The following is a 144179-nucleotide window of genomic DNA, read 5'->3' as shown; positions in this document are numbered from 1 at the left end:
CATTGAGTCGCTGCTTTCCTGTGGATGTAGCCCACATTGGGTGAACCACTTATATCGTGTGCTCTCTCTCTCTCTCTAATCTCTCATGTGTGAAAATTTGTCTCTTTTCTTTAAGTAAACTACTCATTCATCTACTTAGCTACGTCATATTTTCTAACAACAACTGGTATCAGAGCAAGGTTTGCTAGTAGCTAAAGTATCTCAAGGAAAGGGAAGCTCAAGTTCAAGAAGTTCAACAACAAAAACTAACAACATTGGAAGATGCAGATTGAAGACTATCTCTACCAGAAGGACCTCTATTTTCCACTAGGCTGTCTTGCAAAGAAGCCTGCAATGATGGCAGATGAAGCATGGATTGTCCTTGACCAAAAGAAATTGGAAAAAATTCGGTTAAGCTTGGCTTCAACGGTGGAATTCTATGTTTCGAAAATGAAGACCAGGTGGACTTGATAAAGCCACTTAACGGTCTCTACGAGAAACCATCAACATCCAATAAGGTATTTCTCATGAAGCAATTGTTCAATCTAAAGATGGCAAAGAATGGTTCATTTGCAAAACACCTAAATGACTTTAATACCAACATAAGTCGATTTTGACCGATGAAAATAAATTTCAATGACGAAGTGTGAACTCTTCTTAAACTATCGTATCTACCGGATAGTTGGGACATCCTTGTGATGGCTGTAAGTAATTCTATCTCTGGCACAAATACTCTTAAGTTCTATGATGCTGTGGATGTTCTCCGAAGAGAGGAAATGCAAAGGAGAAGCACATGAGAATCATCAAGTGCTACATTGTCAGTGGAAACAAGAGGAAGGCATAAGGAGAGTTTCAAAAACTAAAAGGGTCGTCATCGCTCAAGGTGGAGCAAGTCACGTACAAAGTCAGTTCTTGAATGTTGGAACTAGGGCAAGAAGAACCACATCAAGAAGGGTTGTTAGTCCAAGAAGAAGAAGGAATCGGAGTTTCAAGAAAACAAGCTAACATCGGAGGCCAATGTGGCAAGTAAAGTAGAGCAAGATGCTCTAACTCTCTCATTATACAATGTGTCTAATTCTTGGATAATAGATTCTGGGGATTCATTCCATGCGACACCACACAAACAACAGTTACAAGATTACATCAAAGGTAATTTTAGATATGTATACTTGGGAGATGATGAAGCTTGTGAAATTGTCGCCAAAGGTACAGTTCATGTCGAAATTGCTAACAGAAATGAATGGAAGCTTAAAGATGCTAGGCATGTTCCTTCTCTTCGCAAGAATTTGATCTCTACAAGACAGTTGGACGATGAAGGTCACAACATTGCATTTTGAAACAAACGGTGGAAGATCTCAAAGGGATCTTTAGTGGTTTCCAAAGGAGACAAGGTTAGTACACTTTACTTGTGTATTGTCAGCTCGCAATCTTCAGCTTGTGCAACAACTACATAAGTCGATAGTGCAGTGTGGCACTGTCGGCTTACGCATATGAGTGCCAAAAGAATGCAAATTCTTCAAACAAAGAAGCTTCTACGAGGTTTGAAAGAAGTGGACGTCTTAGACTTCTGTCAAGATTGTGTTTATGAGAAACAAAAGAGAGTAAAATTTCAAAAATCAGGAAATGAAAGAAAAAATAAAAAACTTGAGTTGGTTCATATTCTAATGTTTGGGGTTCACCTAGTGGTTCATTGTACTATGTAACATTCATAAATGATGCAACTAGGACAACATGGGTTTATGTAATGAAGAATAAATCCGATGTGTTTTTCATATTTCAAAGGTGGAAAGCCTTTGTGGAGAATGAAACAGATACTAAGATTAAATGCCTCAGATCCGACAATGGAGGCGGATATTGCAACCAAGCTTTTGTGCTAGCAATGGTATTTGGAGGCAAAAGACAACCCCAAGGATACCTCAACAAAATGGGATTTTGGAAAGGATGAACAAGACAATCATGGAGCGAGCACGAAGCATGCGGCTACATGCAAGCCTACCGCTTAAGCTTTAGGCGAAAGGAGTAAGTACGTATGTGTACTTAATCAACCGGTCACCCTCGACGGCATTGGATGGGGGAGTTCCAGAAGAGGCGTGTACAGGTAGATCGATGAACTGTTCATTTCTTAAAGTATTTGGGTGCAAGGCTTTCATGCACATAGGTAGAAGCCTAATGTCGAAGCTAGATACAAAGTCCAAAAAGTGTTTCTTCATCGGCTATGGAGAAGGTGACTTTGGGTATCCCCTATGGAATCTTGAAGATAGTAAAATCTTTAGGAGTAGGGATGTAATTTTTAACGAAAAAAATATGTACAAAGATTACTTGGAAAGAAAACAAACAAAAGAAACAGGTGATGAGTACATGGAGCTTGAGGATGGTGAAGACTCAAGGAGTGCAAACGGTGACAACATACAACAACATCAACAACAAGAGCAAGTAGACCTTCATAAAGGTTTATTTCTTCCTTCAACGATCTCTTGATCTCAGTTTTTGGAGAGCCGGAATCATACAATGTAGCTATGCAACACGAATTCAAAGAAGAATGGATAAAGACCGTGCAAGTGCACATGGACCCATTACATCACAACCAAACATGGGAGTTGATTGAGTTGCCTAAAGGTAAGTGGGCACTTGAAAACAAATGGGTGTACAAGCTGAAGGAAAAACAAGGTGGGAAGAAATGGTACAAGTTTAGGCTTGTGGTAAAAGGGTTTTCTCAAAAGTAAAGTATTGACTTCAATGAAATATTTTCTCCTATTGTAAAAATAAACTCAATTAAACTTGTCTTAAGCCTTGTGGTTGCTCATGATTTAAATCTTGAGTAAATAGATGTAAATACGATATTCCCTTATGATGACTTAGAGGAGGAAATTTACATGCTTCAACCAAAGGGGTATGAAGTAGAAGGTAAGGAGAAAACGGTTTGCAGATTAAAGAAAAGCTTGTATGGTTTAAAGCAAGCATAACGATAGTGGTACTTGAAGTTCAATCAATGGATGTTGAATCATGAATTCACAAGATGCAACTCAGATCACTGTGTCTATACAAAGAATTTGAGAGATGGGAAGTTCATCATCCTAATGTTGCATGTTGATGACATGTTGATTACAAGTGCTAACATGCAGGACATCAAAAACCTAAAAGAGGAGTTATCTAAATCTTTTCCAATGAAAGATTTAGGTGTTTCACAGAGGATATCCAGGGATATGACGAAGAAGACAATAAAGCAATCTCAAGAGGATTACACCAAGAAGGTACTAGAAAGGCTTGTAATGCAAAATGCAAAAACGTTTTTGACACCTTTGGCTAGTCACTTTAAACTAACCAAGGATATATTGACGGGAGCAAAGCGAACCCCTAACCCCAACGGCCTCTAAAACGCCGGGGGTCGAATGGCGTGCCTTGAGCCTGTCATGGTAAAGCGAACAGGGGGCACCACCTAGCTTAAAGTGGCTAGGACACTAACCACGATGATACGAACACCGTGACCTTACACACGGAGAGAGAGAGAGAGAGAGAGAGAGAGAGAGAGAGAGAGATTTGCAAATGATGAAAACCCTCGGGGGGTGTGAGGGAGAATTATTTCTGCAGTATTTACAAATGGCATGCCGTGGTGGTAGAGAGGTAGGGAGAGGAGGTGGTGAAAACTACTTGGTGCGTTCTCTAAGACGACTCAATGATTGTGAATCTCACTACCAAGAGCGTGTATACGTGTGTGCATCGACCATTGGAGTCGAGAGATGGACGTGACTCCCTTCGCATGGTGCAATTCCCAAGGCAAACCCAACACACAAGCCTCCTCCCCGTGATGGTGATAGTGTCAACTCTTCCCACTACACTCTACCAGGTGCCCACTTTTCATGGACTGCCCCCCTGCCAATTTATAGGTGTTGGTTTTTTGGATTATGGTAATCCCAGTGTGATTAGGGTAAGCTTAATCGGGGAGACAAAGCAAGTGGTGGGCCCGATGTGGTTGACCCTTGCTTTGTTTTCGAAGATTATTAAAAGATGAGAATCTCTAGGTGGGCCTTTGTGACCATCACCTATAGAGAGGATATTTGCAAAAACAATAGGAATTTTACAATGGCTCGGGTGAAAACTGAAGAAATGATGAAAATAACCTATAAATTATTGGAATGGCGTCGTGGTTGCGTGTTGCCGGTGAATGGTGTGTTACCGGTGCGTCGGTGTCGAGAGTACTTCTTTTCGGGGTCGGGCCGGGGCATGCCTTCAGCGCATTTCCTCTTTTTGTTGTTGGCGGCGCGTGCTTTGGGTCCTTCTTCTTTTTTTGTTGTCGTCGTAGTCACGTGTCCTTCGTTTCCTTTGTATTCGTGGTGCGTATACGTGTGTGTGGGTACGTATGTGCATGTGGACAGATGTGTATATATATATGTATATGGGTGTGTGCGTGAGTGCATGTGTGTGTATTTGTATGTGTGGGCAAGCGTGCGGTGGGAACGGGGGCTTATGTACATAATATATATATATATATATATATATATATGTTTTTATGTTTTATTTTATTTTTTCTCTGTGTTCGGCGGCCAACGGCGGCAGCTGCGCATGCTTAGGGTGGGGGGGATGGTGTGTGTGTGTGTGTGTGTGTGTGTGTGTGTGTGTGTGTGTGTGTGTGTGTGTGTGGTGTTGAGAGAGAGAGAGAGAGAGAGAGAGAGAGAGGAAAAAACGTGCTGCACCTATACAGGCCGAGAGGGAGAGAGAGAGAGAGCGAGATGGTGGGTGGCTGCTATGCCAAAACAGAGCGTGAGAGAGTGAGAGGGGATTGGGGTGTGTGTGTGAGTGTGAGGATGAGGAAGAGGGTGAGGATGAGGATGTGAGTGTGTGGTGTGGGAGAGCATGGGCTCCATGGCTCCGTGCGTTGCGCCTTCGGGCTGAAACGGACGAGAGAGAGAGAGAGAGAGAGAGAGAGAGAGAGAGAGAGAGAGAGAGAGAGAGAGAGAGAGAGAGAGAGAGAGAGAGAGAGAGAGAGAGAGAGAGAGAGAGGATGAGGTGGCGCTAGAGGAGGGGGAATCCATAGGGGGGTGCCCATAGGGGGGTGGGGGGGGGGGGGGGGGGGGGGGGGGGGGGGGGGGGGGGGGGGGGGGGGGCGGAAGAGAGTGTGGGAGGGGGGGGGTTGACTTATCCTCCGTCTTGCATGCTGTCTCAAGGATGAGAGGAGGGGGGAAGAAGTCAATGGTGTGGGGGAGGATAGAGGGTGGGGATGAGGGTGAGTGAGGGGGGGTGGGGGAAAGAGTGTGAGAGGGAGAGGGTGAGTGTAAGAATACGGGAGGACGGGGGGGTTCCCATGCGGCTCGACACAGAGGGAGCACGAGAGGAAAAATGAGAGAGGGGTCGGGGTGAGTGCTCGAGGCTTGCGCCTGGCCGGGGGTGGCCAGTAGGGGGGGAAAGGTTTGGGAGAGAGAGAGAGGATGTTAGAAAGAGGTATGTAGGGAAAATGAGAGAGAGAGGGGGGGGGAGCGTCATTTCATCCGATGCCCGCTGGGGGGGGAATAACCTACGGGTGAAGAGAGAAGGGGTATCTGAAACCGAGGGCGGTCGGCTAGGCTGGGGTTAGGCTGGGGTCTAGACAAGCGGGGGCCTGAGGGTGATAAGGCTGGCCAATCGAAGAAGGGGGGGGGGGGGGGGGGTTGCCATGCCCGTAGAGGTGTCATGGGGTTTACCAGGTGGTGCCGAGCCTTCCTACAGTGTCGCCAAAGCTCCGACATAGGAAAAATAAGCTTTTTTCTTTGATTTTCAAAATCGGCCATCATTAGCCCTCTCCCTTTGGCTAGAGGCATTCATGATTCTAGCCCGTCTTCTGCTTCTTCAGCTATGGAGTTAGAGGGTTCTCCCTCTTCTGGAATATCTAGCATGAATTCTGGATCAAACCTAAGAAAATACCTTTTCAGTCTCCATCCATTGACCCTAGTCTTGTGAATTCTCCCATCTGCTTTCATCAGCTTATAGCTGCCGTTGTCATAGCATTTCTTGATGATGAATGGCCCTTCCCATCTGGGTTGAAATTTCTTATCCTTCCTAGTGTCAAATCTGTTGTCGTATCTTAGTACTAACATACCTTTTTCCAGTCCCTTTTCTTTAAGCCCTGGCTAGCCAAAACTCGTAAGCTGGCTATCTGTACCTCAATGGGTAGAATTGCCTCCTTCCCATAAACTAGATGGAAAGAGGTGAAGCCTAGTTATGTTCGGAACATTGTTCTGTAGGCCCAAAGAGCTTCCATGAGATGTTTATCCCAGTCCCCTGTGTGATTGTTCACCTGCTTTGTGATGATTTTGCAAATCATTCCATTTACCTTCTCTACCAGACCATTGCATTGTGGATAGTATGGTGTGGAATTCCGGCGTGTGATGCCTAACTTCTTCATCAGTTCTCCCACCAAATCACCTCTGAACCCTAGTCCTCTATCTGATATTATCTCAAGAGGAGTACCAAAACGGCAAACGATATGCTAAAAAATGAACTTTGCTACCTCTTGGGCTGTAATGCGGGTGGTGGCTATTGCTTCTGCCCATCGAGTCATATAGTCTATACCCACTATGATGTACAGTTTACCTGATTGGGCCCTTGGTAAAGGACCAATTGCATCTATTCCCCATTTCTCAAATGGACCATATGAGATGATGGGAGTTTGTGGTTTGTAGGTTAATGTTCGATCACTGGCCACTTGACAAGCCTTACATGTTTTACACCAATGGTGTACATCTCTGTTCAAACTAGGTCCTACCGGTCATATCTAGAGCAAAATGACTGCCGCAGACGCCATCATGGCAACTTTAAATTACCTCTGTGATCTCACTGGAGGTTGGCACCCGCCTGAGAATTTGATCTTTGCCCTTACAATACAAGTGGTCATATACAAGGCGGTACCTAGTAGCCTTCCTTACCAGCCACTGTTTTTGGCCTTTGGTGTATCCTACTGGACATTCTCCTGTATCTAGAAAGCTGATGACATCAGGCATAGCATCACTACCTTGAAAGAGGGGTAGCTTTATTTTGACCGCCCCTACCGGAACGTCTTGTATTATTTCTTTGGCTAGAGCATCTGCCTCCTGATTTTGTGCTCTGGGAACATGAAATAGCCTCACTGCTTGAAACTTCTTTAGAAGGTCCTTAACTTAGCAAAGTTGACCAAGTAAAACCTGATTCTTACAATCCTAGGTGCCATTTATCTGCCTTATCAAAAGCAAAGCATCGCCAAACACAGTTAGGCGCTGAATTCCTTGTAAAATATTTTGTTCCAACCCAAGAATTAGGGCTACATATTCTGCTTCCTTGTTGGAGTGGGTGTTAGAAGTTGGACACACCCCACGGCAACTAACTACTCGGCGGATTATTATTTTTGTAATTATTCATTCATTGAGGAAAACCTGATTTTTCACCTTGTAAATATTGGGACTTACAGAAGTTTCCAGATTGTATCCCAGTTTTGATAGCTAGATTGAGTAGATGGTTGATTTTGGAGCTTTAGGGTTTGAGAATTGTAAGGTATATATACCACTTTTTGACCTTAATGAAAAAACCCTTTTATCATTTTTAAAACAAGTTTTGAAGTCTGTGAGTGAGTGTATTGTGTACGAGAGAGAGTGTGAGCTTCATCCTGACGCTACGTGTGCTCCGGTGGTCGGAATCGAATGCGGAAAAGTGCAGTGTGTTGCCCCCGACGAGAGCTACACGCCGATACCTACATTGCGCACGTACGATCTGATTTTGCGAGCTCCTTCTACGAGCTTCATCGGGTGTTTAGGTGAGCATACGTTGTCCGATTTTGCATTGCAGCATATCTACGCATTCACATTAAGTAGAACTACACATTAGGCACTTTAGATTTTGGAAACGAAGACCTGCAAATTTTGGCCAGACATCCTACGTGATTTTGCACCGTGTGTTTTGGGTTGGGATTTTGGTTCATAGACCTTAGGGAGAGCGACCTATTGGTATTAGTAGGGTCTCATTCAAGTTCTATGGTGTTTCGAGATTGTTTGATGGGTGTTCGGCTCTAGAAAGCATTGTAGGAAGTTTCCTCTTATGCACTCTTGAAGGCTGTGACTTAGACAATTGGTAGAGACCTCTGTAGGAATTAGTTAGGAGTCGGTCGAGTGTAGGTTGACACCTTATGCTTGCTTCCACGCGCCTACGGGTCGAGCTTCGTCCTTAGCTGACATTATATGTTAGGTGAGTTCTCGCTGTGCTGACGTCCGTCGCGGCGTAACCGTCCAACATTGGCGCCGCTGCTGGGGACGAAAACCTTAGGTAGGTGACCGAGACTAATCCTTGAGGATTGGGATTTTTGGCTTGCCAAGAATCTTGTTTTACATTTAGATAGGATCAGAGGGTGGAGGACTCTCTAGGTCTTAGAGGGAGTCTAGGAAGCGTGTGGCTGGCCTAGATCCTTCGACTTAGGTAGATTAGGTAGACCAAGATAGTTTTAGGTAGTAGTCGAGTTCTTGAGTAGGAGTTGGAGTGGTAGAAACGGTGAGAGGAGAGCTTGAGAGTCCGGAGAGGCCAAAAAGCAACCAAAAACACCATTATCACCATTTCACATGATAAGTAGAAGTAGAGTAAGTAGGACATCATGATTCAGGATCTAGAGCATTTCATGCATGTACACTTGCTTGGTAAAGTCATCACAAGTTTGTAAAAGACGCACAAGTGTGTTTGGAAGCCTAATTGAAGTCCAAAAGTTACTGTGAGTGTTTCTGATAGATCTACAAAGTATCAAGAGCATTCTTGTCAGAAAAAAAATTAATTTTAAGCCAGGAGACATCCTACGCGTAGGATGTCGACAGGCTAATCTAGGAGGAATTTTGGGATTTTGAGTTGACCGGTGTGTTCAGAAGGTAGGGTTTACCCTAATTTCAACTGGAAAGTGGAAAGTTGACCATATCTTGAGAGGATAAGGCCAGATAGACTGAATTTGCCAAACATCCTACCCAAATAGGACCAAAACACAGCAACCATCGCACCCAAGGAAATAGCAGAGCCCAAAAGTGCAGGATCAGGAGGATCTGTACTGGCAGACAAGATAAATGAGCAGTTGGATGCATTGCTAAAAGCTTATGAAGCTAGTCTTAAAAGGAACCAAACCCAGGAACAAAGATGGATGACTTTTCCATATGCAGAAATAGAAAAATAGAGGTTGGATATGTGTAAAAAGATGATCGAGACAGCTCAATCATTAATGGAAGACCCGCTGGGTAAACCTGCAAATTGGCATGAGGCACCAGCTCCCACCCCTATCCAACCAACTTTAGAAAAACATGTAAAAACAAAGGAAAAACTCACTAATGCCTATGAGTCCAGAGGAGAGCCTATCATAGTGCCAAATACCACAGATGGGACAAGTGACGGGTCCCAACCTAAAATATTGGCAGAAATGGGTAAGGGCTGTAACGGTCTAGACAATCTGTGGAAGCAAATCCGTGAGGCCAACGAGGCTAATAGGATGAGTAACCACATGAATAGCACGAGAAAAGAAAAGAATGTGATCTTACCTCCTATTGAAGAATTTGAAGCAAGGTCACAAATGAACTTTGAGATACATTCACAAGGGGGAGACCAAGGATCAATTAGTTCGGGGCACAGCCAACCAGGCTCGCTGAAAACTTTACCCTCTTACCTAGGAGAGTATGAAGCTAAGTCGAAAGTGAGAGCAATCCCATCGCAAAGACTTTCTTCTAACAAAGTGATGGGTTCACAAGGATTGATTGTGTTGTTGTCCACTCCGGTGGCATGCACAATCACATTGGCAGAACTCCTAAGGTTATGACCAAACATGTGGACCACAGTCGGTAAATGCCTAGAAAAATTTGGAGTGAAAGACCCCACCTTGAAGCTACAGGAAGGGATCAGAGAGTTGGACAGGCCTCAACTAAACACTAGGCCAGTACCATTGAACAAGGTTGGAGAGTACTGCGAAGGAGAAGATGGAAACACCATGCTAAAAGTAGAATTCCAAGGAATAGTTTCCAAAGCTATTCTTGACAGTGGAGCGGGAGTTGCTATCGCCACCAAGGAAATCTAGAAAAGTGGGGAAAACCAGCCTTGAGGGCTACCAGAATGAAACTGAAATTGGCAGATGGGTTCATGGAGAAGCCTCTAGGACTTTTAGAAAAAGTGATTGTCACTTTGTGTGGAATCGAGTATGAGCATACATTTGCAATAGTCGATTTTGACAAAAAGAAGAATTATGAGATCATCTTAGGACGACCATTCATGCGACAATTGAAGATGGTCCAAGATTAGGGTTATGACCACATATACCTCAGACATGGTGAGACAACAACTAAAATACACCTGAAAGACCATAGTTACAAATATGTGAACCAAACACCTGTGGAAGAGTTTGATTCAGCTACAGTAGAAGGATCAAAACTCCGAGCATGGTTAGGGCAACCAAAAGAGCTATGGATGTGCGGAGCTTCACATTGTGGAAGCTTAAGAAGAGAGGAATGCGTCTTAGAAAGAGCAATAGAGGACAAAGAGTATATTCCGGAACCTTTCCCTGAAGATGCCTTGGAACCTCTAGAATGGGAACACATACTAGCAACATTGGATGTCTGTACCATTTCAGACAGTCCAACAACAAAATTTTGCGATAAGAATGGCTATGATGTGCTACCCTACTACATGCTAAGCATTATACCAGGAGATAAGACGGTAGAACCACCAGACCAAGAAGAGTTTTACAACTCCTCTGAACATTTGGAAGTAAATGATGATGCAGATAATGAGTGTTCAGACACCTCGAGTGTGGAAATGAAACCGAGAATATCAAGTTTTATGATTTTGCTAATCAACACCCTAGACGCTAGGAACGCTATAGGAGGAAACGAGCAGGAAACAAAGCAAGAGAGAACCTGATGCCCAGGATAAAAGGTAAAACTCACTATTTGATGCTTGTGAAAGCAGAGGATTGTGTAAAAGATCGCATATCAGGAAGATTCTCAAAAGATCAAAAAGAAAGAACGCGAGAGGAAATAAAACAGGTACGAAAAGCTAAAACCGAAACAAAATCACAAAAATCTCAAAAATTAAAAAAAAGAAACATTAACAAAAGACCAAGAGTGGACCAAATTGGAGCGTAAACAGAAATACCAAGAACTGAAACGCTCTTTACGTGAGATATGGACTACTGAAGAAGATAGTGTTGATAAAGGAGAGTCAGAAAAGGGAAACATGAATGTACCATCACACTATCGAAAATTTACTATCCAGGATAGAAAAATCATCATGACACCACCAGTCAAGGAAAGAACAAACCAAGATTCTTACGATGGGCCAGAAAATTCAAAAAAGATAGACCTTGCAGAACCAGGTGAAAAGCCTTAGCCGGTCTATATAGCTAACCATTTAGAGCCTGAAGAGGAAGAACGGCTAACACAACTTCTCAAGAAGTATAAAGATGTATTTGCTTGGTCCTATAAAGACCTCAAAGGAGTTGATCCATCGATATGCCAACATACAATTCCTTTGAAATCGGATGCAAAACCTAGCAAACAACGTCCTTATACATATAATGACACATTTGCTAAACGAATCAAAGAGGAGATTGATAAACTGATGAAAGCTGAATTCATCTATGAAATCGAACATACAGATTGGGTGTCACCCATTGTGGTAGTTCCCAAAAAGAATGGAAAACTGCGAGTGTGTGTAAACCTCAAAAAGGTAAATACAGCCACCATAATGGATAATTATCCCTTGCCAATCACAGAACATGTACTTGAGCGGGTGACCGGGAAACGGGCTTATTCCTTTCTGGATGGGTTTTCACGATACAACCAACTAGCAATAGCAAGGGAGGATCAACACAAAATAGCATTTGCCACAGAATGGGGAATTTATGCATATCGAGTTATGCCGTTTGGCTTAACTAATGCCCCAGCCACTTTCCAAAGGTTAATGATGCACGCATTCAAGGAATACCTAAGAATATTCTTAGAAATTTACGTGGATGATCTTTGTGTACACTCTTTTCTACGAGAGGAGCATATTGACCATTTGCAAAAGGTCTTTGAAAAATGCAGGACATATCGAATCTGTCTTAACCCGAAAAAGTGTGTATTCATGGTTAAGCAAGGCCGCATCTTAGGACACATTGTCTCAAGAAATGGCATAACCACTGACCTAGACAAAGTCAAAGTCATTGTAGACCTAGCCATGCCTACCAATGCGAAACAAGTGCAATCCTTCATGGGACACTGCGGATATTATCAAAGATTCATATACATGTATGCGGTTATCGCACAACCTCTGTATCGGTTGCTAGTCAATTTTGATTGGACCGAGGAGTGTGAAACTTCATTCCAAAAGCTGAAGAAAAACCTTATATCAGCACCTGTATTGAAGGCACCAGATTGGGAAAAGATATTTCATGTTCACATTGATGCTTCAGCATATGCCATTGGAAGTATTCTGGCAACCTGGAGACGGAACAATGGATTTTCCGGTTTGCTATGCGAGCTGACAAACAAATTTGTATTCTTCACAGATCATCAAGCTCTTTTGTATCTGGTAAATAAACCTTGCAATACAGGGCAAATTGTACGCTGGTTTATTATATTACTAGAATTTGACTTCACAGTGGTGGTCAAGAAGGGCAAAACACATTTACGAGCAGATCATCTTTCAAGGATACACAACGGGGAAGCTCCTGAAGGAGTAGATGATGACATACTAGATGCTTATCTTTTCAATATTGAAATGGTACCCAAATGGTCTCAGGAAATTGTTAGCATTTTTTCCTTTGGAAGTGGGTTTGATACTACGGAATACAGATCCAAACAACAAACAATTTGACAAACAAAAAACTTCCAGTTGATAGCAGAACGGCTGTATCATTTTGGATCGGACCTCATCCTACGATTATGTATAAATCCGGAAGAATTCGAGTGCTACCTTGAAGAGGCACATGTCCAGGATTGTGCATTTCATTGTTCAACAGTGAAAACACACCAGATACTGAAACAGTTAGGGGTTTATTGGCCAACTATGTATGCGGACACACATTCGTATGTTACCAATTGTACTATATATAGTGTCAAACGACCAGTGGATCACGCAACTTTGTTTCAGGTAAACATAGCACCTGCATGGAGTCAATATATCATTGACTTCTTAACCGCCAGGACATTCCCTGAGAACATCACAAGAGCACGGAAGAAAGCTATAGAGTTGGAAGCTCGTGACTTCCAGTTAATTGGGAACCAACTCTATAAGCAAGGAAAGGACAATCAACTTAGAATCTGTGCAAGTGAAAGCGAATACCTGCTGATTCTAGAACATGCACAGAGCGGAATAAGTGGAGGCCATTTTTCGGACGATAAGACGACAAAAATTGTCTTAACCGCAGGAATTTGGTGGCCTACATTGCACATGGATGCTGAAGAGTTTGTAAAGCGTTGTGACGCCTATCAGCGCACCAAGGTGCCCAGATTGGGATCACCAGCTACACTCAACACTATGGGCATACAGGGTAGCTTACAAAACATCAATAGGAACAACACCATACAACATGGTGTTTGGCCTAAATGCTATACTACCCATAGAGTTTTTGATTCCAACTCTACGAGTAGCAAAAAGTTTAGAATGGACAGGGCATGAGCTCTCTTCATAAATTGATGATCTTGAAAAGCTAGATGAACTCCGATTACGAGCTGTAGCTTCAATCTATGCAAAAAAGAGAAGACAAAAAGAATTTTTTGATAAACGTGTGCGCACTAAAGAGTTCAAAACAGGTGATTACGTACTTGTTTATACTTTGAAGCAACATGCCAAGAAACTTAAAAAGCGAGGGATGGGACCATTTGTGATTAGTGATCTATCACAAAGTGGAGCTGTCAAGCTTGCTACATTACCAGGTGAAGAAATGCCAAACTGGATTAGTGGATGTCGACTAAAGAGATATCATCTACCACTCACACAGGAGATGCTCCAACAAATTCATCAAGGAAAACAAAGAATGAAGGAAAAACAACGAGTACGAGAAGAAGCTCAAGCAGAAGCTTAAGCAAAAGAACGCATTGCAAAAACAAGACTTCTGCGACAACAACAACAAAGTGGACCACCATTGCGAATCAATGCCATTCGACTGACGAAGTTGGATGAAAACACAGTGGAGCCACTAATTGCGGTCAAAGAGGGTAGCAATCAAGTTGAATCGACAGCATTGCTTGATACGGGAGCTCAAGTAAATTTGATCTCTTACGGATTATACAAACAGCTCAAATTCACAAGTCAACTTCATCCTACTCCTCAAGTGCTGGAAAGTAGCACATCACACCCGTTGAAAACATTGGGATGGACTATATTGCCTGTATAGATACATCAATATATTTACCCACACAAATTCTATGTGGTGGCGGATGAAAGTACACAACACCCAATGATGTTTGGGCAACCTTGGCAAAAAGATTACAATGTACAGATAGATTGGAATGCAAAGGCAGTCAAAATTCAGCATGCACATGAACAACAAATGATAGCCTTTGCTCAACAATACTAGAATGATCAACTGTAAGCCAGGCAATCACTAAAAAAAAAACCAAAAGAAAAAATGCCATCAAAGAACAACATGATACCCGAGACCAACAATCAGGTAAAGGCCAAACATGCTAATTACAAACATACGAAGTCACCGGCCACAATGCAAAGATCTAGGTTACCAAAACTAGGGAAACAAGTATGGATGCGGAAGGATAGAAATGACATGGCAAACAAACAACAATGCAACGAAAGAATTCCAATGAAGCGGATGGTTCCACCAAAAACCAAGGGCATAAAACAGATATGGATCCCAAAGAAAATGCTTAACCATAACCCAAATTTCACTCGCATTTGGATACCAAAACAAAAGCAAAAGGAACTCCCTTCAGTACAAGCAACAATGGAAGGCAGACAGCTGCATTTGAAAAAGGAAAACCGACTTATGTGGATGCCAATCAACAAAAAACCAGGGGCAAACAAGGAAGTGCCAAAACATCTACAAAATCCGGCAGCAACAAAATACCAATGGAAAGCAAAGGCAATACGGCCCATAGCCATTCCCGCCCAGCCAATTCTCTCCTTAGAAACAGCTACGGCTCTATCAACAGTGTCGGTGAAGCAATTGCCTTTTGCAAAAAAGACAATTAAACAGAGAGCAGTAGATTTACAGTTGTTACTTGCAAAGAAAACAAGAAACTTCGACGGCGAATGCCAATAAGTATCTTGCTTATTCCCTTCTCTTGCACATCATTAATTTTTCCATGCATTGACTGAGTATGCATAAAATAGGGCCACATTAATCGGCCAGGCATTAGCACAACTTTTCAACCTATGCACGGCACATACTCCGATGTGATACCTTGTCGTCCGGGAGGACTCCGACTAGGAGGGGGGGAGGCATTCTCAAATGCGGAACCAATAACAGAAAGAGCAAAAAAGGGCATGATTTTCGACTATTTTAAGGGTTGTTGTTTGATTGCAAAATTTTATGGAGTAATCCAAGTACATATGCCCTTATACAGCATGTATCTATAGGTATATGGGGCCAAAAGCCAAATCAAGCCCTTAGGTGTGTGTATATAAGTAGAAATAGCCATTTTTCGGGCAAAATATTGGTAGAACGGAGAAATCCGGCCATAAAAATTGCATGAGAGTGTATATAATGTTTTGCGGTGATGTTTGTGATTTATTATGATTTTGGGGGATTTTTTGGGTTTGATTTGCTATTTTCCTTTTAATTTTGCTAATTTTCGACAGAAAAACTTCAAAATACAAAAAGCAGGTGAAAAACGGTCGTAATGAAAAACAAAAAAATATGGGGATGATCAGTGACTATAGGACAACCTATGGTACAGTGGGGGTGCAATTATGAAACTAGAGCGGAAAGCATGTTTTGGCCAAGTTTTGACCGAAATACCAAATTTCAGAGAAACAGAGCAAATGGAGTCCAAATCAAGAAATTTTTGAGCCTAAACTACATCTCGCAAGAAGATAGGAGCACATGTCAAATTTCATGAAAAGTGGTTCGGGGACCTCCATTATAAGAAATTTTCACCTCATTTTTAGCTCATTCTCACTATTGACTTTGTGGAGAGAGCTTCTGCCACCTAGAGCGGACCGACCTTCCAGCAGCTTCTACGACGCGCACGACTACCCGACAAGCTCCAGACATGAGAAGTAGATTCACCACCTTGAGCTTTTCGTGCATGTTTGTCGTTATGTCACGAAAACTAGCTTAAGGGTCACACACAAAGCGGGCGGTAGTGACCTACAAGTAGAGACGGTGGCCTAACGGCTAACCCGAAAGCAACAAGACTTCATCGGCAGCTTACCCTAGCCTAGGAGACCAGTCCTGGATGTCCAAAGGTAGTAGAAAACCAACAGGAAAAACCCTAATTCCCTGAAACCTACAAGAAGCCACCAAATGGGAAATCGGAGAAACGGCGACCAAATGCTACCAAAATTCATGGGTAGGAGCATCTCGACATGCTCGACAAGTCTATGTGACCCGCATGACCAAAAAGTGACCCGAGGCGGCACTAAACTTCAGACACGGCATTAGACACACAAAGCGTCAAATTGCTCTTGCGACCAAACCGCAAGTCCGTTTGCCACCAAACTTCACGAGCGGCCTTCCTAGACCATCAACAACCAAGTCCTATGAGGGTGGACAACCACAAATCATTGAAGGTATGTAAACGCAACCACGGGTGCTTCTAGAGCGTCAAATTGCCAAATGAAGCTCCGGTGAAGCCAAAATCGACAAAAACCATACAGCAAGGATCCCCAAGGGATCGGGAAGCTATGGAGACCAACATCAAGAAATTTCATCGCCAAAAAGCACTCCAAAAGTCAGAAAATGGCTCGGAGGCTCTGAAGTCCACACAGGGAGTTATTCTCTATCCATTTGACTTTTTTGTTGAAATTAGGCTCAAAAGGGACTCAGGGGGACCAAGGGCAAGCACTGGAAGCACCATCCATAACAACATCACCAAGAGACATCCTACGCATAGGATGTCTCAAGGGCACTTCTGGGCACAAACTCCAACATTTTTCATCATGCACATTTTCTAAATGACATTTATAAGCTATCCACCAAGTCTCATCACATTTGGACCAAAATTGACCTCATATGCATGAAAAAACGCAAAGTTAGGGCATAGAGGCAATAATGGGCCATAGACCTACCAAATTTTGTCCAAATCCCATGAAACTTGCACAACACATTCACCAACACATCAACCAATCTGTATGGTCAAAAGCAAAAAATGATGAAATAGACATCCTACGCGTAGGATGTCTATTTGACTTTTTTGACCTGCAGGGGATGTTTGATCATTCCAGATCCAATCACCTCATCATCAGGAGCTCATATATCAAGTTTGAAGCCATTCTAATCATTTTTGACCCCCAACACCTTCAAGATACACTTTTTGAGCCCAAAAACACCACACGGGCCCTTACAAGCGTCAATCCTTGTCCAAATCCAAATCCAAGAACATGGACATGTTCCATAGGGCAGGGACTACCCACAGAACAAATTTCATGTCATTTTGATGAAAAAGACATCCTACGCGCTGTCGAGAAATTTGCGGTCTTGCCAGGAAAGCACCGGGCTTATGGCTGTGAGAGTTTGTGAGAGAACTCAACAAAAACTATATGAAGGAGTTAAACCATAGATGCCATGAAGACTAGGGTTTAGAAAGAAGTGCAATCAAAGAAGACTCACTCTTTCTCTCTTGCACTCACACACACAAAGAAAGAACACAAAAGAGAATGTCAAAACAATACGAAGATGAAAACATCAAGGCTATGTTCATATCGTATCATGGGTAATATGAAAGGGTTAATAGATGAGTTAATGGCATTCAATCTTGGCTGACCAAATAGGCTACGAATTGTTCTTTGGAATTGTAGTTTTGTGCTTACCATAATATATATATTTTGTCTAGTGATTGGGATTAATTGTGTGTACAAATCCTCTTGGTTCATAGCAAGATAACTACGCTTACATCAAAAGAAAAATTATAGTCTATGAGAGGTAGTATGATGGGATCCGATGATAGAAGTATTTCATTGAGCCTTTCAGGGCCGAAGAGAAACACTATACGTTGTTGAAAGTGTATTTTACGGCTAATCTATACGTTAATTCTAATAGATCGTACAGAGTGAAAGCGATAGAAATGATCATCATGTGGGTTATTCATCTAGGATAGTATGTGAGAAATGTAGATATGAGAGAAGTGAAGAGATGAGAAGTTTCCCTCCCAAGCCCTATTCTTGCCCGTAGGCAATAAGGATACTGCGGGGAGAGATGTACCTGTAGCAAAGAGAACCTAGAGAGGATGAATTACTAAGAATGAGAGAGATAGGTTTGGTTAAGGAGATGAGATTAGATACATATATATATGTTGGATTAGAGATGAAAATGAAAACAACAAGAAATCAAGAAAACATCAATGTAGAACACATCTTACTTGAAACCCTTCGGCACCATTATTGATGGGAGAGAGAAGAAGAGGGGAGAATTCAACGTTGATTGATACGCCAAGTACAACACCTTCTTTGATTAGAGTTGATCTTCCAAGGATAGCGTACAAGAATGGCTAGTCTTCCTCTAGGAGAAAGTGTAGGCTTGGGCTTATGTTAATGGGGCTAAGTACAATTAGGCATTACTACTCACTCCCTCAAGAATTCCTCTCATCAATGGCTTGGATGCTTGAGTTCCTTTTCAAGGAAGAAGAGGTCCCCTTTTATAGATGAAGGGAACCCCCAAGGGTTTACACAAGAAGAGAGGAGTTAGTGTGAATAGGAATTGGAAAAGTTGGAAATGAGCTATCCCTGCATGATGTGGGCAGACTGGGGTCCAGTATTTTGATTATATCTCCTCAACCGTGGCTCCAAATAAAAAAGTAAAAATATGGGCAGAAACTTTAGCTCACCGAGCCACGATTTTCATTTTAAAATCATTTTCCAATTCGGATTGGAACCTTGTGTAAAAAATTCATCAAAATAGGGTCCATTTCTGGCAGCAAAAGTCTTCCTGTGGTCCCCTTAGCCTAGACTTTCATTTAATTCCAAAGGACACCTCATGCCATATGAAAGCATGACATTGCTCCTTGAAAAAGTTTTGTAATCATGCTTGCAATAATGCATTAAAATAAGTGTATCTTTGAAATCATGCCACCTAGTGTCCCACTAGGATTTGATTCCCTCCTAGTAGCTATTTAAAAAGAAATATAAGAAAAGTATAAAAAATACATAGAATATATATATATATATATTGGAGTTTACCTTAGATATAGGATCTAGCTAGGGTGTGAGATGATAATGAGATAGTAGAAATAAAGAATCAATGCTTTTTGCCCCAGGTTAAAGAGGCGGAGCTATTGAGCTTTTCCCATAGTATTTTCTGATGGTAAAGTAAGGATAGGTTACCCTTGAGAAAAATAATAGGATGAGATAGAGGGCTTATTATTATACTTAAATATGCATATGTACATTATAGGAAAGATAATTATGTATCTAAAAAGTTACAAGATAGATCTTGTAGCATGTGTTCCCACTATGTACGTGTCACAGCACGACAGCGCAGGATGTCTCCAGCATAAATTTAGCCTTCCGTGCAAAGAGTGACATCATGGGAGCCAATACCATGGTGCAATAAGCCCATATACCAATTTTCAACCCATTTGGACATCAATTGCTACCTATGATGGACTTTCTATCCAAATTGTGACCTAAAGCGTGAATCAGCCAAAAAATCCACTTTTTGATATCCAAATCCAAATCCAAGCATATAGCCATGTTCCATGAGCCATACACTACCAACATGTCAAGTATGAACCAATTGTGATGAAAAAGACATCCTACGCGTAGGATGTCTAAATGAAAATTTTTGGGCCAGATTTGCACTGTGAGCACATGCATAGCTTTACAAGTTCCTTTTAAGCTTTATTTTCAATTTTCAAGTCATTTGGATAAGTAAAACTCAGTTTCGCAGCTAATATGAAAAAAAACGCTAACTTCGGATTACTGAGTGCAATAGGATCTATGGCAGCCGCGAAGTCACCGGCAAAGAAGAAAAGAATGACCATCAAGGATTACCTGGAAGAAGTGGAACCCTTCGTCATTCCAGAAGGAACACTAAAGCCCACCAGCACATGGATACAAGAAGATCAGTAAGTGTCCAACGACCTAAAGATCTACCAAGGAGTGTTCAAAGACATTGAAGGCAATGTTATCAAGCTACCAATGCTGCCAAGAGAACTCAATGAGTTCGTACGAAGCGATGGCCGGATACTTGGAGAAGATTGATCTCCACAACTACTTTGAAGCAATACCGGCAGGGGTGGACATCAAGAGAGTCTCGGAGTTTGTGACAAGCATTAAAGAGGATGGAGTGGCCAAAGTAACAGATCTACAAGGCAGGCCAGAAACAGAGATAATAATCATTGAGCGGGTTGTAGCAGATGCACTAGACCTCTCCAACAAGGGGGATAGTGTAACAAAAAGAAGGGATGAGTTCAAGTTGTACAATGAGAAGAAGGGAAATTACACCTTTGAAGACATTGCCAACCCAAGAGTGGCAATCATGAGCCAGTTGTACAACCAGTACTTCTACATGTGCACGAAGAGGCCACAGAAGTACAGGATGCTGCCAGGTGCAATTGCCACGACATTCACTTGGGCAATGACGAAAGGCACCCCAAAGATAATCAACTATGCGGCATACATACATGACAACCTAGTAAATATGTGCAACAAGAAGCCAACCTATATAGTGCCAGGAGAACTAATCACCAAGGTGATTTATGGGGCACTACACGCAAAAGGAAGGTGGCCTGACCCCCCGTCTCAGAACGACTGGCTAAGGCTAAAAGAAGACAAGGAAGATGAGCCTCAAAGAGCACCAAGGGTGGCTACAAGACTAAAAAGACGGCTAGAGCCAGTTCAAGAGGAGGAGCCCGAGCAAAAGAAAGGAAAGAAGGAATTTGCCCAAGTGCCTGCCAAAGAAACAAGGTCACAGAAAGCGGCAAGACTAGAGAGGCTGATGGAAAGCTTCCGAGCAAAGAGAGCCCTCAAGGGTGATTTAAGTGAATTCTGGAAGCCTTCTCTAGAGTCTATGTCAGGATCGTCCCGAAGAGTGCAAAGGGACCGATTTGAGGACTATATCAAGAATTTTGAGATTCTTGATGCTGCATCAGAGAATATACCACACGTCCCTTTCACAGAGGAGGAAGTACAGCAAATACGGCAGAAACTGCTAGATGAGCAAGAGAGCCAAGAAAGAGAAAGAAAAACTAAAGAAGACAGGGATTTAAAGGGCAAGCCTGCATCTCTACCGGCCAACCCTAAACCCAGCCCACAGCCCACAGCCCTCACCACCTCCTAGCAGCCCTCCACCAGAAGATAAGGAGGCTGAGGACAAACAAGAAGAACAGCAAGCAGGTGAGCAAGAGCAGAGACAAGAGCCGGAGCCAAAAGAAGAGGCTAAGCCTCGAAGTGATAAAAAAGAATTAGAAGATTCTTGTTACGCATTTTTGGACCTGCTAGCTGCAGGATACAGGAAGGAAGAAGCCGCCACAGTCGCATTCGACTTGGCGAGGATAGGGCCTAAAGAACAGATGCAAGGCATCAGACTAGTGGAACTAAAGGAATATGCTACAGATACAGTGGACCTGCACCCGCCCTCCAACGATTGGGACGTGGTGATGACGAAGTTAACAGGGTTGAGAGTGAAATCCATGGCTTCAGAGAAAGAGATGACAGCTCTCAAGGCCACTGAAGTAAAGATTAAAATGGAAGTAGACGCTCTGCAAGGACAAAGCCAGAGGCAAAAGGAGAGAGAAGCTGAGCTACAGGCCAGCCTAGCAAGGGCACTACAAAGTTGCCAGGCAATGGAGGAAGCCAATCAAGCAGCCGCAAAAAGAATGCAAGCAGTTGAAGAAGAGTGTCAACAGCTCAACAATTCACTGCTAGATGCCGAGAAGGAAAGAGATAACCTGACACTACAGCTGGCAGAAGAATCTAAAGAAGTAGAAGCCATGAGAAACGCCAAGGAAAGGGCTGAGATAGATCAAGAAGCAAGCCAGGATGAGGTCCTTGAGCTCAAGGACCAACTCAAAGTAAAAGATCAGACCATCCAGAGGCTGCGAGCATCACCTGCCAGAGTCGAGCTACTAGCTCGACTCAAATCACGACTGAGAGTCAACTCTATGAAGAACAAATGCAAGAACTTCAGAAAGAGCTGACTCTAGAGAAAAAGCAGAGATTGATGATGGCAGAAGGATCTATTGTCATGCAAATGAGAATGGAAGAAGGCCAAAAAGCCCTACAAGAGGAAGTAGAAAGCATGAAGAGAAAGCTCGAGGAGGCGGAGAGAATAAACGTCGAACTAAATGACCTCCTCGTGAATATGGGCGAAGAAGCAGAAACTGAAAAGCAAAAACTCCTGAGGCAAATTGAGGAGTTAAAAGGACAGCAAGCAGGAGAGCGAGAGAGCACAGGGCCAGCGGCCAATGAGGGCATTGACTTAGAAAATGTGGCAGATCCAGTGGACACGCCTATGCAAGAGGAAATCCTAGAAGGATCCTCTCAAGAGCCGCAGGATCTAACACAGGAAGAGGAAGAAAAATTGCGAAAAGCAATAGAGGTGGAGCTCAGAGAGACCACAAAGGAAGCCTTGGAGTGGGAGCAGAGGGTCTTCAAGTCTATGACCATTCAGAAGATCGACACCAGAAACCTCCGACACGAGTGGCTTCAACCCTCTCTCCCATATCCATTGCTGAAATATGAAGCAGCTACTATCAAAAAGCGGATCAGAGAAGAGCCAACAGTACCACTGTCCAATGCAGATACCTCACAACCAGAAGGGGTCAGGCTCATTGTTGATTCTCAGCCAAAGTGGAGGAAGGCCTGGCTTACAAAGTACCCACAATACCTAATCCACTTGGTAGAGGCACCGAAAAATATCAGAGACAACCTCAGCTTTTGTCCTCTACAAAGGATCAAGACGTGGAAAGCCTAGGAAATATTACAAAGGAACCAACCCACTTGGCTGAACTACCCTAAGCTGTCAGGCTTGAAGGCAGGTGAGAGAATAAGTGTCCAATACATGGTGAAAACCCTAACGGGCACCATCAAGTTGTTCACTGGCTCACCTGACCTTACATGCATTATGATGAGGAAAATTTGCAGAACCCCCTTAGCAGTGTTCGAGACTTTCAAGCCAGGCCAGGTGACCGACAACATCTTTTTCTTCCAAGATACTTACAGATGCGCTTATGATCTGTCTGGTCAGCCTTCCAAGGAGGTGATACATGCGCTGTATCAAAGGATAATGTTTCTACCATCCTATCACCTCCATGCTTTTGAAGAAGCGTTCTACACAGGCTTCTTCACAATAAACACTGACATTTTTGGCCCTACAATGATGAACTTGCATGAAAGATACGAATCTCTACTAAAGATGCGAGAAACGATACGATGAAGAAGCAGATCAGCGGTCATGTCGGGGACGACATGAGCAAGGAGGGGGGGAGTGTTAGAAGCTGGACACACCCCATGGCAACTAACTACTCGACGGATTATTATTTTTGTAATTATTCATTCATTGAGGAAAACTTGATTTTTCACCTTGTAAATATTGGGACTTATAGAAGTTTCCAGATTGTATCCCAGTTTTGATAGTTAGATTGAGTAGATGGTTGATTTTGGAACTTTAGGGTTTGAGAATTGTAAGGTATATATACCACTTTTTGACCTTAATGAAAAAACCCTTTCGTCATTTTTAAAACAAGTTTTGAAGTCTGTGAGTGAGCGTACTGTGTACGAGAGAGAGTGTGAGCTTCATCCTGACTCTACGTGTGCTTCGATGGTCGGAATCGAGTGCGGAGAGGTGCAGCGTGTTGCCCCCGACGAGAGCTACGTGCCGATACCTACATTGCGCGCGTACGGTCCGGTTTTGCGAGCTCCTTCTACGAGCTTCATCGGGTGTTTGGGTGAGCATACGTTGTCTGATTTTGCATTGCAGCATATCTACACGTTCACATTGAGTAGAACTACACATTAGGCACTTTAGATTTCGGAAACGAAGACCTGCAGATTTCGGCCATACATCCTACGTGATTTTGCACCGGGTGTTTTGGGTTGGGATTTTGGTTCATAGACCTTAGGGAGAGCGACCTATTGGTATTAGTAGGGTCTCCTTCAAGTTCGATGGTGTTTTGAGATTGTTTGATGGGTGTTCGGCTCTAGAAAGCGTTGTAGGAAGTTTCCTCTTATGCACTCTTGAAGGCTGTGACTTAGACAATTGGTAGAGACCTCTATAGGAATTAGTTAGGAGTCGGTCGAGTGTAGGTTGACACCTTATGCTTACTTCCACGCGCCTGCAGGTCGAGCTTCTTCCTTAGCTGACATCATATGTTAGGCGAGTTCTCGCTGTGCTGACGTCCATCGTGGCATAACCGTCCAACAGTGGGAGTGTAATAACTGCCCGATGGAGAATACTCTCTCTTGCTGTTCATTGAAAATGACTATGCCTGCTACAGACTCATCCATTGTTCTCTTGTATGCTCCGTCAAAGAAAAGAGAGTGAGCTCTTTCTAGCCTAGGACTTTCTACCATTGGTGTTTCTTCCTTTGCTTTCGTATTGACCTTCAGCTTCTTCTCATAATGGCGATGAGTGAGAATTCCCGCTAAACTAGCCCGGGTGGAGTTTTCTACTTGCATGATGTAGTCAAACTCTTGTAATCTAATCAACCACTTTGAGATCCTAGATGAGACATCCATGTGTCGCATTACATATGGGAAAACCTCTTCCATTGTCAGGATTACAAAGGGTCTAGGCGGGAGATAGGAGCGGAACTTTGTGGTGGCAAACATTAGTGCCATAACCATGTGTTCTACTTCGGTAAATCCCTTTTTTGACGGGGTCATGACACGACTAGAGAAGTAAATAGGACGCATGAAAGAAGTTTTGGGGTCCTTTTGCATTAGCACGGCTCCGAGTGTATCACTTCCCATACTAGGGTTCACATAAAATGGCTCGTCCCATCTAGGAGGTGAAATAGTGGGAAGCTTAGCTAGGATGTGCTTTACCTCAGTAAACTGCTGCTCATTCTCTTCACTCCATGAGAAGACATCCCTCTGGGTGAGTTGTTGTAGGGGAAGGACCACTTGAGATAGCAGGTGAATGAACCTGCTTAAGTATCTTACTTTCTAAAGGAAAGAAACCAGTTGCTTGGCGGTGGTGGGTGACGATAAAGATACCAGTGCCTGAATCTTGCTAGGGTCAGCCTCGATCCCTTTTTCTGAAATTACATGACCAAGGAGAGTGACATTGCTTTCACCAATGTGGCACTTATCCACGTTGAGTTGGCCACCCAAGGTTTGTAGCCTGGTTAAGCCATCATAGACTTTGCTTAAATGAAGGGCTCGTGAGCTATAGATGAAAAAATCATCTATGAAAACCCGTATTGATGTTACAAAGTAGGGTTGGAAAACAAAATTCACATAGCGCTGAAATGTGGCTGGGGCATTAGTGAGGCCAAACGGCACACTCTGTAGGCAAAACATCCCCAAGGTGTGATGAAGGTTGTCTTCTTCTTATCTTCTTCTGCAATGCTAATCTGGAAGTATCCTGAGTAGCCATCGCACACTGTGTACCACTCGTGACCTGCCACTTCATTGAGTATTTCATCCTGGAATGGGAGGGGAAAGTGATCCCTCTTCATGGCTGCATTGAGAGGTTTATAATCCACACAGACTCTCCACTTACCATTTCTTTTTTGTGTGACTACTACTGGGGAGACCCATTCTGAGTCCTCGACAGGGTAGATGAAACCTGCTTGTAGCAAACTTTTCACTTCTTTAAGCAGTGTCTCTTGTTGGATTACTCCAAGTCTTCTTAGCTTTTGTAATGCGAGTTTACTGCCTTCCTTGAGCTTTATATTGTGTTGCACTACTATAATTCCTGTGATATCATCATAGCCATCAATGAACAAAGTAGTGAAGTTACCTAGCATGGAGACATACTCCTTCCTTTCTTCATTGATTAACTCATTTGAGAGAATTTTTTGTAACTAACTTGCATCCTCCAAGGACTACATTCCTGATGATCCCTCTTGGTTTGTCAAGGGTGTGTCACATTGTGTAAAATTGTTTGGGTCTTTAAGAATGACCCCCATCCCTTCGATGCTACTGTCACTTCTGTCGATGGTGGTCGTCTCTTCTCCTCAAGTAGACGAGTAGTCGCTGGTGGACTCATCTTCTGAAGCCTCCAAGATCATGTTGCGCTGCTTTCCAGACCTCATGTCGTAGAATATGGACTTCCCTTAGGCGTCCTTCATCTGAATCATCCAGGTGCTCCAGTCTTGTTTAGCTTCCATGGCCATAAGCCAAGGCCTCCCAAGAATGATGGGGTAGCCCTCCCCTTTGTGTGGCATGACGAAGATGCCTACCTCCACTTCTGTATTGAATGCTTTTACTCTGACCGCATTTACAATGCCCACGCATTTCACTCTTACATTGTTTGCCATCTTGGCTCGGCAGGTTGCCGGCCTACTTACCTCTAGACCTAGATGGTGCATCATCTTTTCACTCATGACGCATATTTGCGCGCCACCATCTATATATACATTTGAGATTCGTTGCCCCTTGATGTGAGCGTCCATGGTTGGTAGGATGTCGTCAAGATCCCTTCCAGAGATAGCCCTAGCTATCCTGGGCCTTGATTTCCTGGTACTTACCATTTTTGTCCATTGCCTTCTCATTCTAGGTGCAAGGTGGAGTAATTGGGGCCAAGTTATCTTCGGGCCCTGCATTAACACATCCTGAACTAAGTCATAGGGTTTTGCATACTCACCTAGTGAGAAGTCCACGATGTCTATCTTCCACCGCGATTTAGCTGCTTGCTTGCTAGATTCCGCCTTCCCTTTTATCTTCTTTTATCTTTGAGATGCTTCTTCGTGTCTCGCACGCTTCACTCCCATAGCATCCACTTCTTCTACCTTCGCTTTTTCTTTGTGCTTCTCTCGAACTGATTCTTCTACCTTTGCCTTCCCTTTAGCCTCCAAGCTAATAACACTCACCGCTTGGTTCACAGCAGGTGGTGGGGGTAGTGGCAAAATGAGAGGTAGGGGTGGTGGTTGTTGTTGTTGTACAGGTGGTCGAAGGATTTGGACTGGTGGGATTGGTCCTGGTTGCCTAGGTGGTGGTGGTCTTGCTCTTGGCGAAGAGATCTGATTCTGTCTCCCCCCTCTATTGAAATTCTACCTCCTCGGGTGTGGGTAGTAGTACATTCCATGGCCATCTTCCCCGCAGTTGTAACAGTTGTACTCTTGGTTCTGCCTTCGCTGTCCTCTTCTTTGTTCTGGATTCCTGCCAGGTGCATTCCCTTGCTGCACCAGATGCATAGATAAACTCTCTAGTTGGGTGGTGATGCGACTCAGCAGGTCTTGCTGCTCTTCTGATGCCTCCTGCGGTTGGACTCTATGATTGGTTGTTGCAGTCACTGAGGTTGGTCGGGCCGAGATTGTTTCCTCTGCCTCATTTACTCTTGATTGCATGCGCAGCTTCTTGTCTTTAAGGCGGGCTACTTCGACTGCCAACTCATATGTTGCAGGAAACCTTCCCTTCACCTTCTCTCTAAGCGGTGACCATAGACCAGCAATGAAACGGTCCTTCTTTAGGAAATTAGGTGCTCCTTTGTCTTCCTCCAGTGAGGCAACCCATCTCTCCCATAAGTCCACAAACTTGGACTCGTAGGTGGCATACTCCAGCAGACCTCCCTGCTTTAATTGTGTTAGTAGCTGCCATAGCTTCTCCGAGGTTGTGCCTCCACCAAACCTCTTTACAAAAGCAGCCCTTAACACATCCCATGCATGCTTGGTGGCCTGGGGAAATGCATAATACCAGGACTTGGCCTCTACTTTCATCAGTAGAGGAAAAATTATAAGTCGTAAAGCGTTGTCATCTTTGTTGGAGACGACACAAGCAATGTCAAAATCCAAAAAGTCGGTGGTGAGATCCTCTTCCTTCTTTCCACTGAACGTAGGGAAAGAAACACTTGCCATGGTAGTGACTCAGGAAATTACAAAACTCTTTTTTTTTTACATAACATTAACAGTATCGGCTCATAACGGCTTTTTACAGGGATTGGTGGATAGGTTAAAACAGGATACATATAGAAACATTAAAGGAATGATGGTAATATAATATGGGGAGAATGATAGGGTTTGGGGAATTGAGGATTTCTCCTATTACCACCCGCACCGAATAGGTGTACGATCTTCTGTTGGTAGAAGACTTTCCTATCTACATAGATATTCACATGCATATGTTGCAGGAATCTAAACGGGAATGTCGTCGGCCCGTTTTACATCATGCACAGAGGGTGGAATACTTAATTATACTCTTACCGTGCCATTGTTGATGAGTCGGCACATCCACAAGAGGTCGTCGCCTTTCATGGGCTCCACCTTTCCTTCGTTGCTTAGCACGTACGGGGTGATGACGACACGTCTGACCACTCCCAGTCTCTTAGCTAGTAGCAATTGTAGGTAATTTCTGTAGTCGGCGTGTTGCATGAATTCTACTCCATTCAGTTGCAACTCGTCCCCAGCCCACTGGGTTTCATCCGTGGTAGAGAGATTCTTCAAGATAAGTTGTACAGGGAGAGGAGGAAGATCCTCCACTCGCTTTCCAAAATAGCGAGAGCAGTAGTAGACGGAACCACTCTTCTCTAGGACATGGGAATCTTCTTACCACTTCTTCTTCCGGATTGTCAAAGTGGATTGGTAGCACTCGCATGCGTCGCGCAAATCGGTAGGCGACCTTCCGCCTTTTAGCTTCGGATGACTTCCTCTTTGGCAAACTAGGTACAACCCGGCTTTCTGATCCTGAAGCACTTGCTTGGCCAGATGCTTCTCCCTTCGGGGTCATGTGTTTCCAGACTGGCTTAACTCCTCCTTACCTTTGGCTCGAGTAGCCCCTTTAGGCCACTTTGGAGTTATAACTTTGACTGTAGTTTCTTTAGGGAAAAGAGGCCTCACCGTTTTCTTCCCTACCTTGATGTGAATGACTTCTTCGCGATGAATGTCAATGTAGATGACTTCAGCCCTTTCGCTGCCTTCGTTGCTAGCACTCATTCAGAGTGTGCCTTGGTTGACAACAGTGCTGGCACTTCACCAACCTCCCTCCTGATGCTCTCAACTTATGGTTAGAACGAGCAACACGAGATGGAGAATTTACCTCTTGAATGCTGACGACACTGCATCCTGGCAGTAACACCTCAATGAAGGCGGCTAGTGCCTCCTTCGTCCCCTCTTCTTCCGTCCTCCAGTTAGAAGATTCCTTCAGCCATTCGTCCATGATTCATAGTGGGCGTCACTTCCAGCATTGTAAACTGAAGGTCTTGAGTTCAATCCTCCGCGGGGGCACCGAATGACGGGAGCAAAGTGAACCCCGAACCCCAACGGCCTCTAAAACGCCGGGGGCCGAATGGCGCGCCTCCAGCCTGTCTCACGGTAAAGCGAACAGGGGGCACCACCTAGCTTAAAGCGACTAGGACGCTAACCACAATGATATGAACACCGCGAACTTACAGAGAGAGAGAGAGAGAGAGAGAGAGAGAGATTTGCAAATGATGAAAACCCTTGGGGGGGGTGTGAGGGAGAATTATTTCTACAGTATTTACAAATGGCATTCCGTGGAGGTAGAGAGGTAGAGAGAGGAGGTGGTGTAAACTACTTGGTGCGTTCTCTAAGATGACTCAATGATTGTGAATCTCGCTACCAAGAGCGTGTATATGTGTGTGCATCGACCATTGGAGTCGAGAGATGGACGTGACTCCCTTCGCATGGTGCAATTCCCAAGGCAGACCCAACACACAAGCCTCCTCCCTGTGATGGTGATAGTGTCAACTCTTCCCACTACACTCTACCAAGTGCTGACTTCTCATGGACTGCCCCCCCCCGATAGTGACCTCTCAGTGCCAATTTATAGGTGTTGGCTGCTTGGATTATGGTAATCCCAGTGTGATTAGGGTAAGCTTAATTGGGGAGACAAAGCAAGCGGTGGGCCCGGTGTGGTTGACCCTTTCTTTGTTTTGGGATGTTATTAAAAGATGAGAATCTCTAGATTGGGGAGAGGGTGAGGATGAGGGTGTGAGTGTGTGGTGTGGGAGAGCATGGGCTCCATGGCTCCGTGCACTGCGCCTTCGGGCTGAAACGGATGAGAGAGAGAGAGAAAGGATGAGGTAGCGCTAGAGGGAGGGGGAATCCATAGGGCGGGTGCCCACCGGGGGGGGTGGTTGTCTTATCCTCCGTCTTGCATGCTATCTCAAGGATGAGAGGAGGGGGAAGAAGTCAATGGTGTGGGGGGGATAGAGGGTGGGGATAGCGGGCCAAGGGGAGGGTGAGTGAGGGGGAGGGGTGGGGGGGAAGAGTGTGAGAGAGGGAGAGGGTGAGTGTAAGAAACGAGAGAGAGGGGGGGGGTTCCCATGCGGCTCGACACAGAGGGAGCACGAGAGGAAAAACGAGAGAGGGGTCGGGGTGAGTGCTCGAGGCTTGCGCATGGCCGCGGGTGGCCAGTAGGGGGGGAAAGGTTTGGGAGATAGAGAGAGAGGATATTAGAGAGAGGTATGTAGGGAAAATGAGAGAGAGAGGGGGGGGGCGTCATTTCATCCGATGCCCGTCGGGGGGGGGGAGGGAATAACCTACGGGTGAAGAGAGAAGGGGAATCTGAAACCGAGGGCAGCCGGCTAGGCTGGGGTATAAACAAGCGGGGGCCTAAGGGTGATAAGGCCGGCCAATTGAGGGGGGGGGGGGGGGGGGGGGGCATGCCCGTAGAGGTGTCGTGGGATTTACCTGGCGGTGCCGAGCCTTCCAACAGTGTTGCCAAAGCTCCGGCAAAGGAAAAATAAGCTTTTTTCTTTTTTTTTCTTTGATTTTCAAAATCGGCCATCAATGTGCTCAAAGACACAAGAGGAGATAGCCTATATGTCTAAAGTTCATATGCTATAGTGGTAGTTTCTCTTATGTATGCTATGGTATGGACAAGGCCAGACATTTCACATGCAGTGGGAGTTGTAAGTAGTTTCATGGGGACAACTCGAGTAAAGAGCACTGACAAGCTGTGAAGTGGATACTTAGGTATCTGAAAGAGACAACAACAAATGCTTTGTATTTTGGAGGAGCTTATATTTTTCTTCAAGGTTATGATGATGCAGATATGACAGGTGACAAAGATACTCGAAGGAGCACTACTAGCTATGTCTTCACAATTGGAGGCACAACAGTACGCTGGGCTTCAAAGCTACAGAAAGTGGTCTCACTTTCTACCACGGAAGCAGAGTATGTAGCAATGATAGAAGCAAGCAAAGAAATTCAATGGCTTCACAGATTCTTAAAAGAGATTGGATTCAAACAAGACAATTGTGTCTTGTCCAGTGATAGCCAAAGCGCTATCCATCTTGCAAAGAACTCAGCCTTTCATTCAAGCACAAACCACATTGAGATGAGATATCGCTTCATACGCACTCTTTTGAAAGAGAGACACCCAGAGATAGGAAAGGTGTATACAAGTGAAAATCTTGCAGACATGTTTACAAAGGTGGTCAATAAGAAAAGGTTGAGCTTTTGCTCATATTCAATCGGCATTCAAGGATAAGAAGCCAAGATAGAAAGCAATCACAAGTTTGGTTTGGAGATCAGTCCCAAGTGGGAGCTTGTTAAGTATGAAGCTTGATTTACCTCTTGTAATTTTTTGTATTAAAAAACCACATTTGTAAGGCTCCCATTATGAAGAGAAGCCATCATGCGTGAAGAAAAATCACTCGTTGGACTTCGAAATATCCTTTTCGTCGGAATATTATGGCCGACCGACAGCCGAAAAGTGATCAGAAAATGGCCGTCGTTTGGCCAGTTGGCCGGTGGTCGGTAGTCAATGGCCGATGGCTGGTGGTCGAAAGTCAATGGACGGTGGCCGGTGGCTGAATTCAATAACCGGTAGTCAATTTCAAAGGCGGACTTGTCTTCTCAAGGGCGGCCACACATGGGCGGACTGGAGGGTCCATTTGGACTTGTCTACACAAGGGTGGCTACACAGAGCTGTCTCCCATGAGAGAGGGCAACCCTTTTGGCCTACAAAAGGAGGCCATTTCTACACACATTTTGGAGTGTGAAGTTTATGCAACAAGGTGGGTGTGAGATGGTGAGAATGAAGCAAAGCGGGAGCTATATTAAGGGTATAATCCCTTTGTAAGCTACTTCTTGTTTGAAGTACTATATAAATCCATTGAGTGGCTGCTTTCCCATGGATGTAGCCCACATTGGGTGAACCACGTATATTGTGTGTGCTTTCTCTCTCTCTCTCTCTCTCTCTCTCTCTCTCTCTCTCTCTCTCTCTCTCTCTCTCTCTCTCTCTCTCTCTCTACTTTATAATCTCTCGTGTATGAAAATTTGTCTCTCTCCATTAAGTAAACTACTCATTCATCTACTTAGCTACGTCATATTTCTTAATAGTGAAGCCTCATATAGTCGAGGGGAAACTAGTGACAAAAGCGTCTGTCCTAGGAGCTTGTGTGCAATTGAAGTCTTTGTTGTCTCTTTTCTTTTTAGGAAATGACAAAGGGTATCTATCTCTAAAATACAAACTATATTCATCGATAATCTCTCTCACCACTTGAGAGAAATCTCCTTTTGGAATGATCGGCTCGGTGATCTTCTAGTAATTTCTGATATCTTGTAGAGTCACCGTTCTTGGCCTTAATCTTCATTTCTTTTCTATTGCTGGTGGCAGTGGAGGGGCTGGTTGCCGGGCCCATTGAGGGTCATTTTTATACTTTTTTCTTTGCTCCTCTTGGGCCTGCTGTTCTCTGGATGTAAGCTTGTCCTTCTTCTTCTTCTTCACACTTTTTTTTTCTCTTTGTGGAATCTTGAAATGCTTGAGCTCCCAACACCAGCTAATGATTCCAAAGGTAGGAAGATGTTATGGAATGACCTCTCACAATCACAAATAGAGGGGGATTCTGTTTGATGGGAGACTTTGACATGATTTGTTCTAAACAAGATATGCAAATCCCTTCGAGCATTCTTGTTGAGAGAGTGTAAGAAATAGATTTTCCTACAAGATAAATGCGCTCTAATTGATGCCTCGAAGATTGGCCCTTGTAAGGATGACATGGGATACACTTACCATAGTCTCCAATCCTCGCAATTTGCCTCTAGACTTGATAGACTATATTTCTCTCATAGTGGAGATTGGGTGCCTTCTTCATTGTATATGCAAGTCCTCGTGATTGAAAGTCTCTTAGATAATATTTTCCTTCTTTTGACCTTGGTATTTTCCTCAGAAGAATCACATCAGCCATAGGGTGCCAAGAAATTACTTATCATGTATCCAAATGTGTTTAAAAATGCTCACTTAGGGGCTCTCGTGTCCGGGCTGTGAAAGAACTGACCTAAGACATCATCAATGAAAGGACTGACTCATGGAAAATATTTAGTAAAAGAATCCAAATTTAAATCAAGAGAGTGGGTCCAATGCTCAAAAAGGCTAACAACCATGCAATCTCAGCATGCAGATCTAGAACACATTGAATGGCTGAAGTTCAAACAGACCTTGCACAAAAGGGAAATCGAGGGGACTAATCTCCTTAGTCTTGATCAAGCCAAGGAGAGCTGGATTAAGATTAAGGAGGCTGACAAAAACACCCTACTCAAAATGATCAAGTTAACAAAACAGCAGGCTGCCATCTCTTCCTTGAGCAATAACCAAGGAGTCCAAATTAAAAACCTTGATAAGATGGGCAAAGTGATGTTAGATCATCTTAGCCGAACCATTGGAATGGAATATTTCCCCTCTCCCATAATCAAAGACTCCAAGACGAAGATTTTTACGACCACCCCAACATAAGTGGACTCTGGTCGGGTGAGCTACTTGGAAAGGCCCTTTACCCTGGATGAATGTTGGGGACGACACTCAAAAATCTAGACAAAGCAAAATCACTAGGATGGGACAAGACCATGGCCGAGTTTTGTCAAGAGTTCTCAGAGCTTTTAGGTCTGTCTTTCTTGCATATGGTTAATAAAGACTTTACTAAAGGTACGCTTAAATCAAGGGTGAAGAAAGGAATAATTAAGATAGTCCTCAAGCAATAAGCTTGCTCTTAACTCAAACACTAGAGACCAATCACAATGATGATAGTGGTGCACAAGGTGCTCGCTAATCTCATTGCTAAAAGAATGACCCCTATGTTAGCTGATGTTATCTCTCCCTCTTTGACTCTATGAGATGATCTTGGTATTGTTTCTTCCATCTCTCCGTCTACTCTTTATCCATCAAAATAGTATTCAGGTTGATTTTGTCAAAGAAAAAATGTTAAGGCTAACATCCTTTGAATTTTCTTTGCTCCATATTTCTTGCACAACTCTTTTGGTATTAAGGCTTTCTTTCGCCTTCTTGTGTTATCTATCTTTATCCGGATTCTCTTGTTGGAGACCTAAATTTTCAGTTTTTGATTAGCATAATCATGTATTCCACTAGCAATTTTGAGCCATGGTCTACCAAGAATCATTCCATACTCTCCATGTACATCTAGGACTAAGAATCTGGTTTTGAATTTTCCTTCCCTACCTTGATTTGCATGTCCTCAATCAATCCTATGGCCTCGACTACCTTGTGATCATCCATTCTGACACTGAATGGTGTTAGTTTTAAATTGGTAATCTCGAGTTTCTGCCTCACGTGTTCAACTAAGATGTTGACACCAACTCCCCCATCCAGTATAGGCTCCTAATAACGGTTTCCACTGCTTCCTAAGCTTGTAGTCAGCATAAATGGTTGGAACCTCATCATCCCTTATGGTTGTCAGTTCCATTGCTCTCGCTTCAGCTTCTATCTTCCTCTTTTGTTTGATAAACTTTGTAGCTTTTGGTAATGTGCGTCTGATATCATCCAACTCTACTATCAACTTCTAGATTCTCTCACAGACCTTCACAGATATTTCATCTTGTTCATTACCAGAGCTACAATTTCAACTAGAAGATTTCTACTCTGATTGAATTTCTTCACAATTCCAGTGGGTTGATTTTCATGGTCTGGTAGTTGACTGACACGACCGATGATCCTTCATCAATTCAGTTCCTCTACCTTCGGTCAAGTCTTCTCTTACTTATTGTAATTCTTCAATCAGTCATGCTTGGGGAAAGGTAAGAGAACATGATGCTTTCATTCTCTTTGACCTTGGTTCTACTCACAATTTCATATCCACGGAGTTGGCCACCAAGCTAGGCATCCAAGGCTATGAGATGAGAGATGTCCTACTTGCCAATGGTGCTTTCAAGGGACAAGAAGCCTCAATCACTTCCTTAATTGGGAAATTGAGGCTCCATGTCCAAAGCTATGTGGACAAGGAGGATTTTTTCATCTCTCCTCTCAAGCATGAGGATGTAATCCTAGGAGCACCATGGTTTAATCGCATGGCTGCCAATGTTAAATTCCCTGAAAGACAAATCTACTTTAGGTACAAGGAAAAAGATATGTACATAGATGCTAAGGAGTTGGGTAGACCATACCCATTGTACATAAGCAAGCTTTTAATAGCTCTATTTCCGTGTACATGTTTTTTGTTAAAGACTCTCAAAATGAACCTAATATTTTAGCAAAATAAGATATAGGGAATCAAAAGAAATTAGAGCTTTCTAATCTCCAAAATGAATTCCAATATGTTTTTATTGAGGACATCCCTTGTGAGCTACCTCCCAAACGAGGGGACGACCATGCAGTTGAGTTTCTTCCAAGAAGCTCACCGCTTAATAAACTTCCTTATCGAGTTTCTCAAGCTCAACAAGAGGAGATTATGCAACAAGTGCATGAGTTGATCGAGAAAGGCATGGTTAGGCCTAGCTCATCTCCATATTGTTCGCCAATTTTATTAGTGCAAAAGAAAGATGGCACATATCGTATGTGTTTCAACTAGAGAGCACTAAATAGGATCACTATCAATAATACGTTTTCCGTTCCACGGGTAGAAGACCTATTTGATAAGCTACAGGGGTCGACCTTTTTCAGTAGGATTGACCTAAAAAGTGGCTATCATCAAATAAGGATAGTTGATCAAGACATTGTAAAGACCGTATTTCACACTACGTTTGGTCTTTACGAGAACATTGTCATCCCTTTTGGCTTGACCAATGCACCAGCCACATTCAACTGTCTGATTGAAAAGCTATGCAGGCCTCATCGAAGCTTTACTGGAGTGTTCTTTGATGATATAATCATCTAGTCTAATTCATTAGACGAACGCAAGCAACACCTCCATGTAATATTTCAAGTTTTACGAGAGAATAAACTTTATATAAATCAAAAGAAAAGTGATTTTTTCTTACAAAAGATCCAATATTAAGGTCACATTATCTCTCAAGATATATGGCATCCAAATGGATCCATCAAAGCTAGAGGCAATAAAAGGATGGCACACTCCAAGGAATCTGCATGAACTAAGAAGCTTTATAGGTATGTGTGCATACTATAGACGCTTGATTAAAAAATTCTCATAAATCGCAAGACCATTACATGACCTAGCAAAGAAAAAAATTAGGTATACATGTTCTACCAAGGAGAACAATGCTTTTGAAAAGCTTAAAGAGAAGCTTATCTCTCAACCTGTGCTTACACTACTGGATCTCTTTAAGCCATTTGAGGTCCAATGCGACGCCTATGGTGATTGCCTTGGAGCTGTTTTGCTCCAAGAAGGGCATGCCATAGCCTATGAAAGTCGAAAGCTCGACCCTATTGAGCAAGCTCTAGGTATATATGAGAAGCAACTCTTAGGAGTTCTACATGCTCTAGACTCATGGAAGCACTATTCATTGGGGACCCTTTTCATTCTGCAAATGAATCATCAAAGCCTTAAATACTTCATGACGTAGACCAAGATCTTCGACAAACAAATGAGGTGGGCAAATTTCCTTTCGCAATTCCATTTTCATATTGCTCACATTGCTGGCAAGCATAACCAAGTAGCCGATGCACTCTCAAGACGACGAGAATGAATGCGGTATCCATAGCAACTCACAATGATCTATCTTCTATTATAGACGAGTATGCTATCGATCCCGATTTTAAAGATGTGATTTCAGCCCTTGCACTAGGGAAGAAGGAAGATCTTTTACCTTACAAGATGGTTATCTTGTCTATGGCAAAAGGCGATGTGTTATTAACTCACTACGTGAGAAAGTAATATATTAATATCATGATCCTGCTTATGCGGGGCATAGAGGGATTCAATCTTCCCTAAAAGGAATAGAAAAATATCTCTATTGGCTTTCATGAAAGCAAACACACAAGAGTATGTTTCAAAATGTGTGGTATGCCAAAAGACAAAGTTTGATAGAGGGAAGCAACCTGGATTGCTTCAACCTTTGTCAATCCCTAATTCACCATTGGAGAGGATATCCATGGATTTTATCGTTGGATTGCCCAAGTCTATCCATGGGAATACAAGAATCTAGACGATAGTGGATAGGTATAGCGAACAAGCGCATTTCATACCTGTCAAAAAGACTATCAAGGCCCATCAAATGGCAACCCTCTTTATATCACAAATCTTCAAGTACCATATCTTGCCAATGTCCATAGTGTCGAATGGAGATTCTAGAATGACCAATAATTTTTGGAAGGCTCTTTTTGAGAATTTAGGTACAAGGCTAAACTTCTCTTCAGCCTATCACCCGCAAAAGGATACCCAAAGTGAAATAGCTAACCTAACAATTCTTGATCTACTAAAAGCTTTTGTCACAGAAGTAGATCAAAAGTCCCAATGGAAAAGGTACTTACCTTTGGTGGAGTATGCTTACAATAACATTGTACATAATTCCACGAGAAAAGCACCTTTTGAGGTGATAGAGGGAAGATCAAAAAGTCCCCTGCTACTCAAGGTACATGGGAAGATCTTCACTTCAAATGAATGTAGCCAACACCTGCAAGAATCTTTCCAAAAGATTAAAAATTCTATATCCATCTGTCAGCAAATGCAAAAGGTTGCTGCTAATAAGCACAGAAGAGCTCTAGCCTTGAAACAAAATGATTGGGTCTTGCTTAAGTTTTGCAAGGCTCGATTAAGGCACAAGACGGGCAAGAATCCTACGGGACACCAAAAGTACTATGCTAAGTTAGCAAAAAGGTGCTATGGTCCCTTTCAGACTCTTAGGCCGATCAATAACATGGCCTATCATCTCAAGTAGCCCAACCATGGGCTCAGACACAATGCTTTCCACGTGAGCCTACTAAAGCCTTACAAAGGAGAGCCACCTCAAGAAGCAACCATTAAAGATCCACCAGAGATCAAGGACCAAGAAGAGGTGTTGTAGCCCAAGTTCATTCTCCGACATGAAGACAAGGCATTGAGAGGCGGTAAGACTATCTGACGATATCTTATCAAGTTTAAAAATTATCCTATTGAAGATGCTAGATGGATGCAAGGAATACAATTAAAGGATAATCTAAACCTTTTTAATGCTTACAATGATTCCCTAGAGTAAGCAAATGTAAATAAGTATAAATGAACAAAGTTTTTGTCTTATAAATCTCTCTTTCTCTTTGTTGTGCACAAATGTTAATAAGTATGCATGCTTAGGATCATGTTTGTGGAGACGACGTCTCCCGAACACCAAGTAGAGCTTGTCACTCCACTATGGAAGATTGATACTGACTAATGTGTAGACATGCTTGCAGTAGCTAAGGCTCTCAAGCACCAAATTGACTAGTCATCCAATATGGAATGGTGTCGTAGGGTAAAATAGGGATCCTCTACTCACTAGCAAACGGACTAATGACTAGGCTTTATCTTCTCTATCTCATAGTTGAGGACGACTATGATTTCAAGAGAGAGGTAATGTCATAAAAACTAATATTTAATTCTTCCAAATGATTTTCTCATGTTAAAGTGATCATTTAATATGGGGAGGTACCAGGGGAGTAAAAGCTAGAATATTGGTAAGGCTACCAGACCGATCTCAGCAGGGATCCAAAGGAGTTAAAATAGGGATTCAAAGAGGGACAGTCTGCATAAGAGCAATGTGCATCAATGGAGCTTAAAAGACCTAAGGTTCGGCTCCATTAAGACTTCCATCGGCTAAAGTTCCAAAATATAATTAAAACGTCCAATGGCCAAAAGTGGGGAAAATTGGATGGTTATGGAAAGACTAAAAAGTCTTCCCACATCTCTAGGAAGGAGGAGGCCATCCCTAATGGTAGGGAAAGAGAGAGAAACACACACACACACACACACACACACACACACACTCCCAAGCTCTCCCTTTAGACAAAGGGAAGAATGGACACATTGGCAGGCTCCTAGGCCAGTTGCCCCCAATCTCTCCTCAAATCCTATTGGATGGCCATAGAGGTGGACCAATGAGAATTAGGCTAGAGTAAAATTAATCTAATCAATTTAAAAATGCTTGATAAAAGAATCAATAGAAATTAAGCTCCCTAGAAGACTATTGGACAATCTACGAAGGGGTCCAATGAGCATCAAGCAAACCAATGGCTTGCTTGATTCCTATTGGCCACAAGACAAAAGAAGAGAGAGCTGGCATTTTCTAATCTAACTCATTGGCTACAGACACACACACAACTCATGTGTGGAGCAAGAACTCCATCTCCTTCTCCAAGCATTGAGAAGTAGAGGCCTACACCAACAACTCTTGGCTATGGAATGCAAATCCAACGAAGAGCCAAGCTTCAATGGCATACTCATCTCCTCTACCATGCTAATTACTAAGCTAAGCTATGCTATAAGAGTGATTATGTGAGGAGAATACTTCTTTCTTGCAAGATACATCTTTTTCCTTTTCATCTTTCCTCATTTCCTGCTAGCTCTCACCATCTTTGAAGCTATGTGAGGTCTTGGGACTGAGGCTAGGCCCACTAGGTGTGTTTTTCAAGCATAATTTGGTGCATGAAGCTTCGATCTTCATTGCACCAACGAGTTTTGTCAAGGAACACAAAGATTGTATTGTACAAAAGTCTCCCTTGATGGGATAAGTTGTAATACAAAGCCTTTTTGGAGGGGGGACCGGATCCATGTAAATCCGGTCCTCAATTGTTGTCAATTGTTCTATTTCTCTCTCTTTTCAAGTATTCTCTATGCCAAACTAGCTAGGTGTATTTTCTATGTTGCTTTCTCCAACTAAGTACTCTCTCTATGCTCATTAGGAACTTGTTCTTAATGAAATGCTCACTATGTTATCATGTTTTGCTACACACAAGTTACTAATGCATTAAATGTTATAATTTTCCTTGCTTGATTTTTTCTATTTTGGATAGTATGTCCTCATCACCTCTATCATCTAAATACTCCAAGAAAAAATCTTTTAGCTTATGTAGGACCCAAGCTGGTAGGGTGTATATTGGTAGTCGTACCATTTTCTCGCTATCTCTTTCAATGTATGAGGAAAATATTTTCCCCATTCATCCTCATTTATGTCCTTGAATTCAACATACTATTCAAAATCCTTCTTCACAATGGAGATTGGGTGCCTTCTTCATTGCATATGCAAGTCCTCATGATTGAAAGTCTCTTAGATAATCTTTTCATTCTTTGAACCTTGGTATTTTCTTCAAAAGAATCGCATCAGCCGTAGGGTGCCAAGAAATTACATCATCAACTAAAAGACTGACTCATGCAAAAGAATTGGTAAAAGAATCCAAATTGCAAACAAGAGAGTGGGTCCAATGCTCAGAAAGGCTAACAACCATGCAATCTTAGTATGCATATCTAGATTTGAAGAGCTAGGCCATAAGAAAACGCAAGGCAAGACCTCGGACCAAGAACACATTGAATGGTTGAAGTTCAAACAGACCTTTCACAAAAGGGAAATCAAGGAGAATAATCTCCTTAGGCTTGATCAATCCAAGGAGAGGTGAATTAAGATTGAAGAGGCTGACAAAAACACCCTACGCAAAATGATCAAGTTAAGAAAACAACAGGCTACCATCTCTTCCTTGATCAATAACCAAGGAGTCCAGATCAAAAACCCTGATTAGATGGGCAAAGTGATTCCCTCTCCCATAATCAAAGAATCCAAGATGAAGAATTTTACGGCCACCTCAACATAAGTGGACTCTGACCGGGTGAGGTACTTGGAAAATCCCTTCACCCTGGATGAATGTTGGGGATGACACTCAAAAAGCTAGGCAAAGAAAAGTCGCTAGGATGGGATGGGACCATGGTCGAGTTTTGTCAATAGTTCTAGGAGCTTCTAGGTTCGTCTTTCTTGCATATGGTTAACAAAGCCTTTACTAAAGGTACGCTTGTATCAAGGGTGAAGAAAGGAATAATTAAGATAGTCCGCAAGCAATTAGCTTGTTCTTAACTCAAACACTGGAGACCAATCACAATGGTGCACAAGGTGCTAGCTAAACTCATTGCTAAAAGAATGACCCCCGTGTTAGCTGATGTTGTGTCTCCCCACCAAGATGGATTTATTAAAGGCAGATCAATTTATGACAACATCCTCGCCACCATGATAGGTATAGAATATGTTAAGTTCAAGAAACACGAACATGTACTAATACAACTAGACCTTGACAAGGCATACGATAGGATAACCTGGTCATTTGTGCAAGAAACAGTGCAGAATTGGGGGTTTGGTCCACAAATTTGCCAAGCAATAAGTACTCTTGGGTATGGGAGCATCTCAGGATTGCTATTCAATTTAATAATAGTTGGTTGCTTTGATGTCAAGAGATCCATTCAGCAAGGATGTCCCTTAGCTTTGCTTTGGTTTGCCACTTGCATCCACCCTCTTATTGCAATGTTGGAACAAGCGGCGGCAAGAGGAAAAATTCAAGGGATCCAAATCTAGAATGGAAAACAAATGCTTATCAAGATGTTTTCATATGACTCGCTACTCTTTCTCCAAGTGGATGGGAACAATGTTAGGTAAGCCTTGGTATTGTCCAGGTGTTTGCCATAGAATTAGGGTCTCAATGCAGTATAGAGAAATCAAGACTTATCTCTTTGATGGCAAATGATAATTTTGATTCTGCAGGTTGGACTCGAGAAGTTGTTAACAAAGATAACATCATTTTTGACACCTAGGGGTGCCCAGAATTATTCACAAGATTGCCTTTGATTGCGTTCAAGGAAAAAATAAAAATCAAATGAAGGGTTGGGAGTTCATCCTAAATCCCTTCCCCTATAAAGCTATGATAATAAATACCTTCTTCATCTCGTATATAGCCTTCCGGTCACCCTTCCTACAATTATCCTGAAAAAATGGAGTTCCTTCTTGAAACCAATCAAGGAGTTCTAGTCGAGAAATAAATTGACTGCTGACAGACCATGGCAATGGGGTAAATGGGTGGCTATCACTAAACCAAAATCACATGGTGGTCTTGGTATCCTTGACCATGTCACTCATGGCCTGGCTTTATGTGCTAAATTTTTCTACATCCTCGCCATAGATGAGAGCGGGGTTGTCATGGCAAAGGCAATGGTTATGGAAGCTTGCATGAAATCTAAAGGTGGTTTATGGTCCAACAAAACATAATTCTCCCCCCCCTCTGGTGTAAAGGCTCAATTAAGTTACGGCGAAGTTTATTGAAAAATGTTGTAAAGTCGTAGATGCACTCAAATGAAAAGAACAGATTAGGTAATGCAAAGGTACAGCTAGGCACTAGTCTCCATGGAGTCCCACTGGACTGGGCCTAAATAACCATTGGATTGAAATAGCCAGGAATCTTAACAACAAGGGCTTTGACACCTTGGAATCTCTTTGGAATTATCAAATAAGGGGATTGGCAATCCGTGGAGCATCTGCAGATATGCAACAATATCTTGCTCCAACCTCATTGGAAAACTACTAGAAAAGATCTCAAATGTAACATTTAATGGCCTAAGAACTTGTGTGTAGCGAACATTAGCATGAACATAGTGGGCATTTCATTAGAATAGATTCCTAATGAGAATTACAAGAGTGCTTGGGTGGAGAGAGCAACAAAAAGCATAAGACCTAGTTAGATAGCATGAAGAATACTTTCAAAAGAGAGAGAAATTAAGCTATTGACAACAGTTGAGGACCGGATTTACATGGAGCCGGTCCCCCCTCCAAAAGGCTTTGTATTATGGTTTCTCCCATCAAGAGAGACATTGTACAATACAATTCTTTGTGTTCCTTCAAGACTAGCTAGTGCAATGAAGATGAAAGCTTCATGCACTAAGCAAAACACTTATCAAACCCAACATCAATTCTCTCCGGTCTCAAATCCAAGAGCTCACACACCTTCGAAGATGGTGAGAGCTAGCGGGGTATGAGAGTAGATTGAGAGGAAGAAGGAGTATTCTTACGAGAAAGATGTACATCTCCTCACATAATCACTCATATTAGCATAGCTTAGCTTAGTAATTAGCATGGTAGAGGATATGAGCATGCATTGAAGCTTGGCTCTTGGTTGGATTTGCATCACAAAGCCAAGAGTTGTTGGTGTAGGCCTCCCTTCTCACAAGCTTGGGGTAGGTGGTAAGCTTTCCATTAAAGCTTGAGAAGGAGAGAGAGTCTTCTTTACTTCACACATGAGATTGTGTGACTGTGTGTGTGATAATGCCTTGCAAAAATCAGCCCCCTCTCTCTCTTGGTCGACCCCTCTTGCTATTTGCTCATGCTCCACTCTCATTGGACCTCCCTAGGGCTAGCCAATGATAATTAAGCAGTATAAGTGATAGCCTTCTGACATGTGTCCCCCTTTCCCCTTTTGTGAGAGCTTTATGTAATTAATAAATGCAACTAAACTCTCATTCGACCCCTTTGCCTCCTGGCCAATAGGAATCAGGCAAGCCATTGGGCTGCTGAATGCTCATTGGACCCCTTGGGAGACTGTCCAATAGTCTTCTAGAGAGCTTAATTCTCATTGGTTATTTTATTAAGTGTTTTTAAATTAATTAAACTAGATTTACTCTAGCCTAATTCTCATTGGTCCACCTCCAAGGCCATCCAATAGGAATTGGGTACCCCTTGTGGGCATCTAGGCTAGGGAGCTGACATGTGTCCCTCATTCCCTTTGTGTAAAGGGAGCTTGTGTGTGTGTGTGTGTGTGTGTGTGAGTTTCTCTCTCATCCCCTACTCCCAAGGCTCGCCCCTTCCTATGTAGGGATTGATAAAGACTTTTGGGACACACACAAAGCATCCAATTCCCCCCATGCTTGACCTTTGGACACAACCTTTGAATTTGGAACCTTAGCATTTTGGAAGTTTTAATGGGCTGAACCTTAGGGTCTTTCAAGCCCATTGTTGCACATGGATCTTTTGCGGATGGCCCCCCCTTTGGATCCCTATTTTCCCTCCTTTGGATCCCTACTATGGCCGGTCTGCTAGCTTAACCAATATTCTAGCTTTTTTCTCCCCTGGCACTTCCCCATATTAAATGATCAGTTCAACATGAGAAAATCATTTAGGAGAATTAGATATTGATTATTATGAAATCAAACCTTACCCTTTCTCCCTGCTTGATTGGAAATGTTGGAAATGGCCCGTCGTTTACTTCTGAAACAGAGCTCTAGCCTTTTTCTTAATCTCTGGCTTTAGATGCTTGTTAATCTTGACCATCATAGGATTCTCATCTGTGCCAAGATTCCATCCCTCTACTTCTTGATCATCTGGAAGCAACCAATTTGGGCATCTTCCCTTTCTCTTGGATATTGATTTTGCCTCTTTTTCTATACGAATTTGTGCTGCATATTTGTTGAATGTTTTGCCTAGTTCTACCAGTCCAGGATCCATCTCCATTCTTTTAGTAGGTTGACCTATACTTTTTGCATTTATTTGACGTGATTTAGTTGCTGGTTTGAAATGGAACTTGTCATGCTCAGACTGTTTGGCTATTTGTGTGTCCATCATTCCAAATGAACAGTTATCTTCCGAGTGTTCGACTCTATGCACTTATCTAGGTATTGTTTCTTCCATCTCTCAATATGCTCTTTATCCATCAAAACAATATTCAGGTTGATTTTTGTCAAAGGAAAAATGTTCCTAAAGGCTAACATCCTTTCAATTTTCTTTGTTCCATATTTCTTGTACAACTCTTTTGGTATTAAGGCTTTCTTTCAGCTTCTTGTGATATCTATCTTTATGCGGATTCATTCCATATGCTCCATGTACATCTAGGACTAAGAACCTGGTTTTGAATTATCTTTCCCTACCTTGATTTGCATCTTCTTAATCAATCCTATGGCCTAGACTACGATGTGATCAACCATTCTGACTGTGAATGGTGTTGGTTGCAAATTGGTAATCCCCAATTTCTGCCTCAGATGTTCACCTAGGATGTTGACACCAACTCCCCCATCCAGTATTACTCTTGATAACGGTTTTCACTGCTTTCTAAGCTTATAGTCAGCCTAAATGGATGGAACCTCATCATCCCTCATGGTTGCTAGTTCCATTGCTCTCGCTTCAACTTCTGTCTTCCTCTTTTGTTTGATGAACTTTGTAGCTTTTGGTAATGTGCGTCTGATATCATCCAACTCTAATGTCAAGTTTTGGATTTTCTCACATACCTTCACATATATTACATCGTGTTCCTTTACCAGAGCCACAATTTGAATGGGAGATTTCTACTCCGGTTGAATTTCCTCACACTTCCACTGGGTTGATTTTCATGGTCTGGTAGCTGACTGACATTGTGATGGACTCTTCGATTGATCCTTCATCAATACAGTTCCTCTAGCTTTGGTCAAGTCTTCTGCTACTTACCACAATTCTTCAACCAGACTCTAAACTGCAGCTACCATGGATTCATTCAATCTAGATAGTGCCTTCTTCCTTGGTTGTCATAAGTGTTGTTCCTGAGCCCCTGAAGATTGAGGCTATATTTTTTGAATCGTACAAGCATTTAAACACGGTGGCTATTCTAGCATCTTGTTTGCTAGATTCTCTGTAATCTTGATTTCCAATTCTCGTTGCTCTTGCCATTCATCCACTACTTTCTCTTTGCCTTTTGCCTTCCATACAGCTCTCTACTACTCCCACTTCTTGGTTTTAGTAGTTTGCTTCTTCTCACGTTCATCTAGAATTTCTTGAATTACAACCTCTTTACTACTAGTTGTAATAATTCTAGTTGCTAATCCTTCATTACTTAAACTCATGATTAAGAATTAAGAAACTTGAATTGTACTCAGAAACAAGACTCAGAATACTCTGTGTTGATTGATTAAATGCTTGAAAACTGAGTACAAAGGCTCCTCTATAGGAGATGAAGAGATACAAATGAAAAGACACGTCTCCTGGTGAAGAGACGTGACTTTAGACGTAAAGACACATCTTTTTGACAAAGAGGTGCAACCATTGGGCAAAGAGTCGCACCTGTAGAGTGAAGGGGTGTGACCAATCATCAAAGGAGTGTGGCTTTTGAAGAGGCATATCTTTTGGGCAAAGGGGTGCGACCATTTAACCGTAGGGGTTCTCCCTGGTATGGCACTTCGCGTATTTGCAACTAGGAGTAGATGTAATACTGCAACATAGTCAGAATCATGACCGTGGTCACCACCCTTACTAGCACTGGTTTATGTGCCTTCAGTTCAAGTCCCTTTGATTTGGAAGCTTTCGGGAACTCAAATGCAAAGTGACCATATTTCTCGCACGTATAACAATTTAAGCTTAGTTTTCCAAAGTCTCCTTTGTTTTGCCTTGGCTAGTATCCCCTTGGTATTTATCTCTGCCACCACCAGTACTCGTGATGGTCTCCTTCTCCTTGGGGCCACTTGCCCCCTCTGCTTTCTTTGCTTTAGTTGTAAGTGAAATCATTCATAAATATTTTCTCTTATTAAAATGATGAATTCTAATGCCACAATTATTTCATACATGTCTATAGGCCTTGCAATATGTACACTGTGAGCATTCATCTGATCTGTGGTCTCTCGACTTGCATTTTGAACACCAAATCTCTCGATTTGCATTTTGAACTCCAAATCTCCATCTTTTTGATTGAAAGTCTTGTCTTAGCTATTTCAACAATTTGTTTTGACATTTCTTCCAGCTTTATAATCCACGATCCCTTCTTCTTGTCTTTACCTTTTTTCTAAGTCACTCTCAGATGACCTGGAAGTAGTCCTGGACTTTGACCCTTCAATTGATGACTCACTGTCTCACCGGATTGTCTTTTTTGGTGTCCCTTCTCCTTTTTTGGCTTGCTGCTCTAATTTCAGTGCTTTTTGAACCACAACATTCAATTTCTTTGTGAGTGTTGGAACCTCTAGTTCCCTTAACGTCTTGATTCTGAAACCATTAAGGAACCAAGCTCACATCTTTTTCTCTGATGGAGTCTCTTGTAATTATCTGGTCAATTCCTTGATCTTTTTCACATAGCTTTTGATCGACAATTTTTCTTGCTTGATTTTGTCTAGTTCGGATAGTATGTCCTCACCACCTCTATTATCTAAATACTCCAAGTAAAAAGCTTTAATTAGCTTATAATAGGACCTCAGTTGGTATGTTGGATATTGGTAGTATCATTTTCTAGCTATCTCTTTCAGTGAATGAGGAAAATATTTTCCCCATTCATCCTTATCTATGTCCTTGAGTTCAACATACTATTCAAAAGCTTGAATGTGTACATTTGGGTCATTTTTCTTCCCCCCTTTGAAACTGGAAATGAAATTTTTAGGTCAGTATAATGTTCCTAGTGATTGGATTTGGTTTTGTGAGCTGGCATTCTAATGATTTGTATCAGCTTCCCGTTCATGTTTATCATCAGTCTTAGTCACTGTTTCTTCTTCAATCTTCTTTGTTGGTTTATGTCCTGTTAATTGATGACTTTGCTTGCTGCACTCACTTTCCTTAGTATGTTTCTTACTTCGCTGGGATCCATGAAATCTGGTTCGTCTCTCTGCTCTCTCTACGCGGCCATGTCTGCAATGGGTTGAATGTTGAGAATCCCTTGATTCATCAATTGTTCCTTGTCCTGGAGGAACATCTGTCTCATTCCCTAGCTCTTTCTTAGTATCAGAGTCTCGCTCTAATTTTTCCTAGATTGGGCTAACACGATTCAAATCATCCATGAATGTGGTAGCTGGGCATCTGCCATGTGCAACGGCATGGTTGATCTTTGATAGGTCTAACACCAACTAGGATATAGCTCATATAATCAAGAGCAACTTAGCTCAAGACAGTGTGATCGCCAAAATGGAATGAGCTGAACACTTATGCCAATTAGTTCAGGTTGGTTAGTTAAAGTTAGTTCAGATCAGATTACGACTTCAGATATGACAAGAGTGGAATGAAATACAAAGATTGGAACTGAAATATAGACTGAACTGGAAACTAAGTTCGAACACTAAAATTAGAGATTGGATTTGGGATATATTCAGATTAGTGCAAGCTAGCACGTACAACAATGTGAGCCAAGTTTGCTTTGAGATTGATTAGAGTTACAAAGATATAAGAGCACAAAGAGCTCCAAGATACAAAGCAGTGATAGTGTAAAAAGTCCTAGTGATCAGAGATAGATCCATAAAATTGAGTAGTGAGCCCTATTTACAGCCCTTGGATTGCCTGTGTACTGTACCAATTACGACAATAATTGTCCTTAATAATTACTAGCCCAACTGACTCAGCCGTAACAATGGCATTAGCGATTTCGCTTTGACAATTTATTTGAGGATGATAAGCTGATGAAAAATCAAGCTTAGTTTCCCAAGTTCTCGAACAATTCTTGCCAAAATAGACTAGTCATGCGAGGATCTCTATCATTGACAATAGTCTTTGGCAATCCATGTTGTTTAAAAATATTAGCTAAAAAGATTCTACCCATGTGATCAGCTTTGATCATTTTCTTAATTGGAAGGAAATGTGCTTGCTTACTGTATCTGTCTACTATAGTTGAGATTGCATCATTTCTATTCTTGGATCTAGGAAGATCCGCAATAAAATCCATGGGAATACTTTTCCATGGCGTGTTAGGCACAGGGAGTAACTGAAGCTTGCCATAAACTTTATGTTTGTCATATTTCAGTTCTTTGCATATTAAACACTCGCGTACATATTTTTCAATGTGCCTACGGAGTGTTGGCCAAAAGAAATATCATTCGAGGGCACTAGTGGTAGCAACAATCTTCGATGCCCGGCATAGGGAGAATTATGTGCTTCATCCATCACCTTCACAAATAACTTGTATTTGCGTAATTCTTCAAACACTAATGTGAGATGCTTGTAGTGTTCTTCTTCCGTCTCTCTGAAAAGATTAAGACGTCATCGAAGAAAAAATCGTGTAAATCTTCTATACGAAGGAAAGATTCTATCCATCATTTTGTGGAATGTGGTTGGTGCATTAGTGAGTCCAAAAGGCATCACTAAGAATTCATACAAACCGAAGATTGTTCTAAATGAAGTCTTATATGCACATCCTGAGGAGCTATGCGGATTTTTTGATCCCGCTCTTCAAGTCTATATGACTAAAGACACTTGCTCCTTGTAGCTTATCACGAATATCATCAATCCAAGGGATTGGGAATCGATTTTTGATTGTGATCTTGCTTAAAGCTCTATAGTCTATGCACATACAGAATGTGCCATCCTTTTAAGAAAGGTGAACAATATGGAGAAATGCTAGGCCTTATTAGACCCTTCTCCAAAAGTTCATTAACCTGCTTGAGGATCTCCTCTTGCTGCATCAAACTAACTCTACAAGGAGGCTGGTTTGGAGGAGAAATTCCTGGGATCAAATCAATTGTATGATCCTTGGGACGAGAAGGTGGGAGTTCATTGGGAAGTTCATATGCAAAACAATCTTCAAAATTTTCTAGTAACTTAATTCTCTTTTGCTCTAAAGAGGAAGAAATTTGTGAAAAAGATACATCTCTCTCTCTTGAAAGGATAAAGTACATTGAAACACACTCCCTAAATACTTTCTTGATTGCAATGTGATTGGTAATGGGAACGCCAATCACTTGCATCCTCAAGTACAATATATTGATTTCCTTTACGATCAAAGGATAAAAGTTTTTTGAACATAGTCAGGAAGGGGATGCATCTTGTAGTGCCAAGGCATTGCCAAGATGACATTACACCCTTCAAGTGAATCTAGTAAGAAAGACTCTTGATCTTTGTAGTTGTTGACCTTTAAATTCAGCTTCCCTATGATTGGAGTAGAACTGGAGTTTTTCCCTTTGAAAGCAGATGATGCTTGAATAGAAACTCCAAAACGGTTGGGCTATAAATTTAGGTCATCAGCTAGCGTTATAGAGATGAAATTGTCTGTATTTCTAGGACCGAAAAGAATAAGAGCCCGTTGGTTGTTGATGCTACCCCATGCTTTAAGAAGAGCTCTTTCTTTCCCATTCTTGGTTGTATTCCCTTGTTCATGTGGGGCTGCATTGAAAGAAGGTGGTTGTGGGGTTTTGGTAGGGCAATCATCCTTATATGTCCAATTTGTCCACACTTAAAGCACCTTCCTTCACTGATGTAGATTCTCAATTCATCTAGAGAGAGACATTTCCCTTTATTGGGCTGATTTGGATTTTCTTCTGCATCGGAGGCGGTTCTTTTCTTCATTTGATAAAAAGAAGTGGAAGTAGGTTGTTCATGGAGAGCCTTCTGCTTGGTATGATAGGTGCTTTGCTCCATCTTCCTGGGAGTACCCTTGTCATGTATACCATCAGCTATGCGAGCTAATTCCATAAGTATCTGCAAGCTACCTTGAGGGTAAAGCTTCATAGCCTTTTGCAAGGCTTCATACAATCCTGCTTCAAACTTTGCACATCTTCTCCAAATCTTCAATCTTCTTGAATGGAGTGACTTTCAAAAGAACGTCCCAAAACTTATCCATATAGCATGGAACAGTTTCGTTCTCTGACTGTTAGAGTCGATCCCATTCTTTCTTTACTTCTTCCTCGTAGTCTGGAGGAAGGAATTGTGCATAGAACTCCTTCTTGAAAGTAGTCCAATCATGGGGTTTGCATTTTTCTAGGATCAGAGTTAGCCACATTAACTGCTAGCGGTGCCTTTCAGGTACATATACTGACATGGCGAAGCTTGGACCTTTCCTTAAAGTTCCGTTATGCAAATGCAACTTCAAATTGGCGGATGAAAGCCAAAGCTTTGTTATTATCACGCCGTCCGTTTGTAGGTAACATATTTTACGTCTTTGTCCCCTGACTTGAATGGAACCCATGCTCCTCCTAGCCATGGCATCAAAACAGCACAACACAACTACAACTTAACAAATACATCCGCCACTGATAGAGGGAGCAACCCTGTGATCACCAAACAATATTTAGGAGAACTAGCATAGGCTTGGGGTTGCCATGAAGAGCTGGGCCCTAGTGTCACAACTTTCCCCTTGATCGCCAAGCCGAACCACCGATAACCTTTAAGCATCACCTTTTCTTCTTCTTTCTTTTTACCAGACTAACAGTGTTGGTCGAAGGTCCCACCACTTTAATCACATGGCTAGTAAGATCAAGCTTCTAGACCTGCGCTTCACCAACAGTAGTGTTCTTACGAGTTTGATTCTTCGTGTATGCAACAACAAGTGACTCCTGCTTACCCTGAGTTGAGACCGAGGGGTCTTCAAGCTTATCCTGCGCCTCTTTTGCAAGGTTCTCAGATTAACATAGAAAATATTTTACATACGCACCATAACTTCTCCTATGGAAGGCCAAATCTCGTGGCCTAGGCTGAAGGCCAAGAAGGCCTCTTGGAGCGTTCCCTTTGATGCATTGGGAATGGGGGACTTCCACCTAGGCTAACACTAGGCTTAGAAGTTAGGAGGTGTCAAATATTACGAGGCACAACTGACCGAGTTGAGACTTGGTCTTTTAGATGGGGTGGGCGGCCGTCCTTTTAATGACTGGGCGCTGCTAGTCATCACTTTGGCAACGAACCCATTTTAGCAATCGACTAAGCTAAAAATCCTTGAAGAGCTGGAGCTACGTGAGGGGCGGAGCGAGGGAGCTGCACATTTCCGGGTCGGCGTAGGTTTGCAGCAGGGTTTTACCCCTTCATCTTCTGAACATTGTGAGGTTTGCGTTGTGGAAGCTTGAGAGAGGTGGCTTGCAGGTGCTGCTCATGACTAACGTGTGCATCAGTGGTGCTGGTGCTGTACTGCAGGTGCGGAGGTACCCGATGGCAAGGCGGAAGATCAAGATCAAGCGGATCGAGAATGCAACGACGCGGCAGGTGACGTTCTCGAAGAGGAGGGGCGGGCTGCTGAAGAAGGCACACGATCTTTCGGTGCTGTGCGATGCGGAGGTGGGTGTCATCATCTTCTCCAGCAAGGGCAAGCTCTTCCAGTTCGCCAACCCCAGGTCAGCCTTCTCGCTAACCTTTGCTTTCCTAGTCCCTCTTCTGTGTTTAATGTGAAGAAGCTGGAGTCTGTATGAGCATAATTGAAGAAGGCCCTTCGCCTCTTCTCACGGCCTCCATTCAACTACTGTGTTTAATGTGAGGAAGGGCGCCCTAACCACTTCTCACCGCCTGTTTCGGAAACTTGAAACGCCCTCAAATTGCAGGATGGGTATGCTCAGTGCATAAATCAATTAATGGCCGTCTATTTGGCATTTTTCATGTTGTGCCCTGGGAAGGTACCGCTCTCTACAGACTTTTTTTGAAGTTGGAAGGGCCTTCCAATTTTGGAAAGCCCTAGAACAAGGCTGGGCGGGAGGGGGTGCGTAAGGTCATTGCTCCAACATCAAGTTAGTTCTTCACATCACTAACATGAGATAGGAATGAAGCCAAGATCTGAAGACATCTTACGACCAGCTCACTTTTATTGAGTCATGAAAGGCATCAAACGGCAAAATTTCTTTTTTGCAAAGCTTTTGACATATGGATATAACAAACCATGTTCATTGACTAGGTACTATCTATAGAAGGAAAGTACTTGAATACTGAAAATGATGTGCTCTCGATCAACTTTTATATTTTACTAGTCACTATTGTTCGCATAACCGAATGTTTTGACAAAAGAAACTTTTTATACTTGTATACAAGTATGTTTGGGATGAAGTTACACTAAATCAAACATTGGGTTCCTATTCATTGTTTACAAAGTAGTCACATACATGTTTGGAAAACTCTCATGGTATGACACTTCTCATGATTATATTTGTCACATTTTTAAAGCTCACATGTTTGGATTAACATCGCTACAGCATACATAAACCATACTTTCATGGTCTCGTGCCATTGCCGCATGACAGCCATATGGAAAAACTATGGTACTAATCTTAACTCTACAAAAAAGGATCTAATATTCAGAGTGAAGGGTATTTACATGGTAGGTCTATCTTGAAATTGTGGCTTTTACAATATCATTGTTTCGCTAAAACCACACGGTTTTTCAATTTTTTATCTAAAAGATTTATGCTCATCATAGCTACGCTTGGTTGGACGTAAGATTTTACTTCTGTGTAGGCTTTGCTAATTTTTTATAATAAGCATCTTCATTTGTGTACATTCCTTATGCCAACTTTTTTAGAGCGTATATACTACAAACATATAGAGGCGTTGATGGATTCTTCCTTCAACCTCATCACTCATGAGTCATAAAGATGAATTTTTCTAGCTACATAAGTCTCTTGAAAAAAAACTTCTTCATGTCAAGTCATATCCTCAAATATTAATGCATGGGTGAATCTGGGCTTATCCTTAATGCATGCATGGGTGATTATGTACGAGAACGAATGTCATCTGAGGTCTTGCCATTCTAAATTCAAGGATGATGGAAAGAGTAGAAGCACATACAATTGTGAAACTAACACAAGATACAAGAGGAATCAATGGTGTGATAGAAAGGCCATCAAATTGGAACGCAGAATTGGATGAGTATTGTGTCCCTTGAGGTATCATTTTTACATTTTCTAGGTAATTAAAGTGGATTTTCAAATTTGGAGTACACTAGGACAAGTCCCAAGGAGCTAATGCTTTCGAATGCCTTTGTGTAACGACACTTTGAAGAACTCAAGATGGCTCCCTCATGTTTGAATGCTAGCCATAATCTTACCAAAGACAACTATGATCATTAGAAATTGTTCATGTGTCTATGGTTCCTACTCAAAAGTGTAAGGTACAGCGGAATGAATGTTTGCGCTTTGCTCAAGATGAGTGCTCCGAACTGTGCTCAAGGTTCCTTTTGTTCTTATGGAAGGGAGAGCCTTACGTTCTTAATGGAAAGTGCTATGATCACGAACAAAGTGAATGGACAATGTGCGTGCAAGTGTATGAAACTGAGAGATAGAGAGAGAAGAGAGATACGACACCAGAGACGTTGTAAAACCCTCCTCCGAAGGCCCCACTCTCGTCGGTGAGAGTGCTCTACTTATGATTGCACAATCTGGTACAAATGGTATGCATGGGACTGATGCAAGTCTAGGCTATGTCGACGATGACGACGGTGATGACGAAGTCGACCTAAGGGCTGAAATCTGCAATCTTTCTACTACTGTCCAAAAACGCTATGGGCTGAAATCTGCTAACCTTCTATCTGCTGAATTCTGACTCTATGTCAGTGATGATGTCGATGACGACGATGCGCTGAAAATGCAGATGCTGAAATCTGCGTTTTCCGGGCTGAAACTGTAAACCTTGCAGAAACTGACCGTGCGGCAAGGAACTGCTGCGTGAAGGTGAGATCTGCGAGGTTCAGGACTTGATCTGCGCGGTACTAACTGCTGAAAACTGAAAACGCTAATGTTCCTTGACTTTCCGTCGCGATAAAGGTGCAAAACGCCGAGACTGATCTGCAACCAAAAACGCTAGGGCTGAATTTTGGTCCTTCTGTCACCGGGATTCTGCAAATGCAAAAACGCTAGGCTGATCTGTTGTGTCTAACTGTTGCCGGGTTGATCTGCCATGCAAAACGTTGGGGCTGATCTGCAATGGAGAAAACGCCCGGCTGTCCTTGGCTGAAAACGCCAAGTCTCCTGTCCAAGGGGGTTCTTGCTGAGAAGTTGCGTGTTGAGCGTGGAGCTCCTGCTGCCTCTTCTACCATTTAGTGCTAACTTTGGTTTACTTATATATTTTCTTACTCAAATTGCCCTACCTACTTTTGTTGGAAAGTCACTTAAAAATAATAAGTGAAAAATACCAAAAATAAGTAAAATAGACTAAATGCAATGGAAAATTCCCCTGAAGGAATCTGATGGATTTTGATGGAAATACTGATGATCATGCTGTGTGCAACCAGAGGATATGCATCTACACTAAGTGACTGGGCATGCACGGTCTACGAATAGACTCACAAAAGTGCCAGATCACTTCTAATTCTAGACTGACTGGACTGAATTGAACCCTGATCATGTTGTAGCTTGTCCACGGACACATAGGGTTGGATGTGTCACGTGACAAAAAGACTTTTAGGACGTTAGTACATGCAAAGTTAGTTGAAGCTAGAAGTGGTGTCAATCCATGCTATGGGTGCATACGGGTGCTTGACAAAGGGTTTAAGTAGGTATGGAGGACCTGGGCATGACAAGAGCAGTTAAAATGTATGGTATATGCAGCTTTTTAGGCCAGAAACGCTCCAAAGTGGGCCAATTGGGATGGCAGAATCAGGTCTCCGAAGTCGAAGGATAGTGTCCTGGAATGTAGTGCTCAAGATGATCTAGAAGCCCATCCAAACGGCTTGTTAAACGGAGCCACGGTGTGAAAGACAAAGCTATCTAAAGAACCCCGACGAGCAGGGCAGGTATGAACAGGTAGGCCATAGTTGGAGTAAGCAGGTAGACATGTAAAGCTTGAGTTGTATTGTGGAGCATGTCGGTCTTCTCGAAGCTCTACAAACCAAGTTATGGCCAATTGAAAGTTTGTCGGGGGTCAGGTAGTACGGGCCACTTTGACTGCTTTGGAAGATGTGTCATCTGTTGCTTTTTTTGGGCTCAAAGGAGTTTTGAAAGATAGAGCACACCATGTGGAGCCATTAGGATATATCTGACGAAATTTATCAAATGTGTCCACGGCTGCGAAGTTAGGGTCCGATGAAGTTGAGAACGGTTGCTTAAGGATGGTTGCAAATGGTTTTTTATGTTTTTGTGGCCGCGGTTAGCAGGCTTGGAGAAATCAATAAAATGGTGAGGCTCACGAAGATTGAAGTCGGTGGGCTGAATTTCCATCCGGCCTTTACGGCTTTAGCATTGAACACGGGAGCAAAGAGATGTTGCGGGTCAAATATGGCACCACGAGAAGGTTTTTAGGTGAAGTTTTCAAAAGTTTAAGCGTGCCCTTGAGGGCTATTCACGAGCGGGTGCTACGTGGCAGGTTGGAGGGAACCCACATGGGGACGCAAAGGCTTGGGGAACGGGGTATATATGCTATACTGTGCGCCACTCTTGGGTATCTCAAAGGGAACTGGGGCTCCATGGAGCTCGTAACCATGGCGGCCGTCCTATGAGCGTTGTGCGCGGCGGCGGGGCCGGACATTGGCGACAGTTTTGGGCGAGGCAGTGGCTTGCGCAACAGCCGGTGATGGCGGGTGTTGGACGACATAGGGTGTATAGGTACCCAATTCATAGCTTGGGATATGGTTCTAGTTTTACTTGTTCTTGAGGACATGGAGAAGGGAAAATCAAAAGGAAAAGGCAAGCAAGAAACCCCCTTGTGAGCATTGTGGAGGAGTCAAATGAGGTTGTAACTTGTCAAAGAGGTTAATAACCATATGGAAGGCGCATCTATGGTCCTCGTCCTCTTACAAGAACTGAACTCCACTGAGGAGGAAGATCAAATAATAGAGAGAGATGAGGTATTGGAGGAAGTCTCGACTTTCAAATTAATATTCACTTTGCATGCAATGGTGGTGGATGGTCATCAATTTTTGTTCCTCATTAACATTGTTAAACTAGTTGGTCTCGGGATAAGCAAGTGGCTCTTATTGCTCGCTATTTATGCGGGCATGAAGAACCAAGTGGAAAGACAGAGTCGACCAAATTTGAAATTGACATTGAAGACCAAAGTCTCCCGGCAAGCCTCTTCTACCTCCCCAATAAAAAAGAACAGAATTTCGTGTAAACGATGGTAAGTATCGTAGTGGACATTAAATCAAGTACTACCTTCTATGAAAGCGTGAACGAAAGCGCTTTCCACCAACATAAAACATTGATTCCTATTGGTGGAGATGATCGCTCGAGCATTGACCTTACGAGAAAGTCTGTTGAAGTAATGGACGAGGAAAGTGAGGTAAACATTTTTAAACCTAAACGATTGTCTTTGTCTTTCTTACAACAAGTAATAATGTCTTTCAAAGTGTTTTGCAGGCCATATACTATGTTGATAAGTTGCATTGGATAAGTTTGCAATGCGAAATGGAGGTTCTCGCAACATCCTCAATGGTCAGGATAGCTCCTTGTGGCACTACATGAGCCACCTTGGTCTATTTATTCTTCAAGTTGCTCACATAGAGATTTCTAACATGGTACTGCGGAGCTATTCAAGTGCAAAGCGTTGAGTGCCATCCTCACCGAAGATTGTCTCACCCTTAATGCTAATAAATATATATTTAGGGATCGTCAGGCAGCCTCATATGCCTTTATATACAAGTACCTTGGGCTAGTCCTCTCCCACTGTGCCTTAAGCATAGGTCAAGAGGTAACAAACACAGAGAAAATTATAAAAACCCTTGGTATTAATCTTGCCATTCGTCTCATATCCACAAATGTAATTTGCAGAAAGACAAACCATCCATGATGTAATTCCAAAAATAATAAAAAATAATCGTCTTTTTAAATCAATGTGTATTGCAAATTTTTTCTTTGTTGATATTCTCCAAACAAGTTTGACTAATGTAATGCGTGCATGGAGCGACTTCCACAAAAACCCCTGACCGCGATCACGTAGTCGTGGTGGTCGGCAAACATCACCGGTTAACTTTTGTCGAAACCTGGCAATGGGGGGACCACATGGGTGTAGCAAGACACCCATGGTGCACTGCAATGCTGGCGGAGGTAAAAAACCCTTGTGCGGCTTGGGCACCACGTCACATCCATATGGTCCCTCCGTTTTCCTCATTCGATAAAAGTTAGACCGACGATGTCTCCCGGCCACCCGGACTGCTGATTGCGGTCGAGACCTAAATTAAACAACTTGAGAAGTATAAGCCTGTGTATTATACTTTTTAAGTCTCCCTCTGTTAAAGTTCGACACATGGATCAATTGTCGGATTTGATATTGGTGTTGGCTCACTTGAAAGTCTACAAACAAGCCTTAATAAGGTAAGTGAATTGGCCAAGACCTGCGGTATGAAGTTTGGAATCGATAAATGCATGGTCACGGTGTTCCAAGGCGACCTATAAGATCTCTTTACTGGGATTGAAGATGTTTGTAGTGGGTGAGACTAACACGTATCTTGGTATCGTCGTAGACTCTTATCTTCTCCATTGAACGCATTGTTAGTGAACAGGCAGATAAGGACAGGAAGAGCCTATTCGTAGGTCAACACATGTTTGTTAAATGAGCCATTCTTATATGTTCTTGAGAAACTATGCGTAAGACGTTCGTATATCCAATGATTTATTATGGCACAGAGAATATGGGGCCCCAGGATCAGCGTGTTCTCCATTCTTTTCAGCACCTCGTCGCCACCAAGATGAGAATATTAGTTGAGAAGGGAGCAAGGTCCACCTTCGTTTGGACGGTGACTCTCCATCACAAGTTTAACATTCCGTTTGTACCTCCATTTTGTGGGGGACAAGGAGCTAGGGCTTTTGACCAGTATCGGTTGGTTTCATCCACCTTGATAGGCTCCTTGGTAAACAAGAAATCTAAGAACCAACCATTCAAGAAGCGACTTTGACGACCCGATGTCACGTGACACATCCAACCCTATGTGTCCGTGGACAAGCTACAACACGAAAAGGGTACAATCAATCCAGTCAGTCTAGATTAGAAGTGATCTGGCACTTTTGTGAGTATTTGTAGACCGTGCATGCCCAGTCACTTAGTGTAGATGCATATCCTCTGGTTGCACACAGCATGATCATAAGCATTTCCATCAGAATCAGTGAGGGGTATTTTCCAGTGACATTTTTGACATTTTTCACTTATTAATTTAAGTGACTTCCCAACAAAAGTAGGTAGGGCAAATTGGGTAAGTTAATATATAAGCAAACCCAAGTCAGCACTCAATGGCAAAAGAAGCAACAGGAGTTCCATCGCTCAACAGACAACTTCTCAAGCAAGACCCATTGGTGGCGTTTTTCATCAGTAGGTGACTTTGCCGTCAGATCCCAGCCTTGGCGTTTTTGCATCAAGCACCATCGCCAAGCAGTCTCTCTCCCTAGCGTTTTTCTCATCAAGAGATTATCGCCAGAAGAACCAGCAAGATATCGTTTGTGCATTGGATCTCCCCAGCAGCAGAACATCAGCCTAGCGTTTTTGGTCAACCTCAGTCTCTAGCGTTTTTGGATTCTGCGTTAGCAGATTTGCAGTCTCAGCCTTGGATAGTTTATGCAACGTTTTTAGCCATGAAATAGTTGCAGATTCAAGCCCAAAGAAGTAGCAGATTCAGCCCCGTTAAGACCATCAGTTTTCAGCCCTAAATCTGCAGATTTTCAGCCTCAAAGATCCATCGAAAACAGCCTCCAAATCAGCATTTTTGGCTCAGTCGCAGATTTCAGCCCATAGCGTTTTTGGACAGTAGTAGAAAGATTGCAGATTTCAGCCCTAGTGTTGGCCTCGTCGTCATCGTCGACATAGCCTAGACTTGCATCAGTCTCATGCATACCATTTGTACCAGATTGTGCAATCATAAGTAGACCACTCTCGCTGACAAGAGTGGGGCCTTCGGAGGAGGGTTTTACAACGTCTCTGGTGTTGTATCTCTCTTCTCTCTCTATCTCTCAGTCTCATACACTTGCACGCACAATGTCCATTCACTTTTTTTGTGATCATAGTACGCTCTCATTAAGAACGGAAGGCTCTCCCTTCCATAAGAACAAAAGGAACCTTGACCACGGTTTGGAGCACTCATCTTGAGCAAAGCGCAAACATTCATTCCGCTGCACCTAACACCCGAACCCAGAATTGGATGAATAAGTATATCCTTACGACTGAATTTAGCTAAGTTCGCTTCCACGCATGGGACAAGTGGGACGAGAGGCATGCGTGCTTGGTGTGGGAACCCTATAAGTCGGTCGGCTATGAACAAACACGTGGATACCTACTGCAACTCAATAGGAGCATTTTTGTTAATAGAAATGAGGAGAGAGCAATGCTACTTGCGAGGAGAGGTGGACTCAAACTGGCTGATAGTTGGAGGTGAGGACAGTGTCTATCCATTGTGTCTGACTAGAGGGTCCATCACTTTCGCATTTGCTGATTAGATGCTTGGTGCTTGATGGAACTAGGGGACGGCGTTTAAACCAATTCAACTCCACCTTCAACGATATCGACCCACTGTTGAACCCTAATGATATGATCGTTATCCTCCTTGGTGGGGAGGCTCGTGGGAAATGGATAACATTCTGGGTATGCCGTGATCCGCATGAGGACCGGAACCGAAGTGCACGTCCTTGTGGTGAAGTTCCTCGGTGAGGTCGTGCCCCCGTACTTGAGTGCTCTGCATAAGAGAATGAGGAGTGGTCTTCCTATGCACAATCCTACACTCCGATCCTCGTGAGGGAAATAATGTTATTCTCCCAAAGCGAAGACAAATTAGTGCTTAGATTCATTCAAGTACCTTACCTCCGCAGGGGGGGGGTCATCTCGCAAAAACAGGATTGGGAGATGAAAGGGGGACATCACCAATCCCAAGAGACAACACTTGTGAGTCGACACTCATCCAAGCGTGTATGGCATTTCCTCTTGGAAAACCATGAGGTTACACGGCAGTTTAGTGTGGTGAGCGATAAGCTGCTTGGAGGAGGAAACTCCAAAAAGAGAAGCCCGAAGCAAGTCCCACAGTACTTGGGCCTCTGACCTGAGGTATCATTATGTGAAATTTGGACTCACAAAGGGGCCCTTTAAGGAGTTTGACTTTACCTTCTCTACCAAAATGGACGCATGGATAAATTTTTGCAAACAAACTCCAAAGTTGGCGGAGGTTTGACAGTTAGAATGTCCTCTTCAAGCTCTACCTACTGATATGTTGCACGCCATGAGATTGATCCTTTTTTTGATTCATCTATGATGTGACAACTCTGTCGGAATCTAAGTGAATAAAAAAAAGAATCTTCTAAAATATGAGGAATCTCATGGCGTGCAACATATCAGTAGATAGAGCTTGAAGAGGACATTCTAACTGTTAAACCTTTGCCAACTTTGGAGTTTGTTTGCAAAAACTTATCCGTGCGTCCGTTTTGGTGGAGAGAGGTAAAGTCAAATTCCTTAAAGGGCCCTTTTGTGAGTCCAAATTTCACCTAATGTTAGTCAATTGTCATGTCCATAACGATTTCAGCGAGATGGGTCTCTCAAGGACTCTGCTCTAAGAGAGTAGATAATTCTGGCTTCTTGGGTAACCGAAGCCTCACATAGTCGAGGGGAAACTAGTGACAAAAGCACCTGCCCTAGGAGCTTGGGCGCACTTGAAGTCTTTGTTGTCTCTTTTGTTTTGAGGAAATGATAGAGGGTACCTATCCCCAACTTCTAAAACGAAAAAAAAAACCAAAACTATATTCATCGATAATCTCTCTCACCACTTTAGAGAAGGTTGCTTTTGGAATGATTAGCTTGATGCTCTTCTAATACTTTCTGATCTCTTGTAGAGCCACCGTTCCTGGCCTTCATCTTCGTTTCGTTTCTATTGCTGGTGACAGTGGAGGGGCTGGTTGCCGGGCCCATTGAGGGTCATTTTTATACTTTGTTCTCTGCTCCTCTTGGGCCTGTTGTTCTTTGGATGTAAACTTGTCCTTCTTCTTGGCACATTTTTTTGCTCTTTGTGGAATCTTGGAAGGCTTGAGCTGCCAGCGCTAGCTTGTTGGGCAGCTTGAGCCCTCTCCTCTACCGCCTTCTTCTCTACCTCTACCCTTGCGTGTAAATTTGCAAGGTGGGGTCCCCAAGGAGGTTGTCTAACGGTAAGGCTTTGGCCTCTCAACCTGTGGATTGTGGGTTCAAATCACCCGTTGGGCTACACTCTAGAGGGACACGTTATGCTCACCTGGTGCTCATGTTGCTAGGGCTCTTGCCCTTAGACACTCGACTGCATCCTCCTCCTGGGGTGGGTCACCCGAGGAGGAGGTTTCTAGTTGGTTGCTACAAGATTTCTCTCGTCGTTCCCAGGACGTGGTGCATCAATTAGGTGGCCATGGTGATGCCTACGTGTGGCTCTTGCGTGATAGTATGAGGTCCTTGCCCAACCATGTAGCATGGCTAATATTTGGAAGGGATAAGCACCTCCGCCTATGGACCCTCTCGTGTGTCGAAAAAAACTTTGCAAGGTGGGCTCTCTCAGCCTCTACTCTTTCCCACTCCTCTTGCTGCCTTTGCCTTCTCTTTGTCTCCTGCTTCCTCTGTGCTTCTCTCTCAGCCTCCTCTTTCTTTTGTTTCTGCTCAGATCTTTTTTTTTTTTCTCTTGGCTTCTTATGCTTCGGACTTGGGGTCGCTTGGTATTACCTTTCGAACCCTTTGTTTGAAGCAAGATTCAAATCTTGGGGTGTATCACTACATGCTCGCTCTTGTTACCCGCAACCTTCTCACCATTGCCTGCTCCATTCCCCTCGCATAGCCTCACCCCCCTCCGCCCCCAACATTCTGTGGTGCTCAGCCCCCTCTTGCGCACTGTTCTCAGCCTTGAGTGCAGCCTCCAGTCTGCCACAATTCAGCCTATCCCACCTCTTTGCTTTACTTTCTAGCCCACCCCACAATGCCCGTTGTCCTGTTCCCACTCTCCACGTGCTGCTCATGCTCTTCTCCATTGGAGGAGCCCGAGTTCTCGCATCCGCCTTCCGACCTTCCTACCTTGTTTGCTTCCTTTCGTCGCTCGTCATCACAACAACAGACAGAGATGGAGGTTTCTACTCTGCCACAAAGGGACTTGACTGAAGCCCCCTGGCTTGACTCCGTAGATCCCACCATCGGACTTGCTCTTTCGCCAACAGAGCAAGCGAGCTTAGAGGAAGAGGTAGCGCACCTTCAGGCTACCTCTGTTATTTGCAAGATCATAAGCACTGGACCTAGCAGAGGGGAGTTGTGTGATCTCTTCCTGGCCCGCCTTTTAGTAGAGGTTTAAAACATCATAAATGTTCAGCTTCTTGAGTGTGGGTACTGCCAGATAGAGTTTGAGATTTTTGAGATGGCGTCCAAGGTCATTGCAATGAGCCCCATGACTATCCAAGAAGCCAAAGCTTATTTTCCACAGTGGCACCATGGCTTTGATCTAGCTATTGATGCTCTTGTCGAGGAGGCAAACCTACCCATTTCAGTTTGTTTCCCTGGCTTGGGAAAAGAGTATCTCCCGCTACTTTCCAAGATAGACTCGAGATTGGGACTGTCTTGGAGACACCACGCATGACAGCTTTCGTTGCTACCAAGGTAGCAAGCATACCTTTAATATGCATTTTTGTTTGAGACACCTACACCCTCCCGAAGGTTGTTTCACTACTGCAGGTGAGCAATGGTTGACTCCGTCAGAATGTAAAGTATTCAGGACTTCCGAATAAGTGCGTAGAGAGATGGAGCATCTTGCGAGCGTCTATTTACAGAGGAGGGACCGACCAGTGCCATAGACCTAGTCTACTAAGGCTGGCCATGCTCAATAGTCAAAGACACAGGGAGCATATGCAGGTACCTCCCTTGAGACAGGTTCTCAGGTAAAGGAGGTTTGACAATAGGTTTGTGGTCAGCGTTGCCAAGGGCCACCATGCCAGTTCAATGCCCCTGGTGGTCGGCCTGCACGAGGCCAGCAACAGTGGGTTCCCATAGGGCACCGTTTTGACTCTCTACAGTAGGATGAGTCGATGGACACCCCTTCCACCTCAACTTTGCCACCGATAGCTTACCCCCCCCCCCCCCCCCCGCCCTCCCCAAAGTCCCTCTGACTACCGCCTCTCGCTACTCCCCCAGTTGGGATAGGTCCTTGATCGACATTTTTAAGTTAATAATGTTTTGTTTTATTTAGTTTTGTTTTGTAGCAAACAAAGTGATTTAGTTTGTTTTGTTTGTTTGTTTTTGTTTTTCTTTTCTTTTCTTGGTCCCTTGCTTTTATAGTTGTATGAGTGGTTTATTCCCTCTTATAATTCGTGAGTTCAGACTATTCTGAACTTATGAAGGTATATAGGTCCTTGATCGACAGCTCAAAGGTCTCTTGATCGTGCATTTTCCATAAGCCACTTGGCACTGGAGGAGTGGTCATACTTGCGAACGCCCCTGGTGGTGCCTTTTTCGACAGTCTCTGGTGGGATGACCAATTTTGACATTGGTCGTTGGTGGGGCTTCTTCGACTACGACTCCACAATACCTTGACAACTCTTCTCTCGACCTTGAGGTGGCTTGGTTCAGAGTCCATATATTGTTTCTAGTAGCTAGAGGGGCAGAGGCCTTGGACATAGCGATTGGTTTCTCCTTCCCACTTTGTGTTAGCGATCAAATTGAGTGGACTATAGATATAGTGATGGACTAGCTTGAGGTTCAGGCTCTCAAGCTCTCTCACCACATGGGGGACTAGGGGGTGATAGAGTTGATATAGACACTTTGGTCACTAGCCAATTCAGTACATGACGTTATCGGATGCAGCTGGATGTAGGCACATTGTTGTTCACTTCTTTGTCGATACTCAGAGTACGACTTGCTATGTATATGTACATGAGGATTCTTGGACAGAGGATGTAGCCCTACAGACTACATGCTCTGCTCGGGCCTTATCTTAGGGTCGCTCGGATGCGGATTACTCAACATCTAATGCGATACCGAGGTTGGCTATTGTTGTAGCATCGGTCTTTTCTCACTGGTCCCATGAGGATTGTCTCGTGGAATGTGCAGGGTTTAGGTGGACCCCAATTTCAATGTCAGAGGGGTCGCTTGCATCAGGAGCTTTAGAGATGCCTTGTATATAGTATGATTGATATACTTATGCTTTAGGAGCACCATCTTTGTGAGAGCCACATTCCGCGTTTCGGTGAGATTCCAGGTGGCCGCTATGAGATCTTTTGGTCAGCTGCTTTTGGGCCTTGAGACATCCAGGGAGGTGTATGTATGACTATTGAGGACTCATGGCAATAGGCCATCGTGGGTCGAGGTATTCTTGTTCCAGGTAGGGCCCAAGGGTTTTGGGAAAATTGTTGTATTCTGAAGAGGAGATGCCACTTTTGATTTTGAGGACGAAAACACTTCTCAAAGGGGAGAGTAGTATAAGATAAAGGTCCTACGGTGGCTAAGGGCCATATGGCATATAGGTAAGGGGCCTATAAGGAAGGCTATGTAGGGGATGGTTGGGTGGAGACTCACATGCTATTACCCTATGTCTCATGATTCTATGGATGCCACTAGAAGGTTGTACAAATTGATTTCGATTTATAAAATAAACTAAATTCGCCAGGGTTTCCTATTTGGAGACCAATACTCTCTAAAGGGGAACTCCCTCTCTTTTGTTTCGGCTTTAAAATTAAAGTATGAGATTTTGTCAATTTTATTGGAGTTATTTTGAGTTTGTATCAATGATTTCTTACCTGACACAAGGTGCTGATTGGTTAGAGTGCTATCAGATGTCTTCATATGTGTTAACTAGTCATTACATCTTGGTCGAACAATTCACATCAGACTCATTGATATGTTGAGAAGGATGGTTTGTCTCGTTTGTGTGTTGGCTATAGGGCTTTGAACAAGATGACCGTCAAGAACAAGTTTTTGATGCCTCTAATGTATAACGTGAGTTCGAAAGGAGGGGTTTTAACAATGCAAAAAATTTAGGTAATTTAACAAAGATACATTAAAATAAGAGATTTTTATATTTAATTTTAAAAAATATTCTTAAAATAAGGAGTCATTTTATTCATTCAGACATGTTAAAAGAGGGTTTCTTTTCAATACTACGCGAACGTACATTATATAGGAGAGTACTGAATAGTGAACCCCTGAGCATTGAGTATATCCTCGATAGGCTGAATGGGGCAAAGGTTTTGAGTAAGGTCGATCTCAAAAGTGGATACCAGTAGGTAGGGTATTCAAAAGCGACATCTAAAATGCTGCCTTTAGCACATAGGAAGGGCAATGGGAGTATGGGGTTATGATTTTTGGATTGACAGGCTCCGTGGGTACATTTAACCATCTCATGATAGGCTTTTTTGGCGATATGGTTGGCGTGTGTGTTTATCTTTCTTGATGATATTCTCATTTTTTCAGCATCATGGGGACAACATAAAAAGGATGTAGAACGGGTTTTAGCCTGTTTAGATGAGTGCCACTTGTACATTGTAGCCAAGAAATTTGAGTTTTTTCTCACTTAAGTTACTTATCTAGGTGATATCATTTCTGCAGAAGGTGTCGAGCTTGATCCCGCGCTTTTTAATTGGAATTTATCCAAAACTGCCTATAATGTGCGTTCTTTTCTTGGTTTATGTCAAGCATATAGTTCGTACATAGAGAATTTTGCACGCATTGCGGCACCCACGAAACATGTTTTGGAAGGGATAAAAACTCACCTACAGCGCGTGGATTTGCTCGCGGCAGCCATTGAGGCTTTCGTAGCTCTCAAGGTTGTGGTGACAGAAGGGCCGTGTCTCGTCCTTGCCGCTTGGGATGACCTTTTTGAGGTATGTACGGATGCGAGCACTGGAGCTGTGCTTCAGTAGCATGACCGTTCAGTTGCATTTCTTAGCGTGAAGTTAAATAGTGTAGAAAGAACTATTCAATTTATGACAAAGAACTATTCAATTTATGACAAAGAACTTTTGTTTGTCATGCACTCTCTCAAGCATTGGAAGCGTTTTCTGTATGGTAGAGAGTTTACATTTCGCACAGATCGTCAAGTGGCTCCAGTCTATGCCTAGTGCACATTGGACTGATCGTCAAGCACGGTGGTCATAATTTTTTGAGCAATTTGGTGGTTTGATTGAGTATGTGTCTGGTAAAGCTAACCTTGTTGCAGATGCGTTAAGTCGTAAAGGAGAGATCCTAGCTCTTGAGTCAAGATCCACTGTTTCTATTTAGGGTGTGTCTTTTGACAGCATGAAGAACTAGTATGCAGAATCCGAGTTTGGTAAGCAATGGTTGCATGGTCTTGCTTTCCAAGGGCCTAGTAACTATCTCATTCATGAAGGTTTGTTATATTTTCATCACCGTCTATGTGTGTTGTGCTCTCTCACGCCATCCATATTGTATGATACTTATGACTCTCTCACGTGTTTGTCATGCACTCTCTCAAGCATTGGAAGCGTTTTCTGTATGGTAGAGAGTTTACATTTCGCATAGATCGTCAAGTGGCTCCAGTCTATGCCTAGTGCACATTGGACTGATCGTCAAGCACGGTGGTCATAATTTTTTGAGCAATTTGGTGGTTTGATTGAGTATGTGTCTGGGAAAGCTAACCTTGTTGCAGATGCGTTAAGTCGTAAAGGAGAGATCCTGGCTGTTGAGTCAAGATCCACTGTTTCTATTTAGGGTGTGTCTTTTGACAGCATGAAGAACTAGTATGCAGAATCCGAGTTTGGTAAGCAATGGTTGCATGGTCTTGCTTTCCAAGGGCTTAGTAACTATCTCATTCATGAAGGTTTGTTATATTTTCATCACCGTCTATGTGTGTTGTGCTCTCTCACGCCATCCATATTGTATGATACTTATGACTCACTCATGGGTGGGCACAGGGGAATGAACACCACTTTGAAAAAAATAGAGAGATTCTTTTATTGGCTTAAAATGCAAAAAGATGTGTTTCGTTATGTCACACAATGCACCATTTGTCAAAAGGTAAAAGCTCCTCGGGAAAAGTAGAAAGGCCTCTTGCTATTGCTACCTTCTATGGATTTTGTGACTAACCTTCCACTTAGTTTGTATTCAAGGAACACTCAATGTTTGACAATTGTTGACCATTTTAGCAAATTTTGCATGCTGATTCCTTGTAAGGCCATAGTCATCGCACAAAATGTAGCACTGTTGTTCATAAAGCATTAGCATCCCCTTTGTGGTTTGCCAAATTTAATCGTTTTCGATAGGGATGTTAAGCTCATGTCCAATTTTTAGCGTGCTCTCTTTGAAAGTTTTGGCTCTAAGTTGAATTTCTCATCGGCTTTTCATCCATAGTCAGATGGTCAAATAGAAATTTATAATCAATTGGATTTTGATGTTTTGAAGTCTTATGTACATGATCAACAGTCTCATTGGGAGCTCTATCTCCCTTTGGTCCAAGCAATTTTGAATGGCTCTTATTCCTCTATTATTGGTAGAACTCCGTATGCGGCAACTTTTGGCCGTCCGTTCCAGTCACTTTTGACTCGTATCGTCAGTCAAATGTCTGATGCCAATGCTGAAAGTCAATCGTTGGATGAGATTCCTGAGAGTGTAAAGCTTTGACTAAGCAAGGCTTATGAATCTTACTCACGACAGGCAGGGGAGGGGATTGGGTTTATTTAAGAATCATGAAGCAACGTCTTAAGCAAGTCGGAAAGAAGAGTCCTAAATTGTCTTTTAAAATGTATGGTCCATTTCCTGTCATTAAAAAGATCAATGAGGTTTCTATGAAATTACACTTGCGTAACTCATGGTCAATGTACAACATTTTCCATGTTTCTTGGTTGAAAGTGTTTCACGGTACACCTTCAAAGGACATTCCGAAGAAGAAGATCCCGAGATCATCGATGAAGCTGAAGTCATGGAGCCAAAGCAAGTGTTGTTGCATCGATTTCATCATGGCTCAAAGAAGCAAGTCGAACAATACTTTGTAAGATTCAAGGATCAAGGAACCCACAAGGCAGTGTGGGTTGATGAAGATATTTTAGAAATTATTTGATAAATTACAAGAAAGCCATGTAGCTCGGTACCAATATCGCACTTTGTAAAGGAGGGGATGTCACGTGCACATCTAACCCTATGTGCTTGTGGACAAGCTATCTCACGTCTAGGATTCAGGTCCGCCTAGGAAGTGTTCTAGCACCCTTCTGAGACTGTGCGAAGGAAGTGCATGTCCAGGCACTTAGATCAGTTGTATATCCTCTGGTTGTACACACTATATTCATTAGCATGTCATTCAATACCCATCATGAGCATTTTACAAAGCATAGAACCCTTTTTCCCAAAATACATATTTTCGACTTATTTATTTCTAAGTGAATTTTGTTGGAAAAGGGTTCTAAAAGTAGGTGGGGCAAATTGCTAAGGGAATATTAAAGAAACCTAGCGCTAGCAGTAGAAGGCATAAGAGAAAAAAGAAGTTCCAGCAACTTGTAGTCTTGTCTCCTCAACAAGACCGACAGAAGACAACCTAACATTTTTAGCCAATAGCAGCAGTCAGTGTTTTTTGAGCCAGATCCTCTAGTGTTTTTTGTAACAGATCAACTTGGCGTTTTCTGTTTGCAGATCAAGCCTAGCGTTTGTAGTTTTCGGTGCCAGATCAGCTAAGAACACGAGCGGTTTTAGCTTTTAGCACTTAGCCGCACAGATGATCGAGTCCCTAGCCTCGCAGATCTCACCTACCCGCAACAGATTCTCGTCGTACCGTTGAGTTAGCTAGTGTTTACAGTTTGAGGTCACTGTTTTTAGTTTTCAGTATTTTCATTTTTAACGCATTGTCGTCATCATTGTCGCCATCCTCGCCGACACATTGTTAGAGATCAGTAGAAAGTCAGCGCTTTGCAGATTTTAACGGTTCAATCCTAGCGTTTTCAGTTTTCAATCAGTCCTTGTCGTCGTCATCATTGCCGTCATTATTGTTGGCAAGTCCATTGTATCTAGACCATCATACCAAATTTGTGCAATCTATAGCATAGACCTCTCTCGCCATAGAGAGGGAGACCCTTGGAAGAGGGTTTGAGATTTGTTTGGTATCTATTCTTCTCTCTCTCTTTCTCTCAGTCTCAGCACCTTCATTCACAGTAGCATTCACTTTGTTTGAGATCATTGCACTCTCTCTCTAAAGAACGGAAGGCTCTTCCTTCCGTAAGTAAAAGAAACCCTTGAGCACAGTTCGGAGCACTCATCTTGAGCAATATCATCATTCACTTCCGCTGCACCTTGCACTATTGTTGCAACTTGCAGCATCTATCTTTCCTCATTGATCCCATGAGGATCGTGTCATGAAATGTACAGGGTTCAGGTGGACCTCAATTTCAATGTTTGAGGGGTCACTTGCATCAGGAGCTTGAGAGATGCCTTGTGCGTAGTATGATTGATATACTTATGCTTTAGGAGCACTATCTTTGTAAGAGCTGCATTCGGCATTGCAGTCAGATTTTGTGTGGCCACTATGAGACCTTTTGGTCAGTTGCTTTTGGGCCTGGAGGCATCCAGGGAGGTATATATGACTATTGCGGACTCATGGAAACATGCCATTGTGGGCAGAGGTATTATTGTGCCAGGTAGGGCCCAATGGATTACTATGCAGGTTTACGTTAGCCTCATGGGCTTCCTGAACATCTATGCATCTAACCATGTTAGTGAACTAGGTGAGTTTTGGTCACACATTGTGGAGTCTTTGCTCATGCAGAGAAGTGGTGTGTTAGGTGGGACTTCAATTTATTGGAGGACCCCTCTGATAAGATTGGAGGTAGCCATGCTACTATGCAGGGGGATGAATTGGCAGCTTGGGAGTGCCTTTGTATGACCTTGAGGATTTCAAATGTTTGGCAAGATGTAGACAGAGTAGGGGACGTGAATATATCTCGATTTGATTGCTTCTACGCAAGTGACCACATTTATGTGGGAGGATCTGTATGATTTTTGGCAGAGACTATTGTTTTACATTGTGTGCCAGTCATTCTTACTATGGCAGATAGATAGAGGAGTGGGAGTGCTATGTTGTAGTATCCCCGAGAGGATTTTAATGGATATAGAGCTGAGAGAGTGGGTGGTGGAACTTTGGACTGAGATTTTGGGCACTGAGGGCACCCCTACTAGTAGAATGGCCACTCGACTTGTTGAGCTTAGTCGTTTATTTCTCCAGGAATTTGCATCTTGCTTGGCTCTAGCCAAAGAGGAGGAGAAGCGTCTTCAAGGAGGCATTGCTTCCCTACAGCAGACGCAGAAGCACCTTCCTGATAGTCATTCGTTGGAGGAGCAGATGCAACAAGCTCTACATTAGCTTCTCACCATTGAGGAGAAGTGTCATGAGTTTGCCTTCCATTATTAGGCATCTCAGTGGACCCATGTGGGAGACATAGTTATCGGTGAATTATTTGTGATTGTGGGTCCTCACCATGGATGCACATTAGGGGAAATTTGGACTCTCAAAGGGGCCCCATAAGGAGGTTTGACTTTGCCTCTCTTGTCCAAAGTGGGCAACCTGGTGAAGTACTTAGATGCTTTGTCAAAACCCTATGAACCAGAATATCATTGGAAAGATCTTAGGAAGTAGGTTCTAAATCCCCAAACTCCAACAAATTTGGAGTTGATTAGTAGAAGTTATGGCTTCCCCACTGAAGTTGAAACGTGGGGAGAGATTCCATTTATAAGACCGAGTTGTCACATCATTAAATGAAATCTTCTAAAATATAAGGAATCTGATGGCATTCTATATATCAATGGATAGATCTCGGCTCTTTGCAGAGTAGAAAATTGTGGGGGATTCGGTAGAGTTGTACACTTGGCATGATTTAGTGATAAAAGATCCTCCATGTTCGAAGGCTGAGGAGGCTATGGGGCATCTAGAGCGGATTGTGGTGATGGGTTATCTACATGTGGTCAAGGTTGTGAATTTGGAACAGTAGATTCAGTATGAGCTAATGCAGATTTACTGTGGTATGAATGATGATGATGCCATTGTTGTGTATGGTGGTTTGGTTTTATGTGTCATTGAGGTGGTGCAAGATATGAGTATGCTCGTGTTTGCTCAAGAGAATCTCTTCAAGTTATAAGTTTTGACTTATATAGTACTCATAGTTTATAATTTTTTTGAAAAACTTAATAAAACTCAACAAAACATAAAAAGAGACGAACCTTAATGCACGAAACCAATAATTGATGTCGGAAAATTTACTCGGCATTACTACACATGTTCACAATACAAATGATCACAAAGTCTTTTTTTAATAAATAAATCAGTTTTCTATCCAACACCTATCATTTCGTTGTCTTATCTCTAACCATAGCCGAAAATGATCTTTTGAAATCGAAGCATGATACAATTTTTGATCGCCTCGTTAATCACTTTCGCTATCTTGCACTTTAGGCTACTTTTCACTCTTTTCTTCTTCCCGTCTCTCCCAACTAAAACTTTGTAGAACCAATTGAACAACTCATGTAGGATACTCCTCCTCCTTCCACATCCATGACATGTATTAATATACTGTTTTTTCTTGATAGTGTGAGCGCTCCACCATTCCTTGGCTACTGGGAATGACCAATGAACCATAGGTGTCCAGAAAAAATGCAACATGTGCAAAAAATATGTGCCGCAAAAAGTAAATGACTTTACTTCAAACACAAGCAATTTAACTTTGGAGACTAAGTGTTCAGGCCACCATGGAATATGTTATGGGTGGTTTCAATGTAAGAGAGAGAGGACAAGGGTGAAAAAAAACAATTTTAATTTCAAAAATATATATCATAAAAGGAAGTTATCTACATCTCTTTTTGAATAAAATTACCTATTTTCAGAAACAAATTGTAGAAATAGCATTTTTAGAAAAGCCGAGCATAGGCCTTTTTGCCCACTCTTCTAGGCTTGGTCAAATATTGCTTAAGCTTTAAACATTTCCTTAAACCGCCAAATAAAGAGGCCCTTTTATACCCCATTCACTTCCTAATGGTCTCAATCAGTTTCAAGGTGCCCTCCATTCCAATCATAAACACCATTGAAAGCATTAAATATCGGGATTAATTTAAGTGGGTAGCAATTAGAGAGCCATTGTGGGATACTTGTATGAGTGAGATTTCTTAAGGTAGCATGTTATGCTACTTTTGTTTAATTAGGTAATAAGTAATAAATTTAATGAATAGTTTCTTTCAAAAGAAACTTAGGATGCAAACATGGATACTAATGACGTGTATAGTGATGGCTAATTGCATGTTAATAAAAATATTTCATTGTTGAATCTAATTGTGATGTTTGTTTATATTGTGTTGTGGATTAATTTTTTTAGCATAGCTGGTTTTAATAGTTCTTAACTTTTACCTCTAGCATTACTAAGGTCAAGTATGTGAAGTGTTTTCTTATTGTTTCCTTTAGTAGCTAGTATTCTCTAATCTTTTTAAGTATACTATGAGCATAAGATAGAGGCACTAAAGCAAGAGGACTTTGATATCAGATCCCAATGGCATGGGAAGGTATCACTATGGTACTATGTGAGGTTAAGACTTTGGGTTGACTGTAGAGAAGTTGAGAAATAAGTTTTGAGTCAAATGATAACTAGATATACCAACTAGCATGGCTAAATTCATTAAGGATATGTATAGGATGCACGGATTGCCTAGTTATATAGTCCATTTGGTTAGGAAGTCACCAGATAAGAATGGTTATACCAAAAGGGTCATTATATACTTGAGGATACACAACGATCATACACTTGCACGGAGCAATCTAATAGGGGATAAGATTTATGTATTCTCAAAAACCATACCATTACAAAGAGTTATTCCCTTTGTAACACATTCGAAGATTGTTGTATGAGTAGGCTATGCAGGAAGACTGCCAGATGAATAAGAGGATTGCTATGGATTAATATAACATTCTTTGTCTCTATGCAGTCTATATGTATCCCCCACTACAATGGAAATGATTGCATTTGGCAATTGTTGTTAAAGGAACATAGATATGTAGGATATCTCTCCTCCACTCAAGGTTCAAGTTTCTTATACTAACATGATTACTGGAATTGTTTCATTATCAAGTCATGACATCAAAGGGGAGGCTTAATTATGATATATTTATCCAGAACAAGGGTTCTAAGTTGGAATTCATGCATCAATTTTAAGTCACTGGTAGGTCGAGTGTATCCTGGAATAAAAGTGAAATTAGCCAAAATTTGTGCTTAAAGGCAAGGAAATGTACAAGGATAGTTGGGTTTGCACTATAAGTTGGATTTCATGCATCAATTTTGAGTTACTAACAAGTCTAGTGTACATTGGGATACAAATGGAATAAGTGAAATCTTCGTGCTTAAAGACAAGCGAATGTATAAGGATTGCTGGGTATGTATTGTATGTCGTCAAGCACAAGTTAAGTGGAAACATAGACTTGCAGAAGCTGCCACTTGGGAGAATTGTTGCGTTCTAAAGAGGAGATCCCACTTTTGATTTTGAGGACGAAAGCACTTCTCCAAGGGGAAAGTAGTGTAGGATAAGGGTCCTATGATGGCTAAGGGGCCATATGGCATATAGGTAAGGGGCCCTATAAGGAAGGATATATAGGGGATGGTTGGGTGGAGACTCACATGCTAGTACCCTATGTCTCACATTTCTATGTATGCCACTATAAGGTTGTACAAATTCGTTTTGATTTGATAAACTAAAAGAATATCGCCAAGGTTGCCTTTTTGGGGCCAATACTAATACTCTCTAAAGGGGAACTCCGCCTCTTTCGTTTCATCTTTAGAATTAAAGTCTAAGGTTTTGTCAATTTTATTGGAGTTGTTTCGAGTTTGTATCAATGATTTCTTACCTGACACAAGGTGCCGAAGGGTTACAGTGCTATCGATTGTCTTCATATGTGTTAACTAGTCTTTACATCTTGGTCCAACAAGTCACATCGGATTCATCCATATGTTGAGACGACGTTCCTTCTTTTCAAGATTTTATGTACTTGAATTCGAGTTTTGTAGGCAGAGGAATTTATCTTAAGGAGTTTTGTGAACTTAAGTGTACCACAAATAGTGATTGTTGTGCCTTTTTAAACCTTAAGATTTTTCAGACTCCCTTGGGATATAAGCATCTTCAATCAGAATATGTCAATCTAAATATCATCCATATGCCTGAAAGTATGGTGTCATTTGCTCTCAACTATTTATATTTTCTGGTCTTTGTTCTAGAGTAAATCTGCTTTTGTTGTTCAATTTTGTCATCTTATTTCTTTACTGGTTGAAAAAGGATACTCATTCAAAAGAATCATGAAAAATGTTTGTTCATTTTTGCATTGTAGTAAGTTTATTTTTAATGTTTCTTTCTTTGGAATGTTCAAGATAATTAGTAGTAAATTCAATAGAAGTGGGGAGCTAAAAAGACCACTTGTTGTTTGACTTAATAACACCTTATGTTGTTGTTTTGATCTTTAGCGCTTCCTAGTATTTTTACTAAAGCTTGACAAATGCTAGTCTTTATCATGGCTGAGTATGCCCATCACCTTCGGAGGGTGATAGAAATTTAGCTCGTTGGTTTTGTAGAGTACGTTAAATGACCTCTATACAAACGTACACCTACTCTTGAGCACTCACGACGTGAGTAGGGATGTCATAGCTCTTGTCTAAGCTATGCATGACAAAGGTGATAATCTTATTCTTCTTGTTTGGACAAACAGTGAAGTTGACGTCACATATTGTCAAGTTTGGATCTTTTGCTCTTCGTAGGTTTGTAGTAGTATTTATTTTTCGATTTCGTATTTAGCTTACCTAAGGACTTGAGAATGTGTTTCTTTAGAAGTTATTGTGTGTTTCTAGGATTAAGTTTTTAAGATGTCTTGTTCTTTTTTTTGCTTAAAGTTGAATACTTGTTTTAAGCCAAGTACGTTGCGTCAACTTATTTTACGCATGTCTTTTATAAAAACATTTTTAAGTTAATAATGTTTTGTTTTATTTAGTTTTGTTTGTAGCAAACAAAGTGATTTAGTTTGTTTGTTTGTTTGTTTGCTTTGTTTTTGTTTTTGTTTTTTCTTTTCTTGTGTCCCTTTCTTTTATAGTTTTATGAGTGCTTTATTCTTGCTTATAGTTTGTGAGTTCAGACTATTTTGAACTTATGAAGGTAAAATATATATATATATATATATATATATATATATATATGAGTGCTTTATTCCTGCTTATAGTTTGTGAGTTCAGACTATTTTGAACTTATGAAGGTAAAAAATATATATATATATATATATATATATATATATACACTAGTCAATTGCACCTTGGTCTTATGATTCACCTTCAAACTTTGGTGTTATACAGGTAGAATGTTGCAACCGTTTATCCTTTGTAGAAGTTCCTAGGTAGAATACTTTTAATGTAGTTGTTGGGAGAAAGAGTGGAGACCGGTTGCTTAAAACAATTCAACACATGCTCACAAACATCACCATCAACCTGTCAACCTCTTTTCTCGATTTTCAAGCGCACACACACACATAGACTATCACACACACACACACACACACAGAGTATGAAATTGAAATAGACAAGATTGTAAGAGTGTGTAAGAGGATTGTAAGGGATAGAGACTTGATTAAAGAGTACACAGCAAATTAAGCATAGCATAAGAGTGCATAGAGGAGAATTTGCAAGAGAAAGGCCTAAATCTAGTCCCAAACTCCATGGTACCTCTCTTGTGGAGTTGGTATTTAATATATTATTTGTGAGTTTAAGGTGCCAAAATTTGAGGTTTCTCTTTTACAACTACTTCACTTTTGTGAATGAGTGAAGCTCATTAGTTCTTGCATGTCCCATATAGGGAAGTTTCCACTACAATTCTTTACAGAGCCATAGTGGCTTATTGAAATGAAAATCTAAAATATTGTGTGAATATAAAACGGCCGAGAGTTATTGCCTGCGCCTCTTAATCAACGCCCCACATTCCACTCTACAAAATCATCATCAACTTAATTAGAAAAATAAAATAGACAACACATAATAAACCATTACGTCAGCTATCCCAATTGCGGCTAATCACTAGAACAAGAGGGTGTCTAGTCTCGTAACATCCCTCCCACCAGGGATAGCAATTGTCCTCAGTTGCTCAATAGAGAAATCAATTGGACCTTGAGTGATGAAAATTGTGGAGAAGATATGGAGAGTTGGGAAAAAACTTTTCAGGCATCCACTTGATATCCTCTCTAGGGTGGCCCTTGAAAGTCAAAAGGTAACGGTTATAAACCATGCTAGTGCGTGTAGTGATGGTCTCGTGATCAACTATTTTTTCTGGAATGAGTTTCTCTTCTTTGTCTACAAGTAAAGGTGGGTCTTTATAAATGTGATGTGGAGGTAGGGGTCCTCTGAATGATCTCAAAAGACTAATGTAAAATGCATTTGACTGTTCCAATGGGCAGGTAGGTCTAAACGAAAAGAAACATCATTAATGACAGTTGAAATTTTAAAAGGTTCATAAAAACGAGGAGCAAGCTTAACAAAGACATTTGTATCAACACTTTTGATCCGTCGTTTTTCATTGCAAAGTAAAACATAATCACCTACCTTAAACTTGTGTGCTTTGTGGTGCTTGTTAGTATGTTTAGTGTAAAGCTTGTGTGAGTGTTTGATTGCAAAATGCACACTTGTATAAACATCATGAAAGTCAGTAGTGAAATCATCTGCGGTAGGCATAACATTAGAAAGACGTGAAGCAGGTGTAGGAAGAGAGTGACCATATATAATTTCAAATGGAGATTTACCCGTGGTAGTGTGAGTGGTGTTGTTATATACAAATTGTAGAAGATGCAAGTAATCATCCCATTTTTTAGGTTGAGAAGAAACATAAGCCTTTAACAAATCAATGATAGTGTGATTGGTGACTTCGGTTTGACCATTAGATTCAGGATGAAATTCAAAACTGAAGTCAAGTGTAGTGGCAAGATTTTTAAACACTGTAGTCTAGAAGGCACTAAGTTTTGAATCTTGATAAAAAATGATGACTTTAGGAAAACCATGATATGGGAAAACAGTTTTAAGAATCAAAAGTGCATCTTGATGTGTTGTGAGTATTTTCTTACAAGGAATGAAATACGCTTGTTTAGAAAAACGGTCAATAACAGTCCAAATCATGTCATACTTGTGTACTGCGAGTGAAAAACCCGTAACAAAATCCATTGAAATGTGTTCCCATGGTTTTTCAGAAACGAGGAGAGAGTGTAAAAGTTCCAATTTCTTACATGTTGTTGCTTTAATCTCTTGGCAAATCAAACAAGTTGAAACATACTGTTTAACATCAATTCTCATAGTAGGCCAATAGAAATCACGATATAAATTTTGAAAAGTTCCAGCAAATCCTCTATGTCCAGCATAGGATGGTTTGTTTAATTCTTCAATAATTAATATACGGAAAGGTTTAGTCACACACAATTTCTGTTTGAAATAAAGGAAGTTTTCTTGAATAGTGTATTCAAGAAATGTGTGCACATAATTGTCAAGCATATGCAACCATTTCGTTTTGAAGTCATCATCATGTGCATAAGTGTCAAGCATAGTGTCAAATGAAGTTCCCGTTATCGTTGATAGATGATTAAGTGAGGGTCTTCTACTCAAGGCATCAGCCACAACGTTTTCTTTACTAGGCTGGTATTAAATGTTGGGTTGAAAACTTTGAATAAAAGCGGCCCACTTCATATGCCTATCATCTATTAAAGGTTGAAAAAGTAAGTATTTAATACTTTGTTGATCAGTTTTAATGATCAAGTCAGTACCCATTACATAGGGTTTTCAGATTTTCAATACATGTATCACAACAATCGATTCTTTATCATAAGTACTAAACTTTGTTTCAGAAGGTTTGAATTTACGACTTTCAAAAGCAAGTGGATGGTTACCTTGCATAAGGACTGCATTGATACCTTTTCCACTAGCGTCAGTGACTACGACAAAAAATGGTCTTTCGAAATCAAGCAGTTGCAATATAGGTGTATTAGTCAAAGCATGTTTAAGTGTATTTGTCACCAGCGTGTGACTACTATCTATCCTTTTTGTTGATTTCTTTCTTATTATCTATTTACTTTCACTTTTTGGAAACACCCCTCGGGAAATCTAATTGCCCTGCATTGCATAGCTAGTGTGGAACTGTCCAGAGGGAGTCCAGGCTTGAGGGCAAGAGAGCACTAAGGTTGCACAAAGACTATGGTTAGCCAAAGTGGGGTCATTGACTAGCCAAAGTGGAATCCTTTGCTACAGAGCCTACATTTCAGTTTTGGGTGTGGCTGCAGTGTACAAAGGGGGTCAGATGACCTAGAAAGATACAATGGCAGCATCTCCTAAAATTTAGGGAACTGCTATTTTCGGACTTGAAAATGTGTTTGTGTCATTATCTCCGGAATGACAAGGAGAACATTTTCTTACTCTGTCGTGAAGTCAACTGGGCAACCAGTTGGGAGATTTTTAGGCGGCAACCCCGAAACGAAAAAATGCTTGTAAATGTGCCAAGTGGCACCTTTTGGTGCACTGTCACAAAACGGGAGCGTACACGAGCACTTGGAAATCTGAAAAATAAAATACTTTGCAAATGTGAGAGAAGGGAGAAGATCGACACAGTATTGGGGACCAGAAGATGGGCTGGTCCCCCCCGTCAAGAGTATTCTTTATTCAGGGAGAATTCGTATACAAGCACGAGAACCTGAGGAAACCCCTCCGTTCTGTAATCTCAGACCCGAAGGTCGTTCTTTCCCGTAAAGGGCTTGGGCACAAGGCCGTTCTTTCCCGTAAGGGACTTAGGCGTGAAGCCGTACTTCCCGTGAGGGACTTTCCCGTAAGAAGGGAGATTCCTGCAAAACAAACCACACAAAGCAACAAAGCAACAACTCGCAATGCGTATCAACAAATTATACCTGTCGCTCCTTGCTCGGAAAGGTGACCTCCGTACTCAGTCGTCACACGAACACTTGCAGATTTCCGTCGTCAGCACTTGCTCCAGAATCCCTAGCGCTTCAGACTTCTGCTGCTCCTTGCCTTCCTTCCCAAAAACTGAACGCTGGTTGCCTTTTTATAGGCCCGTGCACCCGGCGGAAATAGGACACAAAAGCAGAAGCTCTGGTGCTTCTAGAGAGAGGAGAGAGAGAGCTCGCTGTTTTCAGCCCATTTGTACAGCTTGCGTGGGTTTTTTACGTAAGCTTTTGGGGATGCTTTATTTTATTAATAAAAGGGACCGGTCACTTAAAAGTACCCGGCCACTTTATAAAATAAAGTGCGAACTTGTTTAAACTTTAAAAACTCACTCAGTTAGTGAAAACAATGCTACACGAACACATTCCAGGCGTCCCCGGGTGCAGAACACGGCACAGATGCAATGCAGACATAGCTTCCTCGCGGGAAAGCATCTGCCCTCCCGCGAAAGTTCCTGCTTTTTCGTAAAAATCTTCTTTGAACCCATCTTTATTCTTGTGCTTGCGTTCTTACGCGTATTTTCTTACTCAGTTCGGATTTCCTCCTTAGCCTACGGAATGCCCCCTTTCTGATGCACCCGTCACCCATCATGTGACGCATCAGGGGCACTCGTAACCCGGCCCTTTCCACCGAACTTACGGAAACTCCTTCGTGATGTTTTACCGTCACCCATCAAATGACACATCATAGTTGTCCGTTCTTGATGGCATTTCCTGTAGCTACAATCTTTTAACAGTTCTTAGTGTACACAATAAAATATCCTAGAGAAAGAAATTAATCATTAAAAATTAGAAAATAGTCCAATTAGCAACATGCACTTTCCTCATGCAACAAGAAGTGGCGCTGAATTTTAAGTTTGGAGGCTCATTTTCAGATTTTGTCACAGGTTAAGAGCTATGGAGTGTTTGCTTTCCCTCCTATGTACAGTGCGGTGCCAGGAGTGATGCCCTGCACGCTACGCACTGCGCTCTCTCTCCCCTATGGAAGTATGTTATGCCCCTCTAGTGGGCTTTTCATTTGACCAATGTACAGTTGTGTGGGTTCATGCGCGATTGCCGAGGCAAGAGCCTCTTGCACAGGTACTGGATTAGCTAGCGGCTAATCCTCCGCAGGTACAGGTGAATATGGAGAGGTTTCACGCCAGAAATCTCATCCGATTCAAAGGGCAAGTAGCCCTACAGGTGCGGGAGCTCGAGGACTTGCTACGGATGCGACCGGCACGCGAAACGGAGCCCGAAACAGTAAATTACAGCCTGCTGTGTATTTTTGCAGGTTTAGGGTTTTGGCCCTAAACGGTCACTAATACCCCCAGAAGGTTCGGGGACGCGAGGGGACCGTTGTACAGGTGATCTGGCGCATTTCCGGGGCTGAAAACAGAGAATTCAGCGTGCTGCAGATTCTCGCCTGGTTTTGCAAAGTGCCCGTATGCGTCGGGAAGGTCATTCAATGCGTGGGAATACTGATTGTGAAGGGTCCTAGCATAGTTATGCTGGCGAAATCGGGCCGGAACAGTTGAAATTCAGCCAAGTTTGTGCAGGGCAGCTTGTAAGGAACCACAACGTTTATTCCCTCTTTTGAACAATAAAGAAATACCGAAAGGAGCGCCTAAGTTAGGGGCCAATCTGGTGTCGGTCTTCTCATACATGTGCATTCTAGCAGCCTATATCCCTTTCCCCCGTGTTGTGTCTTGAAAGTACAGTTAGAATAGACGACTAATAATGGATGAAATCTAAATCAAGGTTTGAAGTAAAGTCTACCGTCCTTTTTGAAAGTACAGGCTGGTTTCAGTATTAAATAAGCTTTCTTGTAAATCAATCCATTTATAAGGTGTGTTTTTCTTGAATAGGAGAGTCAAATAATGTGACTTGTAAGCAAAGTTACGAACAAATTTCTTGTAATAGCTACAAAGACAGATGAAAGAACGTAGCTCATGTAAGTTCTTGGGTCTAGGTCGTGACTGAATGGCTTCAATTTTCTTGGGATCTATATGTATTCTCTTACTCGATACGATGTGTCCCAAGCATTCAATTTCAGATTGGAAAAATGAACTCTTTTCAGGATTCAAGTACAAGTGATTTTGTGCAAGCAGCTCAAACACATGTGCTAAGTGCTCTTTATGCTCTTTTTCAAATTTACTGAATACCAGAATGTCATCAAAAAATACAATCACAAAATCTTGATGGTCAATAAAAATTCTATTCATCATGCGTGTGAATGTGGCTGGTGCATTTGTCAAACCAAATGGCATGACAAGAAATTCATAGTGCTAGTTTGTGTTCTAAAAGCGGTTTTATAGACATCATGTTCAAACATTTTGACTTGACGATACCTTGATTTAAGGTCAATTTTGCTAAAGATGTTTGTCCGTTTCAGTTTGTCTAACAGATCATCCACTCTAGGAATAGGAAACCTATTCTTAATGATGATCTTGTTTAAAGCCTTGTAGTCGATACACATACAAAAGGTTCCATTTTTCTTCTTGACAAGAAGTACTAGAGCTCCGTATGGTGAACTACTAGGTTTAATTCGGCCTCGATCAAGTAAATCAATGATTTTAGTTTGTATCTCCTTGTGTGCAATTGGATTTACACGATAAGGTGCTCTACAAGGGGGTTCACTACTCGGTATAATATCTATTTTGTGATATTCGGGACGTGAAGGTGGAATTCTAGGTGGCAGATTATGCATGAAACAATCTTTAAATTGTGAAAGAAATTCATTGTGTGTAGAGTTGTGTGAAGTTTCAATTTCAACAAAAATTTGATTTATCAATACTAAATATGTTTTCCCTTGTTTTTGAATTTCTCTTTTGGCTTGAGTGTGAGAGAGAAGTGAAATTTTTTGATGTGCTAGTGCTGCTTGGATGGAGAAATTTTTATTATTATGAGTGAGAGACATAGTATGTGTTTTATAATTAATCAACGGGTCAAATTCATGACGAAATGGCATTCCCAAAATTATATCAAACCCATGCAATGGTGATACAAAAAATGTACCTGCTTGTGTAAATTCACCAATACAAACTTCAACAGTGACTTGGGTTTTACAGTTAAAACGTTGATTATTAAAAACAGTTTTGACTTTGTGAGTTGATGAGATTTCAGAGAGAGAGAGAGAGTTGTGCCAAGCGTGTAAAAATGAATTGTGGCTATTACCATCATCTAACAAAATTGTGATACTTCCACCCTTAACAGTGCTTTGCACTTTAAACAAAGTGTGAGGAGATATAGAAGTACCCGAAGATGGGTTGTCATCGTGATCATACTCAGGATCATATCCCTCATCATAATTAGCTTCCACTTTATTGTCGTTGGAATTAGCATCTTCGATGAGGTTAACAATAGCAATGTTGGGGCGGGTGTTGTTGAAGGGTTTTTGGCTTGGATTTCGGTTTACTCGATTGGATTGGCCGTTGCTCTTAACGGGAACTTTTGAGCACTTATCTGCATAGTGACTATATTGAAAACATTTGAAACACTTTACCTTTTTATTACCATTAGAATTTTGACCTAGACGTTGGTTGAAAGAATTTTGATCGCCTCGTTGCTGCGTGTTATTGTTGTTGCTACGAGGTTGAGAAGCTGTAGCAGAATCGTCAAATCTGCGTCTCTTGAAAAAGATACGGCTTTGATGTTTGTTTCTGTCAAAGTTAGTAGAGAAAGGAGGTCTCTTGTTATTGTTAGTGTTAGCAGTTTGATCAGTGTGAGAGGGTTGTCCACCTTTCTTCTTCTATGCATTGAGAGCCAAATTAATAGCTTTTGACACAAAATTTGGATCAAACACATCTACTTTAGCACCAATTTGTAGTGCCAAGTTTGATATGTACGTACGTTTCAATTTCGTGCGACTAACATTTTCAATATTTTGCAGTTGAATTAAACAGTTCCAAAAACGATCAGTGTAACCTTGTACATCTTTATTTTGACCTTGTCGAATTAAATCCCATTGAAGTCGTGCTTTATCCTTGTACTGTGTGGGCAAAAATTGAGGTGAAAACATCTTTCTAAATGCATACTAGGTGCGTGCTCTTTTCCCGTGATGTTTAGTGGCATTCTACCACAGTGCAACGTTGCTAGTGAGATGATTCGATGCACATTTTACCATTTTACATTCGGGGAAGTCTTCATCATGAAATGAGTCATCTATAGCTGACTAACCCATGCTAGAACCATGCTAGCATCTTTAGTATCATTAAAATCCTTGAAAGTGAAGGGCTTTTTGCTAATTTTGTTTTGCTTGGGTGTCGGTGCAGATTCTGTGCGTGTAGAATGCAATAATTAATTATCAAGCTCTTGCCTTCGCATGCATTCATACGTGAGGGTTTGTTGCAGATTGGCAAGATGTTCAACAATTGTGGGTGTTTGTGGAAGGTGTACATGATTGCTTGCTTTTCTATTTTTTTTTTCTATTTTTTGTGTTTTTAAATAATTATGCTTAAAAGGGCTATATGGCGATATATACAGATGTAATATGCCGAATAAGTAAAAGAGAGTAAAATAAATAACAGAAATGAAATGTACTTAGCTGAAAAATCGCCTTGGCGTCAAGTCTGGAATGACGATGTGCTAGGAAATTACCGAAAGACTGAGCAGTCAGACGGTTCATTTGCGATTTGGTCGAGTTTGCGGCGCCCAATCTCCCTTGTCCCAAAAACAATGGCAAGCGGGCAATTTAAAGCGTTGGGCTATGCTAGGCTTAAAATACACCGTTGGTAGTCTGCAATACTCTTTTGGATTTTTTTGTTTGTTTTGTCTCGAAGTAGTGAAGCTTCTTAGTGGTTGAATTAATTGACGATGACTTGTTCGAGGGGTGGTTCGTAAGAGTTGCGAGCTGAATGAAAGGGTATGTAATTGATTTGACCTTGGGGTTAGGCAATGGTCGGAGCGTTTGGTGGGCAACCGAAAGATTTAGACGATGGTTGCGAAGACCGATGATATGCTATCCGTGGGCGATCAAGGAGTTGAGAGGGGGGGGGGAGGGGGGTGTGAATGAATGCTTGGATGTATGTTTTCTTTCAAAGCTTAATGGGTTGCAGACTAAAGATGACGTGCCTCCTCTGAAGTAGGGCTCCCCTGTTCATCCTCTCTCTTGAATCCTTGATCTCATGAAGGTCGACGGTGATCCATGTTCTCCTTCTTTTCCTTAAAAAGGTCGAGGATCGTCCTCCTAAACATCTTTCGAGCTCTTCGATACCGAGTTTCTTAGTCAAGGCTTCCTTCGAAACTTTTTTTAAGCCTTTCCAATGTCGAGCTTGAATCACCGGCTTAACACAAGTTCTTCAAAATCTTCAATTTCCTCTGCTTTCTTCGACTCTTGCTCTGTCTCCCTCTCACAATCGACGAGAATCAGCCATCAATTAAAATTAAATTGAGCATACTGAACCTCGATGTCGATAATCAAATTAAGTTGTCGATTCGTTGATTGATTGCTGATTAGCTTCAATTTGCGGATTTGATATTGCCAATTGGAAAATTCCTCTTTGGATTTGAAATTTGACTGCCGATTTCCTTGAACCCGAGGCTCTGATACCACTGTTGGGAGAAAGGGGGGAGACTAGTTGCTTAAAACAATTCAACACATGCTCACAAACATCACCATCAACCTGTCAACCTCTTTTCCCTATTTCCAAGCGCGCACACACACCTAAACTATGACACACACACACAGAGTATGATATTGACATAGACAAGATTGTAAGAGGGTGTAAGAGAATTGTAAGGGATAGAGACTTGATTAGAGAGTCCACGGCAAATTAAGCATAGCATAAGAGTATAGAGAGGAGAATCTGCAAGAGAAAGGCGTAAATCTAGCCCCAAACTCCACAGCACCTCTCTTGTGGAGTTGGTATTTAATATATTATTTGTGAGTTTAAGGTGCCAAAATTTGAAGCCCTTCTTTTACAATCACTTCAATTTTGTAAATGAGTGAAGCTCATTAGTTCTTGCATGACCCATAAAGGGAGTTCCCACTACAATTATTTACAAAGCCATAGTGGCTTATTGGAATGTAATCTCTATCTTTAATATATAAAAGTCTTGGAGGAAGTGAAAAGTCTCTTCTATTGGCCTTGAAGCCAAACTAAAATATATTTCTTTTGCCCCAAACTATGGATAGATGTTTACTCCGCGCTTTAGAGGTTTTGGTGGAAGTGCTTCGATAGTGAAAGACCCCTTTATTGTTTCCTTTGCAAACTTTGATCTAGAAATTGGTTGGTGCATTCTTTACTTCACTACCCCTATTTCATTTTCATTAGTCTCTTTTTATGTAGGTTGATCTGTCCTAGATAGAATATGCATTATGTGTTACATGGAAGTGGAGTGGTTGTCTTTCAAACACAACACTACACTAGAATCAATGGATTCAAACTGACATGAGATTTTCCCATGGAAGCTCTGAAGCAAAGGTGTCCACCATGTGAAGGTCATTTTCCAAGTCGCCCTCCTTAATTCAAACTATTTGTCACCACCAAGTGCATCTCCACTTTACCCAACTCCGAATAGCTCAGATAGATCTTCTGTTTTTATCTTTGTCCAAACTGATTGGGACCACCAAGTGCATCTCCACTTTAACTAACTCCAAATAGTTGATATGTTTCTTCTCTTTTTCCCTTTTCAATCTTGTGGATCTATCCAAGTGTACAACCTTTTAGTAGTTGATGCCCAATACTTGGATATGTGATGATCTTCGACTTGTCATGATATGTTCGTACAAGTGAATAGTTGGATACGTCATGATTTTTGTTTATAATACCTTTTAAATGTTGCTTTCACCATGAAAGTAACACCTAACCCAAAAAGAGTTCTTATATGTCCTTGTGTCTTGTTAAAGAACAACCCTTTTACACTCTCAGAAGCATGGTCCATATGTACAAACTTTCTCGTTACTCAACTCTTTGTTGGTCAATGTTAATCAAATGTGTTAAAAAAAGGTTAGACATCCTTATTATTGCCGTGGTGATTATCTACTACCATGCATGGAGAAAATATTATTTTGCTTCTCTATCTCTTTGCCTTTTTCAAAGAGGGAGTCCTCATCTTCCACTTTTCTCGTCATCTTCTTCTTCTTCAGCGAGATGCTTGGTTTGATTTTTATGTATGGAATAAAGTCAAGGCTACTTTCCAGAAATTTCTTGATGAATATCAATTTTCGGAGCTCTAATACCATTGTAACTTTCTTAACACATGGTAGATTAGCAAGAGAGCATTGCTTGGACTTTATCACTAATCTAAAGTGCAAAAACTTAGAACAACATGTATAACAGAGAAAAGACACGAAGCAGATTTCTTGCTCTTAAGGATGTAGTGATCCCTAAGGTAGGAGCTTCCTTTAACGGAGACAACGTGCCAACGAAATGACAAAGAATCAATGGATGAGAATTTCAAAACAATTAGTAATAGACAACACTTCACATTGGAAAACTTGAAGATGACCCGAAAGAGGCGAGAGACAAAGGATTTCTTTTTTGGGGGGGGGGGGGGACACTATATATAAACCCTTTATATCACATGTGTTTGAGGCCTATTTTAAAAACCCTTTACCATTAGATTTTCAATGAATAAAATGCACCCTTTTCCTTATCAATATTTATAAACCTTCTATGTTTGGTACCCTTACGTATGCTAAATAAGGGTAAAATCTATTATTAGAAAACCCCTTATGTTGAACTCACATGCTATATTAGCATGCTTATGGGTGATACCGTCGAGAAAAGGACAAAGGGTGGAGTCTCCTTGTAGATTCTTGGCCCCTACGGTAGTCCTAGCAGTAATTTATTGATCAACTTGGTGAAGTTAAAAGTATTGGAGAGAGCACTCTTTCCTAGAGTCTTTCATCATGGTGCAAGACTTGAGAACTAATGGCGTCTTGAGTTTTCCTTCATACGCTCTAGCTCAAAATCCCCAAAAGCAACTTTAAGATTCTTAAGTTACTTTTACAAGTAAATAAAAGCACCAAAAAGTTGATCACTTTTAACTTCTTCCTAAAATCATAAACATCATCTGCTTTTATAACTTGATGCCCTAAATAGCTCAATGCCAAACCACCACATCAGCCCTCATATGTAGAGGGCCACATTACTATTGTGCCGAAAATACAATGCAATTTATGGATGGCTAGGCTCTGCGAGAATCGGGTTTATTTGGTTTCATGTGTGCTTTGAGTGAAAATACCCCCCACCTACCCACATAAAAACAAATAAAAGAAGAGTAATTGATCTCCACTACCCCTGCAAAACAGAAATAATACCAACTCTTCGCTTGACATTGACTCGAGGTGGACATGCCATTCACGGTCATACAGACGATAGTACAATCTCCAAGCATACAAGTGTCTTGCAATATGAGCATAATCCTTGACAAATATCCGGGACCAACTTGCAGTCTTTAAAAGTCCTATGATTTCACAGAAGTTGGTTGAGGCAAACAATCAACAATATCCTTTACCTTCTCAAATCACTCGAGATACCTTTAGAGGCAATTTTTAATCCGAGTAGCTGACTTGAGTGGCAAAGAACATACATTTTCTCTCTTGGAGCATAAGGTTGATCTTGTATTAATCGATTGAAGACTCATGAGCATTGTCGAGCCCAAAAGCCATCACTGTGAATTTATAGTGTCCCCACTTAGTGTTGATAAGCGATCTTAGGGATGTGAGATTCTTTGATTAAAATTTGTTAATATCCAGACCTAGGATCAACCTTTATGAACATTTTATCCCCATGCAACTAGGTGTCAAGTTCGTCAATCTTGGGGATGGATACTTGTTCTTGATTGTAAATTGCTTATGTTGACGTAAGTCGATGCATAGACAAGCGATCCATCCCTTTTCTTTTTTAAAAGAATTTGGTGAATCTAATGGTGAAGTACTTGCTCGTATAAATTATTGCTTGAGTAGCTCCTTGATTTCTATAGCTTTAGGAATGGACATCTTACAAGGGCTCCTTTAGACCGGTTGACATTTGGGGATTGTCTGAATGTCATGGGCAATTTCTATAGGAGATGGAATACTTGAAAGATCTTGAGCGGTTACATCATAGAGTTTCTCTAGATAGGTTGGTTGAAGGCTTCAGTTGGGTTCTTCATTCTTATTAAGTTTCACTATAAGATTTGCTCACCCTTTCTTAACCCCTTTAGTAGTTTATTAGCCTTGAGTAGGCGATTTTTCATTTTTTTACCCTGTTCTAAGTCCTCTTGTCCCAAGATATCCTTAAAGTTAAGATTTACTTGCGCATAGAGGATTCTTGTATGATTTTGTTAACCAATCAATTCCTAGAAATCTCTAAAGGTAAAGTGTGCTAATTCAAACTCTACGTCACCTACAGAGTGATATGCCATAACTTTCTTTCCATAAGCCTTTAGTGGAGTACTAACTTAATATTAACTTCCTTAAGCACTTGAGGCAAAGATATGAATGAGTACTTCTACAATCTGTAAAAAATTCAATCGCTTGATCAGGCCAGCTACCCTCCTTGTCGCATTTGCTCCTCGTCGCACCTGTTCTTCGTCGCACCCACACCTGTCTGCCCATCCTACCACCCACCCTATCGCACCCATCAACACACTTGGCCACATTGGCCCTCCCCATCGCACTTGCACCATTTGCCAACAAAGGGAGCCGAATTGCATTTATAGATGTTGTGGTAGATCCCTTGGACAATGGATTTGAAAATGGCCAAATTTGTTGTATCATAATATTGCACATCAGGTGTTGAACTGTTGCAACAGAAGCAACTAAATAGCAAGGCTCATAAGCTTGGCTGAATCGCCTTGGATTCTAGTCGTTAGGTCTTGTTCTCTGATTTCCAAGGTTGGGATTATTTAATCCCTTTGACAATTCAATTTCTAAGGTTTTGGGATTAAGTCACGTGGCTTCCACACAAGTTTTGTCTAGACTCTGACAAAACTTGCAACTTGTTATGCTATTGTCATTTGGAGAGCATACCTCCTAAGGGTCGCAAACTTCGAACAATATTCTTCAATTGATAAGGCTACCATGTTATAACTACGTTTGGACAGCTTTGCCATGTCAAGATAAGTCAATCAAATCATTGGAGAGGCCATGTTTGCACTCTATGGCATACCTCATGTATAAGAAGAGTAATCGCTACCACTTACAGACCGTTGACGTAAAAAAGTAAATAGAGAATAGTATGCGACCTGCAGATATGCTCACACCCTCCATACTAAACTCGACACTCACACATGACATGAGTACCATAAAGCATTTTACAAGTCGTGATTCATATCTCATTTTGAATCGTACAATCGATCTAGCATTTTAGATTTATTTCATCCAAATTTATGTACCGCTGTCACATCCATGTTGAACGCCGTTTCACAACAGACTAATCCAGATATGTCTTATGCACTATTATAAACAAAGGTGCAATCCTATAGACATTGATCTCACAAACACATTTAGATCGTAAAGATGGTTCTACATTTTTTAAGCATACTTTTTATTTCATCAAATTTTACCATAATTAGTAATTTCTTGATTAAATAGAAGACATAATTATGTTTGTGTTTGTCAAATGTCTCATGTTGTGGGAAATGATTTGAAAGGGGATACATATTTTTATTCGTAGTTTCATCGAAGCAAAACACCAATTTTTTTCCATAAAGAATAAATTGCCAAATATGGCATAAGCAAGTAGAAAGACATCATATTAGAAATCTTTTGTTCACTTTTTGTAAAGATAGAGATTGGTTGTGGAAAAGACCAAAAATGTAAAATAAAAAAAAACTTTATGTTGCAAGTAGTTTCTTTCAATAGCTTCAAGAGCTATATAAGTGGGCCAGTTGTCATTATTTGAATAGACAAAGTCATTGGATTTTTTTAGTTTCTAAAGTTTTTTGTAATGCACGAAGAAAAAATCCAGAAAGGGATACTGCTAGGGTACCTACTTTACGCGTTAACACTTCTCAAACTAAAATCCTTCCTCTCTCTCTCTCTCTCTCTCTCTCTCATGTTGGAATTAGGGTTGCAAGGAAATGCACACAGCTTGAAGAAGACGAAGGAAGCTCAAGGCACACAACAGAGAGTGTATTACTTGGTGTGCAATGTAAAAAAATAGATAGCCCTAGAGCGATGGGCGTATATACAATGCACAGGGAAAAGAACTTCCTAAAGAGGGAAAAAATGCACCGGCGGTCCTAGTGTATTGTTCACACACATCACTACCACATGTATATGATAACAAATTCCCCTTGGGAGTGATGTGGTGAATGAGGGTTGGCACGAAGAGTAAAGGGAAAGGCCATGCCATGAGAACAGGATCATTCCACAAAGGGGAGCAAGTCCAAAGCTTTGCGGAAAGCTTCGAACTTCTCACGAGACAATGCCTTTGTGAAAAGATCTGCAAGGTTGTCCTGTGTTGGTACATAAGCCAAGCTGATCTCTCCTGCTGAGAGCCTCTGGTAATTCATCTCAATGTGCTTTGTGCGAGCATGAAAAACTGGCTCGCAACTGTCAATGCGCTCTGACGGTCAGTGTAGATGATGTTGACAATGTCTTGTCCAACACCCAAATCAGCCATAAGGTATCTGAGCCATACACACTCAATGGTAGCTATCAAGACTGTCCTGTACTTAGCCTCACAACTGAAAGTGGCCACAATAGGTTGCTTCTTGCTCAACCATGAAATACATGAACTGCCAAGCATGAAACAAAAATCACTTGTGTACACTCGCGTGTCATAACAACCAACCCAATCTGAGTCCGAAAAAGCATGTAAATTTCGTGACAATGATCCCCCCTTGTGATAAAACAAGCCAAGATGCAAAGTGTCACTCAAGTAGCGAAAAATCCTCTTAACTTCCTGTCAATGCTTAGACCCTGGGCTATGCATAAATTTGCTGACCTGTGAGATTGCAAACTGAATATTTGGCCTCGTGTTCCATTCATAAATGAGGCAGCTAGCAGCAGTTTGGTAAAGAGTGATATCAGCAGGATCACCAGCATCATGCAGACTCAACTTCAAACCTGTTTCCATGGGAGTGGCAATAAGTTTGCAATCCTCAAGTCCAAACTTACATAGCAATGTCTCTATGTAACTTTTCTGACACAAGGTAATATCACCATCACACTTCTTAAATTGTATGCCCAAGTAATGATGCAACAGCCCCAAATATTTCAGCTTGAAAGTAGCATTAAAATCAACCTTAAATTCAGGAATATGTGTCTCATTGGGACCAGTGATCAGTAAATCATCCACATAAAGAACAACAATGAGAAATACATCGCCCTCACGCTTGACATACAATGTGCTTTCTATTGGACTGTTAAAAGCCTCGTTTGACCAAAGGAGTGTCAGCTTTCTCATACCAAGAATGAGGATATTGCTTCAAACCATACAAGGCCTTCTTACATTTGCACACTTTGTCCTCTTGTCCTTTTTTGACAAAACCGCGAGGGCGTTGCGTTACATAGACTTCCTTAAAAATGTCCCCATTCAAGAAAGCAGTAACAACATCGGATTGATGTACATCCCAGTCAAAATGAGCTGCCAATGCACATAGAAAACAAACAGTAGTCATACGACAAGTGGGAGAAAAAGTTTCTTCATAATCTATGCCGTTTTGCTGCGCATGGCCTTTTGCAACAAGTCGAGCCTTATGGCGATCAACCTCACCATCCGTCTTTTGGTGTTTTATCCCACGACTAGCCAGAAATGCATTAAATTCATGAGACATATACTCTCCCCTCGATCGGAACGAGGGGTGCCCATAGTACTTTTTGAGACATTTTCAGCCATAGCAAGAAATTGCTTGAAGCACATAAACACTTCGGACTTATCTTTCAACGGATATACCCGTGCATGCGTGGAGTAGTCATCAATGAGAGTCATGAAGTACAAGTAATTTCCCAAGGATGGAGTTTGCATAGGCCCACAAACATCACTATGCACAAGCTGCAATCTACATGTAGCACGAACTGACCCATCCTTTGGAAACTTAGCGCGTTGCATTTTACCCAAAAATATAGTCTTCACAAACATGTTTGACATGTGCTTCAAGCGGCGGCAAAGAAGCAACCATATGAAATTTCTGCAAGCGCAACAAACTGACAAAATTTAGATGCCCAAAACGTGCATGCCACAGTTTTGCATTTGAAACAGCCCTTGAATTTGCAACTGCATTTGCAAAACTTTGTCCACACTTGTCATTCAAAGTGAGCTTATACAGCCCAGGACACAAAACGCTAGATGGAACAATTTCATCACCAAAACTGAGATCATGAATTGTACATCTGTCATCCATAAATTTGACTATGAGACCAAGTCTAGCAAGTGCAGATACAGACAAAAGGTTCTTTTTTATCCCAGGTACATACAATGCATCAACAAGAGTGAAAGAACTGCCATTTGTAGCAGTAAGCACAATATTTCCAACTCCTTGAACATGATAAGAGGCATTGTTGTCACAAGTCACCGTATTTCCATGAGGGAAAGACTCAATAGAGGTAAAGAAATCACGATGTGAGGTAATGTGCTTTGTAGCACCACTGTCAAAATACCACACATGTGAATCTACAGCAACTGACATACATGCATCATGGACAATAGGATCATAAGTTCCCTCAGCACTAAATGCCCACTCGCATCAACATCAACATCACAATCTTCTTTGACAAAAGACTCACAGTCGTTGCACTTGTATTGGACCTTGTAGTGGATCTAGCCTCTTTCTTCGTAGCATCTTTTGCTTTCAATTTCGGACACTACTTGATCAAGTGACCATTAGCTTTACAGTAATGGCAACGCATCTTCTTTTTGCCCTTATCACCAGAATTGCCAGACGAAGTCCTGTTAGCAGAAGTATTAGGAACAAAAGTTTTGCCACACGCAGCAAAACCATTAAAAGTGGTTACATTGATGTTCCCACCTTTTCTTTGAGCTGCAATAAAAGACTGTTTAATTGCATGCTACCTAAACCTGTTTTGTATGGAAAGTACTCTTGCAACAGCAATGCGCATAATGCATCAAACTTGACAACGTCAGGATTTCCTTGGGTCATAGGTCTCCAAGTACTAGGAAAAGTCTGGTAAGAATCTGGGAAAGTATCAAGAACAATCTGTACAAGTGAACTGTCAAAAATGACTTCTCCTGGAGAAATTAGCTACTCATTAACATCCTTGACACTAGCAAGAAAAGTGTCCATTTCATCTTCCTCATGCATAATATTTGATTCCAGCTCTTTACGCAGCAAAGCAATTTTAGCCTCATTGCGGCTTGCATAAAGACCTCCTAGAATATCCCAAGCCTGCTTTGCAGATTTTGTTGAAGGGATGTGAGGAGTGATAGTGTGCTTCACAGACAATGCAATCAATGCATGAGCCTGTGCATCTCTTACATCCCAACGATCCTGCTCAACCATAGACAAAACAACTCTGACAGCAGCAACCCTGGCAGCAAAACCTGGAGCATCCTCAACATCGCCTGCATCCACAGTACGAGGACGTACATCAATGCCCTACACAATGTTCCAAACTCCCTTTGACACAAGTACATGTTGTATCATATAAGCCTACATATGGTAATTGTCCCTATCCAATCTGTCTTCAGCAGCAAATGAAACCGGCCTGTTCAATCCAAAAAGGGCGGTAGACTTAAACCTTATTTGTTTTCACCCATTTAATTTGTCGCCCACTTTAGCTGTACTTTCAAGACACAACAAAGGGGAGAGGGATACAGGCTGCTAGATTGCACCTGTATGAGTAGACCGACACCAGATTGGCTCCTAACTTAGGCGCCCCTTTCGGTATTTCTTTATTGTTCAAAAGAGGGAATATACGCTGTGGTTCTTTCCAAGCTGCCTCGCACAACCTTGGCTGAATTTTGATTGTTCTGGCCTGATTTCGGCAGCATAACTGTACTAGAACCCTTCATAGTCAGTATTCCCACGCATTGACTGACCTTCCCGACGCATACGGGCGCTTTGCAAAACCTGGCGAGAATCTGCAGCACGCTGAATTCTCTGTTTTCAGCCCCGGAAATGCGCCTGATCACTTGTACAACGGTCCCCTCGCGTCCCCGGACCTCGTGGGGGTATTAGGGTCCGTTTAGGGCCAAAACCCTAAACCTGCAAAAATACACAGCAGGCTGTAATTTACTGTTTCGGGCTCCGTTTCGCGTGCCGGTCGCATCCGTTGCAATTCCTCAAGCTCCCGCACTTGTAGGGCTACTACTTGCCCTTTGAATCGGACGAGATTTCTGGCGTGAAACCTCTCCGAATTCACCTGTATCTGCGGGGGATTAGCCGCTAGCTAATCCAGTACCTGTGCAAGAGGCTCTTGCCTCGGCAATCGCGCATGAACCCACACAACTGTACATTGGTCAATTGAAAAGCCCACTAGAGGGGCATAACATACTGCCATAGGGGAGAGAGAGGGCAGTGCGTAGCGTGCAGGGCATCACTCCTGGCACCGCACTGTACATAGGAGGGAAAGCAAGCACTCCATAGCTGTTAATCTGAAAATGAGCCTCTCCTAGCTTAAAATTCAGCGCCACCTTCTCTTGCATGAGGAAAGTGCACCAGAATGTGCCACTTGGCGCATTTACAAGCATTTTCCCGTTTCGGGGTTGCCGCCTAAAAATCTCCCAACCGGTCGCCCAGTTGACTTCACGGCAGAGTAAGAAAATGTTCTCCTTGTCATTCCGGAGGTAATGACGCAAACACATTTTCAGGTCCTAAAATAGCAGTTCCCTAAATTTTAGGAGATGTTGCCATTGTATCTTTCTAGGTCATCCGACCCCCTTTGTACATTGCAGCCACATCGAGAACTGAAATGTAGTCTCTGTAGCAAAGGATTCCACTTTGGCTAGTCAATGACCCCACTTTGGCTAACCATAGTCCTTGTCCAACCTTAGTGCTCTCTTGCCCTCAGGCCTGGACTCCCTCTGGACAGCTCCACACTAGCTATGCAATGTAGGGCAGTTAGATTTCCCGAGGGGTGTTTCCAAAAAGTGAAAGTAAATAAATAATAAGAAAGAAATCAACAAAAAGGATAGATAGTAGTCACACGCTGGTGACATACCCCCCTCTTGAAATCTCAAACGTCCTCGTTTGCATCTATGTCGTACATGCTCACAGTCAACACTGATTCAACACCTGTCGACACATGTACGACACATACATGCTCATTGTCAACCCTGGTGTATTCAACACCTCGTCGACACATGTATTGCCTGAGTGTGAACCCTGTCCCAATGACATAGTGGTAGCTTCGCACTCTGCCATTGCTTTGAGTCACTAGCTTTCCAATCACAAAATGATAGCCACACATTTTGCCACTGTCTTATAGTACACGTTGGGCCCGGTAACACTTTCGAGCATACGCAAACCGACAGATTAAGAATGCAGTTACACATGTACCCTTTAATCGAAGCAATTATTGTATCCTTGACAAACTGACAAGAAATACTCACTTCTATAGCACTAACCAAACTTTTGGACATTCCATAAGAGAAATTGCCAAACTGACAATCTATACAGCTCTAACATTCATGTAACAGGTATTCATTTGAGCTCACTTTAAATACCATGTACATCATTTGTTTCAAAAGCCATTGTCACACTGGCAATCCATGTAGCTTTGAAACTCAAGGGGTCAAGGTAGGTTGCAAATCGAAGGCTTCAATGTAAAGTGATAACATAGTTGGTGACTCTGCAAGTTCACCTTCTTCCATCCACTTAGCATCCATTGGTGGATAGTTTCTGAACTTTACCAAGTAACGCCTAGCAACCTTGCCTTTCACTTTTCTTTCTTTATGTGCCAAAATCTGTTCCGGGACCAAGATCTCGTCAAGTTCCTCGACTTCCGGCTGATCTTCAGCTGGCATATCCTCTGGCACATCACCCACATAGGGCTTGAGAAGACTCACATGAAACGCATTGTGAATCTTCCAACTGTCAGGCAATTTCAGCCTATATGCAACATCACTGATTATGTCGCACACTTGAAAAGGCCCATAGTAATGCATGCTGAGCTTTGGAAACAGTCTTTCCTTGCCCTTCATCTTCTTTAACCTTGCCTTTTCAAAGTGTAGAAGCACCCAATCACCAAGTGAATATACTACTTCACGACGGTGACAATCAGCTGCTTTCTTTTGCTTTGCCTGAGTCTTTTCTAAGGCCACTTTGACCTTCTTGTACATTTCATCCATGTCCTGAACATATTTATCTGCTTCAAATATCTTGTCCTTTGTATGCAGTATTGGAGGAACTTTCTTGCCACCTTCAACTATCTCAAAGGGTGCCTTGCCAGTTGATGAATGCACTGTATTATTGTATGCATACTCCACCAATGGCAAATACTACTCCCACTTTCCTTTATGCCCTGACACATAGCACTTCAGCAGATCTAGGACAGTAGAATTTGCCTCTTCTGACTTCCCATCTGTTTGAGGATGAAATGACGAAGAGAATTTGAGCGTGGTGCCCATATTTTCAAACAAGCCTCTCCAGAATAAACTTGTCATGCGTGGATCACGGTCGCTAACAATCGACTGTGGCATGCCATGATACTTGAAAATATTGCTCATAAACAAGCGTGCCATCTGATCTGGTTTTATTTTCTTCCTGACAGGAATAAAATGAGCCTGTTTGCTGAATCTACAAATAATAGTCCAAATACCATCGTTTCTTGTCTGCATTCTGGGAAGATCAAAGATAAAATCCATAGAAATACTTTCCCATGGTTTATCTGGAATAGGTAGTGGTTGCCCCTTTTCTAACAGCTCCTGTACTTGGTCCATTATCTCTTTCTGCTGAGCCGCACTAACCCTGTACGGAGGCTTATTTGGTGGGCTACTGCTTGGCACCAAATCTATCGCATGGTCCTCGGGTCTCTCTGGCAGTAATTGAGACGGTAATGAATCGGAAAAACAGTCACTGTATTGTTGTAAAAACATTGACCTTTCTTTATCTAGCACAGATAAATTTGATTCATCACAATCTGACACTTCACGTGCAAAAACCAAGTACGCAGAAAGATGCTTTTTCATTACAGAAGTAATACCAGAAGCTGATACAGTGGGAATAGACTCCCCTTTAAGCTTTACATCCAGGATGTGAGTCTTTCCCCTGCTCTGTACAATGATCTTTTTGTTGTAGACATCCATGATTCCCTGTACACGAAATAACCAAGGAATACCTAACAACACATCACATCCGTCCAGTGGCATGATGTAAAATTCTTTAGCATCTACATAGGACTGGATATGTAGGCACAACTTTCCGATGATGGGTGTCACGACCTCTGTATTGCCAGGACATGCCAAACCTGCCTCTGCTGTATACCCCATCTCTTCAGTTCTGATTCCCAACTTTGAACCCAATTCTGGGGAAATGAAGTTGGCTTTGGCCCCTGGATCAAAGAAGATAAGCACTATTTGATCCTTGACCTTTCCCCATGCTCTGCAAAGCTCACTTGCATCTGAATTTGGCTTGTCGCCCACCATATCTGGCACTAGACCAGCAATGGGCTTCTTTCCTTTCTTGTGCTCCTTGTCTTCAGAATCAGCTGGCCTTTTCTTTGTAGGCCAATTGTAAGCAATGTGGCCAGGCTGCTCACAGATGAAGTATTTGTTCTTTGACCTCAGGACCTTCTTTTGCTCTTCCGACTTGCGAGGAAAACGTCTTTTCCATTTCTTCGTTGGTCCCTTTTCTGATTCAGCGGTAGCTTTGTCTTTCCCTACGTTGGTTGGCTCCTGAGTCACTTTCGGAGCCTCCTTGGGAACATACTTCTTCGCTGAATTTTTCTTGGCTTATCCTTCCTTGACGCCAGTATTGAATTCACAATCTTCTCCCTTGAGCAAACCATTGCCAGTGTTTGCTACTTCGATGAGCTGGGTCAAAGTAGTGACTTTGGTCTTCGTGCAGTATTTTCTCACTCCTTTGGGTAGGCCACAACAGTATTTTTCAATCTGTTCTGTCAATGGCACAAACCTATAGGAAGTTACTGGAGGTAGAGCTTTCCAAAACATCCGATTGTAGTCATCCAGATTCTTGCAAGTGGCAGCATTAAGCTGGTGCCATTCTGTCATGACATCTGCTTCAAAGTCATCAGATAACCATGTTGCTGCAAAAATCTGCTTGAAGTAAATCCATGTGGACGGAGCTTGCCCTTGCAGCAATAAAGTTTTCCACCATTGTCCCGCATTCCCTGTCAAGAAAGTGGCTGCCTTGCGGACCTTTGAAGCCTCTGTAAAGTTTCCCCCTGCATAGGCCTTGTCAAACTGCTGGAGGAATGAGAGAGCCTTCTTCCTGTCATCAAACCCTGTAAAGGTTGTGAAAGACACCTTTGCCACCTTCTTTGTACGGAGTTGGCCTCTCCAGCGGCGTTAAATTGTCATATGGAAGTGACTGAAACATGGGAATACTTTTAGGGTTCATCTGTGTTCCTTGGCCGCTATTAACTTCACTTGGAAATGCCATATTTGGCTGCTGATTTGTAATTCCAGCCATACCAAAATTTGCTTGTGGCATCTCAAATTGGCCCTGAGTGCTCTGAAACCTTGGTTGCATACCCATGACACTGTACATGGGGTTAGGCATCATCGTTTGAGCACCCCCAAACACTGTTCCTGGCGTGTAAAACTGATTTCCAGGTGCATGACCAGCCATGCTCTGGAATACCGATCCACCTCCAAAATAGCCAGGGTGTAGTGAAGGTGGTGGGAAGACTTGTTGCATAGCCTGTAGGTTGCTTCCCTGCCCATTAGAACCAGCTATCGGCTGTTGAAAAGTGGCTGGCTGAATTGGTACAGCTTGAGAGACTGGCATCTCAGCCATCTGTTCCTGCACCTTAGGCACAGGTTGTGGAGACTGCATGTTCTCCGTCAAGTGTACATGTGTTTCCATTGACTGTGCAATATGAGTCACTTGTGCTCGAGCCTTAACAGGCTTTTGAATATGATCCACTGACCCAACTTGCTGACCCAACTTGCTGAGACGGAACAGGAGGTTGCAGAAAGGCTAAAAACCTCGGGTTCTGCATTACTTGTGTGAACATAGCCACAGTAGTAGCCAACTGGGTCCTGAATATATCATCATTTGTCTGTGGTGGTCTTGAAGACTCACCCACTTCAAGTGTTTGTTTACCCTGTGAAGAGGAAACCTCTTCAGTCACATCATCTGGTTTGTCAGCCATAATTGCAATTTCTTGTGTCTCGTCTATGATCCCCTGTGTCTTCAAGCCCAACCTAACCAAGGCTCACTTCTATGGGAAAAAGTGATTTAATCCCGTCGATGGAACCATGAAATCGGCCTGTTCAATCCAAAAAGGGCGGTAGACTCTAGACTTAAACCTTATTTGTTTTCACCCATTTAATTTGTCGCCCACTTTACCTGTACTTTCAAGACACAACAAAGAGGAGAGGGATACAGGCTGCTAGATTGCACCTGTATGAGTAGACCGACACCAGATTGGCTCCTAACTTAGGCGCCCCTTTCGGTATTTCTTTATTGTTCAAAAGAGGGAATATACGCTGTGGTTCTTTCCAAGCTGCCTCGCACAACCTTGGCTGAATTTTGACTGTTCTGGCCTGATTTCGGCAACATAACTGTACTAGAACCCTTCACAGTCAGTATTCCCATGCATTGACTGACCTTCCCGACGCATACGGGCGCTTTGCAAAACCTGGCGAGAATCTGCAGCACGCTGAATTCTCTGTTTTCAGCCCCGAAAATGCGCCAGATCACCTGTACAACAGTCCCCTCGCGTCCCCGGACCTCCTGGGGGTATTAGGGTCCGTTTAGGGCCAAAACCTAAACCTGCAAAAATACACAGCAGGCTGTAATTTACTGTTTCGGGCTCCGTTTTGTGTGCCGGTCGCATCCGCAGCAAGTCCTCGAGCTCCCGCACCTGTAGGGCTACTTGCCCTTTGAATCGCACGAGATTTCTGGCGTGAAACCTCTCCGAATTCACCTGTACCTGCGGGGGATTAGCCGCTAGCTAATCCAGTACCTGTGCAAGAGGCTCTTACCTCGGCAATCGCGCATGAACCCACACAACTGTACATTGGTCAATTGAAAAGCCCACTAGAGGGGCATAACATACTGCCATAGGGGAGAGAGAGGGTAGCGCGTAGCGTGCAGGGCATCACTCCTGGCACCGCACTGTACATAGGAGGGAAAGCAAGCACTCCATAGCTCTTAACCTGTGACAAAATCTGAAAATGAGCCTCTCCTTGCTTAAAATTCAGCGCCACCTTCTCTTGCATGAGGAAAGTGCACCAGAATGTGCCACTTGGCGCATTTACAAGCATTTTCCCATTTCGGGGTTGCCGCCTAGAAATCTCCCAACCGGTCACCCAATTGACTTCACGGCAGAGTAAGAAAATGTTCTCCTTGTCATTCCGGAGGTAATGACGCAAACACATTTTCAGGTCTCAAAATAGCTTTGCAATTTAGTTTGGCGTACCTTGGATTATAGGTGAGATGAGACATGCCAGTGGTGATCACCAATGTGTCTCACATATATAAAAGTAACCATAATATGTATACGACATCGTGCACCAAGAAAGAAACCAGCAAACAATAAAAAAGAGCCTGAAAATGAGAGCTCGTGCAAAGAGAGAAGAACCCCTCAACACCTATTGCCACTTGATGAATGGCGAAGATGCATGGTGGTGAGACCATTTTGCCGACAAATGTGAAGATCAAGGTGCAAGCATGCTAACGAGAGAGAGAGAGAGAGAGAGAGAGAGAGAGAGAGAGAGAGAGAGAGAGAGAGAGAGAGAGAGAGAGAGAGAGAGAGAGAGAGAGAGAGAGAGGGAAGGAAGGAAGGAAGGAAGAAGGAAAAGAAGAACATCATAGCCACTTTATATTGCAGACAATGATGAGGTTTGATGGTGACAGTCTGCGGCCGTTCTTTACATTCATTACATCTTGTGGATGGTGCTAATGTGACATGGTGTAGCATGTGTGGAGTGTGATCACGCAGTGCTATAGCATAGCAATTTCGATGTATGCCTTGTGTAGCATGTGCTCTACCGAATGTGACTCTCTTTCCTTGTCCTTTTGCTGGTGGTGATGATTCTCCCTCAGAGTGACCTCTAACCCTCTTTGTATAGTGGAGCAGAGGAGATTAGAGAGATTATTTTAATGCTAATCTTATCCTAGACATGTGGGGACCAAGCACATGACCCCGGTGCCCACTAGAAGACCATTGTCTTGGCTTATTTTTTAGAGAAGGTGCAACTAGATGTTCCCTCTAGTGCGTGGGTGGCCATTGTAGCTAGAGAGAGGAAGAAAATATACATTTTTGCTTTTTTTAAATTACAAAAAGGGAGAATGAGATGAGTTAGTGGGGAGATAATTACAATTTTAATAGTGTTTTACCGGCTGCTAGGTATAAAAGGACGCCCAATGCTAGTGTGGGGTGGTAAAAACCTCCACGATTTGCATTTTCAGTGCTAGCTCAAAACACGCCTTTCGGTGCCTTTGTGCCATCCAAGATCGTTGTAATTGATAGTGTTGCCCTTCGTTGCTGTAGTTTCCCCATCGCTCTTCGTCATGTGTGTATTTGTATGGTTATGCATGCATGTGTGTAGGTTGTGAGTAAATCAGTGAAAGAGGTTGAATAATTGATTTTTTCAATCTTTGGGCTGATCCGAGAGAGAGAGAGAGAGAGAGAGAGAGAGAGAGAGAGAGAGAGAGAGAGAGAGAGAGAGAGAGAGAGAGAGAGTACATGTGTGTAGGTGATCTGCGAGTGTGTGGTTGGTGTGTGTGCGTGTGTGCATAAGCGGAAGGACAAAGAGAAACCTGAGAGAGAGAGAGAGAGAGAGAGAGAGAGAGAGAGAGAGAGAGAGAGAGAGAGAGAGAGAGAGAGAGAGAGAGAGAGAGAGAGAGAGAGAGAGAGAGAGATGTTATATTAACGTCTTCAAAAGTCCAAAATGACCTATGAGACCAGAAAGTTACAATGTGGTGGATCTGATACAAAGTCAGAGTAACAAGATGACAAAATGACTGCTAGGTGTGGACTAAGCAGCTAAACTGCTAGCTGGGATAGCTAGATCACAGGAGATCCAGCATTGGTTGCTGGCGGATCTCATCAATCTCCTCCATGGTAAGTAGTCTGACCGGGCATCGTGCATGTCGAGCCAAAGTGACCCGAATCCTCTGATGCAGCCTCCGTCGATGCTGTGTAGTCCTTCGCAGTCGTGGGCGTCTAGATCTCCCCATCTCAGTTGCTCGGTTGATCAGTATGCCTCTGGTGTAAAGTGACGAGCTCTGCTATGGTAGTAACTCCTTCGGGTGTCCAGTGGGAGCTCTAAAGAAGTCTGTGATCTGTCTCTGAGACTAGCTAGCCTCTCCTCTCATCAGGTTCTCTCTGTGTTTGCGCAGCTCGAGCAAAAACAAACCCAGGCATCTCTGATCCTCGTACGACACGACTCTAGAGAATGGTCCAAAGCCCTCTCTGAACAAGCAATGGAAGCGGCCTCGTATCTCGTAGTAGACAGGGCATTGGCATGTGTAGTGCAAATCTGTCTCAAGCTCGATGTCACACAAGGGGCATGTCCTAGCCTCTGTTGGTACTCCGTTGAATCTCCTGGTCTCGATCCGCAGCTGGTGTGAAGATGTGCGTATCTGGCCAATAACACATTGTATCCCATGAGACAAGTGGGTGTCCATGTATCTGGGCCTCGTGACAAAACCATCCTCCGTAAGCTGGAGGAGAGGCTCTTTGTAGAAAGCCATCTTCGTGCCCGGCTCCTGTGCTGGCTGTATCCATGTACTTTTGGTGTCTAGCTGAGTCAAGTCCTGGCGAATGCGCCTGGGTGATCTCGGACTGTGTAAGAGTCAGAGAGGGCGCATCCAGTGAGTACTAGAAGGGAGACAATCTGTCTATGCTGAACCTATGCGCCCGAAACATGATGTCATCTCCCCATACCAGCATGTTGTATCTCCCTGCATGGCTAACTGTCGAGAGGACTCAAGTGCAAGGCGTGCATATCTGTCTCTGGGAAGTTCCCACGTGTGGTGTATGAAGGAGATAGATCTGGTGAGCGCCACAACTACCAGTGGGGGGGCAACTAGCTCTGCTCGTACAATAGCACGTGGTACTGAAGCCTTGGCTCTAATGAGCCGCGAGATCAGAGAGACTAGAGGCTTCTCCATGTCCCCCCATCCATCTTTGCAGCCTGTCCTCCCATGATGATCCAGTGAAGGTCCCCAAATCTCAGCTCCATAAAGCAATGCAGAAGCCACCAAAGTGTCAAAGATCCAAAGCTTCGTCCGAGGATCGAGGATCGTGAAACTGAACCTGTAAACACATCCTTTCCAATCTACCCAATGCTGCATGGGCTCTGGTCAATCTAGTCTCTGCTACCCTCCTCAATGATATTGCTGGCCCACTAAAAACCACTCCAAGGTAAGTGTGAGCATCTGTATACTCCACCCTCCTTGTCGTATGTGAAGGCGGGCGCTGACCTCCTGATCCACTGTGGGGTGGTATTAAATACCATGACCTTGGTTTTACCAAGGTTGACGGACAAATCGCTTTCCTGGGTTGAACTATGCAAAGCATCCAAGTGACGTTGCATCCCCTCCGGAGAGTCGGAGATCAACACAATATCATCAGCATATAACAATAGTGAAATCCATGGCCCTGCGAACTGTGCACCTGTCACCAGCGTGTGACTACTATCTATCCTTTTTGTTGATTTCTTTCTTATTATCTATTTACTTTCACTTTTTGGAAACACCCCTCGGGAAATCTAACTGCCCTGCATTGCATAGCTAGTGTGGAACTGTCCAGACTCCAGAGGGAGTCCAGGCCTGAGGGCAAGAGAGCACTAAGGTTGGACAAGGACTATGGTTAGCCAAGTGGGGTCATTGACTAGCCAAAGTGGAATCCTTTGCTACAGAGGCTACATTTCAGTTCTGGATGTGGCCGCAGTGTACAAAGAGGGTCGGATGACCTAGAAAGATTCAATGGCAGCATCTCCTAAAATTTAGGGAACTGCTATTTTGGGACCTGAAAATGTGTTGGCGTCATTACCTCCGGAATGACAAAGGGAACATTTTCTTACTCTGTCGTGAAGTCAACTGGGCAACCGGTTGGGAGATTTTTAGGCGGCAACCCCGAAACGGGAAAATGCTTGTAAATGTGCCAAGTGGCACCTTCTGGTGCACTTTCCTCATGCAACAAGAAGTGGCGCTGAATTTGAAGGAGAGAGAGCCTCATTTTCAGATTTGTCACAGGTTAAGAGCTATGGAGTGCTTGCTTTCCCTCCTATGTACAGTACGGTGCCAGGAGTGATGCCCTGCACGCTACGCACTGGCCTCTCTCTCCCCTTTGGCAGTATGTTATGCCCCTCTAGTGGGCTCTTCATTTGACCAATGTACAGTTGTGTGGGTTCATGCGCGATTGCCGAGGCAAGAGCCTCTTGCACAGGTACTGGATTAGCTAGCGGCTAATCCCCCCGCAGGTACAAGTGAATTCGGAGAGGTTTCACGCCAGAAATCTCGTCCGATTCAAAGGGCAAGTAGCCCTACAGGTGCGGGAGCTCGAGGACTTGCTGCGGATGCGACCGGCATGCGAAACGGAGCCCGAAACAGTAAATTACAGCCTGCTGTGTATTTTTGCAGGTTTAGGGTTTTGGCCCTAAATGGACCCTAATACCCCCAGAAGGTTCGGGGACGCAAGGGGACCGCTGTACAGGTGATCTGGCGCATTTTCAGGGCTGAAAACAGAGAATTCAGCGTGCTGCAGATCCTCGCCAGGTTTTGCAAAGCGCCCGTATGCGTCGGGAAGGTCAATCAATGCGTGGGAATACTGACTGTGAAGGGTTCTAGTACAGTTATGTTGCCGAAATCAGGCCAGAACAGTCAAAATTCAGCCAAGGTTGTGCGAGGCAGCTTGGAAAGAACCACAGCGTATATTCCCTCTTTTGAACAATAAAGAAATACCGAAAGGGGCGCCTAAGTTAGGAGCCAATCTGGTGTCGGTCTACTCATACAGGTGCAATCTAGCAGCCTGTATCCCTCTCCTCTTTGTTGTGTCTTGAAAGTACAGGTAAAATAGACGACTAATAATGGGTGAAAGCTAAATCAAGGTTTGAAGTAAAGTCTACCGACCTTTTTGGATTGTACAGGCCGGTTTCATGGTTCCATCGACGGGATTAAATCACTTTTTCCCATAGAAGTGAGCCTTGGGCAGTTTTGGGCTTGAAGACACAGGGGATCATAGACCAGACATAGGGAATTGCAATTATGGCTGACAGACCAGATGATGTGACTGAAGAGGTTTTCTCTTCACAGGGTCAACAGACACATGAAGTGGGTGAGTCGTCAAGACCACCACAGACAGATGACGATATATTCAGGACCCAGTTGGGTACTGCTGTGGCTATGTTCACACAAGTAATGCAGAATCCGAGTTTTTTAGCCTTTCTACAACCTCCTGTTTCGTCTCAGCAAGTTGGGTCAGTGGATCATATTCAAAAGCCTGTTAAGGCTCGAGCACAGGTGATTCATACCGCACATGTGGTCAATGGAAACACCTGTACACTTGACGGAGAACATGCAGTCTCCACAACCTATCCCTAAGGTGCAAGAACAGGTGGCTGAGATGCCAGTCTTTCAAGCTGTACCAGTTCAGCCCGCCACCTTTCAGCAGCCTATAGCTGGTTCTAATGGGCAGGGAAGCAACCTACAGGCTATGCATCAGGTCTTCCCACCACCTTCAGTACACCCTGGCTATTTTGGAGATGGATCCGTATTCCAGAGCATGGCTGGTCATGCACCTGGAAATCAATTTTATACGCCAGGAACAGTGTTTGGGGGTGCTCAAACGATGATGCCTAACCCCATGTACAGTGTCATGGGTATGCAACCAGGGTTTCAGAGCACTCAGGGCCAATTTGGGATGCCACAGGCAAATTTTGGTATGGCTGGAATTACAAATCAGCAACCAAATATGGCATTTCTAGGTCAAGTTAATAGCGGCCAAGCAACACAGATGAACCCTAATAGTGTTCCCATGTTTCACTCACTTCCATATGACAATTTAACGCCGCTGGAGAGGCCAACTCCGTACAAAGAAGGTGGCAAAGGTGTGTCATTCACAACCCTTACAGGGTTTGATGACAGGAAGAAGGCTCTTTCATTCCTCCAGCAGTTTGACAAGGCCTATGCAGGGGGAAACTTTATAGAGGCTTCAAAGGTCCGCAAGGCAGCCACTTTCTTGACAGGGAATGCGGGACAATGGTGGACACCTTTATTGCTTCAAGGGCAAGCTCCGTCCACATGGATTTACTTCAAGCAGATTTTTGCAGCAGCATGGTTATCTGATGACTTTGAAGCAGATGTCATGACAGAATGGCACCAGCTAAATGCTGGCACTTGCAGAAATCTGGATGATTACAATCGGAAGTTTTGGAAAGCTCTACTTCGAGTAACTTCCTATAGGTTTGTGCCATTGACAGAACAGATTGAAAAATACTATTGTGGCCTACCCAAAGGATTGAGAAAATACTGCACGAAGACAAAAGTCACTACTTTGACGCAGCTCATCGAAGTAGCAAACACTGGCAATGGTTTGCTCAAGGGAGAAGATTGTGAATTTAACACTGGCGTCAAGGCAGGATCAGGTAAGAAAAGTTCAGCCAAGAAGCACGTTCCCAATGAGGCTCCTAAAGGGACTTAGGAGTCAACCAACGCAGGGAAAGATAAAGCTACGGCTTAATCAGAAAAAGGACCAGCAAAGAAATGGAAAAGACGTTTTCCTCGCAAGTCAGAAGAGCAAAAGAAGGTCCTGAGGACAGAGAACAAATGCTTTATATGTGAGCAGCCTGGCCACATTGCTTACAATTGTCCTACAAAGAAAAGGCCAACTGATTCTGATGACAAGGAAGACAAGAAAGGAAAGAAGCCCATGGCTGGTCTAGTGTCAGATATGGTGGGCGACAAGCCAAATTCAGATGCAAGTGAGCTTTGCAGAGAATGGGGAAAGGTCAGGGATCAGACAGTGCTTATCTTCTTTGATCCAGGTGCCAAAGCCAACTTCATTTCCCCAGAATTGTTTCAAAGTTGGGAATCAGACCTGAAGAGATGGGGTATACAGAAGAGGCAGGTTTGGCATGTCCTGGCCATACAGAGGCTGTGACACCCATCATTGGAACGTTGCGTCTACATATCCAATCCTATGTAGATGCTGAAGAATTTTACATCATGCCACTGGACGGATGTGATGTGTTGTTAGGTATTCCTTGGTTGTTTCGTGTACAGGGAATCATGGATGCCTACAACAAAAAGATCACTGTACAAAGCAGGGGAAAGACTCATATTCTGGATGTAAAGCTTAAAGGGGAGTCTATTCCTACTGTATTAGCTTCTGCTATTACTTCTGTAATGAAAAAGCATGTTTCTGCGTACTTGGTTTTTGCACGTGAAGTGTCAGATTGTGATGAATCAAATTTATCTGTGCTAGATAAAGAAAGGTCAATGTTTTTACAACAGTACAGTGACTGTTTTTCCGATTCATTACCGTCTCAATTACCGCCAGAGAGACCCGAGGACCATGCGATAGATTTGGTGCCAGGCAGTAGCCCACCAAATAAGCCTCCGTACAGGGTTAGTGCGGCTCAGCAGAAAGAGATAATGGGCCAAGTACAGGAGCTGTTAGAAAAGGGGTTGATTCAGCCCAGTTCATCTCCATTCTGCTCTCCAGTGTTGTTGGTGCAGAAAAAGGATGGCTCATGGCGTATGTGCATCGACTACCGTGCACTGAACAAGAATACCATCAAGAATAGGTTCCCTATACCTAGAATTGATGATATTATGGACAAATTAGAAGGAGCAGCTATGTTTAGCAGGATAGATCTAAAGAGTGGGCACCATCAGATCCGCATTAGATCAGAGGATGTGCACAAGACTGCTTTTAGAACGACATTTGGCCTTTACGAATTTTTAGTGATGCCCTTTAGTCTCACAAATGCTCCTGCTACGTTCAATAGGATGATGGACAGAATTTTCCGTCCACACCAGCAGTTTGTTGGTACATTCTTTGATGACATGATAGTCTACTCAAAGAATGAAGAGGAGCATAGGCATCACTTGGCCATTTTGTTCAAAGAGCTACACAGTCATAGGTTGCTCATCAATGCAAAGAAAAGTGAGTTTTTTCTGGAAGAGATTCACTTTTTGGGACACATTGTCTCAAAGGATGGTGTCAGAATGGATCCTGCAAAAGTTGAAGCGATCAAGTCATGGCCAAATTTGAAGACGGTGCATGATGTCCGTAGCTTTTTGGGACTATGCTCCTATTACAGAAGGTTTATCCGAAATTTCGCTGAGATTGCTTCACCTTTACATGCTCTTCAAAAGAAGGCAGTCACCTTTAGATGGACACAGAAAGAGATTTCAGCTTTTAATCTCTAAAAGGAAAAGATGACTTCAGATCTAGTCATTGTGTTGCCAGATCTTAGGAAGTCATTTGTGGTCGAGTGTGATGCCTGCGGTAGTAGCATTGGTGCAGTGCTAATGCAAGATGGCAGAGTAGTAGCCTATGAGAGCAGAATTTTGCAAGGGCCAGAGATGACCATGCAAGTCTATGAGAAAGAGTTACTGGCTGTGATTCATGCGCTCTTAAGTTGGAAACACTACCTGCTAGGTGCAGATTTCGTTGTCCAAACGGATCATCAGACCTTGCGATACTTCTTGACACAAACAAAGTTATCTGAGAAGCATATGCGATGGGCAAATATCTTGTCCATGTTCCATTTTCAGATTGTGCATGTGGAAGGCAAGAAGAACGTTGTGGCTGATGCCTTGTCAAGGAAGCCATTGATGCTACAGTTAAAGCGGTTGAGACATTCTTCTATTGGCCTAGATTGAGAAGGGACGTGGATGCCTTTGTGCGAGAATGCCTAATATGCCAAAAGGTCAAGTTTGACAGGCAAAAGACACCAGGGTTATTGCAACCACTACCTATTCCAGATAAACCATGGGAAAGTATTGCTATGGATTTTATCTTTGATCTTCCGAGAACGCAGACAGGAAACGATGGTATTTGGACCATTATTTGCAGATTCAGCAAACAGGCTCATTTTATTCCTGTCAGGAAGAAGATAAAGCCAGATCAGATGGCACGCTTGTTTATGAGCAATATTTTCAAGTATCATGGCATGCCACAGTCGATTGTTAGCGACCGTGATCCATGCATGACAAGTTTGTTATGGAGAGGTTTGCTTGAGAATATGGGCACCACGCTCAAATTCTCTTCGTCATTTCATCCTCAAACAGATGGGCAGTCAGAAGAGGCAAATTCTACTGTCCTAGATCTGCTGAAGTGCTATGTGTCAGAGCATAAAGGAAAGTGGGAGCAGTATTTGCCATTGGTGGAGTATGCATACAATAATACAGTGCATTCATCAACTGGCAAGGCACCCTTTGAGATAGTTGAAGGTGGCAAGAAAGTTCCTCCCATACTGCATACAAAGGACAAGATATTTGAAGCAGATAAATATGTTCAGGACATGGATGAAATGTACAAGAAGGTCAAAGTGGCCTTAGAAAAGACTCAGGCAAAGCAAAAGAAAGCAGCTGATCGTCACCGTCGTGAAGTGGTATATTTACTTGGTGATTGGGTGATTTTACGCTTTGAAAAGGCAAGGTTAAAGAAGATGAAGGGCAAGGAAAGACTGTTTCCAAAGCTCAGCTTGCGTTACTATGGGCCTTTTCAAGTATGCGACATAATCAGTGATGTTGCATATAGGCTGAAATTGCCTGACAGTTGGAAGATTCACAAGGCGTTTCATGTGAGTCTTCTCAGACCCTATGTGGGTGATGTGCCAGAAGATATGCCAGCTGAAGATCAGCCGGAAGTCGAGGAACTTGACAAGATCTTGGTCCCTGAACAGATTTTGGCACACAAAGAAAGGAAAGTGAAAGGCAAGGTTGCTAGGTGTTACTTGGTAAAGTTCAGAAACTATCCACCAATGGATGCTAAGTGGATGGAAGAAGGTGAACTTGCAGAGTCACCAACTGTGTTATCACTTTATCTGGAAGCCTTCGATTTGCAACTTACCTTGACCCCTTGAGTTTCAAAGCTACATGGATTGTCAGTGTGACAATGGCTTCTGAAACAAATGATGTACATGGTATTTAAAGTGAGCTCAAATAAAATACCTGTTACATGAATGTTAGAGCTGTACAGATTGTCAGTTTGGCAATTGCTCTTATGGAATGTCCAAAAGTTTGGTTAGTGCTATAGAAGTGAGTATTTCTTGTCAGTTTGTCAAGGATACAGTGATTGCTTCTATTGAAGAGTACATGTCTAACTGCATTCTTGAACTGTCGGTTTGGGTATGCTCGAAAGTGTTACGGGATCCAACGTGTACTATAAGACAGTGGCAAAATGTGCAGCTACCATTTTGTCATTGGAAAGTTAGTGACTCAAAGCAATGGTAGAGTGCGAAGCTACCACTATGTCATTGGGACAGGATTCACACGCTGGCAATACATGAGTCGACGAGGTGTTGAATACACCAGGGTTGACAATGAGCATGTATGTGTCGTATATGTGTCGACAGGTGTTGAATACATCAGTGTTGACAGTAAGCATGTACGACATAGATGCAAACGAGGACGTTTGAGATTTCAAGAGGGGGGTATGTCACCAGCGTGTGACTACTATCTATCCTTTTTGTTGATTTCTTTCTTATTATCTATTTACTTTCACTTTTTGGAAACACCCCTCGGGAAATCTAACTGCCCTGCATTGCATAGCTAGTGTGGAACTGTCCAAACTCCAGAGGGAGTCCAGGCCTGAGGGCAAGAGAGCACTAAGGTTGGACAAGGACTATGGTTAGCCAAGTGGGGTCATTGACTAGCCAAAGTGGAATCCTTTGCTACAGAGGCTACATTTCAGTTCTGGATGTGGCCGCAGTGTACAAAGAGGGTCGGATGACCTAGAAAGATTCAATGGCAGCATCTCCTAAAATTTAGGGAACTGCTATTTTGGGACCTGAAAATGTGTTGGCGTCATTACCTCCGGAATGACAAAGGGAACATTTTCTTACTCTGTCGTGAAGTCAACTGGGCAACCAGTTGGGAGATTTTTAGGCGGCAACCCCGAAACGGGAAAATGCTTGTAAATGTGCCAAGTGGCACCTTCTGGTGCACTTTCCTCATGCAACAAGAAGTGGCGCTGAATTTGAAAGAGAGAGAGCCTCATTTTCAGATTTGTCACAGGTTAAGAGCTATGGAGTGCTTGCTTTCCCTCCTACGTACAGTGCGGTGCCAGGAGTGATGCCCTGCACGCTACGCACTGCCCTCTCTCTCCCCTTTGGCAATATGTTATGCCCCTCTAGTGGGCTCTTCATTTGACCAATGTACAGTTGTGTGGGTTCATGCGCGATTGCCGAGGCAAGAGCCTCTTGCACAGGTACTGGATTAGCGAGCGGCTAATCCCCCCGCAGGTACAAGTGAATTCGGAGAGGTTTCACGCCAGAAATCTCGTCCGATTCAAAGGGCAAGTAGCCCTACAGGTGCGGGAGCTCGAGGACTTGCTAAGGATGCGACCGGCATGCGAAACGGAGCCCGAAACAGTAAATTACAGCCTGCTGTGTATTTTTGCAGGTTTAGGGTTTTGGCCCTAAACGGACCCTAATACCCCCAGGAGGTTCGGGGACGCAAGGGGACCGCTGTACAGGTGATTTGGCGCATTTTCAGGGCTGAAAACAGAGAATTCAGCGTGCTGCAGATTCTCGCTAGGTTTTGCAAAGCGCCCGTATGCATCGGGAAGGTCAGTCAATGCGTGGGAATACTGACTGTGAAGGGTTCTAGTACAGTTATGTTGCCGAAATCAGGCCAGAACAGTCAAAATTCAGCCAAGGTTGTGCGAGGCAGCTTGGAAAGAACCACAGCGTATATTCCCTCTTTTGAACAATAAAGAAATACCGAAAGGGGCGCCTAAGTTAGGAGCCAATCTGGTGTCTGTCTACTCATACAGGTGCAATCTAGCAGCCTGTATCCCTCTCCCCTTTGTTGTGTCTTGAAAGTACAGGTAAAATAGACGACTAATAATGGGTGAAAGCTAAATCAAGGTTTGAAGTAAAGTCTACCGCCCTTTTTGGATTGTACAGGCCGGTTTCAGCACCTCTATCACCATCTCTCTCAATGTAGTCAGAAACCTTATCTACATACATACCAAATAGAGTAGGAGAGAGCGGGCAGCCTTGCTTCACGCCAATAGTGGAGTAAACCGGTGTGGATAGACCTTCTGGGGTGTGTACCTGCCCCACTACTGACCTGTATAATGCCATGAACCCCCAAATGAGCTTTGTGGGTACTCCCATCTGCTGTAATTTGCGCATCAATCTAGCTCTGGGCACTGTGTCAAATGCTTTGCGGAAATCCACAAAGCTACAATAAATCTGTCTCCCACGCGATCTGCCCTCCTCAATGATGGCTCTGAGTGTCAAGATATGGTCAAGAGTAGCAAAACCCCTCCTGAAACCTGCCTGCCGGATTGCACGTATCCCCTCCCTCTCTGCCCATCTACTCAGTTGCTGCTCAAGAATAGATGAGTACAACCGTGCCAATGTGTGTCCAATCATGATAGTGCCATAGTTCCCAGGCTCCATAGGGTCTCCTGACTTGAAGATAGGTACAATAGGAGATAGGCTCCAAGCATCAGGCAAGCCCTCACACATGGCACGGTTAAGCATAACTGCTAGAAGCTCTGCTAGTAAATGTCTGGCATGCGTGAAGTGCTCAGCCGCTAAGCCATCATGATCATATGCTCTCCTAGTCCTCATCTTGTCAATGGCCTTCCTCACCATCTCAGCGATGAAAAAAGCACATGTGTGTGGGCATGGATCGGGGAAGTCAGGAAGGGGGGGTTGCTCAGGAACTGTGTACAGAGATGATGCATACTGGCCCCAAGCCTCTGTAGATGTGATGGCAGGGATGGGGGGGAGTGCTCATGAAAGAGCCTCCATGCCTCACGTGAGTCCTGACTCAAGAATAGCTGGTATAGATCTTGCTCGAGGCGAGCCAAAAATGCCCTCTTCTTCTGCCGCACTAGGCATCGGAAGTCAATTTGTGACTGCCTGTGAGTGATGTCCCCCAAAATCACCTCCCTCTGAAGTCTAGCTCTAGTGTCCCGGCATTCCTCATCATACCAACTGTTTTGGGGCATGCTTCCGGAACGGCGTCTCTGCTCAGGCTGGGTATGTGGGTATGCCTCTGCTGCTGCATCATGTAGTGTCTGTGTCAGTATAGTAGTAAGCTCCTCCAGAGGTCGCCCTAGCTCCTTTGTGCACAGGCATCTGTAGATCCCATCTATGTATACAGAGTCTGTCTCCCGCATGAAGGTGCAACGAGTAGGGGTTGCTGCCCGTAGCCTGTGTGCTACACTAAACTGAACAGAAATGGTTAGCGACACAAGAGCATGATCCATTGCCACACCAATAGGTCTGGGTCCAACTGTGAGGTCCTGGATACTAGAGATGAGGCTCGGCTGTGCCATGACATAATCCACTGTGCTGGCTCCATGTCTATGTGGAAAGCATGTAAAACCCCCCGCGGCGGGAAATCTCTGTAGGCCATTCAAGATGGCCAATCCATGTGCAGTCCCCATGTGTATCAAGTGTCATACTCAGTGTGTTCTCCATCCTGTGATAGTCTGGATAGGCCCGTCTCTGCAACATCCAACTCTCTCAGCATCTCCTCTGAAGTATCATAAAATATTGTCTGATGATGGGCAGTCCTAGCATTGAAATCCCCTAGAATGATGATGTCACCATCTCTAGAGAACTCCCATATGTCATCATCTAGAATAGAGAAGGGGGATTTCCCTCTGGGTGGTGCATAAACTGACGTACTCGGGGGAAAGTAGCAAATAGCAATGTAAAGATATCTGCCTGTCTCTGCTCTCAATCTCACCCACATGTACCTAGCTTGCTCATCCCTGCGAGCTATATGTATCAGTGGCTGCAACCCCTCCCTGAATAACACTGCCACTCCTCCTGAGCTCCGCCCTCTGTGCTTTGATCGTGTCTCTTGTCTACAGGCTGTCTCCCATCTATATCCACTATTGTGAGGCATAGATTGCCCCGGGGCCTGATGTGTCTCAGAGTAGAAGACGATGTCTCTTCCCATAAAACTATCCTCAAAAGCACCCACATCAAGGCGCATAGATCCATTACAATTCCAGGTGGCAACTTTGCGTGTGGTCCCATAGGTCTCGCACCGTCATGTGGAGCGCCGCTCTACAATCACCACCCGACCATCTGTGTAGAAGGCCGTCTTTCCTTTCTCCCTTGCCGCTTGAATCTCTGGCATTACCTCTCTTATATGCGCAAGCTGTGTGAGAGTGAGGTCATCACCAATGAATATGCCCATTTTCTTTAGTGTAGGGCGCTTCTTCAAGAAGTCCTTCTTTGCCTCCATGGATGGGAAACGGATGATTAAAGCTCTCCCTTTTGAAGTCTCCCCATTGCCTTGTGTCTTCTTTCCTACCCTCCATGCCTTTGTGTGAGTAGCCTCACTACCCATCATGCAGAGAAGTTCTTCGACTTCCCCTTCACATCATCTCGGTCTTTTAGATCGGTTACTCTTATATGCAAGGCTCTAGTTTTCCTTCGCTGCTCTTCTTCTAGAGTCATGTTGATGATTGTAGGAGTGGAGACAGATGTGGTTTCTTTCCCTTTTCCTTTCTTGGCGACTTCTATCCATTTCTCGGCCTCATCCGCTTTATTCTGCGTCTTCGTGATCACATCCATCCACGAAGACATTTTTACCACCTTCTGTTTCTCCTCCTCTGTGATCATTCGTACATGCTCCTTGATGACCTTGATCTCGTCTATCACCGAGGGTTGAAATTCCCCTTCTTCGAGTCCATTGCTTACTCTATCCGCAAGCTCTCGCTTGAGGGCTGTGACTGAGGTCATAATGTGAGGTCTTTTTACTCCTAAGTAAGATTGAGAGTTAGTCTTGAATGTCTCAAGAAGTAATTGCATATGATTTATAATTAAATGATCTAGAAAATTCCACGAGTTCAGGTTTGAGAGAGAGAGAGAGAGAGAGAGAGAGAGAGAGAGAGAGAGATGTACAATATAAAAATGTAACATAAGAAAGTCTTTCCAAAAAAGAGAGAGAGAGAGAGAGAGAGACTCCACGATGTTATACATTTGATTCAGCTGGTTGGCAGCTGCAAGGCGAGAGAAATGAGTCCTGCAATGCAATTTTGTTGGAGGGTTTTGTTTGTGTGCGTGTGGCAGCATGCAAAGCGTTATGGAGCGCTACATGAAGAGCTGTGGCCACTCCGAATCTCCCAAAAACAACAACGCCGGCTGCTCTACCGTCAGTACTTGACAATCAACCCTCCTAATTTTTCTTTCTGCTTGTTCATAATGTTCACTTTGATGATAATTATCAATGTGCATGCCCATGTAGCATGGCGATGGCGATGCGGATAGGGTGACCCAATTCACGGAGAAGCTGAAAAGTTTACAGAGGTAGACTAAGATTGATAAGCTTCAAGTAACCGTAGCCATTGGCAAAGCTGATCAATGGCATGTTTGACAAAGCTTTGCCCTTTCAGTATCTTGATTGGTGACGATTTGGAACGGCTGTCGTCGCGAGATCTTATCCGTTTGGAGCAGCAATTCCATGACAGCTTAGGACGAATCCGTGCTAAGAAGGCAAGCAGGCTGTCCTAGTCTACGAGCACAACTTTTTATCTATTTGCCTCATGTCATACACAGTTTATCGACGTGATGCGCAGTAGATTTTTCTTTGTTTCTCTATGGCAGGAGGAGCTATTTCTTGAGCAACTTCAGGAGATTAAAGAGAAGGTATTTGACATCTGTGCTGTTCAAGTCTTGTGCTTTATATTACAGCCATTTCAAGAGGTATTTTGGGTTCTGTGTGACCACGGATAGCAACAATTTGCCTGCATTTAAGTTTAGGAGGGAATCTTTTGAGCTGCACATACCACGGTATGCCACCACGGTAGTACTTTTCCGAAGCAGGAATACTTCAAATAAAAAAATGTCAAGACATCTCAAATCTTATTTTGGTGCTATGTGTTTGTTCTCGCAGGGCACAGGTTTTGTTACTTTAGTTTATGGAATATGCTTGAAAGAGTGAGGGTCTCTGGGTTGATTCAAGGTTGCATAAATTCCTTGAATTTATCGATCAAGACGTTAAATTCTATTTTATTGCACTGGTCATCCAATATTAACGAACTTGTTGTTTTTACTTCAATTATTTGACTTCTAAGTGTTGCAAGAAACTTGTGACTTCTAAATTCAAAATTTGCATGCTATGGAAGTGTGACAGCAAACGTGCAGTACACACATACATAGTCACAAAGGTATACACACATGCATGTTAAACATAAATGTTGTTAGTCTTTAAACGTATTTTATGGTTCAAAGTTGTTGTTCTGTACCGTACAACGTTTCTTTTCATACTTTCTGTATCGTATTTAATGTATCTATCTACCTTGGTGTTAAGGCTTTGTGTTCCAGAGATTAAACATTGCTACAGAGTATCCAAAGGTCCTGTCGTTTGAGCAGGAAGGATGGTAAGTGGCAGAGGTAGGAGCCCCCTTCTTCCTGAGGAAGGACAGCCGATGTGGAGGTACCAGGTACTGTAAGGAGTAAGGATCGGGCTGTTTAAGGTACTGCACTTTCCGATAGAAGTAGTATGAAATTGTCTGTTAAGCTGATGATTTGCTACTTTCTCTGTCTGTGTGGAACTTACCTAACGTGGACGATTCTTACCTAGACGAGGCAAAAGGGCTATCCAGTTGTCATCCGTGGCACAAAGAATGGAAATGGAAATCTGTTTTCTTCTGATAGGAATGGCTTGTGGACTCCTATTCCAACCTTTTCAAGCCATTAGAAGCTAACTTACTGTTGATAAGATCATTTTTTACTGCTTGGCAGGTTTTCATGCTCTCCAGTCTGTCCATGCCGTAAGCATAGGGCACTGAAGGTGGTGTGTGGCGAGCCACTGGATTACATCCAATGGCTGGCCCGTCCATGCGGGTGTCGATGAGTTGTATAGATGACTGTCGAGACTCTTTTATACTATGGAACATCACACAATCCTCTTCCATAGTCATTTTTTATGAAACATCACACAAAGGCCAAAGTCAAGTCCTAATTATGTGTTCAGCACTGAATAGACAAGGCGTGGAAGCTACATTCTGTGAGTTGCGTTGAAACGTGAAAAGTTGTGGAGGAAACCTGCACGTATTATATCTCTGAATACTGATTATGCAAGTCAGGAGACATTGTATATATCATAAGCAGAGTTTTCCGGTCAGAAATTCGTTTGTTGCAGGCCTTCGTGCTTTGTAGGAGAAGTGAGGGATTGTCCCGTTATGTATCCATTAGGTACATTTTAGCTTACTGCTCAAATAAAAGGTTTGCTCTAGAAATTACTAGCTACTTGAGGAGAATCTCAAATTTAAATGTGGGCTATTTTTTTGTTAGATGGCTGCAGTCCTAGGTGAGCCTTGAGAGGGTGACGTATGTCTTCTCCCCTGCGGTTGGACTGAAACACAACCCGTAAAAGTTTTTTTTTTCTTTGCTTGCTGCAGATGGCTGTTTTATTGAGATGTTTATGTATGAACAAAGCTGTTTCCAACTCGCACTGTCTGTCGCATATCTTTTAGTTTGTGCCATTTTTTTACTGGTGACACCTTTGAATATGCATGTGCAATAGATAGCAACGACACGGAGGGCAGTTACTGGAAATTTAAGTGTGCTGGAAAAGATTGTGGAATTCGCGTCTTCGGAGCTAACTGGCTCTGCAAATGCTGGTGCTGGGGGGCATGATAAACATGCATGCGATGCAGCCCCTCTAATGGATGCATCTCTGTTTGCAGAGCGGTATGTTGCCTTCATGTGCTCTTTCATTGTTGTAGATCAGAACATGTTTTAATTAGAACCATCAGTTTATCGCAAGGTTTGCTATGCAACACATGCTTTAGTGATCATTCTTAGTGTTTTTCTGTCATGGTTGTGATCGATTTGTTATCTGCGGTCTTCTCTAGACATTGACACACCCAAAATGATATCTGTTTTGTAAATGCGCATACATTAGGACACGTCTACAGTATGTCATATGCATGTGCTCGACGAGTAAGATTGCAGACAGCTTTCTAATTGGTTCATTGTGTGAAAGGATGGCAATGTTAATTTCCTTATGTTGTTTGTGCAGGGACTCAGTTGCTCAGAGCAATCAGACAGCTGAAGGTCTTCCTGTGGCCAAGCGCTCAAGAATGACTGAAGACCTTAATAAGTCACCACCACGGTGTGAGGAATGTGATGGATTGCCAGTTTTGCTTTCACTTTGACTTGATTGTAAACACTGCTTTCAAAGGATAACCTGTGGCAATAATAGATGTGACTTTTGTCTGATATGACCCTATTGTATGGTTTTTATGGCTCTCAAAAATATATGCATGTTCAAGAAAATATATCTGCTGCAATTCGTTGTTTTTACGTGGCAACGCACACTGTTCAGACGAGATTTTGACAGACATTTAGTCAAAAAGTCCTGAAGAGCACTTTTTTTTTTCTAATTCCCATGTTGAAGAAAAAATTGTTTCCATAGTTCAACGTCTTTGGAGCTTGCTATTGAATGCTAGAATACAAGTCCGAGTGTTTATAAATGCAAAGTGTTAGCATTTAGTGTTACAAAACAATGAAATGCACTTCAAAGATAAGTTTTCAAGTAACATGTAAGCTATATACATAATTTCATACTTGAGCACGTACTGAATAAGAGCATAATTTTGGTCTTCCAAAGGTCTCCTCATGAAATTGGTACTATTCTAGTGCAATTTGACAATAACAATTGAGTTTATATGTTTGAATCAAGAAACTACGTAATTTTTGGGCTCCCTAACTCAAGTAAATCTCATTGGTTGAACTTTACCTTAAATTTTTTATCATGAAAAACTCTTAAAAATCTTGAGTTTTTCATAATAACATTGAAACCAAGGTTTTAGGCATCCGAATTGTGTATGTATCACGTACTTTGATACATTTAGTTGATCTACATTGAAAGTTTGATATTATTTGAGGTTTTGAATGCTTGTGTTTCAAGAATGAAAATATGAAAGTTCTCTTATGCAGTTTTGAATATTTAAAATGATCCAATACTTATTGCAAACCAAAGTCCTTCCACTTACCACCTTGAGTGCTCAATGGAAAGGGCAATCAATTTATCACTTTCTAAAACTCACAAATATATCAAAAACAATTTTTTCTCTGTATACAACGATATGCTTAAAATGATCATATCAAACACATGGAACTTTTCATTATTTTATATATTTCAAAGTCAATTTTTTTGTAAATGAAACTTTCAATTATCTATAGCAAAATTGTGCAAAAGTCACCAAATTTTTTTTACAAGGTCGTTTTATTTTTTTTTGAGCTTATAAAGGTGATTTATTGAAAGCGTCGATCGTAGTCTTATGAGGGTCAACGTGATGAGTATAGTTCTTGATCACGATAGATTCTAAAATGCAAGGTTATATTTTTAAAAGACCCTTTAGTTAACATATTTAGTATATCAAGAGGGTTTTCTTAAATAAATTGTCTAATGCAAGTAACATTTAATTTAAATTTGTTTAAAAAGGACACTTAAAGTGTCCTGTTTTGGTACCAAACTAATGGTAAAGGATAACCTGTGGCAATAATAGATGTGACTTTTGTCTGAATACCTGTTATATATGACCCTATTGTATGGTTTTTATGGCTCTCAAAAATATATGCATGTTCAAGAAAATAGATTTGTTGCAATTCGTTGTTTTTACGTGGCAGCGCACGTTGTTCAGACGAGATTTTGACAAACATTTAGTCAAAAAGTCTTGAAGAGCACTTTTTTTTTTCTAATTCCCATGTTGAAAAAATTGTTTCCATAGTTCAACGTCCGAGTTTGGGGGGCCGGGGGGGGGGGGGGGTTTGTCTTGCAAAAAGACTTTTTTTTTGTATTGCATAAGCAAAATACAAGGCCTGAGGGCATCACAGTAAAGAGCAGAATTGGTACTGAGAAAACGCATGGGACATAACAAGCCATAGGGGAAAAAGTTCCAGTAATAACGCGTGGGACATAAGAAACCATAGGGGAAAAAGTACCAACAATACAGTGTTACAAAAGATGGATGAAACATCTAGGGCTAGGGACAAAGGGACAAAGGTAAAAGAGAGCTGTAGTAGAAATAGGCGACCCTAATTCATCCAAAGAGTCGGTTTGGATTTCCATTGTGCAAAGGAGCAAAAAGAGGCATCACATTGCATAGCTCGTTTGCATCAAAGCTTTGAGGGAGAGAGGCTCAAGGCATCCTTGGAAGCAATCAATAGGGCTATGACACTCTATGACTTGTAAAAGCATTTGCATAAAATAGGAGAAATCGGAAGACGAGGCTCGAGACTGACCCACCACCTCTTTGCACCCAAGACACCCACCAAACAAGAGAACAATGAGAAAATGCAAGAAACACACGTAGATTAGGGAGGCACCCTGCAAACAAACACATAGAACAGACACCCCTTATGGACAAGCAAATGCCACATGCACCCCCTTTGCATCAAGCGTACTTTTTCAGTTTGGTAAGCCTAATGCATTTTGTTTCCTTTCTAGTCCAAAAGCTTAGAGATGTGAATTTTCATGCACAATTAAAAAGTAGTGCCTTTGTTATTAACATCCATTATCCTATATTAAAAGCTAATCTCGAAACTACTTTCTTGTCGCGAGTCGCCACCTCTATTGCACCCGCAAATCGACAAGGTGAGATCTCTGTGTGTGTGTGTGTGTGTGTGAATTGTTAACCCAAGGCTCTCTAAAAGCTGAGCCATAGCGTCAACTTGGGCCTTTGCTATAGCCAAGGGACTCAACATCCATGTGTCTCCATGCTTTGACAACCACATTTGTTGGGAAGGCCATCTTCTCTTCAGAGTTTAGACTATCCCGGCTCTCGTTTTTGACACCCTCTCAACTTATCTCTTCTCACGTCTTGTGAACTCTCTTAGAACTTCGTCACCCTATCCGACTTCTCGAATTATTCATCTCTCATCCTAGCCTCCCTTTCTTGATTCTCAAGCTCAACTACACCCATGACTCCTGGCTTTCTGGTCTCTATAGTGCTTGGATCTATATCACAACAATTTGTTAGGGACAATGGATAGCTAGTACATCACACATTGTGACTAGCATAACAGGACATGAGCTAGTACAATGAATTGAAAGGGGTAACACACACACACACACACACACACACACACACACACAAACAAAAAATTTCTCTATACCCACGACATAACAAACTGCACTGGTCATGAGCTAGCATAACAGGACATGAGCTAGTACAATGAATTGAAAGGTTTTGTTACTTTAGTTTATGGAATATGCTTGAAAGAGTGAGGGTCTCTGTGTTGATTCAAGGTTGCATAAATTCCTTGAATTTATCGATCAAGATGTTAAATTCTATTTTATTGCGCTGGTCATCCAATATTAACGAACTTCTTGTTTTTACTTCAATTATTTGACTTCTAAGTGTTGCAAGAAACTTGTGACTTCTAAATTCAAAATTTGCATGCTATGGAAGTCACAAAGGTATACACACATGCATGTTAAACATAAATCTTGTTCAGTCCTTGAACCTATTTTATCGTTCAAAGTTGCTGTTCTGTACCGTACAACGTTTCTTTTCATACTTTCTGTATCGTATTTAACGTATCTATCTACCTTGGTGTTAAGGCTTTGTGTTCCAGAGATTAAACATTGCTACAGAGTATCCAAAGGTCCTGTCTTCTGAGCAGGAAGGATGGTAAGTGGCAGCCCTTCTTCCTGAGGAAGGACAGCCGATGTGGAGGTACCAGGTACTGTAAGGGCTGATGATTTGCTACTTTCTCTGTCTGTGTGGAACTTACCTAACGTGGACGATTCTTACCTAGACGAGGCAAAAGGGCTATCCACTTGTCATCCGTGGCACAAAGAATGGAAATGGAAATCTGCTTTCTTCTGATAGGAATGGCTTGTGGACTGCTATTCCAACCTTTTCAAGCCATTAGAAGCTAACTTAGTGTTGATAAAAGTTTTTTTTTCCTTTGCTTGCTGCAGATGGGTGTTTTATTGAGATGTTTATGTATGAACAAATCTGTTTCCAACTCACACTGTCTGTCGCATATCTTTTAGTTTGTGTTTTTTCTTACTGGTGACACCTTTGAATATGCATGTGCAATAGATAGCAACGACACGGAGGGCAGTTACTGGAAATATAAATGTGCTGGAAAAGATTGTGGAATTCGCATCTTCGGAGCTAACTGGCTCTGCAAATGCTGGTGCTGGGGGGCATGATAAATGTGCATGCGATGGAGCCCCTCTAATGGATGCATCTCTGTTTGCAGAGCGGTATGTTGCCTTCATGTGCTCTTTCATTGTTGTAGATCAGAACATCTTTTAATTAGAACCATCAGTTTATCGCAAGGTTTGCTATGCAACACATGCTTTAGTGATCATTCTTAGTGTTTTTCTGTCATGGTTGTGATCGATTGTTATTTGCGGTCTTCTCTAGACATTGACACACCCAAAATGATATCCGTTTTGTATATGCGCATACATTAGGACACATCTACAGTATGTCATATGCATGTGCTCGACGAGTAAGATTGCAGACAGCTTTCTAATTGGTTCATTGTGTGAAAGGATGGCAATGTTAATTTCCTTATGTTGTTTGTGCAGGGACTCAGTTGCTCAGAGCAATCAGACAGCTGAATGTCTGCCTGTGGCCAAGCGCTCAAGAATGACTGAAGACCTTAATAAGTCACCACCGCGGTGTGAGGAATGTGATGGATTGCCAGTTTTGCTTTCACTTTGACTTGATTGTAAACACTACTTTCAAAGGATAACCTGTGGCAATAATAGATGTGACTTTTGTGGCTCTCAAAAATATATGCATGTTCAAGAAAATAGATCTGCTGCAATTCGTTGTTTTTACGTGGCAGCGCACGCTTTTCAGACGAGATTTTGACAAACATTTAGTCAAAAAGTCCTGAAGAGCACTTTTTTTTTTCTAATTCCCATGTTGAAGAAAAAATTGTTTCCATACTTCTACGTCTTTGGAGCCTGTTATTGAATACTAGAATACAAGTCCGAGTAGGGGGGGGGCGGGGGGTTTTGTTGTCTTGCAAAAAAGACTTTTTTTGTATTGCATAAGCAAAATACAAGGCCTGAGGGCATCACAGTAAAGAGCAGAATAGGTACTGAGAAAACGCATGGGACATAACAAGCCACAGGGGAAAAAGTTCCATTAATAACGCATGGGACATAAGACACCATAGGGGAAAAAGTACCAACAATATAGTGTTACAAAAGATGGATGAAACATCTAGGGCTAGGGACAAAGGAATGATGGGAGGACTGTAAAAGAGTGCTGTAGTAGAAATAGGCGACCCTAACTTATGAAAACTCATCCAAAGAGTCGGTTTGGATTTCCATTGTTCAAAGGAGCAAAAAGAGGCATCACATTGCATAGCTTGTTTGCATCAAAGCTTTGGGGGGGAGAGGCTCAAGGCATCCTTGGAAGCAATCAATAGGGCTATGACACTCTATGACTTGTAAAAGCATTTGCATAAAATAGGACAATTCAGAAGACGAGGCCTGAGACCGACCCCACCACCTCTTTGCACCCAAGGCACCCACCAAACAAGAGAACAATGAGAAAATGCAAGAAACACGCAGATTAGGGAGGCACCCGTTGGCAAACGCATAGAACACACACCCCTTATGGACAGGCAAATGCCACATGCACCCCCTTTGCATCAAGGCGTACTTTTTCGGTTTGGTAAGCCTAATGCGTTTTGTTTCCTTTCTAGTCCAAAAGCTTAGAGATGTGAATTTTCACGCACAAGTAAAAAGTCGTGCCTTTGTTATTAAAATCTATTATCCTATATTGAAACCTAATCTCGAAACTACTTTCTTGTCACGAGTCACCACCTCTATTGCGCTCGCAAGTCGACAAGGTGAGATCTCTCTCTCTCTCTTTCTCTCTCTCTCTCTCTCTCTCTCTCTCTCTATGTGTGTGTGTGTGTGAATTGTTAACCCAAGGCTCCCTAAAAGCTGAGCCGTAGCGTCAACTTGGGCCTTTGCTATAGCCAAGGGACTCAGCATCCATGTGTCTCCATGCTTTGACAACCACATTTGTTGGGAAGGCCATCTTCTCTTCAGAGTTTAGACTATCCCGGCTCTCATTTTTGACACCCTCTCAACTTATCTCTTCTCACATCTTGTGAACTCTCTTAGAACTTCATCACCCTATCCGACTTCTCTAATTCTTCATCTCTCATCCTAGCCTCCCTTTCTTGATTCTCAAGCTCAACTACACCCATGACTCTTGGCTTTCTGGTTTCTATAGTGCTTGGATCTATGTCACAACAATTTGTTAGGGACAATGGATAGCTAGTACATCACGCATTGGGACTCTAGCATAACAAGACATGAGCTAGTACAATGAATTGAAAGGGGTAACACACACGCGCATGTGCGCGCGCGCGCACACACACACACACACTCACACACACACAAACAAAAAATTTCTCTACACCCATGACATAACAAACCATAGGGGAATAAGTACCAATAATACAACGTTATAAAAGATGGATGAAACATCTAGGGCTAGGGACAAAGGAGTGATGGGAGGATTGTACAATAGAGCTATAGTAGAAATAAGCCACCGGAACTTGTGAAAACTCATCCAAAGAGTCGGCTTGAATTTCCATTGTTCAAAGGAGCAAAAAGAGGCATCACATTGCATAGCTTGTATGCATTAAAACTTTGGGGCAGAGAGGCTCAAGGCATCCATGGAAACAATTAGTAGGGCTCTGACACTCTATAACTTGTAAAAGCATTTGCATAAAATGTACAAATCCAAAGATGAGGCCCGAAACCCACTCACCACCCACACCCAAGGCACCCACCAAACAACGGAATAATGAGTTAATGCAAGAAACACATGCAGAGTAGGGAGGCACACACTCATACCGCACCTGCAAGCAAACACATAGAATACACACACACTCCTTATGGATTCCTTTGTCCCTAGCCCTAGATGTTTCATCCATCTTTTGTAACGTTTTATTATTGGTACTTTTTCCCCTATGGTTTGTTATGTCGTGGGTGTAGAGAATTTTTTTTGTTTGTGTGTGTGAGCTTGAGAATCAAGAAAGGGAGGCTAGGATGAGAGATGAATAATCAGAGAAGTCAAAGGATAGGGTGAAGAAGTTCTAAGAGAGGTCACAAGACGTGAGAAGAGATAAGTTGAGAGGGTGTCAAAAACAAGAGCCGGGATAGTCTAAACTCTAAAGAGAGGATAGCCTTCCCAACAAATGTGGTTGTCAAAGCATGGAGACACATGGATGTTGAGTCCCTTGGCTATAGCAAAGGCCCAAGCTGACACTACGGCTCAGTTTTTGGAGAGCCCTGATTTAACAATCCAGAGAGAGAGAGAGAGAGAGAGAGAGAGAGAGAGAGAGAGAGAGAGAGTTCACCTTCCTTGTTGAACTCTCCTTTTCGACTTTCGGGCGCAATAGAGGTGGTGACTTGCGACAAGAAAGCATTAGCTTTTAATATAGGACAATAGATTTTACTAACAACCGCACATCTTTTCAATTGTGTGTGAAAATTCACATATCTAAGCTTTGGGATTAGGAAAAAAACAGAATGCATTATGCTTACCAAACCAAAAAAATACGCCTAAGTGCATGTGGGTTTAAAGGAGTGATGGGAGGATTGTACAAGAGAGCTGTAGTAGAAATAGGCCACTGAAAGTTGTGAAAACTCATCCAAAGAGTCGGCTTGGACTTCCATTGTTCAAAGGAGCAAAAAGAGGCATCACATTGCCTAGCTTGTTTGCATCAAAACTTTCGGGGAGAGAGGCTCAAAGCAAAAAAATCAAGCACTTTTCACTTGAGTATCTTGTCCATGGCATCCTTATTGGTACACATTCTGTTATAGTCAAGTATGTCAAAATCTTTCTTTACATTAGACATCAAGGAATCCCTAAAAAGTGAATTTCTAGTGATGTTGAATGAAATTCCACATGCCATGAAAGCCTTTTCCCACTTTAGATGCAATGTGTACATATCCTACCTTTGGAAAGTTGCTTGCATAGTCTATAGGGTGGTAGTTATAATTCCTATACTCAAACTCCCTTATGTTGATTGTGTTACACTTGACCTAGGGAGCTTCAAACACTGTTTTCTTTGCATTGGTGTATCTATGTTGCCACTCTCTTTGTCCTGCACGCTTCCATTGAAGTTCTGTTAGAGGGTCCAATTAAATGTGACCCAACCTTGTGTTTTTTTAGGAACTCTTTACATTGATTTACGTAAGCTACAAAGTGAATCCAAATATTGACAAGTGTAGTACAATCCACCATGTTTGTGCCACTCTCTTTGTCCTTACATACTTCCATTGAAGCTCTGTTAGAGGGTCCAATTAAATGCGACCCAACCTTGTGTTTCTTAGGAATATTTCCTTTCTCTTTGCATTGATTTACGTAAGCTACAAAGTGAATCCAAATATTGACAAGTGGTATAGTACAATCCACCATGTTTGTGCCACTCTCTTTCCTTACAAACTTCCATTGAAGCTCTGTTAGAGGGTCCAATTAAATGTGACCCAACCTTGTGTTTCTTAGGAATATTTCCTTTCTCTTTGCATTGCTTTATGTAAGCTACAAAGTGAATCCAATTATTGACAAGTGGTGTAGTACAATCCACCATGTTTGTGCCAGCACGAAACAAGTCCTTTTTTATGGGAGCTGCATTTCCATTGAATATATGGTCATATGTGTTCCATTTAAGCACGGATACAATTTTACCTTGGTGAAGCTCTTGCACATATCCCACTCCTTTCCTCGGACCATATTCTTCAAGCTTTACAACTGCTTTGAGATTTGGTGCTACTTCCTACAATGTGCATGGACTATACAATGAGTTTTTCTTTTCATAAAAGTGTTATAATTAACCAAGTGCATGCACTTCTTGCAAAAGTACAATGCAATTTAGGGATACTAGGTTTTAGAGTCTAAACAACATTCACCAATGGACATTGACGCATGAGGCTGCTAGCCTACTTGGAGGTAAAAGAGAGCTAACTCATTAACAACCAAGTAACACCAGTTGACAATCTACTATCTATGTCTCTTTGAAGTAAGAGTGTAAGTTCCGAACACCAAGAGATCCTAGAACATAATTCTACATAAACATGGAGGTAAGAACAAAATTTCAAATACAACCAAGATACCTTTAAATTAACCAATGAACCTCTCTTTCGTGAGAGGTAAGAGGTGGTGGCTCAAACACAATTTGTGAATTCTAACTAAGATACCGTCTATGATCACTTAGAAGTAAGAGTGTTTGCTCAAGAACAACTAAACAAGCCCTATTGTATGCCCTAACTACAAATAGAGTCTACTTGGAGGTAAGAGTATCATCTCATCACAACCAAGAGGTTTGTTTGTTGCACTGCTCTTGTCTACTTGAAAGCAAGAGAAAAGTTTTAGAACAACCAAGAGAAGTCCTCACACCAAATCCATCTTAGAAGTAAGAGTACATGCTCAAACAAACAATAGACCAATTACTACATTGCTATTCAAAAATCATTCTCAAGGGGTTAACTAATTTTTTTACTTAATTCACAAAAGCAAACCCTCTTCTTATACTAATCCCCAACAATCTAAATCTATATGATGTGATAACCACTAGCCTTAACACATGAATCAAATGCTTTAATTATTAGTAGGCAATGGATTGACCATGCCACACTAATATTAGCAATGACAATAGCTATCCAATCACATTAATTATTTCTAGAGGAATAAAAAAAAGATGGAGCTAAAAATTTCTTTAAAGCTCATCTTTTTTCAATATTGTACCCAATTTATAAAATCTCTTTTAAGAAATCAATTAAATGTTTTTTTAGCAAATCGCTATACCTTTCACTACTTTCGGTTAACCTTGTAGCTTAGAGAAGACGAGAGATGCTAAACTGCATAAAATTAATAGCATTTATAACCATTTCATTTGATCAATAATTTTATCGATCAAATATCTTATTGATGGATAATATATCAATCAATAGCTTAATTGATGAATTAACTTATCGATTGATCGAGAACTTAATCGATAAGCAACATTAGTGGTGTGCCATTGAGCATAAATGGATGAGTCATGCTACGGAAGAGTGTTACTACAATACGGAAGTAGTATGTCCCACCTGCCCAAGTAGCACCTCCTTCGGTACCACCAATGCCTAGGTATAAAATTGGAAATTTGCCAGGACTGGGAGGGGTTGAGCGGCTACAACAATTTTGGGGCAACAACCACCTTTTTCAGGATGCGACCAGTGGGCATTACACATACACCCACCATAGAGGAATCAGAGGAACAAGCCTTAGTGCAAGTGCCTGTGTATTATGAAGATCCAAGTGAATACGTGGCTAGTTCAACATACTATCCACCCGAAGAGCCAAAAGCACCAGAATTTTGGAGCATGATTGGGAATGTTGGACCACCAACAACAGCTCATGCTACAGGAGAAGGTAGATCCAATTTGGATGAACACACATTATTGCTCATCGCCAACAGTGGGCTAGTAGGACATAGGCCTACCTATCAACAGAGAGCGGCTCTAAGAGCACCTTGTCAACCTTTAGGATCGTGCTACGTGTGTTGATGACCACCTTATGAAACATTGTCCTCACACAGAGATCATGAGAGTGAATGTGTATTGTCTAGATTGTGGCATTACTCATTTGATTAGTGACTGACAAAAAAACACAAATAAAATAGTAAAAACTACATTAAACATATTGGGGGCGATCTAATCAAGTAACGGTTCAAAAAATAAAATAGTGGTAATTGAGGTAAGGGCAGATAATTGAGGAAACCAAAAATAGATGCGCCTAGTTATGAACAAAAAAGTCAACGAATCACTTGGAAAGCTAGGAAGGCACGCATGAAAGCTAGAAAGAAACGTGAACTGACAGCCCTAGCGGAGGAGTTAAAACTTATGAGTATGTGTGAATCTAAGTAAGGTTAATGCCGCCACGATAAGGGATAATTATCCCTTACCTATTATTGATCATGTCCTAGAATGAGTGGTAGGTAAGCGGGCATACTCCTTTTTAATTGGATTCTCATTATATAACCAACTTGCCATTTCTCGTGAAGATCAATACAAGACAACGGTTTCCACGGAATGGGGTATATATGCATATAGAGTGATGTCTTTTGACCAGAACAATGCCCTAGATACCTTCCAGAGATTGATGGCACATACATTTAAAGAATACTTGAGGATATTCTTGGAAATATGCATGGATGACTTATGTGTGAAATCTCTCTTGAGAGATGAACATACATGGCACCTCATAAAAGTATTCAAGAAGTGCAAGACTTATAGGATCTATCTTAACCCAAAAAAAATCATATTATGGTTAGACAAGGCAGAATCCTGGGACATATTATCTTAGATAACGGCATATTTACCGATTTGGACAAGATAAAAACTTAATTGTAGAGATATCTAGACCAAATAACGCAAAGCAAGTACAATGCTTTATGGGACATTGTGGTTACTACAAAGGGTTTTTACACATGTATGCAGTCATTGCCCAACCCCTGTATAGACTTATAATAGCCTTTGTGTGGACGAATGAGTGTGAACAATCCTTTGAAAATTTGAAGAAAGCGCTCATATCCGCTCCAATATTGAAAGCACCAGATTGGAAAAAGATCTTTCATGTTCATATCGATGCTTTGGCGTTTGCTATTGGATGCATCTTGGCCCAAGAGAAGGAAATATGGACTTCCCAGTCATCTATGCAAGCAGACAGCTTCATAGTGTTGAAAAGAACTACATAACCATGGAGAGAGAGGGGTTGGGGATGCTATATGATATTAAGAAATTTTGGCATTATCTCCTTGCAAACAAATTCGTGTTTTTCACCAATCATGAAGACCTCTTATACCTCATCAACAAACCGTGCAATACCGATGATAGCCAGTTTTCAAAGATTAAAAAATATTAAAAAAACCCGTTTCTTTTACCCCTCTGTCCGAAGCACGTGCGACATGGCCGATAGCCCCGGCAATGCCTTGGTCGATCTAAGTGCCACAATTGGCCCAATTCTAAGTAGAGGCCACAACTCGGAGTGTAGACCACATGGCCTCCAACACCTTGAAAAGAAGGTTGCATGACCTTCGGCCATGGGTACTAACCCCAAAGCGAAGACTTATCAAGATATTAAAAAAAGTTTCTTTTTCCACAGCAAGCAGGGCCGCCACCTTCCCCTTCTTGCGCTCACAACGGGGCCACTACCCTCCTCCTCTCCCTTTAGCTTGGCGCCATCACCCTAGGCCACCACTAAAACTCTCTCTCTCTCTCTCTCTCTCTCTCTCTCTCTCTCTCTCTCTCTCTCTCTCTCTCTCTCTCTCTCTCTCTCTCTGGTGGCTCAGTTGTGGCCCGCCACCGCCCGCCGTACCCCTGATCATCCTCTTCCCCCACCCCCTGTCACTATCCCCTCATCTCGGCCCCATGCTCTCTCGCGCCCTCTCTGGCCAACCCGTCGTCATCACCTGGCCTTCACGGCCCCCGTCTCCCACGCCTAGCCTTGCATCACCCCTTGGCCCCGGTTGCATCACCCTCAGGCCAGGCCTTGACCACCTGCACGCTGCCATACACACACCCCTCCACACACACCCACCATCCCTCTCTCACTCTCTCTTGCGCCTTCTCTAGCTGTATGAGCTAAAAACGGCTGGTCTCTCTTTCTCTCTCATAAGCACACCCCCCCACACACACTCACCCTCCCCCCTCTCACTCTCTCTCTCGCCCTTTCAATCTACCCGCCATTACTTACCCACACACCTCACCCCCCCCCCCCCCCCCCCTCAGGCACTTTTCTCGTTCACTCTCTCCCTCACTCTCTCTCACCCTCATAGCCTGCCCAAATAGTAAAAACGACCAAAAATATCTCTCTCTCTTTCCATACACACACACACACACACACACACACACACTCACTCACAAACACATACATATAAACACACCTACATACACTACATGCATAAGCACACGTACATAATCACATACCCACCAACAATGCACACGCACAAGAAGGAAGGAGGCAAAGAAGATTGACATTGACACATCGACAAATGAAGAAGGACGACGTCAACAACACACAATAGCAACATCAAATCAAAGAATGATGCCAAAGGAATGCCCCAACCGGCACCAAAATTGACAAGCATGCTACCCCAACGCACCACTGAAGTCTGCGATTCATCGACATCCCATCCACGATGCACTTGCTTAGTAACATCCGTATGGTAATTCCTTTTTCATTTTCAAAGCCAAAATTTGGAAAAAAAAAACCATTTGTATATTCCACCTCTCGCTAGGTGATGGTCACAAAGGCCCACTTAGGAGAATATCATTTTTTGATTCCCCCAAAACAAAGCACCAGTCAACCGCCCGGGATCCGGCTGCTTGCTTTATCTCTCCATCTTAGGACCCTAAACCTAATTAGTTTATACTAAACTAAGCAGCCTACACCTATAAAAGAGCACTGAGAGGTCATTGTAAGGACACTCAGCACTTGAAAGAGAAGTCATACACACACAGTGACTCCAAGGTTCCACTACGCACAGGAGTAGGATCATTGTAAGGACACTCAGCACTGAGAGGTCATTGTAAGGACACTCAGCACTTGAAAGAGAAGTCATACACACACAGTGACTCCAAGGTTCCACTACGCACAGGAGTAGGATCTCCGCACACATGAAATTTCCCTAGAGAATGCACTATAGGCTCTCGCTCTCGCTCTCTCTCTCTCTCTCTCTCTCTCTCTCTCTCTCTCTCTCTCTCTCTCTCTCTCTCTCTCTCTCTCTCTCTCTCTCACACTCACTGCAGTTTCCATCTCGCCGAAATGAAGGGTTTTATTAATACCATCTTGAATCAAGTTTTCCCTCACATTCTGAAGGGTTTTCATCTCCTCCGCTTACGTCTCCATCTCTCTCTCTCTCTCTCTCTCTCTCTCTCTCTCTCTCTCTCTCTCTCTCTCTCTCCCTCCCCCCTCCCCCTGTGGTGTGTTGTGTTAGTGTTATTTGAATCACTGATGTACGTGTCCTAGCTGCTCAAAGCTAGGTCGTGTGCCCTGTGCACTCCTCATGACGAGTTGTGCATGCATGGGCCTGGCGTAGATGCCACTGGGGTCCGTTTTGCACTTGCGCTTGTCATTTGGTGCCCCCACGGAGGAGGGCTTCTCAGAATCCTTCAGTTTACAACGCTCAAAACAATGCACATCGTGGATCATGGACGAGCGGCTATAGGAATTCTCCAATTGGAGAACGGAGGAGGAAGAAATTGAAGAAGTGCTAAGATCCTTCATTGAAGTGTTGCTGCCGGGATACATCGTCGTCAACATCCAAGAAGTAAGTTCTCCATCTTGCACTCTCATTCTAACCGTGAATCAAGAGCCACCAAAGGGAGGGCAGCAGGCTACTCTCATTGTCATCACCCATCGCACCTATCAATGAGTGCTATCAATGGAAGTAAAGGAGAAGCGAGAATTCTCTACATCGACATCCACCATGAAGAAATCATCCGTATTAAGGAAGGATAGAGGCTGGTAAAGCTTTTCTTCCCCAAGGCATTTGAAAATAAAAGTGGAGCCTCTACTCCTAAGTGGGCCAAAGGGGCTGCTCATTCTAAGGAAAAAGGAGGGCTAAGTCAACCCTAAATCACGTGACTGCCAAGGAAGAAGAAACACCTGGCCACGTGAGTGCTTCGAGTTCGGCTCTGGAAAGAAAAATCGTGCCCAGGCTGCCAAAAAGAAAGTCATGTAAGGTAAAGCGGTGGAAGATCGTCTATCGTCTTCAACAACCTCAAAGCGGAGGTGATAAGGAGGTTCACAGTGCCCTAGAGAAGAGTGGTTTGGCTACTGTCATCGCTGTTTTGGAAGGCGGGTAGAGGGCCTTCCTTCTTTTCCCGTGCAACTCATCCTGAAGAAGGTGTCTACCACGGGTGAAACCCAGCGGGGGGCGCCGAAGCTGAGCTACAATTAGATGGTGTGGAATTCATACAACAAGCTAATTACAATAACAACTTGCAACTATTTCTAGCTAAAAGACTAGGAGTGGTCAAACACGTCGCCATCACTCCATACTATGTGGTGCTGAGCAATGAAGGAAAGGTGGAGCCTATGAAGGGCGATGACTCCTGTGGATGTGCCGACTTGTCAACACCGGCATGGTAAGGGTATAAGTGAGTATTCTACACTCTGTACAACATGAAAAATGGACCAACTATTTTTTCGTTTAGATCTTTACAGCACATGCACATACATAGATATGTAGATAGGAAGATCTTCTATCAACAGAAGATCGTGTTCTTGTTTGGTGCTGCGGTACTAGAAGAGATCCTTAGCTCCCCAAATCCCATTATCCTCCCAGTGTTGGATTACCATCACTCCTTTAATGTTTCAACTTTTATCTTGTTTTGATATATCCACCCAACCTTGTAAGAAAGCCGCTATAAGCCACTAGGTGACTTGTGTTTAAGAAAAGAAGAAGAAGAAAAAAAAGAGTTATGAAAATCTTGTTTTGCAATGGCAAACCTTTCCTTCCCAATCTTCACGGGTAAGGTGAATGAAGATGCTTTGAATTTCTTAGATAATCTTGAAATAGCATGTGTCGTCTCTAGAAGGGATGACGATGCTTTGCGTCTACGTATTTTTCCACTATTAATGAAAGTGGAAGCAAGATCATGGTACAACGCCTTGGTGCAAGCCACCAAGGAGAGGTGGGACCTGCTAAGAGCAACATTTCTAAGGCGCTTTGGAGAAGGCACCATATCAAAAAAATTGTGGCAATTGTTGATGGAGTTGAAGCAAGGAAGTATGGATGAATATGAAACATACCAATCAAAGTTTGTGGATCTATGGGGACGATGAGTTGCATCGCTTGAGGGAGGACAAAGGGGCACCCGCTTTCTTGAAGAAAGACCGGTTTGTGACTGGTATATGGCCAATTCTTAAAGAGAAGGTGAAGGGAATGTTTCCTTCTACGTATGACGTAGCAATTGAAGTAGCCTGCCTTAAAGATAAAAAATTGTGTCTAGAAGCCAGGACTACCGAGGAAGAGGAACCGGGTAGGGTCCGACACTTAGCTTCACCTGCAACAACAGGCCAGAGGAATCAGCCACAAGAGCCGCTTGAAGATCAACAAGACCAACTCAACCAAATCACCAACCAGTTAGAGAATCTTTTAGTACATCTGGTGCAGCAAGGGCATGCACCTGCCAAAAATCTAGAGCAAGGAAGAGGGCATTGAAGACAGAATCAGGACTACCATTGTTACAACTGTAGCGAGGACGGCCATGGCATGTACTACTGTCCTCATCCAGAAGGCAGAACTTCAATAGAAGAGTAAGGTAGAATCATATTTCTCCACCAAGAGCGAGGCCACCACCACGCAGAGCCGATCCTATCGGTCCAAATCCTTTGACCGTCCGTACAACCACCACCACTGCAACCTCTCATTCCACCTCTACCTTCACCACCTGCTGTAAACTAAGCAGTGCGTGTCATTAGTCTTGAAGCTAAGGGAAAGGAGAAGGTAGAGGAGCATGTCAAAGAGAAGAATAAAGGAAAAGGAAAAGTAGAAGCAGTAGATGCCATGGGGGTAAAGCGTGCTAGGCACGAAGAGGCCTCTCAAAGGGAGGAAAAGATGAAAGGAAAAGGGGAGTCTTGCAAACATGCGACTAAACCTCGACGAAAGATCAACATCGTGGATTTTTTGCTAGGGGAGTATGTTGAACCATATGACCTAGTTCAAGATGTTTTGATCCTAGGTCCCAAAATAACATGGCCCCAATTTCTCCATCTTGCACCAAGGATGAGGAGACAATGGACGAAGATGGTAAGTACTAGAAATTCAAGACCAAAGATAGCTGGGGCTATCTTTGGGAGGAATCTAGATGACATCCTACCTATCATGGATGCCCACATCAAGGGGCAATGCATCTCAAACATCTACATAGATGGTGGCACACAAATATGCGTCATGAGAGAGAAAATGATGCACCATCTAGGCCTAGAAGTAAGTAGGCCGGCACCCTGTCGAGCTAAAATGGAAAATAATGTCAAAGTGAAGTGCGCATTGTGAATGCAGTCAAGGTGAAGGTATTCAATACAGAAGTGGACGTAGACATTTTTGTCATGCCACACAAAGGGGAGGGCTACCCTATCATTCTCAAAAGACCATGGCTCACGGCTACGGAGGCTAAGTAGGAATGGAGTACCGGAATGATCCAAATGAAGGATGCTAAGGGAAAGCCCATATTCTATGACATGAAGACTAGTAAGCAACGTAACATGATCTTGGAGGAAATCATAGTTCACCAGTGACTCTTCAACCACCTCGGGAGAAGAGAAAACAACAATTGAAGAGAGCAATAGTAGCATCAAAGTGTCGATGGGACTCATCCTCAGAGATCCAAAGAGATTGACATAGTCTGAAGCACCACCAGATAACTAAGAAGGACCATTAGGTACACAACCCTTGGTGGATACAAGTAAGCTACATCAGATGCTCTCTAGCAAGTTAGCTGGTGAAGAGAGAGAGAGAGAAGAATACATCTCTATGTTGAGTAACTTCACCACACTTTTCATTGATGGCTATGACAAGATCACCTACATCACAGTGGTGCAGCACTGCATAAGACTCAAAGAAGGAAGTAAGCCTGTAGTGCAAAAACTTAGGAGGCTTGGGATAATTCAGCAAGAGGCATTGCTCAAAGAGGTAAGGAATTTTCTACAGGCAGGTTTCATTTACCCTGTCGAAGACTCAGAGTGGGTCTCTCCAGTGGTGGTCACGCCGAAGAAGAACGGTAAGGGTTTGTGTAGACTACAAACCTCTCAATGTAGCAACAAAGAGGGATCATTTTCCCCTCCCATTTCAAAACGAGATTCTCAACGAAGGTAGGAGGTCATGAGTGCTACACAGTATGTGATGGCTACTAAGGCTACTTCCAGATTAGCATTGTAGAAGAAGACAAAAAAAGGACACCTTCATAACACCATGGGGATGTTTTGCTTGGAGAGTGATGCCCCTCTCGCTCCCTCCATTTGAGCAAGGTATATGATGGCCTGACTAGGCTGTAAACCTTGGGTGACCACCTTAATGTAGATAAGTGTCACATTGGTGAAAGCAAGGTCACTATTCTTGGCCATGTAATTTCAGCCAAAGGGATTGAAGCTGACCCAACCTAAGGTTCAAGCTTTAGTATCTTTGTCATCACCCACAACAGCCAAGCAATTGGTCTCATTCCTTCAGAAGGTAAGGTAATTGAGCAGGTTCATTCACTTGCTCTCTCAAGTGGTTCTCCCTTTACAATAAGTCACCCATAGATATGTCTTTCTATGGAGTAAAGAAAATGGGCAATAGTTCAGCGAAGTGAAATAGATCCTCGCTTCACTTCCCACCAAGCACCCCCTAGATGGGATGAGCCATTTTATGTTAACCCCAGTGTAGGAAGTGATACACTTGGGGCCGTACTAACGCAGAAGGACCCTCAAACCTCTTTCATGCGTCCTATCTACTTCTCCCGTCGTGTCATGACCCCATCAAAAAAAGGATTCACCACAATAGAGCACATGGTGCTTGCATTGATGTTTGCCACTACAAAGTTCCACTCTTATCTATTGCCTAGACCCTTTGTAATTCTAACAATGGAAGAAGTCTTTCCGTATGTAATGCGACACATGGATGTCTCATCTAGAATCTCTAAGTGGCTCGTTAGATTACAAGAGTTTGATTACACTATGCAAGTGGAGAACTCCACCAAAGCTAGTCTAGCCGGTATTCTTACTCATCGTCACTATGAGAAGAAGCTAAATGTCAACACAGAAGGCAAAGGAGTGACACCATGGTGGAAGTTCCTAAGCTAGAAGAAGCTCACTCTCTTATCTTTGATGGAGATTACAAAAGGACAGTGGTCTAGGCTGCAACTGGCATAGTCATTTTCAATGAGCAAAGGGAAAAGGTCTTCTCTATTGGGAAGCTAGTACGCTCCCACTCCAACAACGAAGCAGAGTACACGGCCCTAATTCTTGGATTAGAACAATGTGTTTTGAAGGGGTTCAATGCCTAAATGTGTTTGGCGATGCCATGCTCTTAATAAAGCAAATAAATGGAATTTGCGTTTGTAAAAATCAAGTTTTGCTTGGCCACTTACGCCAAGTAAAGGATCTTTTAAGAAAGTTTAAAGCGGTGTAGTTATTTCATGCCCCTAGGGCAAAAAATCAAGAAGCAGATGCTCTAGCCAAGGAAAGGATACAAGATGTTCCCATAGGAGAAATCAAACTGAAGCTGACCCTCTTCCAGGGTAGCGATGCTATGCCTGATATCATCAGCTTCTTAGATATAGGAGAATGTCCTAGAGGGTATACCAAGGGCCAGAAACAATTGCTTTTCCAAAAGGCAACAAGATAATGCCTTATAAACAGCACCTTGTACTACAAGGGCAAAGGCCAGATTCTTAGGCGAGTGCCAATCTCCAGCGAAATCACAGAGGTAATCTCAAGTTTCCATGATGGTGTTTGCGGCGGCCACTTTGCTCTAGATATTACTAGTAGGAAGATTCTACAGGCATGATTCTCTTGGCCTAGTATGAACAAGGATGTGCATCATTGGTGTAAAACATGTAGAGCTTTTCAAGCATCTAGTGATCGAACACTAACCTATGAGCCACATACTCCTATCATCTCATATGGACCATTTGAGAAGTGAGGAATAGATGCAATTGGTCCTTTACCAAGGACCCAATCGGGTAAACTATAAATTCTAGTTGGTGTAGACTACATGACCCGATGGGTGGAAGCAGCAGCCACCACATGCATTACAACACGAGAAGTGGAAAAGTTCATATTGGAGCACATCTGTTGCCACTTTGGCACACCTCTGGAGATAAATCTGATAGAGAGCCAGGTTTTAGAGGCGACTTTGTGGGAGAACTGATGAAAAAGCTGGGCATCACACGCTGACACTCAACTCCGTACTATCCACAGTGCAATGGTCTAGTGGAAAAGGTAAATGGCATGATCTAGAAAATCATCACAAAGCAAGTGAATAACCACACAAGTGATTGGGATAAGCATGTAATGGCCGCTCTTTGGGCCTACCGCACGACATTCCAAACATCACAAGGTTTCACCCCTTTCTATCTGGTATATGGGAAAGAGGCCATTCCACCCATTGAGGTGCAGATAGCCATCTTGCGAGTCATAGCTAGCCAGTTATTACAGTGCCCAACTACCCATCTTTGAAACCACATCTTGGATCTAGAAAGGCTTTAGTTAGACAGGGAAGATGAGATCAACTACTATGCGATGCAAGCAGAACAACGCCGACTCAATTCAATCAAGAGCTTAAGGAAAAGGGTATGAAGAAAGACATGTTAGTATTGAGATACGGCAACAGATTTGACACTAGGAAAGGCAAGAAGTTTCATCCCAGATGGGAAGGACCATTCATCGTCAAAAGGCGATACGCCAATGGTAGCTACAAATTGATGGAAGCAAATGGTCAAATTCACAAGACTAGAGTCAATGGATGGAGTCTCAAAAGGTACTTCTTAAGGTTTGATATTCCAAAGGAGATAGAACCCTCCAACTCCATTGCTAGACAATCAAAATCAAAGCTAGAGGCATGAATGCCTCTAGCCAGAAGGGAAGGGCTAATATTAGACGGTTTTCAAAGATTAAAAAACAAAACCGCTTCTTTTCCCCTCTGTCCGAAGCACGTGCGACATGGCCGATAGCCTCGGCAATGCCTTGGTCGATCTCATTGCCGGGGCCAATAGCCCCGAAAATGCCTTGGTCGATCTCATTAGGAAAAATATAAACCCCAAAAGGGACCTTTATCTTAAGGGGTGATTAAGCATGGACCAATAGGAAGAGGGTGGTGGCCACAGCTATACTCTCTCAAAAGGTAGGGTAGTAGGGGGCATGGGGGCCTATTTTTTCCCCTCATTATAGCTTTGTCCCCTAGAGAGAGAAGGGGGGAAGGCGGGGGGGGGGGGGGGGGGGCTTTTCCTCCATATTCATGGGCGCCCATAAAGCAACCCTAAAATTTCAGAAAAAAAAAGAAAAATCTATAAATCTCACTTTTCACTCCTCAAAAGCTCCCTTAACCAAATACATGGTCAAATGTCTATTTTCTTTCACTAAAATCTGCATTTCTCAACCATTACCCTCTATTCTACCTCCTCCTCCTCCTCCTCCCCCTCCTCCCTCTCTCTCTCTCTCTCTTCCCCCCCCCCCTCCAAGATTTCCATAGCTACAGCATATGGAAGCTTTCCATAGCTGCAACACATATGGAACCTTTACATAGCTTCTCAGGATCTAAACACACACTCTCTCTCTCTCTCTCTCTCTACGTGCTTTCCCATTTTCAACTACACCTCCACTGTCCTCTCTCCCCAAGATCTTCATGGTTGTAGCACTTGTGGAGAATTTACCAAGCACTTCATTTAATTTTTCTTCTACCACTTCATAGCCTATCATCTACAAGTTATCCATGGCTATGGTTGCAGCACATATGGAAGCTTTTTATAGCTGCAACACATATGGAAGCTTTACATAGCTGCTCACAATCTAAACACACACACACACACACACACACGCACACTCTCTCTCTCTCTCTCTCTATGTGCTTTTCCATTTTCATCTACACCTCCATTGTCCTCTCTCCCCAAGATCTCCATGGCTGCAGCACTTGTGGAGACTTTACCAAGCACCCCTTCTACCCTTTCTTCTACCGCTTCATAGCCCATCATCTACAAGCTATCCATGGCTATGGCTGTAGCATTGGGGTAAACTTCTCTAACCCTCTTTTACCCTTTCAGGTACACCTGCTTAGCTCATCACTCCAAGCTTCCCATGGCTAGAGCACCTACAAAAACTCTATCAACCACCTCTTGTCTCTTTCCCATGACTGGAGTAATGCACTCCAAGGTTCTCCATTGAAGGTTTAATCCTTTGTATCTCCCTCTCTCCAAAAACATTTACTTCTTCCTCCATCTCTAGCTCATTCAAAACCACCATCAAACCCTCTTATTGTAGCCCCTTCCTCTCTGTAGCAATGAAAAACTCTACTACTCATAGAAAGCCAAAAGATGAGGTAGAAAGGGTTGTCTTGTACAACAATAGAGATTCTAATGGGGAATGGGCGCCTCAAGTGTTCTGCAAAGGCTCTTGGGTCTTCATGCAACCTGCAGCCACCGGGACTCATCGTCTTCCAGATTGTGACAACTTGGATCAACATTGGAAAGTGAGGCTGCTTGGGTTCAAAGACCATAGGATCATGGGATGGTGGTTGCTATTCAACATGTGTATTCAATGCCTGATATGCATTTGGGACACACTAATCCAAGACTTTTTCCACCTAATTGTAAGTTGTTTTTCTTTGTTGTTGCAATACAACATATGCATTGAGTTGACCTATGTGTTCAAGTATGATAATATGTTTATTTTGGGCCATTTGATGTCTATGTAGATATATTTCCATCAAACTTGGTGAGCAACAACAATTAAGAAGTCTCTCTAGAACCTTTCAAGATTTTCATGTTGACACTGGTGCCATGATGCTTCCTAGTGTGTAGCCATCGATGCTACTGCAAAGAAAAATATTCTTCTACACACACACACACACACACAATAGTGCCCACCTCTCAGCATTGTTATGGTAAGATCAATGGAATTGACATGCGATCACTTCTTAGCATGGAGTGGCTACAGCCTAATGTTTGTCATCCATCTTATCCATAAAGGAGAAGATGGTTTTTGACATTCTTTCCTTGTTGAAGTTTGAGAAGGCCTTTAGGTTTGTAGGTCTAAGTTGATCTTGTCTCATGCATGTTTTTGTGCATTTATTTAAGGCCCTGCCATTCAATGTCACACCCACTATATTATATGCAAGAATATTTCTTTGGAAGCATTACAACCCTTGCTAGGAGAGAATTGGGGATTTATAGAGGGTATGCATTAGGGAGATAGATATTGATTTTAAGCTAGGGGCTCCAGGTATTGGGATAGAGTACTTAAAATTTTTCACAACTTTGTATATACGCTTCCACCTAGAGCTGCGGATGTGTAAGACAGGGAAATGGATATCGTACAAAGCCTTGAAGGGAATCTTGTGACATTTGACATTCATATTACAATACCAAATGATGTCTCTAAAACTGTGTATGTTAGTGATTGCCCAAGCTAGGGCCTTTGGATACGGTACTTAAAAGTTTGCACAACTTTGTATATACGCTTCCACTACGAGCGGTGGATGTGTAAGACTGGGAAATGGATTACTCTACAAAGCCTTGAAGGTAATCTTGTGACTTTTGACATTCATAATACAATACCAAGTAATGTCTCTAAAACTATGCAAGTTAGTGATTGTAGGTTTTGACACAGTTGCCTTGGTCACTTCAAATATTGCAGCTGCAGAGCAGACAAACGTCATGGAGGAGGAGTTCTTGGCAACCCAAGCCAAGCTTGTGGAAAATCAACAACCTCTTCATGTTGATTCACTTGACTCTGATGCCCCAAACATTGTTGATGAGAGGAGATCGTCCCTCAAGCTTTACCTCACACCAACTATGGACAACAATGACAAGCAACATGTGGTAATTGTCTTCCTTGTGTAATTGGCCATCCCAATGTATTTTCCTAACACAAAATTTTGTAGGATCTTTTAAACATGGAGGTGTGGGAAGCTTTCAAGGCGGGAGAGAGCAATGTTTTTGGCCCAGAAGCAGCACTTGCAAACTACATCGACAAACTACCCATGGGCGACATCTACATTATCCACAAGGACTTCTCTTTTGATGGGCATTTTTATTTGTGGGTCTTGAAGGTTTTCAACAAGCTCTTGTGCTTGTCTACTATACCTCGGACTATGCACGTAGTTTTTCTTGTAAACACATCCCTTGCAATGGCCACTTTTTGCATAGGTTTTTGTGGCAAGGTCTTAGCTCGTGTAGCTATCAATCAAGCATGGTGTGCAAGAACCACTCGACAATGTACAATAGACCTATAAAAATTATTGAACACAAATTAAATACAAAGAGCTTAAATAACATAAGAAGCGACACATTCCAAAATGAGTAAGCATCATTTCATTTACAAATTTGAAGTCATTACATATCCATTGCAAAAAGGTGTTGTTGTACATATTACTAGCTATAAGTTCGCTCGTACCTGACAGGTTATTGCCAAATCCTTTTGCATTATAGATGCATGCTTGACATGGATGGCACACAAGTTGGTATCCTCAAATAAACCCACCAAGTATGCCTCTATGGCTTCTTGAGTCCTTTGAGGTCAATGGGCTGCATGTGTAATTCAATGTTGTAGCTTTGTACAATCTCCCCGCATGTACGTGTAAAAGGAGCCCTTGGGATGAGAAGTTCCACACACTTTTAATAATGCTGAATATTAGCAAAGGCTATGCTAAAATAGTGTACTCTACGAGGTTGCCTATGTAGTGCCGCTTGCTCGTCTTGCTATAAAACTTTGTTTTGTGACAGCACTTGGAGGGTGAGGCTGCATCCTCTAGGACAAAATTTTTGTTGCTAGACTCGTAATCTTGAGGTCTTAACAATAAAAAGATGACACTCATTCTCTCTAGCCTTCATTGCTTCACAATTTGGCATGTGTCAAGCTTGAAGACAAACACCAACTTAGTTCCAAACACTACAAGAGAAGAAAGTTAAAAAGTGAAGGTCGTACAACGACAATGAGAGAAAAACTTCACATGATTCTTTTTTCACCATTAGAAGGTAGTGCATAAACGACAACCATTGCTTGTTGACGCCTCTTCAAATGGACAAAATATTATTTGACATAGAGTAAGGAAACCCCTTGTCAATATTATCATCACGATTCCTTGCACTGGTAGCTTTCTTAGCACTTTGTGGAGATTGTATAGAGATAGATGAGGGCATTCTCTCCTTGATGTGAAAATATTGATCTAGACATGAGAAAAAATATTCATTGGAGGCCCCTCTACCAAGTTTCACCTTGCATGGCACTGGGAATACATTCTCAGTGACTCCTTAGTCCCTGAAAGTGTTCTTGAAGAGGCCATGTAGTGCAATGTAACCCTTTGTACTAATTCCAACTTCATCACATTCCTTCTGCAAATCAACATCACTCATGAGATTGGAAAACTCATGCATCACCTCTTTGGTTACATCAAAATAGATATGTTTTCCTTTTGGTATGTGCAGGAGTGCTATGACATCTGACTTCTTAAGGAAACTTGTAAGCAAATGAATGGGATCCTCTTGGCTTTGACTACCACAAGTCTCTT

At 42.5% G+C, this 144179-nt stretch overlaps 2 protein-coding genes across 7 annotated transcripts; both read left to right on the top strand.

Annotated features, from left to right (window-relative positions):
- The first annotated feature begins 51838 nt into the window (after positions 1-51838).
- LOC147458642 (MADS-box transcription factor 23-like) lies at positions 51839-119147 on the top strand. Of its 5 annotated transcripts, none has more exons than XM_086510101.1 (8): positions 51839-51995; positions 52089-52285; positions 115992-116073; positions 116167-116228; positions 116315-116414; positions 116526-116567; positions 118450-118616; positions 118948-119147. In XM_086510101.1, exons 2-8 carry the CDS (start codon positions 52104-52106, stop codon positions 119081-119083), a joined length of 771 nt encoding a protein of 256 aa, XP_086366227.1. In that variant the 5' UTR covers positions 51839-51995; positions 52089-52103; the 3' UTR covers positions 119084-119147. The 5 variants fall into 5 exon arrangements, with proteins under 5 accessions (XP_086366227.1, XP_086366229.1, XP_086366228.1 ...); XM_086510103.1 differs by having other exon boundaries at positions 51844-51995; positions 52067-52285; XM_086510102.1 differs by having other exon boundaries at positions 51848-52000.
- A 3268-nt stretch (positions 119148-122415) lies between these two features.
- Positions 122416-123834, top strand: LOC147458641 (uncharacterized). 2 transcript variants are annotated; one of them, XM_086510106.1, is made up of 3 exons: positions 122416-122618; positions 122984-123150; positions 123481-123830. In XM_086510106.1, exons 1-3 carry the CDS (start codon positions 122604-122606, stop codon positions 123614-123616), a joined length of 318 nt encoding a protein of 105 aa, XP_086366232.1. In that variant the 5' UTR covers positions 122416-122603; the 3' UTR covers positions 123617-123830. The 2 variants fall into 2 exon arrangements, with proteins under 2 accessions (XP_086366232.1, XP_086366233.1); XM_086510107.1 differs by having other exon boundaries at positions 122421-122566; positions 123481-123834.
- The last annotated feature ends 20345 nt before the right edge of the window (positions 123835-144179 follow it).

The sequence above is a fragment of the Adiantum capillus-veneris genome, chromosome 4, assembly GCF_014529385.1.
Source record: "Adiantum capillus-veneris isolate H3 chromosome 4, ASM1452938v2, whole genome shotgun sequence".
Taxonomy (NCBI): Eukaryota; Viridiplantae; Streptophyta; class Polypodiopsida; order Polypodiales; family Pteridaceae; genus Adiantum; species Adiantum capillus-veneris.
The sequence above is the reverse complement of the archived record's forward strand: the minus strand, read 5'-3'. Positions and strand labels throughout refer to the sequence as shown.

Excerpts from the sequence above, each read along its gene's own strand:
- LOC147458642 (XM_086510101.1), top strand. The coding sequence starts at position 52,104 with ATGGCAAGGCGGAAGATCAAGATCAAGCGGATCGAGAATGCAACGACG. Across the intron at positions 116,074-116,166 it reads ACAACGCCGGCTGCTCTACC|CATGGCGATGGCGATGCGGA; the intron begins GTCAGTACTTGA and ends ATGCCCATGTAG. Across the intron at positions 116,568-118,449 it reads TTCAGGAGATTAAAGAGAAG|ATAGCAACGACACGGAGGGC; the intron begins GTATTTGACATC and ends CATGTGCAATAG.
- LOC147458641 (XM_086510106.1), top strand. Across the intron at positions 123,151-123,480 it reads GCATCTCTGTTTGCAGAGCG|GGACTCAGTTGCTCAGAGCA; the intron begins GTATGTTGCCTT and ends TTGTTTGTGCAG.